This window comes from Ranitomeya imitator, chromosome 8, assembly GCF_032444005.1.
Source record: "Ranitomeya imitator isolate aRanImi1 chromosome 8, aRanImi1.pri, whole genome shotgun sequence".
NCBI classification, from domain to species: Eukaryota; Metazoa; Chordata; class Amphibia; order Anura; family Dendrobatidae; genus Ranitomeya; species Ranitomeya imitator.
The window spans coordinates 45,897,318-46,041,496 of NC_091289.1; positions in this window are offsets into that span (position 1 = coordinate 45,897,318).

Here is a 144,179-nt window from a genome sequence, read left to right on the forward strand (position 1 = left end):
CAAAAGAAGGAGATGCACCACCTGCCAAACGGAAAGCGGAACCAGAAGGCTTTCAAATTATGAATGTCTCAAATGTCATAAAGCAATTTGCCTGACACATGCAAAAATGATTTGTAATTCTTGCTATTTGCTCTGCAAGTGTGACTTTTCTGGGGAAACCTCAGCATCTACTTCTGATTGAATATGTTTTAATAGTACTTAAGGTACCTTAAAATTAAGTTTGTGTTCAAAAATTTTCTTTGTACATTTTTTTGAGAGAGTCGAACTGGGGACTATTTGGCGGGAGTTTTGAAAAGTTTGTATTTCATAGTTATTAGTTTTATGTTAAGTAAATGTTTTTTTTTGCAACTGATTATGTGTAGTCTCTTTTATTACATCCCTATGAAGGTCACTGATCACTTTTAGAGCACTGAAATTGCAAACATTAGATATTATAGGTATTTTTCCAGCAGGCGCCTGACAGGCACATTGTATGTGAACTCGTTAGTCCGAATATTGTATGTGACGGAGGGGTAATAGAGGAAGAAGATAATGAGGCACTTCTATACTGTCAAGACCTATTGAATACCTAAAGGGAAAAGATTAAGTTAAAAAGGATAACCCCTTTCAGAATGTGGTCAAAGCTGGCATGAAATAATCAGGTCCTGTTCCTGGCACCCCCATCAAACTGTTAACTTTTTCATTGGAAACCACAACAGGTCAGAAATTTACCCAGTGGTATTACACGATGGTGGGTATTCAGCTAAATGGCCATCAATGTAATATAGGGACAGGACTAGTCCCCTAGAATGGAAGAAGCTCTCATAAAACAGCTGTAATAGAAGGAGGTCCCAGCAGCCTTCTAAAATGTTCATATACCTTAGCACATCAAATATGCTGTCTTCTCTTTAACTTATAAAAAGTTAAGGATTTTATGGGTAGAGTGTTCTGTAGACCCTAGATACCATATGGGGACCTTTATTAGCCGAGATGGAAGTCAAGAGATTTTTTTAATTTATTATCACGGGTGTTCCAGACTGTTAAGTTTACACTGCCTAATGTGTGGTTCCCCTTGCAGTATCAACCCATTACTAAGAGAGTTCCCAATCCTCCGATCATATGTAAACAGGTGCTTGGGATGCAACAGTGCAGAAGATGAGGATACAGCGGGGATATTTTAAAATAGTTTAATCATAAATATTGTTCACAAAGTTATATCTCATGCTTACTCGCAGCTATTTTTAGGGGGAGGAGATGTGCTACTTACCAAAAAAAAGGTACTGCGATGGGGATGAAATGCACCCTCGGCAATGCAAATATATTCATGGTGATGTGAGAAGATGCTTTTTGTCTATGTGATGCTTTTGCAAGAACTCAATTTGGTGGCACTACAGAGAAGATTGTCTCCTCATTTAGAATAGTGAACAGGAACGCTTAGAAAAAGTCTTGTTGGGGTGCATGATTATGGTTGGAACATTCTTCTAATGTGTGACATTAGAAAGACGAAAAGTCAACTTTCTTGACCTAACACTTTTCCTTCAAGGAACCATCTTAAAAAGTAACAGCCTATATTAGTTTTATTGAACATGAAAAGAAGTGAGGGTAAGAAAGAATTATTCAAGGGAACAATATTACTTAGAACAAAGTTAAATGTGAAAATGCAAGTTTGAATAAAAAAAACTATGACAGTATGGAATTAAACTTATCCTAGAATAAATCCAGAAAATAGATAGGGAGACATTAACAAATGATGAAAAGCAATATTGAAAAAGAACACTAGAAAGGTTAGCTCTTTAAAGGGGTTAACTGGTCAAATAATATTGATGACCTATCTTTGGGATCAGTCATCTATACAAGATCTTTGTGGGTCTAATACCCGACACCCCCACAAATCAGCTGTTAGTATCTTGAGGAATGACCAAATGTAAAGATTGGGAGTAAAGAAGAGGGATGGGGACGCACCAATATCATATATGGATAGTCATGAAGGGGTGCAATACCAAGTCTATACGTAGCAACATAACAAAACAAGATAGACTCATAAGGTATGCACAACCGCAAGAAAAGTCGAAAGCATATATATATACTAGATGGCAGCCCGATTCTAAAGAATCGGGAGTCTAGAATCCATATATACTTTATTTATTCAAATGTAAGAATAATACAATTAATAAATAATAGTAAGAAAGAACAAAAAATGGCTGCACTCCCAGGTCTTGACAAAAGTTCAAAATTGTTGTGAAAATGTCACTGAACTACTTCACAACTAAATATATATAGTTTTGGTAAATGGTATTATCATTTTTTTGACGAAATTCAGCAGGAGCTTGAAGAGCAACGTCACTGGGCCCGCCTCCACGCAGTAGAAACTTGCTGTGAGGTAAAAATTCAAAAATCACACCAAAATGGCGGGCGGAGTGTGTCACAGTACGGCACGTTTCTGATTGGTCGCTCGCAGCAGGCGGCAACCAATCAGACACTGGACACTGTTGACGTCACTTATCTCCGGACATTAGCTCCGGACATTAGCTCCGGACATTAGCTCCGGACATTAGCTCCGGACATTAGCTCCGCACATTAGCTCCGGACATTAGCTCCGGACATTAGCTCCGGACAAAGCCACGGAAGTTGGCACAAATTGCAGGAAGTAGTATTCTAGGCAATTAATCTCCGGACATTAGCTCCGGACATTAGCTCCGGACATTAGCTCCGGACAAAGCCACGGAAGTTGGCACAAATTGCAGGAAGTAGTATTCTAGGCAATTATATATTAGATTATTATTTTCTTTTTATTATTCTCCTTTTTATTATTTTCATTTTTCATTTTATTTTTTATTATTTTTGTCAACATATATGTGATGTATGTTTTGTATATGGGTATTTGTTCGATCCACCCACATATATATGTTTTGCACTGATGTCCTGTATTGTTTGTATTTGTATTATTATTTTCTATCTGTTATCATCGGTCTATATGCGGCGCTCTGGTCTGGCCAGTTGTCCTTTGATGTGCAGTCATTACATATCCTGTGGGGAATTGCTGATCGCAGCGTTATATATTTACTAGCTATTGAACCCGTTCTACGCCCGGGTGGCGAGCATTTATATTGGTATATGGTCTCCATCCTGGTATGTGCTGCTCCATCCTGCGCCCCCATCCTGTCATGTGCTGCTCCCATCCTGCGCCCCCGTTCTGTCATGTGCTGCTCCCATCCTGCGCCTCCATTCTGTCATTTGCTGCTCCCATCCTGTCATTTGCTGCTCCCATCCTGCGCCCGTTCTGTCATTTGCTGCTCCCATCCTGCGTCCCCGTTCTGTCATTTGCTGCTGCCATCCTGCGCCCGTTCTGTCATGTGCTGCTGCCATCCTGCGCCCATTCTGTCATGTGCTGCTGCCATCCTGCGCCGGTTCTGTCATGTGCTGCTGCCATCCTGCGCCCGTTCTGTCATGTGCTGCTGCCATCCTGCGCCCGTTCTGTCATGTGCTGCTGCCATCCTGCGCCCGTTCTGTCATGTGCTGCTGCCATCCAGCGCCCGTTCTGTCATGTGCTGCTGCCATCCTGCGCCCGTTCTGTCATGTGCTGCTGCCATCCTGCGCCCGTTCTGTCATGTGCTGCTGCCATCCTGCGCCCGTTCTGTCATGTGCTGCTCCCATCCTGCGCCCGTTCTGTCATGTGCTGCTGCCATCCTGCGCCCATTCTGTCATGTGCTGCTGCCATCCTGCGCCCGTTCTGTCATGTGCTGCTGCCATCCTTCGCCCGTTCTGTCATGTGCTGCTGCCATCCTTCGCCCGTTCTGTCATGTGCTGCTGCCATCCTGCGCCCGTTCTGTCATGTGCTGCGGCCATCCTGCGCCCGTTCTGACATGTGCTGCTGTCATCCTGCGCCCGTTCTGTCATGTGTTGCGGCCATCCTGCGCCCGTTCTGTCATGTGCTGCTGCCATCCTGCGCCCGTTCTGTCATGTGCTGCGGCCATCCTGCGCCCGTTCTGACATGTGCTGCTGCCATCCTGCGCCCGTTCTGTCATGTGCTGCTGCCATCCTGCGCCCGTTCTGTCATGTGCTGCGGCCATCCTGCGCCCGTTCTGACATGTGCTGCTGCCATCCTGCGCCCGTTCTGTCATGTGCTGCGGCCATCCTGCGCCCGTTCTGTCATGTGCTGCTGCCATCCTGCGCCCGTTCTGTCATGTGCTGCTGCCATCCTGCGCCCGTTCTGTCATGTGCTGCGGCCATCCTGCGCCCGTTCTGTCTTGTGCTGCGGCCATCCTGCGCCCGTTCTGTCATGTGCTGCGGCCATCCTGCGCCCGTTCTGTCATGTGCTGCGGCCATCCTGCGGCCGTTCTGTCATGTGCTGCGGCCATCCTGAGCCCGTTCTGTCATGTGCTACTGCCATCCTGCGCCCGTTCTGTCATGTGCTGCTGCCATCCTGCGCCCGTTCTGTCATGTGCTGCGGCTATCCTGCGCCCGTTCTGTCTTGTGCTGTGGCCATCCTGCGCCCGTTCTGTCATGTGCTGCGGCCATCCTGCGCCCGTTCTGTCATGTGCTGCGGCCATCCTGCGGCCGTTCTGTCATGTGCTGCGGCCATCCTGAGCCCGTTCTGTCATGTGCTGCTGCCATCCTGCGCCCGTTCTGTCATGTGCTGCTGCCATCCTGCGCCCGTTCTGTCATGTGCTGCGGCCATCCTGTGCCCGTTCTGTCATGTGCTGCTGCCATCCTGCGCCCGTTCTGTCATTTGCTGCTCCCATCCTGCGTCCCCGTTCTGTCATTTGCTGCTGCCATCCTGCGCCCATTCTGTCATGTGCTGCTGCCATCCTGCGCCCGTTCTGTCATGTGCTGCTGCCATCCTGCGCCCGTTCTGTCATGTGCTGCTGCCATCCTGGGCCCGTTCTGTCATGTGCTGCTGCCATCCTGCGCCCGTTCTGTCATGTGCTGCTGCCATCCTGCACCCGTTCTGTCATGTGCTGCTGCCATCCTGCGCCCGTTCTGTCATGTGCTGCTGCCATCCTGCGCCCGTTCTGTCATGTGCTGCTGCCATCCTGCGCCCGTTCTGTCATGTGCTGCTCCCATCCTGCGCCCGTTCTGTCATGTGCTGCTGCCATCCTGCGCCCGTTCTGTCATGTGCTGCTGCCATCCTGCGCCGTTCTGTCATGTGCTGCTGCCATCCTTCGCCCGTTCTGTCATGTGCTGCTGCCATCCTTCGCCCGTTCTGTCATGTGCTGCTGCCATCCTGCGCCCGTTCTGTCATGTGCTGCGGCCATCCTGCGCCCGTTCTGTCATGTGCTGCTGCCATCCTGCGCCCGTTCTGTCATGTGCTGCAGCCATCCTGCGCCTGTTCTGACATGTGCTGCTGCCATCCTGCGCCCGTTCTGTCATGTGTTGCGGCCATCCTGCGCCCGTTCTGTCATGTGCTGCTGCCATCCTGCGCCCGTTCTGTCATGTGCTGCGGCCATCCTGCACCCGTTCTGACATGTGCTGCTGCCATCCTGCGCCCGTTCTGTCATGTGCTGCTGCCATCCTGCGCCCGTTCTGTCATGTGCTGCGGCCATCCTGCGCCCGTTCTGACATGTGCTGCTGCCATCCTGCGCCCGTTCTGTCATGTGCTGCTGCCATCCTGCGCCCGTTCTGTCATGTGCTGCGGCCATCCTGCGCCCGTTCTGTCATGTGCTGCTGCCATCCTGCGCCCGTTCTGTCATGTGCTGCGGCCATCCTGCGCCCGTTCTGTCATGTGCTGCGGCCATCCTGCGCCCGTTCTGACATGTGCTGCTGCCATCCTGCGCCCGTTCTGTCATGTGCTGCTGCCATCCTGCGCCCGTTCTGTCATGTGCTGCGGCCATCCTGCGCCCGTTCTGTCTTGTGCTGCGGCCATCCTGCGCCCGTTCTGTCATGTGCTGCGGCCATCCTGCGCCCGTTCTGTCATGTGCTGCGGCCATCCTGCGGCCGTTCTGTCATGTGCTGCGGCCATCCTGAGCCCGTTCTGTCATGTGCTACTGCCATCCTGCGCCCGTTCTGTCATGTGCTGCTGCCATCCTGCGCCCGTTCTGTCATGTGCTGCGGCTATCCTGCGCCCGTTCTGTCTTGTGCTGTGGCCATCCTGCGCCCGTTCTGTCATGTGCTGCGGCCATCCTGCGCCCGTTCTGTCATGTGCTGCGGCCATCCTGCGGCCGTTCTGTCATGTGCTGCGGCCATCCTGAGCCCGTTCTGTCATGTGCTGCTGCCATCCTGCGCCCGTTCTGTCATGTGCTGCTGCCATCCTGCGCCCGTTCTGTCATGTGCTGCGGCCATCCTGTGCCCGTTCTGTCATGTGCTGCTGCCATCCTGCGCCCGTTCTGTCATGTGCTGCGGCCATCCTGCGCCCATTCTGTCATGTGCTGTGGCCATCCTGCGCCCGTTCTGTCATGTGCTGCTGCCAACCTGCGCCCGTTCTGTCATGTGCTGCTCCCATCCTGCGCCACCATTGTATTATATGCCCCCCGCTCCAGTGTGTATGCCCCCGAATGCTGCTGCCATATAAAAAAAAAAAAATACCATACTCACCTATCGTCCGGCTCCACTGCAGGTATGTCTTCAAGAAAATGGCGCCGGAAAGCGGGGACTGCGCAGGCGCCGATTCCGGCAGCAGGAATCGGCGCCTGCGCAGTCCACGCTTTCCGGCGCCATTTTCTTGAAGACACACCTGCAGTGGAGCCGGAGTGTGTCTTCAAGAAAATGGCGCCGGAAAGCGCGGACTGCGCAGGCGCCGATTCCGGCAGCAGGAATCGGCGCCTGCGCAGTCCGCGCCCTCCGGAGCCGGGAGCAGAGGAGCCGGGAGACGGAGCCGCAAGCAGCGCTGGAGCCGGGAAAGGTGAGTATACTTACCCTCCCTCCTGGCGGTCCCTGACTCTCCGGTGGAGATCGCGGTATGCGTTCAGTGCTTACGCATACCGCGATCTCCCGGGAGCGTCGCTCTGTGAGGCCCAGACTGCGCTGGCGCTTGCGCTTGCGCAGTCTATAGAGGCTTCGGACAGAGTGACGCTCCCAGCGTTATATTATAGATTTTTGCGTCACTCTTTGGACGCTGGCTGGCCAGGAGCGCTCCATATGTCCGAGGGATGGTATTATGAGTATGTCTTGTTTTATTTTGTTGTGCCCTTATGTTTGCCCTCAGTAATAATGGTGCCTATTTTTTGCTGTATGGGTGTCCGGTACTCGCTGGTGCGCAGGCGCTCATCTGTGGCCTGTCCTTGCCGACGCCCGCTGTCAGGTGGTGCCGGATCACGTGGGGCCCGCGTGTTTCCGGTTCCGGATGGCAGCGGTGCTTCGGCTGGCGGCGCTAACAGGTGATGCGCCATGCGGCTTCAGTGAGTATCGGCGCTACTATATTTAAGCTGCCATGAAACTTGCTGTGAGGTAAAAATTCAAAAATCACACCAAAATGGCGGGCGGAGTGTGTCACAGTACGGCACGTTTCTGATTGGTCGCTCGCAGCAGGCGGCAACCAATCAGACACTGGACACTGTTGACGTCACTTATCTCCGGACATTAGCTCCGGACATTAGCTCCGGACAAAGCCACGGAAGTTGGCACAAATTGCAGGAAGTAGTATTCTAGGCAATTATATATTAGATATATATATATATATATATATATATATATATATATATATATATATATATATATATACTAGCTATTGAACCCGTTCTACGCCCGGGTGGCGAGCATTTATATTGGTATATGGTCTCCATCCTGGTATGTGCTGCTCCATCCTGCGCCCCCATCCTGTCATGTGCTGCTCCCATCCTGCGCCCCCATTCTGTCATGTGCTGCTCCCATCCTGCGCCTCCATTCTGTCATTTGCTGCTCCCATCCTGTCATTTGCTGCTCCCATCCTGCGCCCGTTCTGTCATTTGCTGCTCCCATCCTGCGTCCCCGTTCTGTCATTTGCTGCTGCCATCCTGCGCCCATTCTGTCATGTGCTGCTGCCATCCTGCGCCCGTTCTGTCATGTGCTGCTGCCATCCTGCGCCCGTTCTGTCATGTGCTGCTGCCATCCTGCGCCCGTTCTGTCATGTGCTGCTGCCATCCTGCGCCCGTTCTGTCATGTGCTGCTGCCATCCTGCGCCCGTTCTGTCATGTGCTGCTGCCATCCTGTGCCCGTTCTGTCATGTGCTGCTGCCATCCTGCGCCCGTTCTGTCATGTGCTGCTGCCATCCTGCACCCGTTCTGTCATGTGCTGCTGCCATCCTGCGCCCGTTCTGTCATGTGCTGCTGCCATCCTGCGCCCGTTCTGTCATGTGCTGCTGCCATCCTGCGCCCGTTCTGTCATGTGCTGCTCCCATCCTGCGCCCGTTCTGTCATGTGCTGCTGCCATCCTGCGCCCGTTCTGTCATGTGCTGCTGCCATCCTGCGCCGTTCTGTCATGTGCTGCTGCCATCCTTCGCCCGTTCTGTCATGTGCTGCTGCCATCCTTCGCCCGTTCTGTCATGTGCTGCTGCCATCCTGCGCCCGTTCTGTCATGTGCTGCGGCCATCCTGCGCCCGTTCTGTCATGTGCTGCTGCCATCCTGCGCCCGTTCTGTCATGTGCTGCAGCCATCCTGCGCCTGTTCTGACATGTGCTGCTGCCATCCTGCGCCCGTTCTGTCATGTGTTGCGGCCATCCTGCGCCCGTTCTGTCATGTGCTGCTGCCATCCTGCGCCCGTTCTGTCATGTGCTGCGGCCATCCTGCACCCGTTCTGACATGTGCTGCTGCCATCCTGCGCCCGTTCTGTCATGTGCTGCTGCCATCCTGCGCCCGTTCTGTCATGTGCTGCGGCCATCCTGCGCCCGTTCTGACATGTGCTGCTGCCATCCTGCGCCCGTTCTGTCATGTGCTGCTGCCATCCTGCGCCCGTTCTGTCATGTGCTGCGGCCATCCTGCGCCCGTTCTGTCATGTGCTGCTGCCATCCTGCGCCCGTTCTGTCATGTGCTGCTGCCATCCTGCGCCCGTTCTGTCATGTGCTGCGGCCATCCTGCGCCCGTTCTGTCTTGTGCTGCGGCCATCCTGCGCCCGTTCTGTCATGTGCTGCGGCCATCCTGCGCCCGTTCTGTCATGTGCTGCGGCCATCCTGCGGCCGTTCTGTCATGTGCTGCGGCCATCCTGAGCCCGTTCTGTCATGTGCTGCTGCCATCCTGCGCCCGTTCTGTCATGTGCTGCTGCCATCCTGCGCCCGTTCTGTCATGTGCTGCGGCCATCCTGCGCCCGTTCTGTCTTGTGCTGCGGCCATCCTGCGCCCGTTCTGTCATGTGCTGCGGCCATCCTGCGCCCGTTCTGTCATGTGCTGCGGCCTTCCTGCGGCCGTTCTGTCATGTGCTGCGGCCATCCTGCGCCCGTTCTGTCATGTGCTGCGGCCATCCTGCGCCCGTTCTGTCATGTGCTGCTGCCATCCTGCGCCCGTTCTGTCATGTGCTGCGGCCATCCTGCGCCCGTTCTGTCATGTGCTGCTGCCATCCTGCGCCCGTTCTGTCATGTGCTGCGGCCATCCTGCGCCCGTTCTGTCATGTGCTGCGGCCATCCTGCGCCCGTTCTGTCATGTGCTGCTGCCATCCTGCGCCCGTTCTGTCATGTGCTGCTCCCATCCTGCGCCACCATTGTATTATATGCCCCCCGCTCCAGTGTGTATGCCCCCGAATGCTGCTGCCATATAAAAAAAAAAAAAATACCATACTCGCCTATCGTCCGGCTCCACTGCAGGTATGTCTTCAAGAAAATGGCGCCGGAAAGCGGGGACTGCGCAGGCGCCGATTCCGGCAGCAGGAATCGGCGCCTGCGCAGTCCGCGCTTTCCGGCGCCATTTTCTTGAAGACACACCTGCAGTGGAGCCGGAGTGTGTCTTCAAGAAAATGGTGCCGGAAAGCGCGGACTGCGCAGGCGCCGATTCCGGCAGCAGGAATCGGCGCCTGCGCAGTCCGCGCCCTCCGGAGCCGGGAGCAGAGGAGCCGGGAGACGGAGCCGCAAGCAGCGCTGGAACCGGGAAAGGTGAGTATACTTACCCTCCCTCCTGGCGGTCCCTGACTCTCCGGTGGAGATCGCGGTATGCGTTCAGTGCTTACGCATACCGCGATCTCCCGGGAGCGTCGCTCTGTGAGGCCCAGACTGCGCCGGCGCTTGCGCTTGCGCAGTCTATAGAGGCTTCGGACAGAGTGACGCTCCCAGCGTTATATTATAGATATGTAAAGATTGAACGGGGGATGACTGCATTAGGGAGATGTGCTACAAAGTAGGATTGTAGAGGGCAGAATGTAATAAAAACAAAAATCAAAGCTTGCCCACAGCTGTGACTGCGAGAGACGTTCACCTTCTTCAGGTGCCCACACACTTAGCTCCAGGTCTGATTATTCAATTTGTATTGATTAGACATAATGGAGAAAGGATATTTAAGAAACTAGAGTTTATTCATTGTCTGTTATTTGTCTTGTTAGACTTTTATACAACCTTCCACTGTCTCCAAATGTCTTCAGCAAAACTACCAAGGAAAAAATAAATGCAAATGTAGGGTTTATATCCAATTTGATGAAATGGAACAAGTACTAAGCCGTGCGGAGGAAGAAGTGAAATGGATGACAGCACATAGAGCGAATACAAGTTTAGAATGCATAAAACTTGGTATACATGTATAGGATACAAATCCGGTTGTCCTCAGATTACATCTACGGCACTTTTCTGGCAAAAATTAAGAGACCACCACATAAAAATACTGTCATGGGCAGCCCAATCTCCAGACCTGAACCCCATTGAAAACCTCTGGAATATAATCAAGAGGATGATGGATAGTCACAAGACTTCAAACAATAAATAACTGCTTACGTTTTGGCACCAGAAGCTGTGTGAAAGACTGGTAGAAAGCATGCCAAGACGCATGAAAGCTGTGATTAACAATCATGGTTATCCCAGAAAATATTGATTTCTGAACTCTTCTTGAGTTAAAACATTAGTATTGTTGTTTTTGAGGCTATGTGCACACGTTCAGGATTTCTCGCAGAAAATTCCTGAGAAAAACCGGACATTTTCTGCAAGAAATCCGCAAGAAATCTGCATGCGGTTTTGCCATGGTTTTGCCGCGTTTTTTGCCGCGGTTTTGCCGCGTTTTTGCCGTGTTTTTTTTCCGGACACTTCCCAATGCATTTTGTAGTGGGAAATCCGCAAAAAAAAATGCAAAATTAATGAACATGCTGCGGTTTTTAGTGGAAAAAAACGCATCATGTGCACAAAACATGCGGAATTCATTCTAAATGATGGGATGCTTATTGTATGCGTGTTTTTTTTGCAGTTTTATAGCGTTTTTATCGGGAAAAACCACGAAAAAACCGCAATGTGTGCACACAGCCTAAATGATTATAAACTTGTCTTCTTTGCATTATTTGAGGTCTGAAAGCACTGTTTTTTTTTTATTTTGACCATTTTTCTTTGTCAGAGAAAAAATACAAAATGTATTGCTTGAAAATTCAGAGACATGTTGTGAGAAGTTTATAGACTAAAAGAAAATTTACATTTTACTCAAAAATATACTGTACCTATAAAGAGAAAAATCAGACAAACTGAACACTTTGCAGTGGTCCCTTAATTTTTGCCAGAGCTGTATAGTAGATGTATATAATGTGTAGATCTGAAGGGTCTTCACTGGAGGGACAGCCGCTGGAGCTGAGCCCATGAATCGTTGCTTTATGACAAGTGACAATTCCAATATTAACTGATAGGATACAATGGAGAGTTAGTATTTTCTCACTTGACTGTCATATGGTACATTAATCATTTATGGCTACAAGGTTTCCTTATCCTCTTCTCTCCATAACCACATTCTTCCCATAATACATAGATGACGTATGTCCATGCAAGAATTGTCAGGGATAGCTAAAAACTTGGCATCTTCCACTAAATTCTTTGCCCTTTTCCCCTCAGTTTTTCCATGTCGCAAAAACTCCACGCTCCTTCTGTTTCCAGATGGATGTCCTTCTCACAAGTTATGGAGGGGCTGAGGGTGCACTGACTGCAAGCTATCGATCTAGTATCTATCTATCTATTTTCGTTGCACATCTTTAACACTTAATAATCAATAATTTGTTGAATGAATTATATTCCAGTATGTGGCACACAGATGGCACACAGATGACGCACACATACACATGGATGTTGAAAAAAAGCTCACAGATGGCTAAAACGGGACGTCCCACACAGACGTGCTTTTCTGCGCACATGTGAAGGGGGCCTTAGACTGTGTTGGTACAGCTTCTATTTTTACATATCTATCTATCTTTTTATCTATCTGTCTATCTATCATCTATCTATAATATACAGTATCTATCATCTATCTACTATCTATCTATTATCTATCTATCTATCTATCTATCTATCAGCTATCTATTATACAGTATATCTATCATCTATCTACTATCTATCTGTTATCTATATATCATCTATCTACTATCTATCTATGTATCTATCTATCTATCTATCTATCTATCTATCTATCTATCTATCTATCTATCTATTATTATTATCTATCTGTCTATTACATATCTATCTATTATCTAATATATAAAGCTGAATGTGTGTGTGTGTGTGTGTGTGTGTGTGTGTGTCCGGGATTGGCATCTGTACCGTCGCAGCTACAGCCACAAAATTTTGCACAGTCACACGTCTGGACCCCGAGAGCGTCATAGGCTATGTTGTGAGGTGAAATTTTAACCCTGCGCTTTCCAATTCACCAAACAATTTTGCCCCTATCTACATAATGGGGAAAAAGTGAAAGGAAAAGTGTTGGAGGCAAATTGACAGCTGCCAGATGTGAACAAGCGGGACTTAAAGAGTGAGAGCGATGGCGCCAAAGAGAATATACCGTACAGTTGCTAAGGTGGGGCCCTGACATGGGATACCACACACGGGGATATAAACACACACACAAAAGGCGCCACACACTACCACGTGCTTGAACACATATACCACCCTCAGCACACATTTCACCACACATACACCAACCTCGCCACATAAAAGTCGAAACACAAAAGTCGCCGCTCAAAACTCGCCACGCGCAAAACTCACCACATGCATAAACTAGGCTCACGCAAAACTCGCCACAAGTGCAAAACTCACCTCATGGAAAACTCGCCACACGCAAAACTTGCACACGCGGAAAAATTGCCACATGCACAAAAGTTGCAACACATGCAAAAGTTGCCTCACACAAAACTTGCACATACTCAAAAGGCACCACACATAAAACTCGCCACGCGCAAAACTCGCCATGCGCAAAACTTGCTGCACACAACTTGCTACACTAACCTGTCACATGCAACTCGACACACAAAAAGTTGCTACACGCATGTTGCCACACAAAACTCATCTCACAAAAGTCGCTACATGCATGTCGCCACACGCAACTCAACACACACAACTTGACAAACGAAACTCGCCCTAAAACACACACAAGTCTGGTATTATCCTTCAAAAATAAAAATCTGATTAATAAGCAGACAAACTACAAGAGCAACAAATGTACCATATAGGAAATACGGCAGCTGTCAGTCACATGACCTGTCTATTATGTGTATGTGTGAGCTAATATATACTGCCAGGGGGGAGGGCTTCCTGTTGGCTGGGGATTTATCAGGCTGCCAATTTAGCTTACAAATACTGAGGTAAAAATACTGAGCAAATAACGTGTGAATGAGGTCTAATACAGGAGGAGATGACATACAGATATATACTATATACAGTGGAGATGACACAGGTATATACTATATACAGGGGACATGACACACATATATACTATACACAGGGGAGATGACACACAGGTATATACTATATACAGGGGAGATGACACACAGATATATACTATATACAGGAGAGATGACACACAGGTATATACTATATAGAGGAGGAGATGACATACAGGTACATACTATATACAGGAGGAGATGACATACAGGTATATACTATATACAGGAGGAGATGACAAACAGGTATATACTATATACAGGAGCAGATGACCTACAGGTATATACTATATACAGGAGGAGATGACATACAGGTATATGCTATATATAGAAGATGACATACAGGTATATACTATATACAGGAGGAGATGACACACAGATATATACTATATACAGGGGAGATGACCTACAGGTATATACTATATACAGGAGGAGATGACATACAGGTATATGCTATATATAGAAGATGACATACAGGTATATACTATATACAGGAGGAGATGACACGCAGATATATACTATATACAGGGGAGATGACACACAGGTATATACTATATACAGGAGGAGATGACATACAGATATATACTATATATAGGAGGAGATGACATACAGGTATATACTATATACAGGGGAAATGACACACAGCAGGTATATACTATATACAGGGGAGATGACATACAGGTATATACTATATACAGGAGATGACATACAGATGTATACTATATATAAGGGAGATGACAAACATGTATATATTGAGGTGAAAATGAGAGGTGTGAGGTGAAAATGAAAAGGTGTGAGTGCAAAATGAGAGGAGTGAGGGAAAATAGTGGAGTGATCGGAAAATGACAGATGTGAGGTCGAAATGACAAGTGTTAGGGGGGAATGAGAGGAGGGAGAAAATGAGAGGTGTGAGAGAGAAAATGAGAGATGTGAGGGGGAAAATAAAAGATGTGATTGGGAAAATGAGAGGCGTGATGGGAAAATAAGAGAAGTGAGGTGCTATAACTAACCACAGATATTTACTATGCCCAGGCAACGCCGGGCTCTTCAGCTAGTATACTATATATGTGCTTTGCCTATCTGCCTAGTCCTGGAAACAAGGTGTTCCCTTCTGTATAAAGGTACCTTCACACTCAGCGACGCTGCAGCGATACCGACAACGATGTCGATCGCTGCAGCGTCGCTGTTTGGTCGCTGGAGAGCTGTCACACAGACAGCTCTCCAGCGACCAACGATCCCGAGGTCCCCGGGTAACCAGGGTAAACATCGGGTTACTAAGCGCAGGGCCGCGCTTAGTAACCTGATGTTTACCCTGGTTACCAGCGTAAAAGTAAAAAAAACAAACACTACATACTTACCTACCGCTGTCTGTCCTCCGGGCTGTGCTTCTCTGCACTCCTCTGCACTGGCTGTGAGCACAGCGGCCGGAAAGCAGAGCGGTGACGTCACCGCTCTGCTTTCCGGCTGACCGACGCTCACAGCCAGTGCAGGAGGAGTGCAGAGAAGCACAGCGCCGGGGACAGACAGCGGTAGGTAAGTATGTAGTGTTTATTTTTTTTACTTTTACGCTGGTAACCAGGGTAAACATCAGGTTACTAAGCGCGGCCCTGCGCTTAGTAACCCGATGTTTACCCTGGTTACCAGTGAAGACATCGCTGGATCGGTGTCACACACGCCGATCCAGCGATGTCTGCAGGGAGTCCAGCTACGAAATAAAGTTCTGGACTTTCCTCAGCGACCAACGATCTCCCAGCAGGGGCCTGATCGTTGGTCGCTCTCACACAGAACGATTTCCTTAACGATATCGTTGCTACGTCACAAAAAGCACCGATATCGTTAACGATATCGTTATGTGTGAAGGTACCTTAACTCCTGTAACAAATAACAGATAAGTAGGCTTTTAGCTTTGAAAATCCATGTAACAATTGCAGGCACATTGCATTCTGGGAAGTGAGGGAAAGGAAGTTACAGTACCTATGGTGCTGACAGAATGCTCATGGCCTGTAACTGCCTACTCAAAACAGTGGATGGCAAGTTACAGAGGAATAGGGACAGTTCCTGGACATATTAAACTGTTATGTGCATCAGAAGCAGATATATCTTATTGTGGGGGATGAAGGCAGAAAGGTCATCCTTCAATATACACAATATGTACAATATGTACACTTCAATATGATAATAAATCCCACCAAAGCAGACAGCATTTAATTTGCTTTAGACAATGAAGAACTTCTGGCTTCCTGGATGCTTTGCCAGTGAAGTGGTAGAGGTAATTAAGAGTCGTTTTCATCAAAGAGCTTTGATCATTGTCAACAAGTGCCAGGTCAAGAGAAAACGCTAATTTTTATGTAGCTGTATTCATATTTTAATTGGCTCAAATAGAAATGGAATCAATTAATAAAATAACTTTCTAAAGAAAATTATTACTGGATCGTTTATATATGAACACACAACACAACTTTAGAGTTGTGGAGACTGGCAATGATACTTACCTCGCCCCCAGAGAAGAAAGAAGGAAGCAGTGTGTCTCCTCTGTACTCAATGCCTTATCACTATCCTTGGGCCGGTGTTACACACCTGTCCCAAGTCTGGGCTCAGCTCCCTTCACCCCAGTCCTCTAAACTTTCTTGTGCTCCATGTCGGGTTTTGCAACTAGCCCAGGGTGCTCCCATGTGATCATTTACCTAGTGTAGAGATACAGAGTTAGTGGTTGCTCTCGTCCACTTGCCCAGCTGTCTTTAGAAAGACTGCATGGACCAGGGCTCATACCACTGACCGCCCTGTGAGGGAGGGCCAGGGCCGTAGCCATGGCTGAAACTAATGGCTCTTGCGCACCCTGGTCTCCTGTCACATACAAGCAATGTCCTTTTGTCAAGGTACTTGCCTCTCTGCTTTCTGAACCTTCAGGGTCTCCTATGAGTTGCTGAAGACCTGTTCCATGCGAATGTGCACAAACAGAGACATAGTCCAATTTCAACTGTAAATGAATAACTTTACTTTTTTCCTTTCGCAGAACATCCATATCAGATACAGCATCAGTGTAGGGTTCCGTACAATTCACAACCTTCTCTTTCCTTGTACTCTTCCCTATGCTTTTCACTGGGTGCCTGGGTCGTATACTTCCATCCGATACCGCAGCGTCCTCCCTGTTCAGCTTTACAACATTCAGGAATTCCCGCGTCCGCTTAACACCAGACAAGAGGGCATCTGTCCATGAAGTAAGCTGCCACATATTGAGCAACCTGCATCCCTGTACTGCTGTGGCTTTGGCTACAGCTTCTGTTTCCACTGCTGCTGTCACTGCTGCCCTTCTGGCCCACTGGCCCTGGACAGCTGGGCTTCTTGCTTCGAGCATTGCAGAGGCAACTGCCTTGTATGGGCCATAAGGCCTTTCTGCTATAAACTGGAAAAACCCTCTCCATAGTTGGCTCCTCCTAAATAACTGTATTCACTAATGTACCCCATCTAGTGTAATAACTAAGGTACTGCACTTTCCCTATTACTAATGTACAAATATCTTGATACAGCAATAAATATACAATAATATATACAAGGTAATGTTTGAAGAAAGGGAGTGGATCATCACACAGTCCCAGTACACCCTTTATAGCCCGCTCTCTCCCCGTGATCAGAACACTATTCAGACAACACAGGGTGAGGGTAAAACATTGTGGCAATAATTTATTGAACCACAAACACACAATAGCAAACAGAACAGTGCCAGCAAATATTCAAGATACACCTTGACTAGCCGGGATTAGAGCTGTTTTCAGGGCTTTTTGTGCCAAAGTGAGGAGGTAACGACAAGCTTAGGCCGGTTTCACACTTGCGTTCCCCTGATGTGCAGCGGGCTGTGGACTTCCTCTGTGAAGCCCCGCCTTCGGCCGCACCTCCGCTGTTATCTCCGCCTACATCTGTATGCGGCCCGCATGCGACCTGTGTACCTGTATTTAACATTAGGTACGCAGGTGGTACGGCTGTATGCGGATGGTGCCGCATGCATCGTTTTGACGATGCGGAAAAAAAAAAAAGCTACATGGCTGCGTCTCCGCTGGTTGCCGCATCGTCAAAACGATGCATGCGGCACCATCCGCATACAGCCGCACCACCTGCGTACCTAATGTTAAATATAGGTACGCAGGTCGCATGCGGGCCGCATACAGATTTCGGCGGAGATAACAGCGGAGGTGCGGCCAAGGGCGGGGTTTCATGGAGGAAGTCCGCAACCCGCCGCACATCAGGGGAACGCAAGTGTGACACCGGCCTTAGGAAGCTGACAGTCCATTTATGTATGAAGTCAAGTAACTTGATTGTCCCAACCTGGATTCTCTAAATGTCTTTGAGGGTTCAGTGATGGTGAATAAGGCAGTTCCATATTTCTGCAGTTGGAGCCAGGATGACATAGCTATTGTAATGTAGACACTCTCTAAACACAAAGGAATCCTCATTTTTACAGGTCACAACTTCTCATTCAGTCATTCCTCCACAAGCTTGGGGGAAGGTGGAAGTAGGCCATCCCTCACATGCATAGATTGTCCTTCATATTTGCAGATCACCAATGTGTCATCAACATATCAACAAACATTCAAACTTTGTGCTTAGAACAATACTAGGACAATAGCTAATCAGCAGCCAGTCAAGAAATTCAATGACAATGAGGGTCAACAGTAAAGGTACCGTCACATTAAGCGACGCTGCAGCGATATAGACAACGAGCCGATCGCTGCAGCGTCGCTGTTTATGTCGCTAGGAGATGTCAAACACACAACACAGCAGAGCGATGCAGGAGCGATCCAGTGACGTACTTATCGTTCTCGCTGGTTGTTGCTCCATGAAAAAACATTGCAGGCATCGTTGCTTTTGCTGTCAAACATGACGAATCACGCCGACCTGACGACCAAATAAAGTTCCGGACTTTCAGCGACGACCAGCGATGGCACAGCAGGATCCTGATCGCTGCTGCGTGTCAAACACAACGAGATCGCTATCCAGGACGCTGCAACATCACGGATCGTTGTCGTTCTCGTTGGTAAGTTCTTCAGTGTGAAGGTACCTTAAATTCTCACATGAACTCTAGCTCATGTCCCTGGGCCAACTGAAACAATATGCCTGGATAATTCACATTAACCCCTTTACCCCCAAGGGTGGTTTGCACATTAATGACGGGGACAATTTTTACAATTCTGACCACTGTCCCTTTATGAGGTTATTACTCTGGAACGCTTCAACGGATCCTGATGATTCTGACATTGTTTTCTTGTGACATATTGTACTTCATGATAGTGGTAAAATTTATTTGATATTACCTGCATTTATTTGTGAAAAAAACAAATTTGGCAAAAATTTTGAAAATGTAGCAATTTTCCAACTTTGAATTTTTATGCCCTTAAATCACAGAGATATGTCACACAAAATACTTAACAAGTAACATTTTCCACATGTCTACTTTACATCAGCACAATTTTGGAACCAAAATTTTTTGTTAATAGGGAGTTATAAGGGTTAAAAGTTGACCAGCAATTTCTCATTTTTACAACACCATTTTATTTTAGGGACCACATCACATTTGAAGTCATTTTCAGGGGTCTATATGATAGAAAATAACCAAGTGTGACACCATTCTAAAAATTACACCCCTCAAGGTGCTCAAAACCACATTCAAGAGGTTTATTAACCCTTCATGTGTTTCACAGGAATTATTGAATGTTTAAAAAAAATAAATTAACATTTATCTTTTTTTCACAAAAAATTTACTTCAGCTCCAATTTGTTTTATTCTACCAAGAGTAACAGGAGAAAATGGACCCCAAACCAGTGTTTGGGCGAATGGCAGAGCTCGGAAGGGAAGGAGCGCCGTTTGACTTTTCAATGCAAAATTGACTGGAATTGAGATGGGACGCCATGTTACGCTTGGAAAGCCCCTGATGTGTCTAAACATTGAAACCCCCACAAGTGACACCATTTTGGAAAGTAAACCCCCTAAAGAACTTATCTAGAGGTGTGGTGAGCACTTTGACCCACCAAGTGCTTCACAGAAGTTTATAATGCAGAGCCGTAAAAATAAAAAATCATATTTTTTCACAAAAATGATTTTTTCGCCCCCAATTTTTTATTTTCCCAAGGGTAAGAGAAGAAATTGGACCTCAAAAGTTGTTGTGCAATTTATCCTGAGTATGCCAATACTCCATAAGTGGGGATAAACCACTGTTTGGGCGCATGGCAGAGCTCGGAAGGGAAGGAGCGCCATTTGACTTTTCAATGCAAAATTGACTGGAATTGAGAAGGGACACCATAGTTATTAAGGTTGAAGGAAGACTATAAGTCCATCTAGTTCAACCCATAGCCTAACCTAACATGCCCTAACATGTTGATCCAGAGGAAGGCAAAAAAACCCATGTGGCAAGAGTAAGCTCCACATTGGGGAAAAAAATTCCTTCCCGACTCCAGATGTCGCGTTTGGAGAGCCCCTGAGGTGCCTAAACATTGAAACCCCCCACAAGTGACACCATTTTGGAAAGTAGACCCCCTATGGAACTTATCTAGATGTGTGGTGAGCACTTTGACCCACCAAGTGGTTCACAGAAGTTTATAATGCAGAGCCGTAAAAATAAAAAAATGATCTTTTCGCCCCCAATTTTTTATTTTCCCAAGGGTGAGAGAAGAAATTGGACCCCAAAAGTTGTTGTGCAATTTGTCCTGAGTACGCTGATACCCCATACATGGGGGGAACCACCGTTTGGACGCATGGCAGAGCTCGAAAGGGAAGGAGCGCCATTTGGAATGCAGACTTAGATGGATTGGTCTGCAGGCGTCACGTTGCATTTGCAGAGCCCCTGATGTAGCTAAACAGTGGAAACGCCCCACAACTGACCCCATACTGGAAACTAGACCCCCCAAGGAACTTATCTAGATGTATTGTGAGAGCTTTGAAGCCCCAAGTGTTTCACTACAGTTTATAAATCAGAGCCGTGAAAATAATTTTTTTTTTTCACAAAAATTATTTTTAGCCCCCAGTTTTGAATTTTCCCGAGGGTAACAGAAGAAATTGGACACCAAAAGTTGTTGCCCAATTTGTCCTGAGTACGCTGATACCCCATATGTGGGGGGGAACCACTGAGCGCATGGCAGAGCTCGGAAGGGAAGGAGCGCCGTTTGGAATGCAGGGCTTAGATGGATTGGTCTGCAGGCGTCACATTCCATTTGCAGAGCCCCTGATATACCTAAACAGTAGAAACCCCCCACAAGTGATCCCATATTGGAAACTAGACCCCCCCAAGGAACTTACTAGATGTGTTGTGAGAACTTTGAACCCCCAAGTGTTTCACTACAGCCGTGAAAATAAAAAATCATTTTTTTCCCACAAAAAGGGGTTATTAGCCCCCAAATTTTTATTTTGGCAAAAGTAAGAGAAATTGTACCACAAAAGTTGTTGTCCAATTTGTCCTGAGTATGCTGATACCCCATATGTTGGGGTAAACCCCTGTTTGGTTGCACGGGAGAGGTCGGAAGGGAAGGAGCAATCCCGAATCCCAACCGTAAATGTAATCCAAACACGAACACTAACTTTAGCCCCAACCCTAACCCTAAATTTAGCCCCAATCCTAACCCTAACTTTAGCCCCAACCCTTCCTGTAGCCCTAACCCTAGCCCCAACCCTAACCCTAAATTTAGCCCCAATCCTAACCCTAACTTTAGCCCCAACCCTTCCTGTAGCCCTAACCCTAGCCCCAACCCTAACCCGAACCCTAACCGTAGCCCTAACCCTAGCCCCAACCCTAGCCCCAACCCTAACCCTAACCCCAGTCATAACCCTAGCCCCAACCCTAACCCTAGCCCTAACCCTAGCTCCAACCCTAACCCTAGCCCCAATCCTAACCCTAGCTCCAACCCTAACCCTAGCCCCAGCCCTAGCTCCAACCCTAACCATTACCCCAACCCTAGCCCTAACCCTAGCCCTAACCCTAACCCTAGCCCTAACCCTAATGGGAAAATGGAAATATATACATTTTTTAAATTTTATTATTTTTTCCTCACTAAGGGGGTGATGAAGGGGGGTTTGATTTACTTTTATAGCGGGTTTTTTTAGCAGATTTTTATGATTGGCAGCCGTCACACACTAAAAGACGCTTTTTATTGTAAAAAATAGTTTTTGCGTCTCCACATTTTGAGAGATATAATTCTGCCATACTTTGGTCCACAGAGTCATGTGAGGTCTTCTTTTTTGCGGGACGAGTTGACGTTTTTATTGGTACCATTTTTGGGCATGTGACATTCTTTGATCGCTTTTTATTTTGATTTTTGTGAGGCAGAATGACCAAAAACCAGGTATTCAAGAATTTCTTTTTTTGGGGGGGGGGCGTTTATAACGTTCCACGTTTTGTAAAATTGATAAAGCAGTTTTATTCTTCAGGTCACTATGATTACAGAGATACCTCATTTATATAATTTTTGTTTTGGCGCTTTTATACGATAAAAACTATTTTATATAAAAAATAATTATTCTTGCATCGCTTTATTCTGAGGACTATAACTTTTATTATTTTTTTGCTCATGATGCTGTATGGCAGCTCGTTTCTTGCGGGACAAGATGACATTTTCAGCGGTACCATGGTTATTTATATCTCTTTTTAATCGCGTGCTATTCCACTTTTTGTTTGGCGGTATGATAATAGAGCGTTTTTTTTGCCTCGTTTTTTTTTACGGTGTTCACTGAAGGGGTTAACTAGTGGGACAGTTTTATAGGTCGGGTCATTACAGACGCGGCGATACTAAATATGTGTACTTTTATTGTTTTTTTATTATTTAGATAAAGAAATGTATTTATGGGAACAATATATATATTTTTTCTTTATTTAGGAATTTTTTTTTTTTACACATCTGAATATTTTTTTTTTTACACTATAAAATTGCCCCAGGAGGGTATCATGTTAAAGGGTCAATTCGCTGATCTGACACTTTGCAGAGCACTGTGTCAGATCAGCGATCTGACAGGCAGGACTGCAGACGCCGGTAAGCCACCTCTCTGCAGGACCCGGAAGCAGCACTGCGGCCATTTTGGATCCGGGACCTGCAGGGAGAAGGAGGTAGGAGACCCTCGGAGCAACGTGAGCACATCGCGTTGCTCCGAGGGTCTCAGGGAAGCACACAGGGAGCCCCCTCCCTGCGCGATGCCTCCCTATACTGCCGGAACACTGCGATCATGTTTGATCACGGTGTTCCGGGGGCTAATGTGCCAGGAGCGGTCCGTGACCGCTCCTAGCACATAGTGCCAGATGTCAACTGCGAATGTCAACTGCGATAGTCAGCTGACATCCGGCCGCGATTGGCCGCGCTCCCACCGTGAGCGCGGCCAATCACATATGACGTACTGTCCTGCCGGTGGTCATACGGGCCCACCCCACATCGACGGGATAGTACATCATATGTCAGAAAGGGGTTAAATGCAGTGTGGCCACACCTAGGTATATAAAAGGCATACCAAGACACACCTGGATCTTGGTATTTAAAGGGACACTGTCATCTGAATTTGGAGGGAACAATCTTCAGCCATAGGGGCGGGGTTTTGGGGTTTTTGATTCACCCTTTCTTTACCCGCTGGCTGCATGCTGGCTGCAATATTGGATTGAAGTTCATTCTCTGTCCTCCGTAGTACATGCCTGCACAAGGCAATCTTGCCTTGCGCAGGCGTGTACTATGGAGGACAGAGAATGAACTTCAATCCAATATTGCAGCCAGCATGCAGTCAGCGGGTAAGGAAAGGGTGAATCAAAAACCCCAAAACCCCGCCTCCATGGCTGAAGATTGTTCCCTCCAAATTCAGGTGACAGTGTCCCTTTAAGGTACCGTCACATTAAGCAACTTACCAACGAGAACGACAACGATCCGTGATGTTGCAGCGTCCTGGATAGCGATCTCGTTGTGTTTGACACGCAGCAGCGATCAGGATCCAGCTGTGACATCGCTGGTCGTCGCTGAAAGTCCGGAACTTTATTTGGTCATCAGGTCGGCGTGATTCGTCCTGTTTGACAGCAAAAGCAACGATGCCTGCAATGTTTTTCCATGGAGCAAACAACCAGCGAGAACGATAAGTACGTCACTGGATCGCTCCTTCATCGTTCTGCTGTTACAGTGTTTGACGTCTCCTAGTGACCTAAACAGCGACGCTGCAGCGATCGGCATCGTTGTCTATATCGCTGCAGCGTCGCTTAATGTGACGGTACCTTAAGACTCTTAATTTGGTATTGTATCATGACCTGTCCTTGGTCTTCCATGAACTCTGCTACCTGCCTGAGGTCTCCCAGGTGTCTCTGGTCTATCTGCGGTTTCCAGTTAATGTCTGCTATCTCTTTGACATCTCTGGTCCGCCTGCGGCTTCCAGTACTTATGCTATCAGTCTATGGTCTGCCATACATCTCCTGTCTGCCTGCGGATTCCAGTGCCTCTGCTACCTGTTTCCTGTGTTCTTCATGTGCCTTCTGCACTGACTTATATGGTCAAAGCGCCTGGACATTGAGTTTCCAAAATCTACCTCACCTCTTGAGCCTGACTGTAGGCAGGCGTCATATGCTTCCCCTATGGGCTTACCCTTATGCACTTCCAAAATTTATACCATGCTGTAGATCTTTCATTATTTTAAATACTTTTCTAAAACAAGAAGAAAAGCTGGAAAGTAGAGAAGGTACAAATAGGATTTTATCTGGGTAACAGTGTTATAGGATATCCATCATTGTGTTCACCTGCTTGGGTTGCGTTCACACAGCCACTGATAGGGCTCAAGTCTGACGCACATGAGGATAAGTGGAAAAATGGAAAAACAAATGGGTTATTCTGTGCTGCCTTGGAAGGAAAGATGAGAGATGCTACATCAATTTAAGGTGGCAGGGCTGCCACTAGAAATTTCGGGGCCCCATACTGGCAAAATTTTCAGGGCCCCCTTGAGACTCCGCCCAGGCTCCACCCCAGCCCCACCTCCATGCTCCACCCCTCAAACTGTCCACAGTCCCACCGCTCTCTCTTGGAAAAACTCCACTTCTCACCTATCACACATTAACAGTTCCCATCACCAGATCACACATATTGCCGACAGCTTTTGTTTTGGCCAAAAGATTTTTTAAGCCGCCACCATAACACGGTAGACACTTTTGGCTGGGCCCTACTCTACTGTAACCTATTAAATATTTGTTAAAATATGCAATACAATTTAGGTATATTTTTTATTTATGATGATGTGTGCAAAACTGTAAAGCGCTGCAGAATATGTTAGCGCTATATAAAAATAAAGATTTATTTATTTTTCAATTTTTAAAATGACCAATAATACCACATACAAGGAACAAATACCACCGCACCATGACCAGACCACATATTACCACCACATAGTGACTGAATACTACAATTCTGATCAGTAATAAAAAAAAAAAAAAAAGCACCATACTATCACCATAAGTGCCGGTATTCACAGGAGATCTGTACTTAGTATGCAGTGTCTGTGTACAGATAATACAGTGATCACTGGTGACATTATATACAGGAGCTCTGTATATAGTATACAGTGTATAGTGTCAGTGTATAGGTAACACTGACTCACCAGTGACATCTCTAGGTGAAGTCCTTCATCTTTCATCCAGCACAGACCGCCATCACTTCATCCAGCCAGGACTCGTCTCTGCAGGAAATAACACAGTTATCTCAAGCTCCGCTTGTAGAACATATTACTTAATTTTTCCCAACTTTACACCACATGAAGAAAAAGAGGCGACATAGTATCACTCTACACAGTAACAGGACCGCCCCCTCATTTAAAACAGTATCCTCAAAAAATAAAATAAATACATCACTGCAGTAATAATATCCCTAAATTAGTCCCTATGGTAATAATATTCCCCATCCTGGCCAACGTGAGTCTCATTCCTGGCGTCAGCCATATGTTCTCCCATCCTGCCCTCATGAGTATCCATTCTGCCCCATATGATCTCCCCATCCTGACCCATTTGTCTCCATCATATCCATCCTGCCCCATGATCCTGCATGATTTGTCTCCAATTCTGCCCCCAGTGTCTCCAATCATGCCCCCATGTCTGCAATCCTGCCACTTGTCTCCAATCATGCCTCCTATGTCTCCATTCTGCCCCATCTGTCTCCAATCCTTCCCCCATGTCTTTCATCATACCCCGTATCTCCATTCTGCCCGTGTCCAGCATTCTGCCCCTTTGTCCAGCATTCTGCCCGTGTCCAGCATCTCTGCCCGTGTCCAGCATCTCTGCCCCTGTGTCCAGCATTCTGCCTGTGTCCAGCATCTCTGCCCCTGTGTCCAGCATTCTGCCTGTGTCCAGCATTCTGCCCCTGTGTCCAGCATTCTGCCCGTGTCCAGCATTCTGCCTGTGTCCAGCATACTGCCCCTGTGTCCAGCATTCTGCCCCTGTGTTTAGCATTCTGCCCCTGTGTCCAGCATACTGCCCCTGTGTCCAGCATTCTGCCCCTGTGTCCAGCATTCTGCCCCTGTGTCCAGCATTCTGCCCGTGTCCAGCATTCTGTCCATGTCCAGCATACTGCCCCTGTGTCCAGCATTCTTCCCCTGTGTCCAGCATTCTGCCCCTGTGTCCAGCATTCTGCCCCTGTGTAGAATTCTGCCCCTGTGTCCAGCATACTGCCCCTTTGTCCAGCATACTGCCCCTTTGTCCAGCATTCTGCCCCTGTGTACAGCATTCTACCCCAGTGTCCAGCATACTGCCCCTTTGTTCAGCATAATGCCCCTGTGTCCAGCATAATGCCCCTGTGTCCAGCATCTCTGCCCCAGCGTGTCCAGCATTCTGCCTGTGTAGCATTCTGCCCCTGTGTCCAGCATACTGCCCCTTTGTCAAGCATAATGCCCGTATCCAGCATAATGCGCCTGTGTCCAGCTTTCTGCCCTTGTGTCCAGCTTCTCTGCCCCAGCGTGTCCAGCATTCTGCCCGTGTAGCATTCTGCCCCTGTGTCCAGCATACTGCCCCTTTGTCCAGCATAATGCCCCTGTGTCCAGCATAATGCCCCTGTGTCCAGCTTTCTGCCCCTTTGTCCAGCATCTCTGCCCCAGCGTGTCCAGCATTCTGCCCCTGTGTATCATTCTGCCCCTTTGTCCAGCATACTGCCCCTTTGTCCAGCATAATGCCCGTGTCCAGCATAATGCGCCTGTGTCCAGCTTTCTGCCCCTGTGTCCAGCATCTCTGCCCCAGTGTGTCCAGCATTCTGCCTGTGTAGCATACTGCCCCTTTGTCCAGCATACTGCCCCTTTGTCCAGCATAATGCCCCTGTGCCCAGCATAATGCCCCTGTGTCCAGCATAATGCCCCTGTGTCCAGCTTTCTGCCCCTTTGTCCAGCATATCTGCCCCAGCGTGTCCAGCATTCTGCCCGTGTAGCATTCTGCCCCTTTGTCCAGCATAATGCCCCTGTGTCCAGCATTCTGCTCCTTTGTCCAGCATCTCTGCCCCAGCGTGTCCAGCATTCTACCCCTGTGTCCAGCATACTGCCCCTTTGTCCAGCATAATGCCCCTGTGCCCAGCATAATGCCCCAGTGTCCAGCATAATGCCCCTGTGTCCAGCTTTCTGCCCCTTTGTCCAGCATCTCTGCCCCAGCGTGTCCAGCATTCTGACCCGGGCCCCCCCGATCGCTGCTCTCAAAAAAAAAAAAGAGTCCTTACCTTGCCATGCTCCCGCGGCGGGCGAAGCTCACTTCCTCCATGCAGTGACGCAGATGAAGGACGCACTCGCCGGCGGCTGACAATGACGGCACAGAGTAACCCATTTGTTTTTCTAGTTTTATTTATTTTTTCTAATTCTATTTTTCCTCTTTTCTAAAAAATAGTTCTATAGTATATTTTCTGTAGGATTAAATTAAAAAGTAAACACTTTTCCTGTAGACACTAGCATATTAATTTCCTTATTTTCAGGGTGAGTGGGCGTGAATTAATAACATTCTTTAATTTTAAGTGAAAATTGTAAATTTCGTTTTTATTGTTTGGTCAAAGAATGAGTCACTATGACCAGCATGCAAGAAAACCAGAAGCCTCTGGTTAATTATAGAATTCTTTTATATTTCATTGTTCACTTTCTCTTTGATGAAAAACTAATTAACTTTATAAATTATATTTCAGGAGCAGTACTTCATTTATGGTTCACATGAAGTACCGTAGGAGGAACTGACTGTAAAGGGGTCAAGTTGCAAAATAATATGTGTGCTAGTTACAATGTTAGGTACATTGGGGCACCTATTTACAAGACCTGCTCTGAAAGATGCCCGCTACATTACTAATGACTACATTACGAATATAACTACAGACAAGCCATAATTTTTTTTTTTGCAATTTTACTATAGTACTTTTTCACAAACCTTTATTGTGTATCATACAAGGTCAATAATAAGTATGAACCCTACACAAAATCGTTAGGGTGTTTTGTATATTCCACACAGTAATGACAGTGAATCATAAAGAATTTAAAGTGGATCCGTTAGCAGGTTTTTGCTATTTAAGCTGAGAGCAGCATAATGTAGGGTCAGAGACCCTGATTCTAGGGATACATAACTTGCTCAGCAGCTTGCTCTAGTTTCAATGGAATCAGTGTTTTATCAGCAGCAGATTATCACTGCAGGACTAGGTATCACATGACAGACAGTCCAGATAATCTGGGTAGCCCCGCCCCCACCACTGATTGGCAATGTACACAGGAAGCTGCCAATCAGGAGTGTAGGCGGGGTCAAACACAGTTCAACATTCAAAGCACTGCTACTGCAGAGAAAACAGGGATTTTATCAAAACAGCACCAAGCAGTCAAGTAAGTGATACATCACTGGAATCAGGTTCTCTGTTCCTACATCCTGCTACTCTCAGATTACATAGAAATAAACTGCTGACAGATTCCCTTCAACTAATAAAAAGACTTTAATAATATTATCATATCTTATTTTTATTATTTGAGTTGTCTGCAGTTTCTTTTTTATGTCTTTTAGGCTGTGTGTAAGGATATGCTCAACATACGTATGTGCAATTGGATTGCACTAATCAATTGGCGTCCGAGTACAAGTGTATTGAGCGAGGCGGCACACGTCTAGTCGGAATGTGGCCGGGAGAGCATAAATCACATACTTCTGGACTGGACACATGAGAGCACCGGAGAATCCTTACAGTTCGCACTCTGCACGATGTGAGGATTCACAAGTCTACAGTCACATAGAGTGACTACAGACTTTCGGGATAAAACTCGACAACCACTTTAAGATGAAAGTTTACGTATGTCTGCAGACAAGGGGTAAGAAATCTCAAAATAGGCAGGTTAGGCTCAACATTGGGTGGGAATAAATCTTTAAAAATACTAAAATTATTTTTCCAGTTGTTTACTTATCGTGGACCACACATAAATGTTTTTTTTTAATATTTTTTTTTTTACAAAATACAATTGAAAGAATACACAACCAACACAATTTCTCTTTAAATACATTTGATTTAATAAAAGTTAAAAGTCATAAAATATTGTGCACATATTAGGGATCCCCATAATTGGATTAGCCTGTTTCAATAGAGTAAATGAGTTATTGCTGAAACAACAAGTTATCTCTAATCCACAGAATAGGGGATAACTTGCCAGGGGTAAGACCACTGGGACCACCAGCATTCCTGAAAACGGGGCTCGGCAGTACGCCATCTTGTATTAAGCGGAGATGCGCTCGCTTGGCCTCTGCTCCATTTACAGGAGGGAAGTGAGAGCAGTTCTGGCTTCCTCCGAAGGAAGTGAGAGTGAAGCGGTCCACTAACAACCAGTGATTGGCTGCAGGGCTCATGTGACATATTATGGCCGGCCCAGTTTGGAGGCGGAACTTAGTGTTAGCGGCAAGTGCAGGAAGTGACAAGGGAGTCAGTCTGTGTACGGCAATGAGTGAACTAGCAGGTCTGGCCTGCTAGGGACAGCATGAGCTTAATGAGACTGGGTCTCTGAGTACTGGGCAACCCCTTTAAATGCATATATTTGGGACTTTTTTGGTTACATTTTTTGGTTATATTTTTGCTATTTGGTTACATTAAAAGAGTGTTCATTGTTTTGCTCCTATTAGCTCTTTGTTTCATTGGAAGATTCAACTTTTATGTGGTCTGTGGTCCTAAATCAACTGAGCGGAGGTCAGAAAAGGGCTAAAAGTGTTCCAAAGTCTCTTGTCCTCTATTCTGAATGAGCTCACTGATGGATGTTCAGTATACTCATTCTTCAGCCAGTAGTAGAGTGCAACGCAGAGGCTGTAGAAGTCAAACAATGCAAAAAATTTGGAATGAAAATTATTTTTAGATGCACGCATTTAGGTGAAAAAAAAATGTTTTGAAATGTGGAAAAGGTGTTTAATATTTACCATATTTGCATTCCGAAATAGCAACTAAAAACTTGAATATCAAATCTGGGTCGCAGTGTGAGGGGAGCGCGGTAATTGGTACCGGGTCCTTCGGTTCACAGGGGGATGTCACAGTGGCTGACCCAGTCCGTGGCCCTGGGATGTCAGTGTAAAAGGGAAAGGTCTTTAAAGGGATAAAGTTTGTGTTCGTGACGCCACCTGTGGTATTCGGTCAGGGTGACCGACGCTGCTGTGGGGTCCGCTGGGGTGATGTTATGGCAGCTAGATGGTATACCTTCCCACAGGTGAAGTATGTCCCCAGGGCTTCCCGGTGTGTAGATGGTGGATGGTGAGAGGCGCAGAGAAGAACGAGGACACAAGGTTGCAGTCTCTTTACCTTTACTGAAGACTTCATTATCCACAGTCCAGGGCACCAGATCACAGGGCAGGCAGAGTCCGGCCGGTTTGGAGGCAAGTCCAGAGTCCCCTTGTCCAGGTGGAAATCAGTAGCCTTCCTTTGGGCTACAGTGTTGTAGTCCTTTACTGCTAAGCTTCTCATAAGGTCCTCACAACTGTTGTAGATGTTATCGATGTTATGTCTCTCTCTGTCCCCCAGATAGGATAGGACAAACCCATATGACTGGTGGCTTGAGGCGGTTTGTAGGGACTCTATCATGCCCCAGCCTCTTAGAGGTGCCACCGTGCCTCCTGGGTGTAGGGCGGACAGGTAACGTGAAATTAGCTGTCCTGCCGGTCTCTGGAGCAACGCATAAAGGTTGTTACTCCCTCGGTGTTCCGGCTACTGGGCTTCTGCGCCTCAGAAGGAGGCAGCCTGTGTAGGACTGGTTCCCTTCTGATATCCACTCTTTTGCTATGACTTCCTTGCAGGCTCGCTGCAATACAGTTCTGCCTTCGATGTCTCTTTCTAGGAGCTGCAGCTCTGAGGGCATGCACAGCTCCATGTCCTTCTCCTTTGCTCTCTGACAGGATCCCACCCCTGCCAGGGACCAACCAACTGAGCGGAGCTCAGCCAGCAACTGACTAACTTTTCCTACAGGCGACCAGTTTTACCAATGTGGGGAGTGACCTACTAAGTAGGAGCAAGAGCTCCCCCTGGTGGCCTGGAGTGTGAAATGTGTTGCATGTTTGTGATACCTGGATACAGTTGTCCTTCTTTGCCTCCAAACGTAACACCACTCTCCCCTAGAGGAGAATGACATTACTGGAACGACCAGGACCATGGGGCGCTGTAAATGAAGCCATAAAAAAACACTCAGACACTTCTGTGAATTCCTTCTGTACCTCTATTTTTCCTGTTGACGCCTATAGAGGTTTTTCTCATCAGACTCCAAATGAAATAAACAGAACAAAATTGTGCCGCTATCAGATGTCATCATAAATGGGCGCTGTCCTTGGATGAGCTTCTTACTAGAAAGAAACTTGTTGACAATGATGGTGGTTTCTGATGATTATTAGTTACTAGTGACCAGGCATTATATTCTGTACATTAATGTATGAGATGTTCAATGACTCCATACCCAGTGTGACGGCCTTAGGTGCAAAAGTGATTTCTCCCTGTTTGGGCTCAAATCTGGGCTCCCAGGACTGTAATCTTAAATAAATACACAAATCTTGATCCTCTCCTGCTGTGTTGAGGAATGCTGGATATCATGGAAGGAGAAGTTGAGTCAACTATAGAATTAATTATCTACGATGCAGAAATATGTAGACGAGGCCTGTGTATTTCAGTGGAAATCCAACTGGAAGCACATTCCTTATCCCATAGCATGCTCGTTTCCCAGCGCTCATGAACGATTCTTGTAGCTAAATACAAATATGTTCACATCTGCCTCCAGGCTTCTATTTCTGACTGATTTATGATGGACCTTTTGTTAATGATTGATATAGAAGCATAACTGATACCATTGACTTGTATGTAGAGATGAGCAGATCGATTTGTGTAACCCTGGTCCATGAGCCAGGTCGGGGCTGCGTGAATTTCCTTAAGGTTATTCCATATTGCGTTCTAAGCCCCATCGGGACATATGTCCGAAATCTCCCCCAAAATGGGGTCCAGACGCATGCGCCGAAGGAGCCAAAAGACTGTAATGGTGACGGCAGAGCAAACGTGTGCTCTGACGTGCATCATCTGGAGTGTACGCAGGCTTGGACTGAACCACAGGAAAACAGGAGAATCCTCCGGTGGGCCCCTGTGCTGGAGTGGGCCACCATCCTCTTATAGGAGCAGTACATCTAATATATGAAGCTGAATGTGTGTATGTATGTATGTGTGTGTATGTCCGAGATTGGCATCTGCACTGTCGCAGCTACAGCCACAAAATTTTGTACAGTCACACGTCTGGACCCCGAGAGCGTCATAGTCTATGTTGTGAGGTGAATTTTTAACCCCGCGCTTTCCAATTCACCAAACAATTTTGCCCCTATCTATATAATGGGAAAGGGTGAAAGGAAAAGTGTTGGAGGCAAATTGACAGCAGCCAGATGTGAACAAGGGGGACTTAAAGAATCAGAGCGATGGAGCCAAAAAGCATATACCATACAGTTGCTAAAGTGGGGCCCCGACATGGGATGCTCACCACACATGGGGATATGAACACACACACAAAATGTGCCACACACTACCACGTGCTTGAACACATATACCACCTTCATACACACTTCATCACACATACACCAACCTCGCCACATAAAAGTCGAAACACAAAAGTCACCGCTCAAAACTCGCTACGCGCAAAATTCGCCACATGCAAAACTCGCCACATGCAAAACTAGGCTCACGCAAAACTAGTCACACGTGTAAAACTCACTTCCTCGAAAACTCGCCACACACAAAACTTGCATATGCGGAAAAATTGCCACATGAACAAAAGTTGCAACACATGCAAAAGTTGCCTCACACAAAACTTGCACATACTCAAAACGCACCACACATAAAACTCGCCACATGCAAAACTCGCCACGCGCAAAACTTGCTGCACACAACTTGCTACACTAACCTGTCACATGCAATTCGACACACAAAATGTTTCTACACGCATGTCGCCACGCAAAACTCATCTCACAAAAGTCGCTACATTCATATCGCCACATGCAACTCAACACACACAACTTGACACAAGAAGGGGGGCTGTAATGGGCGTAGCTTGATGGAAGCCCCCACATGACTGAGTGGCCGAGAAGGGGGTGTGGAGTAATTTCGAATAAAAACAAGGATGGCAAGGGGATTGGTGGGAATTTTGAGTAGGGGGGTGTTTTCAGTGGAAGAAGGAGGCGGGGGCCGGAAAAGTGCGGGAAGGATCACTTGTGAGGTGAATCAAGAGTAGAGAAGACGTGTGCAGCTACTCACCATGGCCTCCATAGACAGCCTCGTGGAGCAGCTGCGCAGGGAATCCAGGTCCAGGAGCGACGGATGGCTGGAGGAGCAGCTCACCAGGCTGCTGGGCGACTGCGGGAGCCGGGGCAGCAGGACCAGGAGGACCCGGCCCCCAGAAAGATTGTCCCCCGACATGTCACCGCGCGGCAGGCGCAGGCCGCGGAGCCCCTCCGGGGACCCTGCGGGGGCTGCGGGACGTGGTGCGACCATCCAGCCCGCTCCCCCCTCCGGCAGGAATCCACCCGGCGGCTCTGCCGGCGCGAGTCGGCGGCGTGGAGCGGGGAACAGCCAGGCGCGGCCCGATGCCAGGGCCGCAGCGGAAGTCAGGGCCGCACCGGAAGTGCGGCCTAGTCCGGGAGAGAGCGGCAGTGCGGCGCCATCTAGCGGTGCCAGAAGCAGCAGGACCACGGCGAGGACAGCGGCGGCAGCAGCAGGAGGAGACGGGAGTACAGCGGCACCAGCGGTGAGGGCCGCACAGGAAGTGCGGCCTAGTCCGGGATCGAGGGGGAGTGCGGCGCCCCCCAGCGGCGCCAGGAACAGCCGAGTTACAGCGTGGCCAGTGGCGGCAACAGCAGGAAGAGCCAGGAGTCCAGCGACGCCAGCAGTGAGGGGGAGTTATGGAGCAGCGGTGGCAGCGGCGGGCTCACCTTCCCCAGGTGGGCCTGGCAGAGGCACCGGACGTCAGAGCAGGGCGACGGGCAGGCTGTCATTGGTGGTTCAGCTGGGCCCGGAACGTGGTGGTCGTGGAGCAGGTGCCGGTCGGGCAAGTAGGCCAGGAGGCCGAGGTGGATTACAAACAGCCGTCAGGTCAAGATCCGCCAGGAAGTCCAGCGACAGGAGTGTATCGCCAGTCTCGGTCCCCCCTGGTGACATGGAGGCCAGGGGCGCGGGCCTGGGGCACCTCAGTGGCAGCGACGACCCTGGATCTGGGAGTGAGCATCCAGACGATGGCGAGCAGCGGGATTCCGGAGACACGGCTGGTGGGGACACAGCACCTGCGCAGCCTCGTGAGTATATGTCTAGTCCTTTTTCAGTGCCGGGTTCGGAGGGGGTAGGGGAGGCCAGTTCAGGTTTTCCTGGAGTTAGAGAACTTTTGGCGGGCATGTCGCACATTTTGAGGAGATTGGATGCGGGGGCAGCAAGCAGTGTGGGAGGGTCACCCGCTGGGGCTTGGTTGGTGGATTCTGGTAACGTAGCCGGGGGAGGGGTCCCTGGTGTTTTAGTGGGGTCTGGGGCCGCTGCGTCGGATCAGGCAGCTGGGGTGTCAGTCTCGGTTCAAACAGAGATGGGTAAGAAGGATGAGGTGAAGCTGGACGATCGGGCAAAAGGGGAAGTTTATGTGTGCTTTGAGGGTCCCCTCGGTGCCCATTTAAAAAAGGAGGTGAAGGAGAAGATTTGGAAGGACGAATTTGTGGAGATTTTCTCCCTCCTCCCTTTGGAGAAATTTAATTTGGACAAAGGGAAGAAGGATGATAGCAAAAAGGAGGAAGAGGAGGAAAAAAGGCGTTGGCGCTTGATCCCGCAGACGTTTGTAAATTGGCAGCAGGCTTTTGCTATCTTGGCCAGTGTGATAGGAGAAAAATTCCCGGAGAATTGCTCGGGTCTTTTCTGCTACTTTGATTCTATTGGTGAGGCACATCGTACGTATGGAGGCCAGGCTTGGCTGCGGTACGATGAACAATTTAGGCAGCGGAAGGCGGTGAGGCCTGAAATAAAATGGGATCAAAAAGATATTGGATTGTGGCTGAAGGTGATGGCCCCTGTGAGGTACGGGCAGTCCTTTCAGGGGGGCGGGGGGGTAATAGTCAGCAGTCCGGACAAGGGGGAGGAGGACAGGGGTCACAGGGGGCTAAGGAAAAAACGGGCACGTGCTGGCAGTTCAATGACGGCCAGTGCAAGTATGGCAATACCTGTAGGTTTAAGCACATATGCTTCCATTGTAGCGGAGCCTCACACGGGGCTTCAAAATGTTTCAGAAAAGCAAGGGGCAAGCCAGGGGTGGGTAGCGGTCATGGGGTTGACGCCGGTGAGGCTTCAAAAGATGGCCCTTTATCTAAGTAGATACCCGGACCGGTTGAAGGCGGCGATTATTAGGGATGGTTTTGCTGAAGGTTTTAGGATTCCTCGCCCGAATCATGCGGTCCCTTTTTCTACAAAGAACCTGAGGTCTGCAAGTTTGCATGCAGATGTTGTTTCATGTAAGTTAGCAAAGGAGGTGGAGTTAGGGCGAATGGCGGGCCCATTTGGTTCGTTGCCTATGGAAGGGGTGATTGTTTCTCCGTTGGGAGTGGTGCCCAAGAAGGAGCCGAATAAGTTTCGTTTAATTCAGCATTTGTCGTACCCAAAAGGTTGTTCTGTTAACGATGGCATTGCAGAAGAATTATGTTCGGTTGTGTACACGTCGTTCGATGCGGCGGTGGAGTGGGTTCGTATGTACGGAGCGGGGGCTTTGATGGCAAAGACAGACATCGAGTCTGCCTTTCGGCTTCTGCCGGTGCATCCGGAGAGCATTCCGTTGCTAGGTTGCTTTTGGAATGGAGGTTTTTATTTAGATAGGTGTTTGCCGATGGGCTGTTCAATTTCCTGCTCGTTGTTTGAAACTTTCAGTACATTTTTGGAATGGGTAGTTAGAGACGTTTCTGATGTTCCTTCGGTCATTCATTACTTGGATGATTTTTTGTTTGTGGGTCCTCCAGACTCAGCGGTGTGCGGCAATTTATTGGCCACCATGGAATGGGTCGCCGGGCATTTCGGGGTCCCTTTGGCGCAGGAGAAAACAGAGGGCCCATGTACGGTTTTAAGTTTTCTCGGGATTCTTATTGATTCTGGTAAGATGGAGTGCAGGTTGCCCGATGACAAATTGTTGTTGCTGAAGCAGGAGGTATATAGAATAGGAAAGTTGAGGAAAGTGACGTTGAAGGAGTTGCAGTCGTTGCTAGGTCGCCTGAATTTTGCGTGCCGCATCATGCCCATGGGCCGCATTTTCTGCAGAAGGTTGTCCAGGGCTACAGCGGGTGTCCGTGCAGCTCATCATTTCATACGCCTGAGCAGGGAGCACAGGGAGGATCTGTTGGTTTGGCAGCGTTTTTTGGAGAATTATAATGGCAAGGCGTTGATTCAGCAGGAGGATTTGAATGCCTTCGATTGTGAAATTTATAAGGACGCAGCAGGGGGTGTCGGGTATGGGGCCTACTGTGGAGGCAAATGGAGTGTCGGAGTGTGGCCAGAAGAGTGGCAAAAAAATGGGCTTACAAAAAATTTGGCATTGTTGGAGTTGTTCCCAATTGTGGTGGCGGCGTTTATTTGGGGCGACATGTTTAAGGATCGCCGGGTACGCTTTCATTGCGATAACTTGAGTGTCGTGTCAGTTATCAACAGTTTATCTTCTTCTTCTCCCCCCGTCATCAGGTTGGTTAGGGAATTGGTGTTAAGGTGTTTGGAATTAAACTCGTGGATTTCGGCAGTGCACGTTCCAGGTGTACAAAACACTATAGCCGATGCTTTATCTCGTTTGCAGTGGGATCGATTCCGGGAACTGGCGCCAGATTCGGAACCTACAGGAGCGGGATGTCCTTCGCATCTGTGGCAGGTTGTTGCGGACGGGGAGGTCGTTTAATACAGGCTTCATTATCGAGACGAACGTGGTCGGATTACGAAGCGGCATGGGAGATGTGGGAAGGTTGGTTGGTCCAATGCGGGCCGGTTGAGTCGGACGGCGATAGGACTATGGCCTTGCTGGCATTGATGGGTAAGGCGGCTGAATGGGGATGGTCTGTGTCTAAGTTGAATAAAGTTATTGCGGGTCTGGCTTTTGGTTTTCGTTTGCAAGGTTCTGCGGACGTGACAAAAGATTTTTTGATAAGACAGGCGTTGAAGGGTTTCAGGAAAGGCAATGTGTCTTTTGATAAACGCAGGCCGATTTCTTTTGGGATGCTGGAACGGCTTGGGGAGACTTTGGGCGGTATTTGTAGTTCTCAGTTCGAAGTTTTATTGTTTCGGTTAGCATTTTCTCTAGCGTTCTTTGGGGCCTTGCGCCTGGGGGAGTTGGTTTCCCCGAATAAAGATAAGGCGGGTGGTCTGTTAGCAGAAGATGTTGACTTGTGGGCGGGGGGCATTGTTTTTTGGATTAGGCGTTCTAAGACTGATCAGCTCGGTAAGGGTAAGCGAGTGATGCTGGGAAGAGTTGGAGGTAGCGTTATGTGCCCGCAGCACTGTTTGGAGTCTTATTGGCGTCTGTGGCCGCTGAGGGCAGGCCCTTTGTTACGACACCAGAATGGGGAATTCTTGTCACGCTTTCAATTCACGGCTCTATTGAAGAGGGGTTTGGGATTGCTGGGTGTCGACCCGAGGAATTTCGGGTCGCACTCGTTTCGAATTGGTGCTGCGTCCGAAGCTGATGATCTGGGTTTGGGATCGGAAGTGATTAAGAGAATAGGCAGATGGAGCTCGAATCGTTATCTGTCTTATGTTAGGCATTGAGTCTGGGGGTGATGGTGGCAAGATATGTATGGCGCTAATCATTGTTATATTTTTCAGGTCGATCCTCCCTCCTGGCCTGGATTATCGGACACTCATTTGTTCACTGGGGTGCGCTTCGCGCGGATGCCAGGCCAAATGGTAGGCAACTAGGCTTCGCACGGGATTCGGTGGTTATTAGATGGTTGGGCTTTCGGGGTATGTTATGGCGGAGGTTGTTGGTGGAAGTTTCTAATGCCAGACTTGATCGCCCCCCGGACATTTTGGTGGTTCACCTTGGAGGAAATGACTTGGGTAGTAGGCCAGTGAGGGAATTGATTAGAGACATACGTTTCGATTTTCTAAGGTTGGGGGTAGCTTTTCCTGGTGTTCTGACTGTTTGGTCGGACATTGTGCCACGGCGTAAGTGGCGGGATGCACGTTCCCATAATGGGATTAATAGAGCCCGGGTAAAACTGAATAGGGCGGTGGCGGGTTTTGTGTCTCGGAACGGGGGTATCGCCGTGAGACATTTGGAACTGGAGGATGGGGTTGGAAATTTTTGGAGGGATGATGGAGTGCACCTTAATGAGGTTGGTATGGATTTATGGGCGCTCGGGCTACAGGAAGAAGTTGAAAGAGCTCTGGTGATGGTGGGGCACTCACGAGCCTGAGGTGGTCAGGGCTGTTCGTGTGTGGCGGGGGGTGGGGTTCTTGGAGGTGGTGATGACGTTTTACGGGGTGTGATCTGGCTTTTGTTTACGGGCTCTGGACGGGGAGTTTACCTCGGGAGCTTTGGGGTTTTGGTTTGCCCGAAATGGGTTACATGGTGCCCTTGAGCTGGTGGTTACGGCTGAGGGTAAAGAAGTGTGTGGTTTTCCAAGTTTTGGTGGTGGCTTTATGCCTATTTTTTGAGCCAGATTTATTACCCCAAGAACCCTCCCCTCAAGGTTTTTTACATATGGTTTATATGTTGTTATTCACGTTATTGTTTGTTTAATAAAATGGCCGCTGTGGCCAAATTATCCAAAGAAAATTACGTGTGGTGTGTTAATTTAAGGTTTAACAGAAGGAGGGGAGGATGGTATAATGGGTACGTGGGGATTTAGGAAGATGGGGCACGGAGAAGACCCAGTTTGGCCATACGCAGTCAAGAAGGGGGGCTGTAATGGGCGTAGCTTGATGGAAGCCCCCACATGACTGCGTGGCCGAGAAGGGGGTGTGGAGTAATTTCGAATAAAAACAAGGATGGCAAGGGGATTGGTGGGAATTTTGAGTAGGGGGGTGTTTTCAGTGGAAGAAGGAGGCGGGGGCCGGAAAAGTGCGGGAAGGATCACTTGTGAGGTGAATCAAGAGTAGAGAAGCCCACCCTCCCTCCCTTTTTTCGTATCAGTTCGAGGGCACACTTGAGGAGGGGGATAGACAGGGAGTTGGGAGTCTGTCGTTTTAGTCAGTAACAGCTAGAGGGGAGTTTTTCGTTAGCATTGTCACAGTGGCGGGTTGGTGGGGGGTGGGGTTCTTGGAGGTGGTGATGACGTTTTACGGGGTTTGATCTGGCTTTTGTTTACGGGCTCTGGACGGGGAGTTTACCTCGGGAGCTTTGGGGTTTTGGTTTGCCCGAAATGGGTTACATGGTGCCCTTGAGCTGGTGGTTATGGCTGAGGGTAAAGAAGTGTGTGGTTTTCCAAGTTTTGGTGGTGGCTTTATGCCTATTTTTTGAGCCAGATTTATTACCCCAAGAACCCTCCCCTCAAGGTTTTTTACATATGGTTTATATGTTGTTATTCATGTTATTGTTTGTTTAATAAAATGGCCGCTGTGGCCAAATTATCCAAAGAAAATTATGTGTGGTGTGTTAATTTAAGGTTTAACAGAAGGAGGGGAGGATGGTATAATGGGTACGTGGGGATTTAGGAAGATGGGGCACGGAGAAGACCCAGTTTGGCCATACGCGGTCATGAAACTCGCCCTAAAACACACACAAGTCTGGTATTATCCTTCAAAAATAAAAATCTGATTAATAAGCAGACAAACTACAGGAGCAACAAATGTACCATATAGGAAATACGGCAGCTGTCAGTCACATGACCTGTCTATTATGTGTATGTGTGAGCTAATATATACTGCCAGGGGGAGGGCTTCCTGTTGGCTGGGGATGCTACCAAGCTGCCAATTTAGCTTACAAATACTGAGGTAAAAATACTGACCAAATAATGTATGAATGCGGTCTAATACAGGAGGAGATGACATACAGGTACATACTTTATACAGGGGAGATGACACACAGGTATATACTATATACAGGAGCAAATGACACACAGGTATATACTATATACAGGAGGAGATGACTTACAGGTATATACTATATACAGGAGGAGATGACATACAGGTATGTACTATACATAGGAGGAGATGACATACAGGTATATACTATGTACAGGAGGAGATGACACATTATACTATATACAGGAGATGACATACAGGTATATACTATATAAAAGAGGAGATGACACATAGGTATATAGAGGAGGAGATGACATACAGCAGGTATACACTATATACAGGGGAGATGACATACAGGTATATACTATATACAGGAGATGACATACATGTATATACTATATATAGGAGGAGATGACATACAGATATATACTATATACAGAAGAGATGACATAGAGGTATATACTATATACAGGAGGAGATGACACATAGGTATATACAGTATACAGGAGGAGATGACATACAGCAGGTATATACTATTTACAGGGGAGATGACATACAGGTATATACTATATACAGGGAAGATGACATACAGGTATATATTATATACAGGAGATGACATACAGGTGTATACTATATATAAGGGAGATGACAAACATGTATATACTGAGGTGAAAATGAGAGGTGTGATGTGAAAATGAAAAGGTGTGAGTGCAAACTGAGAGGAGTGGGGTAAAATAGTGGAGTGATCGGAAAATGACAGATGTGAGGTCGAAATGACAAGTGTTAGGAGAGAATGAGAGGAGTGAGAGGGGAATGAGAGTAGTGAGTGGGAAAATAAGAGGAGTGAGGGGGAAAATGAGAGGTGTGAGGGAGAAAATGAGAGATGTGAGTGGAAAATGAAAGATGTGAGGGGGAAAATGAGAGGCGTGATGGGAAAGTAAGAGAAGTGAGGTGCTATAACTAACCACAGATATTTACGATGCCCAGGCAACACCGGGCTCTTCAGCTAGTGGCACTATATAATAGAATCACTATGTACAGACAAAGGCGGCATCTTATTCATTTCACAATCTACCCAGTTCTTTCTTATATAAATTTGTGATAGAGGATAATGTCACATTTGTAGCTGAAAAGTGTGGCCTTGGAGTTATTACTGGTGCGCCCTTGGCACCCTAGTCCGACACTGAGTGTATGACTATAGGAGTTGGACACTCAGATGTAGTAGGCTGCGTCTGGGTGTCCACCCCCTGTAGGCGTACAATCCCGAAAATGATGCACATCAGAGCACATGTTTGCTCCGCCGTCACCATTACAGTCTACTTGCCCCATTGGCACTTACATCCGCATCCCATTTTGCAGAGAATTTTGGACGTATGCCCAAACAGGTACACCGAATGCAATGTGAAAGCACCCTTACTCTGCAGGATCTCAGGCTTGACTTCTGATAAGCCTGACTGCCAATACAGATGATATCACGGCAGGTCGGTTTTGCCTATATGAAGCATGGCCACCACCATTAGGACCTTTTTTACAGCATACTGGGCAGGAAGAAGTGTTCCTCTGCAGTAGCGTGATGGAGAGCACTGTGTGGCTGACGTTGTACACATCATCTACTTGAAGCAGGGAAGGATGACGGCGATCACAAGAGAAGGTGCTAGATCAAGAGCAGAGACGCCCATTGCATTGGACTGGACCACTCCATCTGTGAGTAGAGTCAAAGGTTTTTTTTTAAGATCGGCAGACTGGATTGGGGACTTCTTACATTGCTTCAGTATGCTTTAAAAAGGACCCTAATGGTAGTGGCCATATTTTATGTGGGGAAACCCAGTGACAGGTTCCCTTTAACACTTATATAAGTATTTTTTACTGTAAAGAAGATAAATCAGAATAACCTACAGAAAATTACTAGGGTGAATGAGCACAACTGTAAATATCTCAATTCATTCCCTAATTTTCTTTTTTTTTTTAACCTTATCACTTAATCGATTTATCTTATATATTTAATACTGAAAATGTATGTACCCCCCTCTTCCCTTTCTGGACACAAAAAGATTGCCGAACTCAATCTCCATCTCCTTGACTGTTTCTAAGCACACAAAGGAAGAGTTTACTTGGAGATTAACCCTTGTAGGACTCCAAATTAATTTACGATATATAAATAACTGTAAAAGACACGTAGACAAAATATTCAGTAATGGGGGTCACAGTATTATAGGATTATTCTACAAAATAAACAAGTTAACTGCTACACATAAGAAAGAGAATAAAGTGCTGATCGCTGAGGGTCCAGAAGCTGGGACCCCCATACCTTGTATTTCAAGAACGGATTTCTGCAGCCCCAGCCTTATTGATATTCAGGTACGATTGTTTGGCCTCTGCTCCATTGATTGTCAATGGACCAAGCCGAGGACAATGCTAAACTTTCTCCAGCAGCCCCATCAGCTGTGACAATTAACCTTAAGGACGTGTTCACTCTTAGTGTACGGTGCTTTTTCCACTGAAGTTTTTAGCAAAAAATCTGCTGCATTTAACTGTCCAAGCAAAGTGGATGTGATTTCATGAAAACTTCTGCCCGCCGTGCGTCTAAACACACTGCTGATCTGTGGTGGATTTTTGGTGCAGTTTATCTCTATAAGCTTCTATGTGAAGCCTGAAAAAAACACACACAATTGCGTTTTTAAGCTCAGAAAGCTTTTCTTTTTTTTTTGAAATTCTTTATTTAAGTTTTCAATTAACAGTAATAAAACAGTTAACATTTGCTCTCATGTCAAGAAATACGGGTATTTGTCATATTATAATATGTCTAAGGATATTCATGGCAGATGGATTAAACGTATACATTCCCTAGAAAGTGAAGACAGTTGAGCTTACAGAACTTAGAACAAAATTTCAGGACTGCAAAGAACTAGCCCTAGAAACAGTACGAGTTATGATAAAAAATTTGTAAGGCTAGAGGGTGAGACGGAAGGACTAATTTACCGTGGATATAATTGAATTCAGATGAGGTGAAGGAGGAGTGGACGGCAAAGAAAATGGCTGGAACATGCAAAAAATAGAGTCAGGACGGTCATCGCGTCTTGCTAAAGAAAAGATAAGTAGGAAGGGCCAAACAGAACTCTTGGTAGGGGACTAGTAGATGAATTCCTCAAGGGGGATCCTCCGCCCCAAGTCCAAGAGTAGGGGACAAAAACACCTCCCACGGAAGCCAAGAATCCTTGAATTTCTCGTGAGAGCGTGCCTCCCAGCTAGATAATTCCTCCAAACGATATAAGTCTTGGACTTTGAGGATCCATTCTTCCAGCGTTGGGGGAGATGTTTTTCTCCAGTGTATTGAGATTAAGTGTTTTGCGGCCGCTAATAAAATGGGTAGTAAGTCGTGTTTCTTTGGGTTAAAAGAGGAAGAAGGAAGAGAGAGCAACACCTCCTGGGGAGTTAGATCCCGATCCATCAGGCCCATATCTTGTAAAGATATATTTACATCTGCCCAAAATTGAGAAAGCTTTTCTGTACTAAAAAAAAAAAAAAAAAAAATCTTATAAATAAATCTGCACCAAAACCATACGAAATACACATTACAAAATGGAAAAAAATCATAGAAAATTGTAATTGCAGAAAAACACAGATAAAAAGCAGCAAAAACAGGAGCATTTACACTACGTATGAACACAGCCTAACCTTGAAAGACAAAGAAAAGCAAGGAATGAAGGGATCAAAACTAGAATGCCAGAACACCATGGTGTTATAAGAAATTGACAAAAAAAATTATTTTTAGGCTCCATTTTCCAGGATGAGCTTTTGGTGTTTTTTTGATGATTTTCTGCACCATTTCTGCTCCCATTAAGTAAAATGGGTTACATGCATTTTTTTCAAAAATACACTACATAAAAAAACTCATGGTGGGAGCATAGCCTTGAACTATATCACCCTACTTTGCACAGGATATGTGCCAAATTGTGCCTCAGAGCATACAATTATGAGAAATCTCTCGTAAAGTTCACTAAGACTATTTCCATTCAAGAAGACCAGATATCTTAATATGGACAAAACAGAATTCATCATCTTTCCCCCATCTCACGCAACTCCCCCAACGAACCTATCCATTACAGTAAACGGCTCCCCACTCTCCCCAGTCCCACAAGCTTGCTGCCTCGGAGTAATCCTTGACACTGATCTCTCTTTCAAACCACATATCCAAGCACTTTCCACTTCCTGCCGACTTCAACTCAAAAATATTTCACGGATCCGTACATTCCTCAACCAAGAATCTGCAAAAACCCTAGTCCATGCCCTCATCATCTCCCGCCTACTGCAATCTCCCGCTCTGTAGTTTCCCCTCTAACACTCTTGCGCTCCTCCAATCTATTCTAAACTCTCATGCCCGACTAATCCACCTGTCCCCCCGCTATTCCCCGGCCTCTCCCCTCTGTCAATCCCTTCACTGGCTCCCCATTCCCCAGAGACTCCAGTACAAAACCCTAACCATGACATACAAAGCCATCCACAACCTGTCTCCTCCATACATCTGTGGCCTCGTCTCCTGGTACTTTCTTGCACGCAACTTCCGATCCTCAGACGATCTCCTTCTCTACTCCCCTCTTATCTCTTCTTCCCACAATCGCATACAAGATTTCTCCCGAGCATCACCCCTTCTCTGGAACTCTCTACCACAACATATCAGACTCTCACCTACCATCGAAACCTTCAAAAAGAACCTGAAGACCCACCTCTCCGACAAGCCTACAACCTGCAGTAACCAACGATCGACCAAACCGCTGCACGACTAGCTCTACCTTCACCTATTGTATCCTCACCCATCCTTTGTAGATTGTGAGCCCTCACGGGCAGGATCCTCTCTCCGCCTGTACCAGCCGTAACTTGTATTGTTTAAGATTATTGTTCTTGTTTTTATTATGTATACCCCTCCTCACATGTTAAGCGCCATGGAATAAATGGCGCTATAGTAATAAATAATAATAAAATCTCTCATGGCTTGAGGATTGTGAATGTGAAAGTCTCACAATGGGTTCATATAAAGCCTATAAGAACATAACTGATTTTTTTTCTATCATTTTTTGTATTCGGAATATAACACCTATTTTTATCTCCGTTTCATCTCCATATTAAGGAAGAAAATGCGTCAGTGTGATCAGTGTTCTCCCAGACCATCAACTGCAGTATCCTCATAGTAGTTAAGGGGTTATTGAAGCTGAACCACTGAATAAGTCTGTTCTTCTAGACAGAAGGAGGTTGATGGGGTCACACAATTCCCTCGGCTGAAATTCCAGGCCCTTTTACAAAAGTGATAAGTCTGATTTCACAGAAGGGGAGAGTAAGACAGGGGTGAAAGGTGAATATTATGAAGACAGATTCCACCTCGGTGTCTAAAAAAATTGGAAAGCTGCAGAAAAAAATGAGTCTGGGACCTCAGAGGAAATCACATAGTTGTGGGATAAAGTATGTAGGAAAACATAGCTATCACAAAGTGGTTTCTTGACAAATATAACTAATTGGAATATACATGGGAAAAATGCAGACGTCAAAGGGAACCTGACAGCTGATACATGCTGCCCGATTCACGAGCGGCATGGATCAGGCACCGGCTGTATGATCCCAGCCAGGTATGGTTGACTCTGAAGCACTGGCTTTTCACAGAAAAAAACTGCCAGGACCGGAAGGGACAGTAGTCGTCGGATAAGCGAGTCCCTTGCGGCTTCTCGCCACTCGCTGCCCTAGGGTGACAGGTTTTTCCTCTGTGTGCATGTGCAGGGAGAGACCTGTCAATCTAAGGCAGTGGGTGGGGAGATACAACCGGTGATCCCACCTATCTGACATGTCTCCCGTGCGGCTCGGTCCACAGCAACTTTTAAAGTAGGCCTTTTTTATGAAACACCACAAATTTTCAGAATCAAACATACCTGGCTGAAATCTTACAGTCAGTGCCTGATTCATACTGACCATGGACTGGGCAACACGTATCAGCTGGCAGGGTCACTTGAAATCACTGTCATCTTTACTAATCCAATGGACTTTCCTGGAATGGACAAGATTTTCCTGGAAAAGGGGGATTTTCCAGAGGTAAATGTCCCAAGCAGTGGCATGGAGTGTATCTGTATTGGGTGGGGGTGGGGGGGTGGGGGTGACAGATGGCAATTTGTCAAATTCTATGAGGGTGTACAGTTTTACCCTTTGCTCCACTGCTGCTTCTTAGAGTGGCACAGGGGTGTAATAAATGCAGCGCAATGATTTAAGACTGCTTTTACATCTAGGTAGGCACCAGAAGTTCCTATGCAGAGCGCAGGAGTCCAGATGAGGTTGCCATCGGTTGCTGCACTCTACACAGACAGCGACCAAGATATCAAAGCTCTCAGTATGATGTAGTAAACTTTGTCATCTCAGTCGCTGCCAATGCAGAGCGCCATCACCGATGATATACTCATCCCGACTACTGCTCTCTGCATAGGTGGCAAATTAAATGACAAAGGCTGCACCGAGCTTTCCCAAGGTTCTCCACCTCTCTTCTCATTTGTAATTTTGTGAGAAGAAAGACAAAGTCCTGCTGGAGTTTTTGTCGCATGTAAGAGAAAAAAAAAAAAACTCTAACGCTATAATAAACTTTAAGGCCCCCATTCATCAAGTGCATTTTTTTAATTCACTTTCCTTTTTCGTCTTCTCGTATTAGTGGCCGTTTTTTTTTGCACCAAATTCTTCAAAATGGCGCACGAGGTTCATGAATTTTGGGCAGCTTATATAAAAATGGTCTTTTTTTATGCCTTGAAATGTTTTGCACATATTTTGCTCACAAAGTCACGTTTTGCAAAATGTCACAAACAATGCGCCAAAAAATTGTAAAATTACACCAGGTTAAAGGGAACCTGTCACCTGAATTTGGCGGGACCGCTTTTTGGTCATATGGGCGGAGTTTTCAGGTGTTTGATTCACCCTTTCCTTACCCGCTTGCTGCATGCTGGCCACAATATTGGATTGAAGTTCATTTTCTGTCCTCCGTAGTACACACCTGCGCAAGCCTAAATTCTTCATTTGCTCTCACCCACCTCAATCCATCATCATTCATTATCCTCTACCCTCAATCCATCATCATTTGCTGTCCCCATCACTAATCCATCATTATTTGCTGTCCCCGGTCCCAAACCCTAAGTCCATCATTATTTGCTGTCCCTGTCCCCACCCTTAATCCATCATTATTGTCCCTTCCCCATCCCCTGGATCCACCATTATTTGCTGCCCCATCCCCCACCTTCAATCTATCGTTATTTGCTCTCCCCACCCTAATCCATCATTATTTGCTGTCCCACAGCCCCCACCCTAATCAATAATTATTTGCTGTCCCCTGTCCCCCACCGTAATCCATCATTATTTGCTGTCACCCAGCTCAATCGATCATTATTTGTTGTCTTTGTCCCCCACCCCAGTGCATCATTATTTGCTGTCCCTCATCCCCCACCGTTATCCATCATTATTTGCTGTCCTGTCCTCTACTTTAATCCATCATTATCTATTGCCCCCACCCTCAATCCATAATTATTTGTTCCCCCACACCCATTTAGTTCATTTTATAAAAAAAAAAAGAAAAGTTTTTCATACGTCACTTTCATATGATCCCCTGCAGGTGCAGCTCCGCTTTTGGTGTCCTGGCAACAGTCAGTTGTGCGCATACATGCTGGAGCATACACAATGACATAATAGCTATCAACAGTGCATCACATCAGAGGAGGGAGGATTCCGTGGAAGGTGCACGGCTGTTCCGGGGAGCTCAGGGAAGCTTCCCTGCGCCGGCGCAAACTGCATTATTATACCATTGGGTACAGTGGGCAAAAGCACAAGCGCTGTGGCCAGACTGAGTCTGGGCTCCTCTCTGTACTTCTGCTCACTGGGCCCCATACTACAGGGCAGTAATGCCTCGATGGCAGCTCTGCTTGCCTTGCTCAAGGCACTAGCAACCCAGGCTATGTCACTAGTCCCAGGAAGCCTCCTGAAACACCCTATACAACAGCTCATTCAGAAGATGTCTTGTGGATTTTGTGAACCAAGCCCTATCATACATTTGCATATTCAAGGGGGCTGGAAACAGGGAGTGGAGGGGGCATGTAAGGGGTAAAAAGAGGCATGTCCTGTAAAAAGTAGGTATGGGTATTAGAAAAACACTTTTGGCTGTGCTCGTTGCCCCTGTTAGTTGAGCCCTTCATGACTACATGAGGTCTTCAGTTGGAAAACAGTAATGGTTTAAAAAAGTGGGTATATTTTGGTGACCTTCTTTGTATGTGACCATAAAGTAGTGGTACTAAAAAAAATGTAAGAGGTAAAAGGGGTGGTCTGATTTAGGCTCAACTCCTAATGGCATATGAATCTCATGGTATTCTGCTGCTAAATATATCTCCCAATGATCAACTGTAGCCTGTAGGGGAACTTGGGAGCAAGCGTTTAATTATCCTGCAGTACCAATATAAGGGACATGAAGCATTATGATGTCCGCTAAAAATCAGCTATTCATGTTTAAGTCTTCCAGAAAGATAGAGCCACTTTTTGCAGCTCCTCTCCGCTTTGGCTGATAAATGACCTTCTTGAATGGGAGAGGCCAATCTTAAGAAGTATAGTTAGTTATATGTAAACTTACAATGTTCACTCTCTTCTATACACTATACACTATCGTTCAAAAGTTTAGGGTTAATTAGAAACTTCCTTATTTTTGAAAGAAAAGCACATTTTTTTTCCAATGAAGCTAACATTAAATGATTCAGAAATACACTTTATACATTGTTAATCTGGTAAATGACTATTCTAGCTGCAAATGTCTGGTTTGTAATGCAATATCTTCATAGGTGTATGGAGGCCCATTTCCAACAACCATCACTCCAGTGTTCTTATGGTACTTTGTGTTTGCTAACTCTGTAAGAAGGCTAATGGATGGTTAGAATACCCTTGAAAACCCATGTGCAAATATGTTAGCACAGCTGAAAACAGTTTGGCTGATTAGAGAACCCATAAACCTGACCTTCCGTTGAGCTAGTTGAGAATCTGGAGCATTACATTTGTTGGTTCCATTAAACTCTCAAAATGGCCCCACTGCACAACTGAGCAACAAGATAAGTACATTAGAGTCTGTAGTTTGAGAAATCGACGCCTCACAGAACCTCAACTGGCAGCTTCATTAAATAGTACATGCAAAAAGCTAGTGTCAACGTCTACAGTGAAGAGGCGACTCTGGGATGCTGGCCTTTAGGGCAGAGTGGCAAAGAAAAAGCCATATCTGAGACTGGCTAATAAAAGGAAAAGATTAAAATGGGCAAAAGAACACAGACATTGGACAGAGGAATATTGGAAAAAAGTGTTATGGACAGACGAATCCAAGTTTGAGGTGTTTGGATCACACAGAAGAACATTTGTGAGACGCAGAACAACTGAAAAGATGCTAGATGAGTGCCTGACGCCATCTGTCAAGCATGGTGGCGGTAATGTGATGGTTTGGGTTTGCTTTAGTGCTAGTAAAGTGGGAGATTTGTTCAAGGTAAAAGGGATTTTGAATAAGGAAGGCTATCACTCCACTTTGCAACGCCATGCCATACCCTGTGGACAGCACTTGATTGGAGCCAATTTCATCCTACAACAGGACAATGACCCAAAGCACAGCTCCAAATTATGCAATTTAGGGAAGAAGCAGGCAGCTGGTATTCTATATGTAATGCAGTGGCCAGCGCAGTAACAGATCTCAACCCCATTGAGCTGTTGTGGGAGCAGCTTGACCGTATGGTACACAAAAAGTGCCCATCAAGCCAAACCAACGTGTGGGAGGGGCTTCTGGAAGCATGGGATGAAATTTCTCCAGATTACCTCAGCAAATTAACTGCTAGAATGCCAAAGCTCTGCAATGCTGTAATTGCTGCAAAGGGAGCATCCTTTGACAAAAGCAAAGTTTGAAGGAGAAAATTACTATTTCAAATAATATGCAAATTGCCTCTTCTGGGAAAAAAAAGAGGACTTAAACTCTATAGCGCCACCTGTTGGAAGTAGCGATCCTACAAGTCACAATCAACCCTTTAACGAGTCGTGCAATATGACTTAGGATAAAAGCCAAATCAGTATCTCAATTCGCAGACACGGTGTTTCGGGCTGTTGGCCCTCGTCAGTGCGAAGCATGAGAACTAAATTGGCTAGGTGAGAGGCTCTGGACTGGGGTCTAAGGGGTATCGTTTCTCCTTATGGAGAGTGACATACCATCTGACAAGCCAGAGATGGTATGTCACTCTCCATAAGGAGAAACGATACCCCTTGGACCCCTATTTCAAATAAAAATCTTTTTGTCGAACCTTGTCAATGTCTGCACTAGATTTTCAATTCATTTTGCAACTTATTTGATTAATAAAAATATGAGTCTTCATGCAAAACACAAAATTGTCTGGGTGACCCTAAACTTTTGAAGGGTAGTGTATAGAATAAGGTATTGGGACCCACCTCTTTTTCAATTTATTTATATTTCTCATTCATTGCCTTTGGGTCCAGTGAATAAAATCCCCTTGCCATTACATCTGCCTTTACTAATAGTTGTCAAAGAATGGCTGGCTCTAAAGAGATCACTGATATCAGTGCAGTGCTGTAATAGGAGTCACCAGCTTAAGAAGTCAGTCCAAAAATGTTCTTCTTTCCACCATCACCTGTGAGTGGCATTTTTGACAAGTGGAAGGAAACACAGCAACTCTGCCTAGTAGCAGATACAAGTAGAAAAGGGCCCAGTGCAACAACAGTATATGGGTACTTAACAGTCCAATAGTTCTATCTATGACAGAATCTGCTTTCTATCTTTGGCCCCCTTTACCTCTTGAATCTCTGTGTGGATTGCAACAATGATATGTCAGCCCGTCACTCAGCCATCAATAGGCAGGCCATGTAAAATTACACATTGTGGTCACCAATTGCTGAGGAGCAGAGGATAGAAAAGTCACCAACGCTCTGCTGACTTCATAACTATAGAGTTCAAACCTCCTCTGGCATTAACATCAACACAAAATTGTGTGGTGGGAACTTCATGGCTGAGTAGCTGTATGAAAGTCTTACATAGCCAAGCACAATGCCAAGCATTGGACGGAAAAGTATGCAGCTGTCACCACTGAACTTGGGGCAGTGGAAACTTGTTCTGTAGAATGATAGATCACACTTCTTGGGAACAGTTTGAGGAAGGCCCATTTTCTGTTCCCCATGACTGTGCCCAATGCGCAAAACAAAGTCCATGCAGGCATGGTTGTGGAGTTTTGTGTGGAAGAACATGACTGGCCGCACAGAGCCCTAACCTCAACCCCATTCAACACCTTTGAGATGAGTCACGATGGAGATTAGGATCTGGCCCTCTCCTCCAACATCAGTCTGACCTCACATATGCTCTTCTGGATGAGTTGGCAAAAAATACACCTCAAATATCTTGCCGAAAACCTTCCCAGAAGAGTGAAGGTTGTTATAGCTGCGAAGTGAGGACTAACTCCATATTAAAGTGTATGGATTTTGAATTGGAGGTCACAAAGGCTTCTGTAGGTGTTCCAATACTTTTCTCCTTAAGGTGTATATTATATTAGTAATTACTAATTACTAATTACATGAAAGCCACAAAATTCTGAAAATGTTGAAAATGCCAAAATACACAATTCCTCTATTTATTAGTTGCTCATGGTTTCAAGCTCCAACCATATTTTGAGTCATATCAAAAACTTAGGAGAATGATAAAGATTTGTACCTCCATTAATAAAAGTGATTTTGCCAAAATGCACAGACACGGGCGATATCTTATAATTCATTAACAAACTAGCTAGATTATTATGTAGGTACATTTTTGAATGCGGATAATGCAATATTTCTATGTAGTTGAACAGTAGAATATAGTCAATGTTACTGATGGGCCCTTGGCACCCCAGCCTGACACTGTCTTTGTCCCCTACAATTCACAAGGGCCCTGGTTACACAACATTACCAGTTCAGTTTTTCTGAGGTTTACAACATTTCTCACCTCCTTTCTCTTTCTATCATTTTTGCTTTTACAGCTATTATATCTGTCAATCTTTCAAGGCTGATTGTCCAAAACTTCCTATAATTACAGCTATGTGTCAAGGGGTTACCGCAACAATGTGAAGCCAGAAAACAGCAGCGTCTGATTGCTCCTACTTCGGTGCTGAGAAGAAGCACTTCTCCTTAATTTTAAATGTGTTTACCAGTATTTCTTTTGGCAGAACAGGGGTTAACCAGCCATGTTGGAAGTCCCTGTGTTCACAGCTGGGCTCGGTTAGCCACTCCCTTCCCCTTTATAATCTGTGCTCTGTTACGAATCCTTGTCAGAGCTAGCATTTGCTGCATGGCTAACAGAGGGAGAGGCGTTCATATGAGGAGAGTTGAAGGCATTATATGTGACTGTTACTTGGTTTGTATATGTGGTAATTCCTTATCCTTCTCTATTTCTCTATTTTTGTTTATTCCCCTACCTTCACACCCTGTTGCATTTCTCTGTTATATGTGAGTGAATATTTTGTATGCCTGAAGTTTAATGTTAACCCTTGTCCGTGTTGCCTTGTTGGTGTACTACAGTGCACAGTAGCGCCCCCCCCCTCTTCCCTGGGTGAGGGAAGAGAGCAGATGGAGGGGTAACTCAGGAGATAAGGCAAGGGCAAAGGCCCCGGCATCTTCACCATCTGAAGTATCCTGAGGAGCAGGGTGATCTAAGGCTCCCCCTAGTTTTAGGGGCAGGGAAAGAGCTCCTGGTCCTGGGTCACCCGACAGCTATGCTGTGACACTATGGTTGGTTCTCAAGCATAACAGTCTCATGGCGTGGCATTGACAAAAATTGAAGTATAGTATTGCATAGAGTAAAGCCTTTTCTTCCAATGCATATTCCTTGTAGCCAAGTATCTCAGTGATATCTGCAAGGGAAATTAGCTGCAACAATTTACTTAACTGCTTTGTAGTACCATCTTGTCTGACCTTGATCTACTAACCAGCATATGCAGGCTGAAGTTCAATGTAGGTATCAAATATTTGTATAAATGTAACTACGATAAAGATGTTTTATAGCTGTAGACATATTGTACGTTAAACTGAATACTAAAACCAAAATAGCTTTTTAACAAGTTGATTTGATGCAAATCAAATTTTTAAAGGTTAGCTGAACCCAGCAAATTCAAACACTCAGTGATTCGATTTGTGTCAACATTTTTCTCATTGGATAAGGTTGCATCAGCCAGTGAAGGCTCGGGAGTCGTCAGAGTGGTCTGCCATAATGCCTTGCAGTTATCACATCACATGGTATAGCATAGTTAATATGCATGGACTAGTATAAAACCAGAGGTAGGGAATGCAGCTGCGGTTTTGGGTTAAATCTGAATAGTGAGAGGATGTGACAGATTGATTAGTTTTTTATTGTCAACGCGTTTCAACACAAGATCAGTGCCTTTCTCAGGAACAAAACTTTTGTTCTTGAGAAAGGCACCGGTCCGGCATTGAAATAAAAACTTTACTACTGGCAAAGAGTCATATTATTGAATGGCAGTGAAGCCATTTCATTGTGGTATTTCCACTCCTACCAAGCAGCTTCTTGATGATTTCCTTCCACAACCACAAGGCAGCAGCTGATAACCATGCTTTTATAGCAGTTGTGCCTCTCACAATACCCTCAGGTAAGCACCACCATAGATAACACACAAACTCTCCACCTTAGGGTATCACCCTATGCATTATGTGCTTCGTTGCCCTTCCAGTATAACTACAGCTCACTGAGGGGCATAGAGATAGAGAAAGAAAGGATTAAAACACTAAATAAACATAACATATAGTGTATGGCAACACAGCAGTGAAAAACAGACAACATCCATTTACCCATATATGCTGAGGTCACTTTGAGATTACTAAAGCTGTGCTTGTGGTAAAAAGCTTGAAATTAGTTGGATATAATCCTAGGAGACTTCAGAGCATTATATACATATTTTCACGGCTATTGAAATACTTGTGAGTTGCCAAAAATCTATTAAAAAAATACAGAAAAGCTGGCAAATCTGAATTTCAAAAGATGTTTGTAAATGAGATCTTGGGATCACCACTGTAAAGCCAGAACCTGTTTGTTAACACATAATGGCATAATGGTCTCCATAAGTGTAGACCATGGATGAGTTACAGTGCCTTGCAAAAGTATTTGGCTCCCTGGAACTTTTCAACCTTTTCCCACATATCATGCTTCAAACATAAAGATACCAAATGTAAATTTTTGGTGAAGAATCAACAACAAGTGGAACACAATTGTGAAGTTGACCGGAATTTATTGGTTATTTTAATTTTTTGTGGAAAATCAAAAACTGAAAAGTGGGGCGTGCAATATTATTCGGCCCCTTTACTTTCAGTGCAGCAAACTCACTCCAGAAGTTCATTGTGGATCTCTGAATGATCCAATGTTGTCCTAAATGCCTAATGATGATAAATATAATCCACCTGCGTGTAATCAAGTGTCCGTATAAATGCACCTGCTCTGTGATAGTCTCAGGGTTCTGTTTGAAGAAAGCCATTTCTCAAAGATATCCATAAAAAGTGTCATTTAAAGTTTGCAACAAGCCACCTGGGAGACACACCAAACATGTGGAAGAAGGTGCTCTGGTCAGATGAAACCAAAATTGAACTTTTTGGCAACAATGCCAAACAATATGTTTGGCGTAAAGGCAACACAGCTCATAACCCTGAACACACCATCCCCACTGTCAAACATGGTGGTGGCAGCATCATTGTTTGAGCCTGCTTTTCTTCAGCAGGGACAGGGAAGATGGTTGAAATTGATGGGAAGATGGATGGAGCCAAATACAGGACCATTCTTGAAGAAAACCTGTTGGAGTCTGCAAAAGACCTGAGAGTGTGATGATGATTTGTCTTCTAACAAGACCATGATCCAAAACATAAAGCAAAATCTACAATGGAATGGTTCACAAATAAACGTATCCGGATGTTAGAATGGCCAAGTCACAGTCCAGAAATCAATCCAATCGAGAATCTGTGGAAAGAGCTGAAAACTGCTGCTCACAAACGATCTCCATCAAACTTCACTGAGCTCGAGCTGTTTGCTAAGGAAGAATGGGCAAGAATTTCAGTCTCTTGATGAACAAAACTGATAGAGACATACCCCAAGCGGCTTGCAGCTGTAATCGCAGCAAAAGGTGGCGCAACAAAGTATTAAGTTAAAGAGACCGAATAATATTGCACGCCCCACTTTTCAGTTTTTGCTTTTCCACAAAAATTTAAAATAACCAATAAATTTCGTTCAACTTCACAATTGTATTCCACTTGTTGTTGATTCTTCACCAAAAATTTACATTTGGAATCTTTATGTTTCAAGCATGATATGTGGGAAAAGGTTGAAAAATTCCAGGGAGCCGAATACTTTAGCAAGGCACTGTACATGTGTCAGTTGTATGGCTAAATGTGAGCAAGCTAACTCTGTTAAAACGGTGTCCCATTGTTTAATCACTTCACCCTTCCAAGGCAGTTTTCACTTCCATGACAAGGCCATATTTCACAATTCTGACCAGTGTCAATTTATGTGGTAATAACTCTGGAAAGCTTCAACGGATCTTAGTGATTATGCGATTGTTTATAGTGACAAATTGTACTTCATGATAGTGGAAAAATTTGTTCAATATGACTTTCGTTTATTTGTGAAATTGGAAATTTGGTGAAAATCTTGAAAATTTCGCAATTTTTTAGACTTTTAATTCTTATGCCCGTAAATCAGAGAGATATGCCACACAAAATGGTTAATAAATAACATTTCCCACATGTCTACATCAACATCATTTTTTAAACACCTTTTTGTTAGGAAGTTAAAAGTTGATCAGCAATTTCTCATTTTTCCAACAAAATTTACAAAATCAGTTTTTTAGGGACCACATCACATTTGGAGTGACTCTGGGGGGCTTATATGACAGAAAATACCCCAAAGTGACACTATTCTAAAAACTGCACCCTTCAAAGTCCTCAAAACCACATTCAAGAAGAGTATTAACCATTCAGGTGCTTCATAGGAATTAAAACAATGTGAAAGGAAAAAAATGAACATTTTACTTTTTTCACAAATGTTTTAATTTAGCCCCAAATGTTTTATTTTCACAAGGGTGACAGGAGAAAATGATCTGCAAAATTAGTTGTGCAATTTCTCCTGCATGCCCCAATATGTCATATGTGGGGGAAACTACTGTTTGGACTCATGGCAGGGCTTGGCAGGAAAGGAGCACCATTTGACTTTTTAAACGCAAAAATGTCTGTAATCAAGAGCAGCCAACATGTCGCATTTGGAGAGTCCTTGATGTGCCTAAACAATGGAAACCCCCCACAAGCTACCCCATTTTGGAAACTAGACCCCTTGAGGAATTTATCTAGATGTGTGGTGAGCACTTTGAATTCCCAGATGCTTCACAGAAGTTTATAACGAAGAGCCTTGAAAAAAATCAAATTTTTCCAATCAAAAATGTTCTTTTTGACCCAATTTTTTTATTTTCTCAAGGGTAAGAGGAGAAAATGGAACCAAAAATTTGCTGTGAAATTTCTCTTTAGTACACCTATACCCCATATGTGGGGGAAACTACTGTTTGGGCTCATGGGAGGACATGGCAGGACAAGAGCACGTTTGACTTTTTAAATGCAAAAATGTCTGGAATCGAGAGTGAACACCATGCTGCGCTTGGAGAGCCCTTGAAGTGCATAAACCCCCCGCAAGTAACCCTATTTTGGAAACTAGACCCCTCAAGGAATTTATCTAGATGTGTGATGAAGACCTTGAAACACCAAATGCTTCACAGAGCTTTATAACATAGAGCCTTGAAAATCCAACAAAAAATATTTGTTTTGCCCCCAATTTTTTATTTTCACAAAGGTAACAGGGGAAAATGGACCCCAAAATTTGTTGACGTTCCTTTTGAGTAAGTCGAATTCCCCCCCCCCCTTCCCCGCAGTAGAAACCCCTCACAGGTGACCCCATTTTGGAAACTGGACCACTCAAGGAATTTATCTAAACATCTGGTGAGCACCTTGAACCCACATGTGCTTCACAGTATTTTACAACATTGAACTGTGAACAAAATAAATATTTTTTTATGGCAAAATTGTTGATTTTGTCCCACATTTTTAATTTTTACAAGGATAACAGGAGAAAATATGCCATACAGTTTGTTGTGCAATTTCTCCTGAGTACACTGATACCCCACATGTAGTCAAAAACTACTTTTGAGGCTCAGTGCAAAGCTCAGAAAGGTAGATGAGCCAATGTTTCTGGAATGGTGCCATGTCACATTGGCAGAGCCCCTGAGGTGCCAGAACAGCAGAAACCCCCGATAAGTGCCTTCATTTTACAAACTACATCTCTCAATGAATTAATCTAGCAGAGCAGTGAGAATGTTGACATATGAAGTTTGCAGACAAGTTATCCCATTTTGGAAATTATACCCCTTTGGGAATTTAACCTCAGGCACAGTGATTATTTGACACCATAGGTGTTTTCCAGAAGCAAACAGCAGTGGATATTCCTGAGTGAAAATTGCAAATCTGCTATTGTAGTGCCCAGTACATTATAGTGCCCATACATTGTAGTGCCCATTACATTGCATTGCCTCGTACAATGCAGTGAGCCATACATTGAGCCCAGCTCGTGCTTCTGGAGACATGCACCAGTCAATTAGGCATACTCTCATCTCTACAGAAATGCCAAACATGTGGACGCTAAATGTGGTTTACATACAGAGTGGGCTAGGAAAGGAGAGGGTTTTTTGGATTTAGGTGTATAGAATTTGTTGGATTTCTTTTGGGGAGCGAGCAGTGATAGTGCTTTTGCAGAGCCTTTGTACTACCAGTAATGTGGAAGCTCCATATATTTCCATTGACAGATGACGGACCTGAGTGGCGACTTGCTTTTTTTGTGGATTGAGTTGAAGCTTTCATTGCGTACATTTTACATAACATTTTGGATCACATTTATCCTGTGCTCTATAGAAATGCCAAACATGTGGACGCTAAATGTGGTTTACATACAGAGTGGGCTAGGAAAGGAGAGGTTTTTTTGGATTTAGGTGTATAGAATTTGTTGGATTTATTTTGGGGAGCGAGCAGTGATAGTGCTTTTGCAGAGCCTTTGTACTACCAGTAATGTGGAAGCTCCATATATTTCCATTGACAGATGACGGACCTGAGTGGTGACTTGCTTTTTTTGTGGATTGAGTTGAAGCTTTCATTGCGTACATTTTACATAACATTTTGGATCACATTTATCCTGTGCTCTATAGAAATGCCAAACATGTGGACGCTAAATGTGGTTTACATACAGAGTGGGCTAGGAAAGGAGAGGGTTTTTTGGATTTAGGTGTATAGAATTTGTTGGATTTATTTTGGGGAGCGAGCAGTGATAGTGCTTTTGCAGAGCCTTTGTACTATCAGTAATGTGGAAGCTCCATATATTTCCATTGACAGATGACGGACCTGAGTGGTGACTTCCTTTTTTCGTGGATTGAGTTGAAACTTTCATTGCGTACATTTTACATAACATTTTGGATCACATTTATCCTGTGCTCTATGCTGAGCTCTTACATCAGGGTTTCCTTCTAAATTTCCAAATGACGTTGTTCAGATGACACGCTCGACGGGTCTATTCACTATAATGAAGCAGCAGAGTTACTCTGGACTCCAGCTGGCCTCTGCTCCGGTGTACTTCTTATTAGAAGTGTGCAAAACTATGGCAGACAGCGCTTTTATGCAAACCTGAAAAGAAAGAAACCGCCGGATCATATGCCAGACAGTGTCCACCCTGTCTCCATCTTACTCACTATAGGAAATCTTCCGCAGTGGGTTACATCTGAATCATGTATTTCAGAGATTTACATGGAAAACTTGTTGTAAGCGCTCACCGTAGAGCTCAGTATAAACGTGTGCCAAACTCTTTGGGAGGCAGAATGAACAAATCAAAAATAGGTCAAGAATTGGTTTTACTATGCCGTGCCTCATGCTGTGTAAGTGGTTAAATGACTTTATTCTTCAGGTCGGTGCTATTACAGTGATACCAGATTTATAGCTTATTTTATGTTTGGCTGCTGTCACATTGTAAGGAGAAGACCCGGACCAGGCCTACCTACTCTGTGACGGATCCGGAACTGTCGGGGCTGTCACCCAGGTTTCACAGGGGAAAGCTTAAAGCCCCGGACCGACCTCTGCATCTAGGAGTAGGGGGCGTGGCTAAGATAAAAGGGCTACAGCGCGCGGCAAATCAGTTAGTTGCCGTGAGAACGTGCATCGCGCAGGAGGGCAGTGTCAGGGCTTCTGCGGGGGGGCCAACTGCCAAAAACCAGCAGAGGCAAAAAGCTGTTAACAGAGACTGCCGACAATGATGTACCTGGTCCCCGCTGACATCGCTGACCGTGAGTGACAGGACATCCAGTCAGGACATAAGCCTGCGCACCCACTGACTGGAGAATTAGGACACCCGCTGTGAGGAGTTTTCCTTTGTACCTGAATCGAGTTGCTCATTGTCCCTGTATGCTGACAGGGAGAAAGACTGTGCTCTGTCCGGCTCATCGTTTCCTGACACACCGATCACCGACCGGACCACAAGGAATCACCGTCGCCACCAGGAGCCAAGATGTCATCTTTTCCAGGACTACACTGCACCATGAGGTATCACCGTCGTCACCAGGATCCAGGACGCCATCTTTTCCAGGACCATACTGGACCCCTTATGCGCCACTGCTTTAGCACCAACGTCCATATCCTGAAGTAACTGCATTCTGAAGTCATCAAACTGATAAGTTTGCTATCCTTGAACTTCCTACCCTATGCTTCACACCCGCTTCCCCTGAGTTAGGGTACCGTCACACTATACGATTTACCTACGATCACGACCAGCGATATGACCTGGCCGTGATCGTAGGTAAATCGTATTGTGGTCGCTGGGGAGCTGTCACACAGACAGCTCTCCAGCGACCAACGATGCCGAGGTCCCTGGGTAACCAGGGTAAACATCGGGTAACTAAGTGCAGGACCGCGCTTAGTTACCCGATGTTTACCCTGGTTACAAGCGTTAAACTAAAAAAAAACAAACAGCACATACTTACATTCTGGTGTCCGTCAGGTCCCTTGCAGTCTGCTTCCCGCACTCAGTGACTGCCGGCCGTAAAGTGAAAGTGAAAGCACAGCCGCTGTGCTCTGCTTTCACTTTACGGCCGGCAGTCACAGTGCTGGAAGCAGAGACGGCAAGGGACCTGACGGACACCAGAATGTAAGTATGTGCTGTTTGTTTTTTTTTAGTTTAACGCTTGTAACCAGGGTAAACATCGGGTAACTAAGCGCGGTCCTGCACTTAGTTACCCGATGTTTACCCTGGTTACAAGCGAACGCATCGCTGGATCGCATCGCTAGATCGGTGTCACACACACCGATCTAGCGATGACAGCGGGAGATCCAGCGATGAAAGAAAGTTCCATACGATCTGCTACGACGTACGATTCTCAGCAGGATCCCTGATCGCTGCTGCGTGTCAGACACAGCGATATCGTAACGATATCGCTGGAACGTCACGAATCGTACCGTCGTAGCGATCGAAATGGTATAGTGTGACGGTACCCTTACTTCCCCTGTGTAGCTTTATAATGTTTTATCTGTTTTCTCCCTGCTATCAGTATACCTGTTAAAGTAAACCCCATGTTAACACTTGCTCTGCCTCCGATCAGTTACTGCATCTTCCTACCTGCTCACACTGGCGTAGTCGGCAGGATGCAGTCTACTGGCACGGAGGGGGCAGACCAAGCATCTGGGGAGAGCCCTAGGTCCAGCATTTCCCTGGGGGCAATGTTAAACAACCTACCTAAATTTAATGGGAGTAACACCATGTTGCGGACCTGGACTGAACGTATTTAAGGGATGATGAGAATGCACGCTATGATACTCACCCTACAGACGGAGGTCGCCATGGTGGCCCTGGAAGGGGAGGCGAGGGATTCAATGATGCTATGGCCCCCCAAACAGCGGGATACGCTTGACAAAGTGTTACGTATACTGGAGGAAACACATGGGGACCCCACAGATGTAGGAGAGCTGTGCATGCGACTGTTTAGCCGGATTCAAAAAGAAGAGGAGACAGTGACAAAGTTCATGAACGTATTGCAGGAAATACACAGTGCCATATCCCGGAAACACAGTGTGGGGGTAGGGTCGATTGACGTGGTACTGCGTGATCAGTTAGTGACTGGGTAGAGAGATGCGCTGCTGAAAAAGGCCCTGCGGGAGCGCTTGCATATGATCCCACACATGACTTTTGCAGAAGTTGAAAGTGATGCACGCGCGCGAGCAAGAACAGAGGGTGACAGTTCCGGTGGTGAAGGTCCGGAGCAGAGATGTGGCTGTGAATGCAGTAGCTGCGCCTGGATGGGTGGAAGATTTGTGGAGAGATGAGGGAAGACTTGACAGAAACTAAAAAGCAGATGACCACGCTGAGCTCATCTGGGAGCAGAGCTTTCTCAGAACCGCGACGGGGTGGAAGAGTGTCTTGACGGGAGGAACTTCCTACCTGCATCCTCTGTGGAGAGCTGGGGCACATGGCCAGGATGTTCCTACAACGTGGGCAGCCTCTCCAGCATCGTCCATTAAACTAGGAGGCTCCGAGGCTGGGGGACGCCGCCCAGAGCCAGAACAGTCAGTAAGAAGAACCAGAAGTCCCACCAATTTAGTTTCAAGGTGTCCATTAGACTGGGCCAAAATAGATGGACGGGCCATATGCTGTCTGGTAGATACCGGCTCCCAAGTAACCACGATGCCAGAGAAGTATTTCATAAACCATTTCCCTGAAGCGATGAGGTCTGAGTGGGGACAGGTGATAAAGTTGACGGCAGCCAATCAGCTCCCCATCCCGGTCGCGGGGGTGGCATGGATGCAAATTAAAGTCTGCGGCAAAGACTTGGGCCGCCGAGGTGTGGTACTGACTTCGGGTGACACTTAGCTGGATATACTGTTACCCTGGGGATGAATGTGCTTAAGGAGTTCAGAAGTTTGCTTATCCCCAGACCTGTATCTGAGACAATGGAGCCCCTGAACACCTCAAAGGAAAATATTTCAACAGTTGATTCGGATGGCTCAGGCGCAAGAAATCTCCTGCAATGGAAAAGTGCTGGGCAGAGTGGTCATTCTGGCTGCAAACAGTCTTGAAGTACCTCCGGGGCAAACCGTGTTCTCTGTCCCTGTCTGGGCCTGCATCACTCTGGAATGAGTGGAAGTACAACTAGAACCAGCTGCTATAGAGAATCTACCACCGGGACTCCTAATTGCCCGAATATTGGCTACCATATGAGATGGGAACATGCCTGTGAGATGTGTAAATTTGAAAGAGGACACACTGACCTCTGAGGCGTGAAATAGCACAAATAGTCGGCATGCCGGAGGTGCTGATACCATCACTGGAACCCCATCGGCAAAGAAAAGGGCAAAGAATTTTAGAACAAATGTGGGCTGAACTAAAGAGCTCACACTGAAGCAGATACAGCAGGTGGAAGATGTACTCGGATGCTATCAAGATGTATTTGCTCGTCATGAGGACGATTTTGGCTGTACCACTGCAATCGCTCACGAGATCCCAACGGGTAATGCTGCACCCATAAGAGAACGCTACCGTCAAATTCCTCCACAACTATACCTGGGGGTGAAAGGAATGCTCTCACAAATGTTACAGAACGGTGTCATCTGGGAAAGTCAAAGCCCATGGGCTGCTCTTATAGTCCTAGTACGAAAAAAAAGACGGCACTCTGAGATTTTGTGTAGACTATTGCAAGTTTAATGCCTACACTGTGCAGGATTCATACCCGCTACCCCAGATTGAAGAATCCTTGTCCGCCCTTGGACAAGCGAGATACTTCTTTACCCTAGATCTCGCCAGTGGCTATTGGCAAGTGCCGATGTCCAAACACGACCGAGCGAAGACGGCCTTCGTACTACCTATGGGCCTGTTTGAGTTTAAGAGAATGCCGTTTGTGTTGGCCAATGCTCAAGGAACTATTCAGCGACTGATGGAGAGGTGCTTGGGTGACTTGAATTTCGAAGCCACTTTGATCTATCTAGATGATATAATTGTCTATGCCGCTACGTTCGAAGAACACCTGCAGCGTTTGGAGCAAGTACTGAGCCGGCTCCAGAGACATGGACTGAAGGTAAAACCGTCCAAGTGCCATTTGTTCCTCACCCAAATCGAATACCTAGGACATGTGGTCTCTGCGGAAAGAGTACGTCCATCCCGTGAAAAGATTGCAGCAGTGCAAGATTGGCCCACCCCGAAGACTGTCAAGGATGTCCTGGTTTTTCTGGGAATAAGCGGGTACTATCGACAGTTCGTGAAAGACTTCACTCGCATCGTGAATCCATTACTGGAGCTGCTGTGAGGAGTTCCATCTGCAGCCAAGAAACAGGAAATCTAGTGGGGAGAATGGCAGGAGAAAGCATTTCAAGCCTTGAAAGTGGCTTTAACAGAAGCACCTGTCCTGGCCTACACTGACTTCTCTCGGCCCTTCACTCTAAATACTGATGCAAGCTTGCCTGGTCTGAAGTTCTAGTGCGCACCTACAACAACCCACTGGCCCACATGGAAAATGCCCAGTTAGGGGCCCTGGAACAATGGTGGGTGGCAAGAATGGCTAAATACCGGTATAAGATCGACTACAGAAGGGGAGCTGAAAACACTCACGAGGAAGCGTTGTCCAGAGTGATATGTGAGAAGCCTGGTCCTAGCCAAGACGAAGAACTTGAGGCTGAAGAGGTCCCTGGGTTCCGGAGTCCTGCGAGGATGTTGGCAGTCATGCAGGAACTGGTACAAGCGGAGCCCCAGGAAAATTTATTGGGACAGCCTTGCGATGAGTGGGTGTGGATTAAACAGGAAAATGGAGAGCTTGCACAAATTCGACAGTGGGTGACCCGCAAACACCTGCCTAGCAAGAATGCGAGGGAGGCCATGTCTCCTGGGGCCCTACAAATTCTTTGACAATGGGAAAGATTACACCTAAAGAATGGACTGTTGTACAGGAAAATTCAACCACAGCGAGCCCTATCCATCACTTGGTAGGTGGTGGTTTCCGAGGTACTGTTGTACAAAGTAGCTGTGGAGGCACACGAAAAACGAGCACATTTCGGCCAAGATAAGACTTTTTAATGGCTTCAGAAATGAGTTTATCATCCCTTACTGAGGGCGAAGGTAGAATAAGTGTGTCAACATTGTAGAAGCTGTGAATTGTCCAAACCCCCGGAACAGAGGGCCCCACGCAAACTATTGTGACCTCAGCTCCACTGGAGGTCTTGATGATTGACGATGTGACAATTGAGATGGCCCATCAAGGGTATGAACACTGCTTGGTAATGGTGGATCATTTAGCTAAATTTGCCGTTGTGACTCCTACCTGAGACCAAACTGTGGAGTCCATGGCCTATGCCATCTGTAAAAATTTTATCCAGGTATACGGCTGTCCGAAGAGGATACACTTGGACCAGGGGGCCTGTTTTCTAGGACGATTGATGGAGGAACCACATCGCATATACCAAATATGATAGTCTCAAAAGACACCCTATCATCCAGAGTGTAATGGAGCATGTGAACGATTCAACTGGACTCTCATTCAGATGTTGAGAATGCTGGAGGAAGATCGTAAGATGCGCTGGCCTGAATTTGTAGCAGAACTGGTGTGGGTATACAACAACCTCGTACATCGCACCACAGTGTACACCCCTTACACCCTGCTTTTTGGCAGAACAGGCAAAGAGATCACAGAGCTGGAGCTGGACCTAGAGGAGGACTACCCATGGACAGGGGTGTCCACCTGGGTACGAGAACATCGCCATTTGCTGCAAACACTACATCGCCTGGTACAGATCCGGTTTCAGGAGTTGGAGCATTCTGAGAAAACTCCTCTACGAGGGACAGCTCTACAGTCCGGAGACAGGGTTTTGGTACGAGAGAAGCGCCCTCCAGATAAACTTGACTATCGATGGGAGAAAACACCATACCGGGTAAAGCGGCGAGTCAGTTCTGAAGGACCCTTCTACGAAGTCCAGCCTGAGGGGGAAGAAGATGCCCCCACTCGCACAGTACAGCGAAACATGCTCTGCCCCTGCGTGTCCAGGGATCCTGTTTTAGAAGAAGAAAAACTCAGTGTTGCTGAGAGCCCTCCCTTAGTTCATAGTGATTGTGAAGAAGAATATCCGAGGCTACCGATAGGTAGGCCGAAAGGAGAGCTAATATCTGAGAATGCTGGAACGTCTGAAATTCCTGAAATGGCTGCTTCACCAGAACTGGACACGTCCCCGCCCCCATCAGTTCAACCAGATTTAACTACTCAAATGGATTCGAAGGAAACTCCTAGTTTACAACGTTCTGAATGTCCGACAGCAGGAAAACCCCCTAACCACTTTAATCAGGATCATTGTTTGGGGACAAATCGTTCAAGGAATGGGAGAATGTCAGCGCTTACTGCAGGAACTCTCACCCGTGGAATGGCAAAGAGTGGCACAAAGAGTGGGGGAACGTAAGGAGAAGACCCGGACCAAGCCTAGCTACTCTGTGACGGATCCGGAACTGTCGGGGCTCTCACCCAGGTTTCGCGAGGGAAAGCTTAATGCCCCGGACCGACTTCTGCACCTAGGAGTAGGGGGCATGGCTAAGATAAAAGGGCTACAGCGCGCGGCAAATCAGTTATTTGCTGTGGGAACGTGCATCGCGCAGGAGGGCAGTCTCAAGGCTTCTGCAGGGGGGCCAACTGCCAGAGCGGGCAAAAACCAGCACAGGCAAAAAGCTGTTAACAGAGACTGCAAAAAACAACGTACCTGGTCCCTGCTGACATCGCTGACCGTGAATGACGAGACGCCCTGTCAGTACATAAGCCTGCGCACGCACCGACGGGAGAATTGTTGACACCCGCTTTGAGGGGTTTCCCTTTGTACCTGAATTGAATTGCTCGTTGTCCCTGTATGCTGACATGGGGAAAGACTGTGCTCGGTCCGGCTCATCGTTTCCTGACACACTGATCACCAACCGATCCATAAGGAATCACCGTCGCCGCCAGGAGCCAAAACGTCATCTTTTCCAGGACTACACTGGACCACAAGGAATCACAGTCGCCACCAGGATCCAGGACACCATCTTTTCCAGGACCATAAAAGACCCCTTATGCGCCACTGCTTTGGTGCCAACGTCCACATCCTGAACCAGCCGCATTATGAAGTTGTCAGACTGATAAGTTTGCTATTCTTGAACTTCCTACCCTATGCTTCACACCCGCTTCCCCTGAGTTATGTCCCCTGTGTTCATTTATACTGTTTTATCTGTTTTCTCCCTGCGAGGAGAATACCTGTTAAATTAAACCCCACGTTAACACTTGCTCTGCCTTCGACGCGTTACTGCATCTTCCTACCTGCTCGCACTATAGTAAAAGACACTTTTTTTGCAAAAATTATGTGAAGAAACCATATTATATCTTAATTACCCAGACGACTATTTTTAGCAAACCAAGAACAATATGCTGTTATCTATACTTTTGCTTGTGTAAGCCTGTAATAATGACTTGTAAGCTGATATTTCATATAACATAGTGGACGCTTATCTTTGATAACTAGTGATATTTGCTGATTTGCTATTTGTGCATTGTATTATGGAGCCAGTTTGTTGACATCGAAAGCAGAGAGGGAAAAACTATTCAAATAGTTTAAAGAATCAAGTAATGCTACTTAATCGTATCACCATTGTTCCCTTTATTTTGATGCTGGACTGAAGGACACTGGGTAAATCTAAAAATAGGTTACATGCCTCTGTATAAGGACACTCAGAGACAGAGGGACGGAGAGAGACAGACAGCCAGAGATACAGCCAAGATATATACATTTAAAGGACCAGAGACAGGACAGCAGCCAATATCGTGGCACCATCACGAGTGACACGTATCTATCATTCAACAGGAAACAACCTAGGGGTTTTCAGCTCTGGTTGGAAGAATATATATCTGCTCCATTGACCATCGCCGAACCATGGATACGTTTGGAGAAAGCCAGGATTGGGACCCGCTGGATGCCTGGCTCCATGGAGATGGGAGGATAAGCCAGGTTGTGAATATCGTGTCAACTGGCCTTGTACCTTGTATGGATTCAATGGACTATCATTTTCCTACGCTTGACTTACCTCCTCTCTGTATGTGTACCACAGGTGGGGTAGCCGACCCTTGGAGCTCTGACGTAACAGCTGCCATTATTCTGGTGGGTCAGCAGAAGAGTGAGACTCTGTAACGTGCACCAACACCAACGAATTTGCTGTAGTTTGGTGATCTGGATGTCATCATGACGACCTCCGGTCACCATGGCAACTATCGGGTCCTTGCGATGACCTCCCGGGGGCGCCGATCGGAGTGAACAAGCTCCCTCTCCCTGCCTTCTAAATGTTGTGATCGATATCTCAATCTCAGCACTTAGGGTGCTAAACAGTGAGAGCCAGCTGTCTTGTTCACTGAACACCAGGCGGCAATCACGCACGCGCACAGCTATTGTGGTGCAAAATCGCCATAATGTATCCATACATCAAAGGTCAGGAAGTACTTCCCTTCCATGATGTATGGATACATCTAAGGTTGTGAAGGGGTTAATAGGCTTAAATAAGTGCCCCTTAACTAATTTGATAGCAGATCCAGCAGTGACAACTATGCTACCCCTTTTTGTCACCGCCCGACGAACATTTGTTAACATTTGGCACTTCTGCCCCTTGTAGTTTTCAGTTCATCTGTAAGACAATCTGAATTATACATAGCACAGGTTTCTTAGACAGCTCCAAGCTTCCTTATAGCTTGCTTACTCCTCTTTTGTGCTTCACTGTGCATGCGCCAAGGAAACCGCAAAGCGCAATGAGAATGGTGTAGAAGTGAAGGCGGAGAAGAAGCTAAAAGATATCACAAAAAGGAGAAAATCATGGAAATGGGGCATCAGATGACTGGCATGGAGATCAGAGAAATGTTGGCACTTTGGGACACTAAGGCCCCGAGTCCACAAAACGAACGATTTTCTAGCCAGTCTTGATGAAAGGGCATGGTGGAGTCAGATGCACCTTGTTCGTTAATATGAGCATTAATTAATTAATTAATCATGAGCGGCTGATGAGTGGCAAGGAGCTCTGTGCACCACATCTTACTCCAGTCTCTGACTGGATTAAAATTTCTGGTGCAGTTAACCCCACAGCTCATCATGAATTAGACAAGCTGTGGCATCATGCGCCACTGTGCCCCATTCTGCCTCCACTCTGCCCGTTTTTGCAACTCTGAGTTGCGCAAAAAGTTTGTGACTTTTTGAAACATTTACTACAGAATTCTGGCAAAATTGCTTTGATGAATTGGGGCCTAAATATATACATTTCTTTTGTGATGAAGAAAGGCAAAACTTGTGTCAGGGTGGTCCACCACTATAAGATCTGTATGGGTATCCTACTACTATGATGGATTACTGATTGTTTTGCTATCAGTAATCTGACTATCTTATGTGCTGGGTTGATTTTGTATACTGTTTGGCATCTGATATGAGGGTGTTTACTACTTATATTATAGAGTATTAGCCCATTTATTTGTAAGCTATACTCTCTAGTAGAACTGGCTCTCGGTTTTTGTGGGTCCTGGGCGAAAAAGTCTCAGTGAGAACTTTTAACACATACCACAATTCACGATGCACAGATACGGCAGAGAAATATAGGTATAGTACAATGCCAAAGATTTCACTCACTTCTTACATTGCATGAGCGATATCTATTGCAAATTCTACACTAACCCAGTACTGTGGCGCCCCTGAGGTTCGGTGGCCACAGAGGTACTGCACCTCATCCAGAGGTGTGGTATCCCACTCTCAGGTAAGGTGGGGGCACTATCCAGGACTGTAACACCAGCATCCAACACCTCACCACTCCAGTCAGGGCACCTAGGCGTACCTTATGGGAGGATGGCCTCATCCTAGTCTGGAGAGGGTTACTAGGTAGAGGGTGTGGGTGGAGTGAGTTAGAGGGGTTGTTATGGAAACAGTAGGAGGAGTGAGGAAAGGTCTAGAAAGTTAGTCATTGTTATACATCTGCCTCTGCTAGGTCGGCGGCCTTGGTAACTCTTGCGACCGGGTAATACATTTCAACTGAATGTGCGCCATTGGATGCACATTCAGTTGAAACCAGCAGGCCCTCTCTACGTCCTGCTGAGGTGCATGCCAAGGCCCCGGGGCCCTCCAGAAAATTCTCCAGTGTCCCGGTGGGCCAGCCCGATCCTTTCTCCAGTGGTCCGATGACCGTTTGCATTACCTCTCCCACGTACTCATACTCCTACAGAACAAGTGGTTGGGCATCAGTACACTGAATTTCTTACAATTGTTGGCAAAGTCCAGGTGGATGGCCCATGAAACCACAGCCAGCAGAGTCAACAAAAAGCAGAAGTGACTGCTGCATGACTTTGGGCTAAGACTGCTTGCCTGATTTGCAAGAGGGTGAATTGGAAGACAGATGCCTATGGTCCGTAGGCACAAAATCTGCACTTTCAGCAGGGGACCGAGTGGAAGACAAAGCAAAGGAACAGAAGGCATTGTCAGCCAACCAATCTGAAACCACCTATACTTGTTCTGGCCTCTCCATTCGTACAGCGGTACTCATGCCTATGAAATTACGAAATTACAGAGAATGTCTTGTCATCTGTGTGCACCAAGGAAGGTGTTTCAATTGGGTGCGTAGCAGGCAGGGCTGTGGAGTCGGTAAGCCAAACCTCCGATTCCTCAATTTCACGATTCCCTACTCCAACTCTTTAACTTTGACTCTCCAGCACTGCCTCACTACTGAACATGTACATAAAGTGCAGCACAGATTCATCTCAACTAAAAGCCTACATTCTTAGATCAGGAATAGAACAAATATTTATAGTACATTTTATAACTTTCACAAATTCTTATGAAAAAAATTACAGCACATACATCATTGAACTTCTGTACCTAATTTATTATATATTTTAGGAGTCGGTCCATTTCATACGGACTCGGACTCCGCCAAAATGGATACCGACTCCACGATAGCACGACTCCTACTTTGCAGCCATGGTAGCAAGCACAGATGGACCACATCCTCTCTCTCCCTGCAGCAGCTACACACCTCCGGCAGCAACGCGACCATGCCCTTTATATAATGCTCTCCCCATTGTTTTCAGCCTAAAAAAGTGCAGAGCATTATGAAGCCTGTGTACAGAGAGACAGTGACAAGCAGATTATTACACTGCCTGTTTTTAGAGTAAACCCCCCCCCAAAAAAAAAAAAAAAAAAAAAAATCACAAAATCATTGTTGGCTACCTCTTCCTCCTACCCCTCCACCTCAACCTCCTTCTCCACTTGGACTTCCGCCTCCTGGTTCTAGATTGTTTTTTTATTCTTTTAATTTTAGTTTCTTTTCCCTCATTTTCTTAACTAAAAAATCAGTGTTGGATACCTCCTCCCCCGCCTCTTCCACCTACATCGGCATGTCCACTTCCTCCACTTGTTCCTCCACCTCGTGGTTCAAGATTATTATTTCTTTTTTTATTGTGTATTATTTTAAGTAATTTCCCTATCCACATTTGTTTGCAGGGCAATTGTCATGCTCTTATCCCCATTTAGCTTTCTTTGTAGCTCTCTATAATATTAATAATAATAATCTTTATTTATACAGCGCCAACATATTCCGTAGCGCTTTATGGTTTAACAGTTTCAAACACAACAGTCATAAGTAACAGCGCTAACAATACAATAATTAAAGCAAAATAAGACGACCCTGCTCGTGAGAACTTACAATCTACAATGAGGTGGGGGAGATACAAAGTACAGGTGTGTATTTACATTGATGGTCCAGCCATCTTCAGGGGGTGGGGAATAGATGGAAGTAGTGAATGAGCCACACACACACATAAAATTACTTTGATTAGGGAACGTGCTCTATCCCTGAATATAACCAATTTTTACCCATTTTAAAGCACAAAGTTCAGCTCCCCATTGACTTATATTGGGTTCGTGTACAGGGTCAAGTTCGAGGTCAAATTCAGACCCGAACCAAACTTTTTACAGTATGTTCGTCGAACCCAGAGAACCTGAACATCCACGGGTTCTCACATCTCTACATATATGTAAGCCTTGGTTCCAGGATTTTGGTTTCTTAGCAAAATTAGCACTGAGGGGTTTATTCCAGCCCTCCTTGTTTGCAGTATGTGAAGAATTAAAAAGGCTGTTATTAAGGTGCTGCCATATATGAGATTAATCAATTCATAGTCACTCTGAGTGACTATACAGCTTAATCACTTCCCTATATCATTAAATCTTTTTATTATTATTCACAGACTGAGGCATACGTTCCCATATTCAATGTGTTTCAACACTGGAGCAATACACCATGATCAGATAAGGCATTTTTCTGCTCTTATGTAAAATGAGCTTTGCACTTTGACTTTCTATTCCTATGCTGAAAAAGCCTAAAATTATGCTACTTGACTGGCCCCCGTCACTTATACTGGCTGTAAAAGTCCACCCTGATTGACTGGACTAGCCCAAATGATGTGATAGTTGAAGGACATTATAGGGAATACCATGTGGCTGCACCTGATGCCATTAACTGCTCTCTGAGTCTTTAGCAATGTGTGAAATGGCGGCTGGCATTTTTTCCCGTCCAATCCTCGATAATTGAATCACAGAGTGTTCAAATTTCAGTAAATTTGACTTGAAGCCCATCCTTCATGGATTGATCTGCTCATCTCTACTGGCTACCCACTGAAATTCACTGCTGAGTCCATAAGTTTTGTTGGTTATACAACTTGTAACTTGGGGTTACTAACTGCACAGAACAGGTATCATGACTACCGGGTATTACCGCTGTTGGGAGAGCTGCACACAGCAGCAAGGGAGCTGAGCAAAGCGCCGGATTGCTAACCATGTAACAAACAGGACCTGAACCATGTGACAGAGTGGGAGGTGGTTGGGGCGGAGCCAGATGCCGGGGTGCAGAGGAGGCGATTCACACAGGACAGTAGTCAAACAAGCTAAGATCAGAACCAGCAGATCAGGAGGTACCAAAGGCATGAGACAGGGGATTGCCAGAAGGGAAGCCAGAGGTCAGAAATCTAAAAGAACAACCAAGCAGAGTAAAGCACGGAGAGCAAGGAAAACAATTTCAAACTGGGCACACACTCCAGGGATTAGGCACACAGACTAGCACGAAAGTATATCTAACTGGGAATCCTAGTCTGGAGTGAGTATAAATACCCCTCCCAGATCCAAAGGGAGGCCAGCAAAATTAACCCTGAGAGAACAAGACATTAACCATGTCCTAACCATGACAACAGGGATCCATTAACCACCATGAAATGAAGGCACCACTGACCACCAGTTGCCAACAGTGACCCTCAATAATCCTATGTTTTAGAATTTATTAAAACTATGTGGCATAATCATAATATGGCATAGATATCACAATGTGATTATAGGAAAATTCTTACTTGTCAGAAAGGCCCTTGACATTAAGCTGATCACCATTCTTGTGTGAACCTACAGCTATCAGCTGTAATTTTGTAGACCTGGAGACATGCATTCAGTTTCTCTGCAGCAACACCACCATAAGCACTACACAGTGCTGATTTGCCTGTATGATGCAAAACAGGACAAGTCTTCCTAGGCAAGCAACACTTATGTAACCACCCTGTGCTCTGGCCAAGAGTTGAAGGGCCACTTCACTAATAGGATGTCTAAAAATGGGGTTTGAAAACCTGAAATTCCCATTATTCTTGTGGTGCAATATTGGTGTCATTTAAGAACAAGCACAAATACTATCCATTCATTGCTTTAACCCCTTCCCGACCCATGACGCCACGTAGGCGTCATGAAAGTCGGTGCCAATCCGACCCATGACGCCTATGTGGCGTCATGGAAAGATCGCGTCCCATGCTGCAATATCATCGGCCATGGCTGGAAATACTAATGTGCCCCCACCCCACCCCACCGATTGCCCCCCCAGCCCCCCGATCTGCCCGGTACACTGCCCCGCTCCCCTCCGTCCTGTGCTCCGCTCCCCCCCGTGCTCTTGTCCGCTCACCCCCGTGCTCCAATCACCCCCCCGTGCTCCAATCACCCCCCCTGCACTCCGATCCACCCCCCTGTGCTCCGTTCCACCCCCCGTGCTCCGTTCCACCCCCCCCCCGTGCTCCGTTCCACCCCCCCGGTGCTCCGTTCCACCCCTCCCGCGTTCCGATCCACCCCCCCATGCTCCGATCCCCCCCCCCTTCCCCCCCGCACCCCATCATACTTACCGATGCTGCCAGGGTCCGTCCGTCTTCTCCCTGGGTGCCGCCATCTTCCAAAATGGCGGGCGCATGCGCAGTGCGCCCGCCGAATCTGCCGGCCGGCAGATTCGTTCAAAGTGCATTTTGATCACTGAGATATAATCTATCTCAGTGATCAAAATAAAAAAAATAATAAATGACCCTCCCCCCTTTGTCACCCCCATAGGTAGGGACAATAAAAAAATAAAGAATTTTTTTTTCCCACTAATGTTAGAATAGGGTTAGGGGTAGGGTTAGGGTTAGGGGTAGGGGTAGGGTTAGGGGTAGGGGTAGGGTTAGGGGTAGGGGTAGGGTTAGGGGTAGGGTTAGGGTTAGAGCTAGGGTTAGGGCTAGGGTTTCGGTATGTGCACACGTATTCTGGTCCTCTGCGGATTTTTCCGCTGCGGATTTCATAAATCCGCAGTGCTAAACCGCTGCGGATTTATGGCGGATTTACCGGGTTTTTTCTGCGCATTTCACTGCGGTTTTACAACTGCGATTTTCTACTGGAGCAGTTGTAAAACCGCTGCGGAATCCGCACAAAGAAGTGACATGCTGCGGAATGTAAACCGCTGCGTTTCCGTGCAGTTTTTCCGCAGCATGTGTACAGCGATTTTTGTTTCCCATAGGTTTACATTGAACGGTAAACTCATGGGAAACTGCTGCGGATCCGCAGCGTTTTCCGCAGCGTGTGCACATACCTTTAGAATTAGGCTATGTGCACACGGTGCGGATTGGCCGCTGCGGATTCGTAGCAGTTTTCCATCAGGTTTACAGTACCAAGTAAACCTATGGAAAACCAAATCCGCTGTGCCCATGGTGCGGAAAATACCGCGCGGAAACGCTGCGTTGTATTTTCCGCAGCATGTCAATTCTTTGTGCGGATTCCGCAGCGTTTTACACCTGTTCCTCAATAGGAATCCGCAGGTGAAATCCGCACAAAAAACACTGGACATCCATGGTAAATCCGCAGGTAAAACGTAGTGCCTTTTACCCGCGTATTTTTCAAAAATGATGCTGAAAAATCTCACACGAATCCGCAACGTGGGCACATAGCCTTAGGGTTAGGGTTGGAATTAGGGTTGTGGTTAGGGTTAGGGGTGTGTTGGGGTTAGGGTTGTGGTTAGGGGTGTGTTGGGGTTAGGATTGTGATTAGGGTTATGGCTACAGTTGGGATTAGGGTTAGGGGTCTGTTGGGGTTAGTGTTGGAAGTAGAGGGGTTTCCACTGTTTAGGCACATCAGGGGTCTCCAAACGCAACATGGCGCCACCATTGATTCCAGCCAATCTTGTATTCAAAAAGTCAAATGGTGCTCCCTCACTTCCGAGCCCCGACGTGTGCCCAAACAGTGGTTTACCCCCACATATGGGGTACCAGCATACTCAGGACAAACTGCGCAACAATTACTGGGGTCCAATTTCTCCTGTTACCCTTGTGAAAATAAAAAAATGCTTGCTAAAACATCATTTTTGAGGAAAGAAAAATGATTTTTTTATTTTCACGGCTCTGCGTTGTAAACGTCTGTGAAGCACTTGGGGGTTCAAAGTGCTCACCACATACCTAGATAAGTTCCTTGGGGAGTCTAGTTTCTAAAATGGGGTTACTTGTGGGGGGTTTCTACTGTTTAGGCACACCAGGGGCTCTGCAAACGCAATGTGACGCCCGCAGACCATTCCATCAAAGTCTGCATTTCAAAAGTCACTACTTCCCTTCTGAGCCCCGACGTGTGCCCAAACAGTGGTTTACCCCCACACATGGGGTATCAGCGTACTCAGGAGAAACTGGACAACAACTTTTGGGGTCCAATTTCTCCTGTAACCCTTGGGAAAATAAAAAATTCTGGGCTAAATAATTATTTTTGAGGAAAGAAAACGTATTTATTATTTTCACGGCTCTGTATTATAAACTTCTGTGAAGCACTTGGGGGTTCAAAGTGCTCACCACACATCTAGATAAGTTCCTTGGGGGGTCTAGTTTCTAAAATGGGGTCACTTGTGGGGGGTTTCTACTGTTTAGGCACACCAGGGGCTCTGCAAACGCAATGTGACGCCCGCAGACCATTCCATCAAAGTCTGCATTTCAAAAGTCAATACTTCCCTTCTGAGCCCCGACGTGTGCCCAAACAGTGGTTTACCCCCACATATGGGGTATCAGCGTACTCAGGAGAAACTGGACAACAACTTTTGGGGTGAAATTTCTCCTTTTACCCTTGGGAAAATAAAAAATTGCAGGCTAAAAGATCATTTTTGAGAAAATATTTTTTTTTTTTTTCATGGCTCTGCGTTATAAACTTCTGTGAAACACTTGGGGGTTCAAAGTCCTCACCACACATCTAGATAAGTTCCTTTCGGGGTCTAGTTTCCAAAATGGGGTCACTTGTGGGGGGTTTCTACTGTTTAGCCACATCAGGGGCTCTGCAAACGCAACGTGACGCCCACAGAGCATTCCATCAAAGTCTGCATTTCAAAACGTCACTACTTCACTTCCGAGCCCCGGCATGTGCCCAAACAGTGGTTTACCCCCACATATGGGGTATCAGCGTACTCAGGAGAAACTGGACAACAACTTTTGGGGTCAAATTTCTCCTGTTACCCTTGGGAAAATAAAAAATTGCAGGCTAAAAGATCATTTTTGAGAAAATAATTTTTATTTTTTATTTTCATGGCTCTGCGTTATAAACTTCTGTGAAGCACTTGGGGGATTAAAGTGCTCAATATGCATCTAGATAAGTTCCTTGGGGGGTCTAGTTTCCAAAATGGGGTCACTTGTGGGGGATCTCCAATGTTTAGGCATACAGGGGCTCTCCAAACGTGACATGGTGTCCGCTAATGATTGGAGCTAATTTTCCATTTAAAAGGCCAAATGGCGTGCCTTCCCTTCCGAGCCCTGCCGTGCGCCCAAACAGTGGTTTACCCCCACATATGGGGTATCAGTGTACTCAGGACAAACTGGACAAGAACATTTGGGGTCCAATTTCTCCTATTACCCTTGGCAAAATAGGAAATTCCAGGCTAAAAAATCATTTTTGAGGAAAGAAAAATTATTTTGTATTTTCATGGCTCTGCGTTATAAACTTCTGTGAAGCACCTGGGGGTTTAAAGTGCTCAATATGCATCTAGATAAGTTCCTTGGGGGGTCTAGTTTCCAAAATGGGGTCACTTGTGGAGGAGCTCCAATGTTTAGGCACACAGGGGCTCTCCAAACGCGACATGGTGTCCGCTAACAATTGGAGCTAATTTTCCATTCAAAAAGTCAAATGGCGCGCCTTCCCTTCCAAGCCCTGCCGTGCGCCCAAACAGTGGTTTACCCCCACATATGAGGTATCGGCGTACTCGGGAGAAATTGCCCAACAAATTTTATGATCCATTTTATCCTATTGCCCATGTGAAAATGAAAAAATTGAGGCAAAAAATTTTTTTGGGTGAAAAAAAAGTACTTTTTCATTTTTACAGATCAATTTGTGAAGCACCTGGGGGTTTAAAGTGCTCACTAGGCATCTAGATAAGTTCCTTGGGGGGTCTAGTTTCCAAAATGGGGTCACTTGTGGGGGAGCTCCAATGTTTAGGCACACAGGGGCTCTCCAAACGCGACATGGTGTCCGCTAACGATGGAGATAATTTTTCATTCAAAAAGTCAAATGGCGCTCCTTCCCTTCCAAGCCCTGCCGTGCGCCCAAACAGTGGTTTACCCCAACATATGAGGTATCAGTGTACTCAGGACAAATTGGACAACAACTTTCGTGGTTCAGTTTCTCCTTTTACCATTGGGAAAATAAAAAATTGTTGCTAAAAGATAATTTTTGTGACTAAAAAGTTAAATGTTAATTTTTTCCTTCCATGTTACTTCTGCTGCTGTGAAGTACCTGAAGGGTTAATAAACTTCTTGAATGTGGTTTTGAGTACCTTGAGGGGTGCATTTTTTAGAATGGTGTCACTTTTGGGTATTTTCAGCCATATAGACCCCTCAAACTGACTTCAAATGTGAGGTGGTCCTTAAAAAAAATGGTTTTGTAAATTTCGTTGTAAAAATGAGAAATCGCTGGTCAAATTTTAACCCTTATAACTTCCTAGCAAAAAAAAATTTTGTTTCCAAAATTGTGCTGATGTAAAGTATACATGTGGGAAATGTTATTTATTAACTATTTTGTGTCACATAACTCTCTGGTTTAACAGAATAAAAATTCAAAATGTGAAAATTGCGAAATTTTCAAAATTTTCGCCAAATTTCCGTTTTTATCACAAATAAACGCAGAATTTATTGACCTAAATTTACCACTAACATGAAGCCCAATATGTCACGAAAAAACAATTTCAGAACCGCTAGGATCCGTTGAAGCATTCCTGAGTTATTACCTCATAAAGGGACACTGGTCAGAATTGCAAAAAACAGCAAGGTCTTTAAGGTCAAAATAGGCTGGGTCATGAAGGGGTTAAATATTAGAAGATGTAGCCAAGGTTCCTTTATTTGTAAGACATGCAGGCTATGCACTTTGATACCAAATAGCTATTTTCAACAGTATTTTGCATGATGAAGACACCAATTCGGTAGCGAAACGTGTATCCTGAATGTCTCACCAATAAAGGAAATTTGACTACATTCTCTATTCTTTGGACGGACATCATCAGCAGTGCCCATATCCTGGATTTTCTTCTGTATTGCTGTGTATTCCTGTGGTGTCGCTTGTCAATCAACGCTTAGGAAAGGAACACAACTCTACAAGCCTCCACCAGGGAATAGCACAACTAAAGGAGGTGAGTGCATACTCAATTATCTTCCTAATTCTCCAACTTATATTGGGTAAATTGCTTTAAAGGGAACCTGTCACCCCCAAAATCGAAGATGAGCTAAGCCCACCAGCATCAGGGGCTTATCTACAGCATTCTGGAATGCTGTAGATAAGCCCCCAATGTATCCTGAAAGATGAGAAAAAGACGTTAGATTATACTCACCGAGGGGTGGTCCCGGTCCAGTTATGGTCCAATGGGCGTTGCGGTCCGGTCCAGGGCCTCCCATCTTCTTACGATGATGTCCTCTTCTTGTATTCACGCTGCGGCTCCGGCGCAGCCGTACTTTGTCTGCCCTGTTAAGGGCAGAGCAAAGTACTGCAGTGCGCAGGCGCTGGGCCTCTCTGACCTTTCCCGGCACCTGCGCACTGCAGTACTTTGCTCTGCCCTCAACAGGGCAGACAAAGTACGCCGGAGCCAGAGCCGCAGCGTGAATACAAGTTCAGGACATCATCGTAAGAAGCTGGGAGGCCCCGGACTGGACTGCGATGCCCATCAGACCATAACAGGACCAAGGCCACCACTGGGTGAGTATAATATAACCTGTTTTTCTCATCTTTCAGGATACATCGGGGGCTTATCTACAGCATTACAGAATGCTGTAGATAAGTGCTGATGCTGGTGGGCTTAGTTCACCTTCGATTTTGGGGGTGACAGGTTCCCTTTAAGAGGCGCCTGGTCTCATTTGTATCATTTGCAGCAACTATTGCTTTACATTTTAGATATGCGTCAGCCATTATTGCCCTTATTCGAGTGTGAACAGTTCACTGTAGATGTCCAATTACAAACTTTGCTTTATAGGGGTTGTGCCACAAACAAAAGTATATTTTATTCAACAGACCTTGAAATAAAAATAAACTCCACAATTTGATGTGTTTAAATAAAATATTCCTGTGCTGAGATAATCTTATAAATGTGCCCCTGCTGTGTACTGTGTAATGGCCGTGTCTGACCGTACAGGGACATGGTCTGATCATACCACAGCTCCTGGGCAGGGAGAAGCAAAAGAGTATACAGACAGGACAGCATGGAATCACAGCAGATTCTTTTTGAAAGTAAAACATTTTACTGCCTGTTTGTCCCCAAAATTTTAACTCAAAGAATAAATAGGCTGTGAACCCATACTGTCCTGTCTCTGCACTCTTTTGCTTCCTCCCTTGGCCAATAGCTGTGGTATATTCAGCCATGTTTCTGCATGGTCGGATGCAGCCATTACACAGTACACTGCAGGGACACATTTCTAAGAATATCTCAGCACAGGAACATTGTTTTTTAAACGCATCCAATTGTGGAGTTAATTTTTAGCCCAAGGTCTGTTGATTAAAATATACTTTTTCTTTTGGCACAACCCCTTTAAGTCCCTACTGTAATGGGGCTTGGGCTCAAATTAATACAAGCCATTGAAAATCCAACATTTTATTTGCAATTTACTGTTTTTTGCAAATAAGAAAGAAAAACTACCTCGAGTGATGTAGAAATGTTGTGCTAAGTAACAGTTAATGATTTTCTGTACTTTTTACATTCCTTTGTAAATTGCTTTCCAGCGGTGTTTTGTACAGTTTTTAAAGATTTACACAAAGGAAATTCTTCTTTTCTTGTTCAATGATTTTCTTTTTTTTTTCTTTTTGCTATTTTAACATAATGAAGTTTTGCTGACTTTTAAGAGATTCCTGCTACTGTGCATTGTTGCATGCTTTATTGCCTACTCTACAATTATATAGTATCAAATCATTTCCATCAAAGGACTGAACTACAATGTGATCTGGCTGCTAATGAGATCAAGTCTTGATAATATGTGCTGGGGAAAAAAATGTGAGTGATGCAAAATAATCACTGTTATTATACAGGCGCTGTATATTCCACATACATATCAATAATACATCAGTTAGGGGTTTATAAAAATATCAAGTATCAATTCTAAACACTCTATACTATATTGTTATGTACTGGGCTGACCCTACTGGAAGCATCATCTGTTTTCTATACAAGTGCCATGTTTGTACCATTCAACGTTATTCCTTAGGGAGTCATATGCTCCCTGCCCCAATACTCTCCATCCTCTAAGTTGCAGTTTGCTGTAGGCATGTGGCTCACAAGTCATTGGCGTACAAGGTAGCACAATGTGGTCACTGCATTGTACCCACTGAGCCACTCTGCTCTATGTCCAGGAGAGAAGAAAACTTGATCGCTTGGATTAGTTGAACATATACTTTTTTTTTTTTTGGGGGGGGGGGGGAGGGGGGTGGTACAAGTTGGCATTCTTACTTTGGGTTGGGCATTGAACAGGCCTCAACATTTTTAAATGGGGCACTAAGGGAAGATTAATCCTTTTTTTGTAAGGGGACACTTTGTATTAAGGGGCATTTTTACAAAGTTCAGGTGCACAATACCTGTCCCAAACATTAGCAACCCATGCTACCCCAATGCCACTAGTCAAGCACTATTACTATTTAGCATTGTGTCTGTATAGCTAGGTATAAACTGCACTGTGCCTTCGCACATAGTGATTTTTATTACTGATGTGTGAGCTCTGGTTGCTGTGTTGCTGAATTGCAAAAATTGTGCCACATAAAGTTTAACAAATTCAGGAACACTGCATGTGTATTAAACATAAATTACTTTTCGAGTGGGGGAAATGCTCCAGGTTAAATTTGCCCTAACAGGATACCACTGGTAATGCTTAAGAGTAGGGATGAGCGGACCCGTGAATGTTCAGATTTGTCGGGTTCGGTTGAACTGTAGTCCAAGTTCGGTTCGAGCATCAGAACTTGACCCCAAACCAAATAGAACTCAATGAGGACCCAAAGTTTGGTGCTGTAAAATGGTCATAGTAAGGGCTAGAGGGCTGTAAAATGAAGGGAAACGGGGGTAAGAGCAGTCTGTCTGTGATCATACCCCCTGCCATGCTAAACACACATTCTGACAGCACGTTTGTCACAGGGTAGGCCAGCACCTCCAAGGCTTAAAAGGCAAGCTCAGGCCATGTGTCCAATTTGGAGATAAAACACTTAAGTTAAATGGGGCAGACCCATGACGTTTGGACACGTTCTCATCCACCATGTTGTTGAAATATGAAATCTGACCGAATCAGATGATGGTGCCTGATATTGTGGCGTGCTGAGGAAAGTTTTCCACATTTCGGCCAGGCTAACCTTTCTCCAATGCCCCAGCTGCATTGACAACTTCTCCTCCTCTGCCTTGTTCTTCCACTGAGCCCCCCATCATGAGGGAACGCTGTCAGCAATGTGTCCACCAGTGTGCGCTTCTATTCCTGCATTTTCTGATCCCACTCCAGTGGTATAAGTAAAGATGTTACGTTGTCCTTATATCTGGGATCCAGCTGGGTTGCCACCCAGTAATCTGAACTGGTAACAATTTGGACAACTCGGCAGTTGTTGCGCAGGCACAGCTGCATTTATTGGCTCATGTGTCCCAGGCTGCCCAGAGACAATGACAAGCTGTCCTTGGTGGGAGGTGTATTGTCTGGGTCCTCTGTGTCACCCGAGCCAGGCTCCAATGATGCCCGTGAGCTGCTTTGAGTGCTGTGAACACTGTTGTTCCTTATCCTCCAAAACGGTCCCCTGGCTGGGCAGTTGTGTACCTGGCCTCTGCTAGTAGAGTAAACCACCTCCCAATCCATGTTTGGATGACTGGATCAATAATGATGTGAATGGTCCTTGTTCATCCTCTTCTTCCTACAGTGCCACCACCTCATCGATCATTGCCTAAAGCATTCTTTTCAAGTAGCCATAGAAGTGGGATAGTAATGCTGAGTATGGCACCATCAGTGCTAGCCATGTTGGTGGAGTACACGTAGCAGGGCAACATGGCACACATGACCCACATGGAGGTCCACTCGTTGCTTGTGAAGTGGTGTTCCACAGAGCGACTCACCTGTTGAATTCTGCTTTTGGGCTCCCTCCGGTGGTTGTAGGTGGTAATGCAGTTGTCTCTGGGCTGCAGTCCTGGACAGGTGTATCTGCTGATTGCAGTTCTGACTGGGGTATTTAGGTTTGCAGGACTCATTAGTCCTTGCCAGTTGTCAATGTTTCTTGGGAAGTGTTGGATCTCTGTCTGGCTTCTCCTGCTTAGCTGCCAATTCAGCAAAGATAAGTGTCTGTTTCTTTTTCTATGGCACACAAGCTGTGTGCTTGTTTTTTGATTGTATTCCTGCTCTGAGTTTAGTAGTCTCTGGAGTTGCAGATATTCATTCCACGTCTTTAGTTAGATTGTGGAATTTTGCTGTGGATATTTTTGGAAGGGTTTTAATACTGACCGCACAGAACTCTGTCCTATCCTTTCCTATTTTTTTTTTTTAATTTTTAATTTTCAACTTTTCAAAGCACAAACAAATAAACAATCATACAGGTTACATGAATCAGATGAAGATGGGTACATATTTAAAATGAAATATGTTGTAGCATTTCGGATGTACCCAGTTACGGATTATTAGCCGGAAGTGTCCACAGTTCTGGTTATGGTAGTACAAATTTGCGATCAAAGTAGTTAGGTTACACAATCCGAAACATGAACCTCAAGAACATATCGTTCAGAAATTAAAACCGAAGACAATAAAAGAAAATAAGAAATATCCTTTCCTATTTTAGCTAGAGTGGCCTCTGTTTTCTGACTGTGTGTGTCTTTCCTCTCCTACTCACAGCCAATATTTGTGGGGGGCTGCCTATCCTTTGGGGTTCTGCTCTGAGGCAAGATAGTATTCCTATTTCCATCTTTAGGGGTATTTAGTCCTCCGGCTGTGACGAGGTGTCTAGGGCTTGTTAGGTACACCCCACAGCTACTTCTAGTTGCGGTGTTAAGATCAGGATTTGCGGTCAGTATAGTTACCACCTACTCCAGTGAAAGTTTTCATGCTGCTCCAAGGTCACCGGATCATAACACTCACCGTGCATGCTGCAGCTGAAACTACACTATCACCTGTTGCAGTTCACATAGTCTCTCCAGCATATGCAAGGTGGGTACATCACACATGAGGCCATGAGCGAGAAGGTAAAAGTGACATTGCAGCGCAGACAGGCAAGGAGCAGCAGGGTGAGATCGCTGAAAACTTAACCTCAATATTTTAGTTAGTGCTGATGAAAGTGCGGTCATCTGTGTAGATGACCGCACTTTCATCAGCACTAACTAAAATATTGAGGTTAATTTTTAAGGATGTTCTGCACCACCAAATTCAGCACATGCACCAGACTAGGGTTGCGCATCATACTAGCTAGACACAAAGCTACTACAAGATTTCGCCCACCACCAGGCTGGGTTTGGGGTTCTGAAGCACCAACCACTCATCGGTGTGTTGTTTTATCCCAGTCTACAGCTTGAGCACAGTGCAGTATTGTCCCCCCCAAACAGATGAGTTTCAGAACAGTCTGCGGTTGTGTCTCACTGGCTATGCTGAAGTTGATGGTGCAGGTGTTACACTGACCGGATGAGGAGGTGGTGAAGAAAGAGGAATAGGAGGCATTGGCAAAATGGACAGAGATGCAACCAACAATCAATGGTGGTGGTAGAACATGTGCCAGAACATTTTCCTCTCAAGCTGCCACTAAATTTACCCAGTGGGCAGTTAAGGACATATAAATTCCATGCCCGTGCTTACTGGTCCACATGTTGATGGTTATGTGAACCTTACCACTGATGGAGTTGCGCAGTGCACACCTGATCTTGTCCGCAACATGTGTGTGCAGGGCAGGGATGGCCCACCCTGAAAAGTAGTGGCAGCTGGAAACCACGTATTGCAGGATAGCCTCCGGCATCAGATTTTCAAAATGATCCGTCTCTGTCAGCCGGAATGGCAACATTTCAAAAGACAGAAACTTTAAAATGATGCCATTCAGAATCAGGGCAACTGGGTGGGTAGAGGGGTACTTTCTCTTTCTCGCAATTATTTGGGGATGGACAGCTGAACGCTTTCATGGGACAGAGTGGAGAATGTCGGTGACACTGCGGTGATGGTGGTGCTGTCACATCCTCTTTTTTCAGTGAACCAAGTGGCCATGTTGTTGGGAGTAGGAGAAAGTGGCCTAGACCACAGCAGAAGAGGGAGCAGGAGAAGTCTCAAATCTTTCCTGTTTTTTCAGGTGTGTACCCCACTGCAGCTCATGCCTTGAAAACCACCCATCTCTTGTTGTCAACACATTGCTTGAAGACATGCAACGTCAGGGAGCTCCTTTGAGCAACTTTGGTGTGCTCAGTTCATTGGCGTGGTAGGCAGTAGTAGCGGACATACTGGTGAGGGCCAGCAGCTGTGCTTTTTCACCCAGCTCCCTCTTTTGCTGTGCATCTGGGGCAGTGTAACCACCTTCTTTTCCTCCAAATTGTGCATGTTGTTATGATCCGGTGGTTTGGACAAATAATGGACCTGATTGTTACTAATATTAAGGACGAGCTCTGGGACGTGGGAACTCTGCTGACCGCAATCCCTAAACCTATCAAAACACACTAGAAATAGCCGTGGTTTGCGCCTAACGCTCCCTATGCAACTCGGCACAGCCTAAGAAACTAGCTAGCCCTGAAGATAGAAAAATAAAGCCTACCTTGCCTCAGAGAAATTCCCCAAAGGAAAAGGCAGCCCCCCACATATAATGACTGTGAGTAAAGATGAAAATACAAACACAGAGATGAAATAGATTTAGCAAAGTGAGGCCCGACTTACTGAACAGACCGAGGATAGAAAAGGTTACTTTGCGGTCAGCACAAAAACCTACAAAAGACCACGCAGAGAGTGCAGGGAAAAATACCTTCCGCACCGACTCACGGTGCGGGAGGCGCCCCTCTGCGTCCCAGAGCTTCCAGCAAGCAAGGCAATATTGACAAAAGCAAGCTGGACAGAAAAAATAGCAAACAAGCAAAATAGCACAGAGGAACTTAGCTTCTGCTGGAGCAACAGGAACTCAGAATGATCCAGGAGCAAACTAGAGCCATAGTACAACATTGACAGCTGGCATGGGGCAAAGATCTAAGTGGAGTTAAATAGAGCAGCCCACTAACGAATTAGCCTCGTCACCTGTGGAAGGAAACTCAGAAACACCCACAGGCACCAGAGAAAGTCCATGGACAGAACCAGCCGAAGTACCATTCATGACCACAGGAGGGAGCCTGACAACAGAATTCACAACAGTACCCCCCCCTTGAGGAGGGGTCACCGAACCCTCACGAGAGCCCCCAGGCCGACCAGGATGAGCCAAATGAAAGGCACGAACCAGATCGGCCGCATGAACATCAGAGGCAAAAACCCAGGAATTATCCTCCTGACCATAACCATTCCACTTGACCAAGTACTGGAGTTTCCGTCTCGAAATATGAGAATCCAAAATCTTCTCCACCACATACTCCCCCTCAACCAACAACGGAGCAGGAGGGTCAACGGATGGAACCACAGGCGCCACGTATCTCCGCAATAACGACCTATGGAACACATTATGGATGGCAAAAGAATCTGGAAGGGCCAAACGAAATGACACAGGATTGATAACCTCGGAAATTTTATACGGACCAATGAAACGAGGCTTAAACTTAGGAGAGGAAACCTTCATAGGAACATAACGAGACGACAACCAAACTAAATCCCCAACACGAAGTCGGTGACCCACACAGCGCCGGCGGTTAGCGAAACGTTGAGCCTTCTCCTGGGACAATGTCAAATTGTCCACCACATGAGTCCAAATCTGCTGCAACCTATCCACCACAGTATCTACACCAGGACAGTCCGAAGACTCAACCTGCCCTGAAGAGAAACGAGGATGGAAACCAGAATTGCAGAAAAACGGCGAAACCAAAGTAGCCGAGCTGGCCCGATTATTAAGGGCGAACTCAGCCAACGGCAAAAAGGACACCCAATCATCCTGATCAGCAGAAACAAAGCATCTCAGATATGTTTCCAACGTCTGATTAGTTCGTTCGGTTTGGCCATTTGTCTGAGGATGGAAAGCCGAGGAAAAAGACAAATCAATGCCCATCCTAGCACAAAAGGATCGCCAAAACCTCGAAACAAACTGGGAACCTCTGTCCGAAACGATGTTCTCCGGGATGCCATGTAAACGAACCACATGCTGGAAAAACAATGGCACCAAATCAGAGGAGGAAGGCAATTTAGACAAGGGTACCAAATGGACCATCTTGGAAAAGCGATCACAAACCACCCAAATGACTGACATCTTTTGAGAGATGGGGAGATCCTAAATAAAATCCATAGAAATATGCGTCCAGGGCCTCTTTGGGACCGGCAAGGGCAAAAGCAACCCACTAGCACGAGAACAGCAGGGCTTAGCCCGAGCACAAGTCCCACAGGACTGCACAAAAGAACGCACATCCCGTGACAAAGACGGCCACCAAAAGGATCTAGCCACCAAATCTCTGGTACCAAAGATTCCAGGATGCCCAGCCAACACCAAACAATGAAGCTCAGAGATAACTCAACTAGTTCATTTATCAGGGACAAACAGTTTCTCTGCTGGGCAACGGTCAGGTCTATCAGCCTGAAATTTTTGCAGCACCCGCCGCAAATCAGGGGAGATGGCAGACAAAATTATCCCCTTTTTGAGAATACCTGCCGGCTCAGAAACACCCGGAGAGTCAGGCACAAAACTCCTTGACAGGGCATCAGCCTTCACATTCTTAGAGCTCGGAAGGTACGAAACCACAAAATCAAAACGGGAGAAAAACAACGCCCATCGAGCCTGTCTCGGATTCAACCGTTTGGCAGACTCAAGATAAGTCAAATTTTTGTGATCTGTCAAGACCACCACGCGATGCTTGGCTCCTTCAAGCCAATGACGCCACTCCTCGAATGCCCACTTCATGGCCAACAATTCTCGATTACCAACATCATAATTGCGCTCAGCAGGCGAAAACTTTCTAGAAAAGAAAGCACATGGCTTCATTCCCGAGCCATCAGAACTTTTTTGCGACAAAACAGCCCCTGCCCCAATCTCAGAGGCATCAACCTCAACCTGAAACGGGAGCGAAACATCTGGCTGGCACAACAAAGGGGCAGAAGAAAAACGACGCTTCAATTCCTGAAAAGCATCCACGGCCGCAGAAGACCAATTGACCACATCAGCACCCTTCTTGGTCAAATCAGTCAACGGTTTAGCAACACTAGAAAAATTAGCGATGAAGCGACGATAAAAATTAGCAAAGCCCAGGAACTTTTGTAGGCTCTTCACAGATGTCGGCTGAGTCCAATCATGAATGGCCTGGACTTTAACAGGGTCCATCTCGACAGTAGAAGGGGAAAAAATGAACCCCAAAAATGAAACCTTCTGAACTCCAAAGAGACACTTTGACCCCTTCACAAACAAGGAATTAGCACGAAGGACCTGGAACACCATTCTGACCTGCTTCACATGAGACTCCCAATCATCCGAAAAGACCAAAATATCATCCAAATACACAATCAGGAATTTATCCAGGTACTCTCGGAAGATGTCATGCATAAAAGACTGAAATACTGATGGAGCATTGGAAAGCCCGAATGGCATCACCAGGTACTCAAAATGGCCCTCGGGCGTATTAAATGCTGTTTTCCATTCATCGCCCCGTTTAATACGCACAAGATTATACGCCCCTCGAAGGTCTATCTTGGTAAACCAACTAGCCCCTTTAATACGAGCAAACAAGTCGGACAGCAACGGCAAAGGATACTGAAATTTGACTGTAATTTTATTAAGAAGGCGGTAATCAATACAAGGTCTCAAAGAACCATCCTTCTTGGCCACAAAAAAGAACCCTGCTCCCAACGGTGATGACGATGGGCGAATATGGCCTTTCTCCAAGGATTCCTTTATATAACTCCGCATAGCGGCGTGTTCTGGCACAGATAAATTGAACAATCGGCCCTTAGGAAACTTACTACCAGGAATCAAATTAATTGCACAATCGCAATCCCTATGAGGAGGTAGGGCACTGGCTTTGGGCTCATCAAATACATCCTGATAATCCGACAAAAACTCCGGAACTTCAGAAGGAGTAGAAGACGAAATTGACAAATATGGAACATCACCATGTACCCCCTGGTAACCCCAGCTGGACACAGACATAGATTTCCAGTCCAATACTGGATTATGGACCTGTAGCCATGGTAACCCTAAAACGTCCACATCATGCAGATTATGTAACACCAAAAAACGGATATCCTCCTGATGTGCAGGAGCCATGCACGTGGTCAATTGGGTCCAGTACTGAGGCTTATTCTTGGCCAAAGGCGTAGCATCAATTCCTCTCAATGGAATAGGATGCTGCAAGGGCTCCAAGAAAAAACCACAGCGCCTAGCATACTCCAAGTCCATCAAATTCAGGGCAGCGCCTGAATCCACAAATGCCATAACAGAATAGGACGACAAAGAGCAAATTAGAGTAACGGACAAAAGAAATTTAGACTGTACCGTACCAATGGTGGCAGACTTAGCGAACCGCTTAGTGCGCTTAGGACAATCGGAGATAGCATGAGTGGAGTCACCACAGTAAAAACACAGCCCATTCTGACGTCTGTGTTCCTGCCGTTCAGCTGTGGTCAAAGTCCTATCACACTGCATAGGCTCAGGCCCATGCTCAGATAGTACCGCCAAATGGTGCACAGTTTTACACTCACACAAGCGCCGATCGATCTGAATAGCCAAAGACATAGATTCATTCAGACCAGCAGGCATGGGAAATCCCACCATGACATCTTTAAGGGCTTCAGAGAGACCCTTTCTGAAGATTGCTGCCAGGGCACATTCATTCCACTGAGTGAGCACAGACCACTTTCTAAACTTCTGACAATATATCTCTGCTTCATCCTGACCCTGACATAGAGCCAGCAAGATTTTCTCTGCCTGATCCACTGAATTAGGTTCGTCATAAAGCAATCCGAGCGCCAGGAAAAACGCATCTACATCACGCAATGCCGGGTCTCCTGGCGCAAGGGAAAATGCCCAGTCTTGAGGGTCGCCACGTAATAAGGAAATAATGATCCTCACCTGTTGAACAGGATCACCTGAGGAGCGAGGTTTCAAAGCTAGAAACAATTTACAATTATTTTTGAAATTCAAGAACTTAGATCTATCACCAAAAAATAAATCAGGAATTGGAATCCTAGGCTCTGACATCGGATTCTGAACCACAAAATCTTGAATGTTTTGTACCCTTGCAGTGAGATTATCCATCCAAGAGGACAGACCTTGAATGTCCATGTCTACACCTGTGTTCTGAACCACCCAGAGGTAAAGGGGAAAAGTGAGACAGAACACGCTGCAAAGAAAAAAAAATGGTCTCAGAGCTTCACTTATCCCTCTATTGAGATGCATCAATACTTTTGGCCAGCTGTACTGTTATGATCCGGTGGTTTGGACAAATAATGGACCTGATTGTTACTAATAATAAGGACAAGCTCTGGGACGTGGGAACTCTGCTGACCGCAATCCCTAAACCTATCAAAACACACTAGAAATAGCCGTGGATTGCACCTAACGCTCCCTATGCAACTCGGCACAGCCTAAGAAACTAGCTAGCCCTGAAGATAGAAAAATAAAGCCTACCTTGCCTCAGAGAAATTCCCCAAAGGACAAGGCAGCCCCCCACATATAATGACTGTGAGTAAAGATGAAAATACAAACACAGAGATGAAATAGATTTAGCAAAGTGAGGCCCGACTTACTGAACAGACCGAGGATAGAAAAGGTTACTTTGCGGTCAGCACAAAAACCTACAAAAGACCACGCAGAGAGTGCAGGGAAAAATACCTTCCGCACCGACTCACGGTGCGGGAGGCGCCCCTCTGCGTCCCAGAGCTTCCAGCAAGCAAGGCAATATTGACAAAAGCAAGCTGGACAGAAAAAATAGCAAACAAGCAAAATAGCACAGAGGAACTTAGCTTCTGCTGGAGCAACAGGAACTCAGAACGATTCAGGAGCGAACTAGAGCCATAGTACAACATTGACAGCTGGCATGGGGCAAAGATCTAAGTGGAGTTAAATAGAGCAGCCCACTAATGAATTAGCCTCGTCACCTGTGGAAGGAAACTCAGAAACACCCACAGGCACCAGAGAAAGTCCATGGACAGAACCAGCCGAAGTACCATTCATGACCACAGGAGGGAGCCTGACAACAGAATTCACAACAGCATGTCACACGTATGGCCCTCACTCCATGTGGGTTCTATGACCTCATCATCCCCCATGTCATCCTCCACCCACTCCTTACCCCTGCCCTCCTTGCCGGTCTGCACACTGCAGAAAGACGCATCAATTGGCACCTGTGTTTCATAGCAGTGTCCAGCTCATCTGCATTGTTGGATTTGATGTCCCTCATCTTCCTCGTGACAATAACCCATAGATTCTCTATAGGGTTAAGGTCAGGCAAGTTTGCTGGCTAATCAAGCATAGTGATACTGTTGTTTTTTAAACGAGGTATTGGTACTAATGGCAGTGAGGACAGGTGCCAAGTCCTGCTGGAGAATGACATTTCCATCTCCAAAAAGCTTGTCGGCAGAGAAAAGCTTAAAGTGCTTTAAAATTTCCTGGTAGACAGCTGTGCTGACTTTGGTCTTGATAAAACACAGTGGACCTACACCAGCAGATGACATGGCTCCCCAAACCATCACTGATTGTGGAAACTTCACACTATACCTCAACCAGCTTGGATTGTGGCCTCTCCACTCTTCCTCCAGACTCCGGGACCTTGATTTCCAAATGAAATGCAAAAAATTTGCTTTCATCTAAAAACAACACCTTGGACCACTGAACAACAGTCCAATTCTTTTTCTCCTTGGCCCAGGTAAAATGCTTCTGGCGTTGTTTATTGATCATGAGTGGCTTGACACAAGGAATGTGACACTTGTAGCCCATGTCCTGGATACGTCTATGTGTGGTGGCTCTTGAAGCAATGACTCCAGCAGCAGTCCACTCCTTGTGAATCTCGCCCAAATTTTTGAATGGCCTTTTCTGAACAATCCTTTCAAGGCTGCGGTTATCCCGATTGCTTGTGAACCTTTTTTTTACCATACTTTTTCCTTCCACTCAACTTTCCATTAATATGTTTGGATACAGCACTCTGTGAACAGCCAGCTTCTTTAACAATGACCTTTTGTGGCTTACCCTCCTTGTGGAGTGTGTCAATGACTGCCTTCTGAACATCTGTCAACTCAGGAGTCTTCCCCATGATTGGTATGGCTTCCCACAGGTGAAGCTGGGTCTCCAGGGCTCCCAGTGTGGTAGGGACAGATGGTAGCTGGTGTAGAAAGAAATAGAGGACACAGGTTTGCAGTCTTTTCACCTCTTTACTGTAGAATTCAGGCAGCTACCGTCCAGGGTACCGGATCACATGTTCTGGTATGGTCCAGCTGGCTTGGAAGCGATTCTGGAATCCCCCCAGCAGGTGGGGTTAGAAGCCTTCCTTCTAGCCCTGTGTTGTAGTCCCTTGCTGCCTTAGGCCTCACAGAATGTCCCCATGTTTCTCTCTGTCCCCTTTAGGTAGGACACTAACCCGCATGACAGGTAACCCGAACCTGTTTACAGGATCTCTATCACGACCCGGGTTTTATGTGCTACTGTGTCTTCAGATGGGTATGGTGGACAGGTAACTTGCAATCTGCTGTCCGCCAGTTTCTGCCGTGGGGTTTAAAGTTACCCCCATAACCTCAGTCTTCCGGCTACAGGTTTCATGCGCTTCAGAGAGGAGGAAGCTCAGTCGCAGCTTCACTCCAACTCTTCACTTCGCCTGTGCTTCTTTTCTCCTTCACGCTCTACAATCTGTTCTGCTTTCCTTTCTTTCTTTCCAGGAGCTGCAGCATCTCACGTGGCTGCACGGCCCCTCACTTTCCTCACAGGAGCTGTAGATCTTCTCGTCTGCACGGCCCCTTTCCTCTGTCTCTCTCACAGACTGACTGACTGACTCTACTTTCCCTCCAGCCAGAATATATATAGAGGAGCCACAAACTGGATCAGAGCTCCCCCTTCTGGCTTGGAGTAAGAACATGTTGCATGTTTATGAATACCTGATAAAAGGATCCTTTGTCGCTTCCAAGCATGGCATCACTCTCCCCGTAAGGAAAGCAATGCCACTGTAACAACCAGGAACCTGGGATGTTATACTGCATGTGAACACAATCTAAATTTCTAAGCAAAGTGGATGTGATTTCATGAAATCTCTGCCCCTAGAGCGTCTAAAGAGGTTGCTGAACTGTGCGGTTTTGGTGCTTTTTCTCTATAAGTTTCTATGTGGAGCTTGAAAAAAACAAAGTTGCATTTTTTAAGTGCAGAATCAAAGCTTTTCTGTACTATTAAAAAAGCATTTAAAATGCGAATTCACATCTGCACCAAAAACGCATCAAATATGGGGGAACACGCACGAAAGAAGCGCAGTAAACATGCAATGAATCAGAGAGGATTGTTATTGTGTTGTGTGTACACCTACGGAAAACGTGCAGGAATAAACTACATGTGAACATGGCTTCAGCGTTACATTTTTAGTACATTTTTTATGGGTTTAATAAAGAAAAAAATCTCAACCATACAATTTTTTTATGCTATTTACCAATTCCCGTAAATAATCTGATCCTTGTGTTGTGTGGGTCATTACAATTACAGGGACACCAAATATGTCCATGTTATTTTCTGATTTGTGATGTTTATTATTTAAAAAAAAGCAAATTATGACTGACTATTTTTTAGTAATTTTATTGGGAGAAAAATATATATATTTTTCTACCTCAAGAATACAGGGACATAGAAATACACTGCTATATACAGGTATATCTCTATGTAATCTGCCTGTGTGGAGTTAAAACCTGCAATACAGAACAAGATACAACATTCTCCTAGAAACATCAGCAGAGCCTGTGGATCAGTAGCTTTAGCTCCTGTCTCTAATGTTGAAGGTTGGGGGAGACTAGAAAAAGAGAAAATTACATTTTTGTAATTGCTTTTCATTATTTTTAGTAGTTTGATAGGAACAAAAAAAAATCTGACTTTTTCTTCAACTCAGTATACAAGCACAAATAAATATACTGCTGTATACAATGCACATGTATGATCTACTTCTGGGTTAATTGCCTGCAGTACATCTCAAGATTACCAAATTCTGCTATGGTTATCGTTATTAGCAGATTTCCCCATTACTCAGATAGGAGATGACAGTTGGTGCTTTTAAAACTCTATGCAAGAGGGAGGAGCTAGAACCGGACACAGACAGCCAACTGCAAGATCAGAAACATCATTTATAGTTCTCCATAGAACGTTATAAGCACCAATGGTCTACAATCTCAGTAATGGGAAAATCTATATTCACCGAACACAGATTATACCTGTGACGTGAGCATTTTGAAAATGAATGATCAGTTCAGGACGAGAAGGAAGCAAATTTTTCTAATAAAATGCGTTACTAAGTTTCTTATTTTCACATATACTATTGATTTATGAGGAAAAAACAGTGTTTCTTCTTTAATGCTGCTTCTCTATTTATACATTTTATTATGTAGCAGAATATTGTGTAATATGGCCAATCATTATGACATGATCTCTGACATATTTTTTGCATTTTTCCTTATATGACTTGCATTCCGAAGATTAAACTAAATTATTTCTGCTGCATGGCAATGGTGTCACACACAGTGACATGATCATCAAAACAGACACTCGGGATGATGATAGAGTGGGGCATGCTCGGAGGGGTTCTCACAGTGCAGAGCTGATTCTGCTCATAACATGGAACAGCTGCTTTGCCCTGGCATTCCTGAGGCTTCCTTGCCAATTCAGTTTATACACTGGATTCCCACCATCAGCCTCGGGATCCGATTAACCCTTTGCCTAGGAGAAGGAAGAAGCAGTTCAGTGTAATGTGTCTATTATATATACATTGATGACATGAAGGACAGAAATGTAACATTGACCAATTCTGCATAATTTAACATTGGCCGAAAATCATAAAAAGAGATCAGTGCTCTATTCCTTAAATATGATGGCTTCTAAAGGGGTAAAGTTTCTCCTTATGGAGAGTGACATGCCTGACATGCCAGGGTAAGAAGACTTATAGGGCATGCAATGGTCCTCTGGGAAATAAAATATGCAAGATGTCTTTTCTGGGAAAACGTGGACTTGAACATTAGCATCACCCATTGGAAGCAGTCATCCTAAAAGTCATGACTTTTGGATATGGGATGGACCCCACTCCTTCTTAAAACCACCATAACTACTGTAAACCTGGGTACTAAAATAATTACACAAAACACATTATTTTGGTTGTCAAAATGGCCACATCTTTTATTCAAATCACAGGATTAAGTAATCACAGTAGGAGTCAGGTGGAGTGCTAGTACATTGGGATTCACAAGTACTGCGATATCCCCAGCGGTCTGACATACAGCACCAGGACAGACAGCCATGAAGGGGCAGCACGCACTGGCTTGCCATTCAAGCAGAGCCAGTAAACTTTCAGGGCACCAATAACCCTATTATCCTCACTCCTGTGCTTAACCCCTGTGCCCACCCCTGATTGATGTTACCATTACAACGTCCTTGAGGCTGGCCACCAAAGCTGAGCCTGCTCACCACCATGAGGTTTTACATCCTCTATTAGTTAAAATGAGTCCACCTTAACTTGTCTGCAACTTCCATCTGACTCCTAAACCGCAAAGCTGTGACAGGTTATAAATTCCAAGTCTCATTTCACACTTTTTTTTTCTTTTTTTTTTAATAATTAAATCATTTTTTTAAACTTAAAAACTAGAAGTCCCTGCAAAAGCATTAATGGGACTAAACTTGGCAAACCCCCGACTCACAAAGAGTCATCCTACAGCGTTCAGGAGAGGAAAAACCCCCTGTGGAGGAAACCTCCAGGGAACCATGGCTGAAGGATTGCCCTTCCCTTGGGCTTAGAAGGTTACCGCAAATAATAACTCTTTATAGCCAATATACAATTGAACCTGGTACAAGATATACAATGACAAATTCCAAAATACAATAAAGCATTTATCATTATACAAGCAATAATTAAAAAGTTTAAGAACAGGGATTATAAACAGGGCGGGAGGGCGGGTAATGTTTCCTCCTGTCCATCCTGTGAGAGAAAGAGGGAGAGCCAGAGTTGCCTCCCCTATATAAGCCCCAACCTCCTCACAGTAATACACCAGGCAAACATCTAAACTTCCTCTTAAAGCAACAACTCTCTTGTTTAAAATCTACACCGCAATACAAACAAAAGCTGCAGGAGTTCTCGATCCACCCATCCCCAAGTCATGTCCATCTCCGTCTAGTCTAAAGTGGTTTCTATATCAACCCTTTAACTAGACTTGCCACATGGCTTAGGATATAAGCCAAATCAGTATCTCAATTTACAAACATTTGTTTTGGGGTGTTGCCCTTCCTCAGTGCAAAGCAGGAGATCTGATTTGGCTCTATGAGAGTCCTCTGACTGGGGTCTAAGGGGTAATATTTTTCCTTATTGAGAGTGACATGCCAGATATGCTAGGGTATGGAGGCTTATAAGTCTCTGAAGAGACAATCTGATTATTTAATTTCCCAGAGGAGCATTGCATGGCTTATAAGCCTCCTCACACTGACACATCAGACATCTCACTCTCTACAATGAGGAATGTTACCCCTAAGACACGAGTCAAAGCTCTCTTTTACTGACAAATCATTTTACACTTTGTACTGAGCAGGGGCAACACCCCGAAACACGTGTCTACTAATTGAGATTCAGGTTCGGCTTTAATTCTAAATCATGCGGCAAGGCTCATTAAAGGGGTTGACTAGTACTGGAAAAACCCCATCTCAATCTGAGTATTTGCCCCCATTAAAATAAAAAAACACATACTCACCTCCGGTGTCGGCGCTTTTTCATCGGTTTCAGCATTTGCGTTCCCGTAGCTCAGATGCGGTTGTTACATCACGTGAGTCCTGCTGCACCCAATCAGTGCTGCTGACATCTCTGTCCTCGTCTTCAGAAGAATCAAACATCAACAGGAAGTCAGGGCTTCGGTTACTCTAAGACTCCTCTTGATGTTTGATTTGTCTGGAAGGGCGAGTTCTGACATGGACACTGGAATGGCGTCGACATGGGAGGTTTTTATATTAACTGGGGCAAACACTCAGATTGAGAAAAGGTTGATTGAGTAGTGGATAACTCCTTCAAAGGGTCGGTATTGACATTTCAGATTTCTACTTCCAATAGATGAGATTAGAGCTCCAACCTCACTGAAGAGACAATTTACATATTAAATATAAAGTTCTCCTCTGTAGGAATCTACAATGGTACTAAATATATATATTATTCTTTCTGATCATAAAATTGGGTTTTCTACGATCAGTTCTCCCTGATCTTTGCATTTCATATGACCCTGGAGTAACTCTCGTCTCCCGATTTTCTGTGTTAGGACATTTTCCGTCTTGTTTACGTGTTTTAGTCCAGACAGGAAATGGACAAACTTTGGAACAATGGTTCATTTCAGACGCTATACACCGGCTGCAAAAATGTGGAGCAGAGAAGGAGAGGGAATTACTGTTTCCTGAATGGGGTGTGGAGGGTTGGGGGCTGCCAGCAATGAAGGTCCCAAAGGGATATGTTTGTCATCAGCTATTCTCGGTGTCTTGTGATGACTTGTTAATTGCACTTTGGGACCATTGCACATGGGTCGGTTGTGTGTAAGGCTCTCCTGTAATGTCTGTTCTCCACCTTCCACCGTCTGTCTCTGCTTCTAATTATATCTCTTCCTTCTATTGTTGATTCATGTATCGGGACTCGGGAGCACTTTCTATAGACGCTGGCTATTACAAAGGTTTTCATTTCACTCTCATATCAGGATACCTGTTATTTCCATCCATCTTAGTTAACAATAGTCCAAAATGTTATGTTACTAAATCGCAAAAGCTTGTATAGTTCAGTATGTACCATAGTCCTAGTGCTGCATGGTGACTTAAGGCATGCAACAAAAGGTCCCTATGTCCCAATGCAAAAATCACAAGCAACAATAGGAAATTGGCTACCACAAAAATTCAACAAGGTTGGGTCATGGGTCATGTGGACCATAATGCCATCCTATCTCCAATCAATAATTGGGTTGTGGCTGTGCCATATTGCTAAAGATATCATAAGAGAAATCAAGGGTAGACACGGACACTAGAAGGCCCCTGTGCAAGGACAGTATATGGGCCCTTTGCAGTCTAATAGCTCATCATAATGTACCAATACACAAGCTTTGGAGGTGGTAGTGACCCTCCTGTCTCTTGCGGCTGATCAGGTTGAAACTAAGGTATGTCCACCCATGGGATAAATAGTGATCAAATTAAAAAAATGATATGGATAGAAACTGTAATATCACTGTTAAAGGGGTTATCTGTCACTGCTCACTTCTACATTGGAAGTGAGCCATGCTAATGGTGTTACGACCCGACAAACTTACCAATATTCATCTGCTGGAATAGAGCTCATGTCCTATCCTAATGAACAGGACACATGCACAATTGGCTGGTAGTGTGCACTTCTGCTGTTCAATAGAAAAGGATGTGTGCACGATACCTGACGATCATGCACCAGTCTCGGTAGGTGTGTAGGGGGGTATCCAAAGTTTAGGATTTCTTGCGTTAACCCCTTCAACTGACATCCCGGCTTGAAGTAATATTAATGATGTATACTACTGTGTATTTATGTAAAATTATTTGTTGCTACTATTGAACTATATAGTAACATAGTAACATAGTTAGTAAGGCCGAAAAAAGACATTTGTCCATCCAGTTCAGCCTATATTCCATCATAATAAATCCCCAGATCTACGTCCTTCTACAGAACCTAATTGTATGATACAATATTGTTCTGCTCCAGGAAGACATCCAGGCCTCTCTTGAACCCCCCGACTGAGTTCGCCATCACCACCTCCTCAGGCAAGCAATTCCAGATTCTCACCGCCCTAACAGTAAAGAATCCTCTTCTATGTTGGTGGAAAAACCTTCTCTCCTCCAGACGCAAAGAATGCCCCCTTGTGCCCGTCACCTTCCTTGGTATAAACAGATCCTCAGCGAGATATTTGTATTGTCCCCTTATATACTTATACATGGTTATTAGATCGCCCCTCAGTCGTCTTTTTTCTAGACTAAATAATCCTAATTTCGCTAATCTATCTGGGTATTGTAGTTCTCCCATCCCCTTTATTAATTTTGTTGCCCTCCTTTGTACTCTCTCTAGTTCCATTATATCCTTCCTGAGCACCGGTGCCCAAAACTGGACACAGTACTCCATGTGCGGTCTAACTAGGGATTTGTACAGAGGCAGTATAATGCTCTCATCATGTGTATCCAGACCTCTTTTAATGCACCCCATGATCCTGTTTGCCTTGGCAGCTGCTGCCTGGCACTGGCTGCTCCAGGTAAGTTTATCATTAACTAGGATCCCCAAGTCCTTCTCCCTGTCAGATTTACCCAGTGGTTTCCCATTCAGTGTGTAATGGTGATATTGATTCCTTCTTCCCATGTGTATAACCTTACATTTATCATTGTTAAACCTCATCTGCCACCTTTCAGCCCAAGTTTCCAACTTATCCAGATCCATCTGTAGCAGAATACTATCTTCTCTTGTATTAACTGCTTTACATAGTTTTGTATCATCTGCAAATATCGATATTTTACTGTGTAAACCTTCTACCAGATCATTAATGAATATGTTGAAGAGAAGAGGTCCCAATACTGACCCCTGCGGTACCCCACTGGTCACAGCGACCCAGTTAGAGACTATACCATTTATAACCACCCTCTGCTTTCTATCACTAAGCCAGTTACTAACCCATTTACACACATTTTCCCCCAGACCAAGCATTCTCATTTTGTGTACCAACCTCTTGTGCGGCACGGTATCAAACGCTTTGGAAAAATCGAGATATACCACGTCCAATGACTCACCGTGGTCCAGCCTATAGCTTACCTCTTCATAAAAACTGATTAGATTGGTTTGACAGGAGCGATTTCTCATAAACCCATGCTGATATGGAGTTAAACAGTTATTCTCATTGAGATAATCCAGAATAACATCCCTCAGAAACCCTTCAAATATTTTACCAACAATAGAGGTTAGACTTACTGGCCTATAATTTCCAGGTTCACTTTTAGAGCCCTTTTTGAATATTGGCACCACATTTGCTATGCGCCAGTCCTGCGGAACAGACCCTGTCGCTATAGAGTCCCTAAAAATAAGAAATAATGGTTTATCTATTACATTACTTAGTTCTCTTAGTACTCGTGGGTGTATGCCATCCGGACCCGGAGATTTATCTATTTTAATCTTATTTAGCCGGTTTCGCACCTCTTCTTGGGTTAGATTGGTGACCCTTAATATAGGGTTTTCATTGTTTCTTGGGATTTCACCTAGCATTTCATTTTCCACCGTGAATACCGTGGAGAAGAAGGTGTTTAATATGTTAGCTTTTTCCTCGTCATCTACAACCATTCTTTCCTCACTATTTTTTAAGGGGCCTACATTTTCAGTTTTTATTTATATTATATATATATATATATATATATATATATATACTGTATAGATGTTTAGATAGAGAAAGTGCGGTGCAACTGGTCACTAGATGGGGGCATTATAGTACCTAGTTGTAAAAGTTAAACATAGGAGGAGCACGGTGCATAAGGCAGGAAAGATTTCCCGATAGAGTCAGTGAGGGCCAGGGCACCCATTGAGCGCAGAAGGGCGCCATACCCCCTGGGCAACACATGTCACTTAACGGTTGCCACAAGGAAAGGGCCAAGCCATTCATTTTCAGGGTGGAACATCAGCAGTGGAAACAGTGCAGCAGTGCTAGCGGTGCAGTATAAGTGGGACTGCAGTTGCTACAGGAAGTCTAAACAGTACGGGCAGGTCACTCATCATGTGGTGGCTTATGGCGTGGGCTGATGCCCTCAGAACCTGTGCGAAACAGCTGAGGGATCACTCAAACAACGTGAGCCTGGCCAGGAAAGACACTGAGGAACCGAATGGTACGGTTCATCCCGGAAGCGAGCTTAGTGACAGGAACAGGAACGCAGGGAAAGAGACAGAATTATGTACTGTGAAACCTGATGTTCACGCTGTAAAGAATATGGATGTGCTGCGTAAAGAACCAAGTAAAGCTGTTGATGTTAAAGTTAAGCTGGACTGTGTCTCCCTTTGTGCGGTACCGTCTATCAGTAGCCTTCAGCAGTCCAGGGTTGACCCTAGTGGCGCAGAGACCCAGGACACAGGTACGCAGAAGGATAGACATTATTGTTTTGTGAGGGGAGGCCAGGGTGTGATACAGGGATTGCTCTCAGCCATGACTATCACTCTGGCTCACCCCCACACTTGGCGTAGTCGGCAGGATGCCGAAACCGTGCAGCATGGGAATGGTGAGAGAGAGTTGACATTGATGTGACAAGAGAAGATGAGACAGAAAATTTGAGACAAGTGACAAGTATCTCTGCTGTGTCTGTTGACATCTTGCAACGTGAAGAAATTGCAAGTAGAGGAGAGACTGGCACTTTAAATGTGACTGGAATAGCAAATTTGCCTGACACCTTGATTGTGACCAAAATGGCGGTCTTGAAGGTGGAGGAGAATGGAGCCAAAAGAAAAGACAATCACTGTGACCACACCCTTCATGGGCGGGACGGCACGAAGATGGCGCAAAATCCTGCCAGGCGGTGCCACCGGTCACGCCCCTGGTTGGTACGCCAGAGACAACTAGCACCGCGCTTCCTGAAACAGCTTCAAAGAAAATGGGCAGAGCAGCTTGAAGCGACCCCACCCTGGAACAGGTGGGGCCCAGAAGAAAACTCTGGGTGCAGCTGCGCGGCATCATTATGGACCACGGCAGTGGCACCGATGCATCATTCTTGCACCTTCCATTGCAGGGGAGTAGGCCGCATTGAAAGGAAGTAGCGGCAGAAGGAGGAGCGGCTCTGTCCCGGGTGACAGAGAGATGAAGCAACCACACACAATATCTGGGGAAGAAGGTCCCCAGCAGCTGCCGGGGCCGGAACACCTTTTTGAAAAAACTGGAGCTGCGATGTCCAGCAGAGCAGGAACTCCTTCGATGGGAACTACGGTGTCATGATCCATTTTTGGATTTGTGGCAGATCTGGTTTCCCTCAGCTTAAGACCTTTTTTCCTTTCTGGTCATCGGGGGATAATGCACTTTTCTCCCCCGGTGGCCGCTGGTGTTATTGCATTGCATTGCATTGCTACTGGGTCAGCTGATGTTGGTGGTGACCACTCCCTCCATCCTTTAAGAGGTCACCTGGTGCATCAGCTGACTGTCGGTGTAAGTTCATTCTGCAGCGACCAAGCTGGGAGTAGGAGCTTGCTGGGAACAGTTTTTCTACTGCTGAGTGCGGTGTATCTGGTATCTCTTCCCGCTGTGCTGTGCCTTGCAGCATTAAGCTAAGTGTTGTTTTCCTTTACCTTGTCTTTTTTTTCCTTACCCCGTGTTTTATTAGTGCAGCGGTGGGACCAGTGCTCTCACCTGCCAGTTCCCTACTTAGGGATAGGTTTAGGGCAAGTGAGGGACTAGGTATCCTGGTCAGCGACGGGTTGAAAGAACCTGTATAGGGACGGTAGCAAGATCAGGGCACATCTGCAGGCCAGTGCAGGATGTGCCCATTCCCCCAGTCCCTACCGACAGGGCCCACCATTGTAATTGTTTCCCCGGTGTTCCCTTGTTTGTTGTGTTGTTTGTGACAGACCTTCGGTTGGGTCGTTTTATACCGGGTCAGTCACATCATGACATACAGCACGCGGAGCTGAGACGTTCATGATGACGGAACAGCTTTGGGACCCAGAAACTCTTTGTCCGGAGCTACTGTTGCAGCATCCGCGGGGACCAAAGTCAGCGACAGCCCCAGAGGAGCTTGAACTGGAAGAGGTGATTCAGCCGGAACTGCGTCACCGGGAGCCGGAGAGTCTAACAGCGTCCGCGGAAGGATCCGTTATACATGGGACGGGCGCAGCAGGCCCATCGGGATCCACCGCGGTGAGTCAATTACGGCCTTTGACCCCGAAAGTTTGTTCTCTGCCACGGTCTTCTACCCCATCCTCTGATCTCCTGCCTCAGCAACCGAGCCTCTCGATCTCTCCGGTGATCATCATCAACGGGAGGCTAGGCCTATGTCTAGTGCGGAACCAGCGCTGGGTACCTCACACTTCTATCAGGGAGAGGAGGGCCCTTTTCCTACATCAGAGCAGTCTGCCTGGATTGCGGGGGTAATCGCAGAAAAGAAGTAGCGGGAAAAGGAGATCTGGGCGCAGCTGCTTCAGCAAGGAGAGTGCGACATGGTCGGGCGTCGTACCCACGGTCAAGTTGTGTTCACCAATATTGATCGGGGTATTGGATTTATATGGGAGATAGGCACACACGACAAAGTGTATGTTCATGACACCTCTGTTAAGTTCGGGATACACCTGCGAGAAGGGGATTAGGTCTCTTTATATAAGGAGAACTGCCCCCGAGGCTACTTTGCGGTGGCAGTGGCCCTGCGTACTGAGGAAGGTGGCTTGGAACAACATGTGGGCCCGAGACAGGAATCAATGGTACCCCAAGCTTCTCCTACCACCACAGGAAATGCTGCCCCTTTTGCACACTGGCAGTCCACATACTCTGTGGCTGCAGAGTCCCCCTCAATCCGTCCGTGGGAACGTGACCAATTTGATAGAGCAGCACATGACATGTGCCGGTAAAGAAGGAAGGAACTTTTAGTTGTACAAGAGTTGTGCTCCTTGCATGGTGTTATTTTCTTGGAGGGCTGTTCTGCATTTTCAAGGGCAGTGGGAAGCCCTTATCACTCCCTAAGGGAAGAGGAAGATTGCTTGGCCAAAATGGTCATCAAAATGTATATATATACATGCAAATAACAGTATGCCTTGGACATTTGACCTTATTGACCTGGAGGACTGTGAGCCAGGCAAGCCTGTTTAGAGTATGACTTTTTTGTTTTGCCCTTTTTGTTGCGCTTGTTGCGCCCCTTCTGCTGGAAAGCAGGACTGGGTATTGTAGTCCCAAATTCAACAGAAGGGGGATGACTTCCTTTAGAGACTTATGGACTTGGCTCATATTGAGTCAAGCGCTTCTACCTCTGTTTTATCGTATTCCTCCCTGCGTGGAGTATTGCTTGTATATATTAAAGATTTCATGGTTGGGGACAGCCATGTTAAAAGGAAGGGGGAATGTAGGGGGGTAGCCAAAGTTTAGCATTTCTTGCGTTAACCCTTTCAAGTGATGTCCCGGTTTGAAGTAATAGTAATGATTAGGGTTGAGTGAAACGGATCAGACAAATTGAAAAATCGCCTACTTTCGGCAAAGTCGGGTTTCGTGAAACCCGATCCGATCCTAGTGTGGGATCGGCCATGAGGTTGGCGATCAGCGCGCCAAAGTCGCGTTTCGTATGATGTTTTCAGCCCCATTTTTCATCCATTGAAGGAGGACGCAGAGTGTGCGCAGCGTTATGACATAGGTCTCGGTCCCCACCATCTTAGAGAAGGGCATTACAGTGATTGGCTTGCTTTCTGCGGCATCACAGGGGCTATAAAGGGGCGTTCACGCCGACCGCCATCTTACTTCTGCCGATCTTAGCATAGGGAGAGGTTGCTGCAGCTGCATCAGAAGGAGGGATATAGTTAGGGAGGGAAGATTAACCCCGAAACTGCTTGTGCTGTAGCGATTTCCACTGTCCAACACGACCTTTTCTTTGCAGGGACAGTGGAGTTTATATTTTTGTGCATCAGCTCTGTAGCTTATTAGGCTGCCCTATAAGGCTCCCTGATAGCTGCATTGCTGTGTGTACGCCGCTGTGCAAACCAACTGCTTTTTTAAAAGCAAAAATCCTGTTGCTCCTATCTGCATAGCTATCTTGTTTATTTGTCCACACTTTTGTGTGCAGCAGTATTTTTTATTGCTGCCATACTTGTCCTGAGATCATTGTAGGGAGATTGAAATTGTACTACAGTCCTTGTATTTTTTCATATATCTTCCAGCCACGTTCTGCCACTTAGATTGTGTAGTGTAATACACTGGGCCTGAGTTTTGTTGCAGTCTCCCCAACCAAAAAGGGAGATTTAAATTGTCACTAAGTGGATCTACGTCAGATCTGTTTGTCGTATATCTTCCAGCCACGGTCTGCCACTTACATTGTGTAGTGTAATACACTGGGCCTGAGGTTTGTTGCAGTCTCCCCTCCAAATAAGGGAGATTTAAATTGGCACTAAGTGGATCTACGTCACAGTTCTGTCAGTTTCTGTTTAGGTCATTCATCCTTATGTTTATAGTCCTTTTACTAGGCACTGCTCCTAATAGCCAGTTTCCTACTCCACACTGATGAGGGACAAATACCCCGAAACAGCTGCCTGTGGATGGATACCATGTTTTGGCATAGGTGGTTTTCCTTTTTCGATGCTGCCCTTCCCGTGGTTGTTCCTTCCCGGTGAAAGACCTGGCTATTGATTGCTTGCATTGAGAAACACGTGATGGTGTCTCAGCGGCTTTTCTACATGCATTTGCATATTTCCCATAAGGGATGGGGGCAGTGTTCTTGATCACTGCGTTGAGAAACACGTGATGGTGTCTCCGTGGTGTTGGATGTTTTGATCTCCCTGAGGTCATTCATCCTTATGTTTATAGTTCTGTTAGTTTGTCCTACATCTTCCAGCCACGTTCTGCCACTTACATTGTGTAGTGTAAAACACTGGGCCTGTGTTTTGTTGCAGTCTCCCCCCAAAAAAAGTGAGATTTAAATTGTCACTAAGTGGATCTACGTCAGTTCTGTTACTTTGTCATATATCTTCCAGCCACGTTCTGCCACTTACATTGTGTAGTGTAAAACACTGGGCCTGTGTTTTGTTGCAGTCTCCCCCCAAAAAAAAGTGAGATTTAAATTGTCACTAAGTGGATCTACATCAGTTCTGTTAGTTTGTCTTATATCTTCCAGCCATGTTCTGCCACTTACATTGTGTAGTGTAATACTCTGGGCCTGAGTTTTGGTGCAGTCTCCCCCCCAAAAAAGGGAGATTTAAATTCTCAACAAGTTTATGTACACCTTCTACCTTGTTTCACAGTACCATATAACGGTTGTTATTTTGGTTGGATTTTTCCAAAAATGAGGAAGTCTGGTGGAAGAGGCCGTGGGCGGTCTTTGCCAGCTGGTACTGATGGTGGTGGAGGTGGTGGAGCATCTGGTGGTAGTGGGAAAAGCAAAATAGCACCAAAGGCTTGAGGTGTTGAGCCAGCGTCATCGTCTGGCTACACAAGGCCTTGAAGGCTCCCTTATCTGAGAGTAGGAAAACAGCTTTTAAAGCCGGAGCACCAAGAAAAAGTTTTGGCTTTCCTTGCTGACTCAGCCTCTAGCTCTTTCGCCTCCTCTTCAGAAGGTTCGAAATCTAAAAGCAGCGAGTCGTCAGTGGATGCTCCCGGTCAGGAACAAGTCACTTCCTTGTGTCCTTCCTTTGTGTCACCCAAACAAAAGTGAAGGATGCGGCAGGCGACACTACAGTTTACTCCATGGAGCTCTTTACACATACCATGCCTGTGTTAGAGAGGGAAATTGTTAAAAGCCCATTACAAGATGAATCGCACATGGAGTGCACAGATGCACAGCCACAGCTAGATTATTATGCTGTTCCATTGACTCAGATCACTACATTGCCCTCGTAGTGTACTGAGCCAGAATCTGACCCTGATGAGACTATGCTGCCCCGTTACGAACGCTATAGCACCTTACACGGTGACACAGAGGAAGGCGCACATGACATTGAAGAGGAGGTGATAGATGACCCAGTTGTTGACCCAGATTGGCAGCCATTGGGGGAAGAGGGTGCCGCTGCCAGGAGCTCGGAAGCGGAGGAGGATGATCCGCAGCAGCCATCTACATCGCAACAGCTTTCATCTGGCAGGCCCGTATCTGGCCAAAAATGTTTGTCAAAACCAAAAACAGTTTTAGGACAGTGTGGCCATCTGGTGAAAGTAGCACAGCGTGCAATGCCTGAAAAGGTAATCCATAGTAGGAAGAGTGCAGTGTGGGAATTTTTTAACCAAGATCCGAATGATCAGTGCAAAGTTATCTGTCAGAAGGGCTCAAAGACCTTTAGCAGAGGGAAGAATCTCCTAAATTTAAATACAACGTGCATGCGTAGACATTTAACCAGCATGCACTTGCAAGCTTTGACTAACTCCCAAACGTCCAGTACCGTTGGTGCACCTGCTCAGAATGAAGGTAGTCAGCAACGCTACATTGCTTCCCTCACTGTAAGCCCACCGGTTAGGACACCACCAGCAGCAAATGTGGAGGTATCGTCGCAAGGCCAAAGCAGTCAGGGAATCACAAGGTTCTTGGTAGGAAACACTGTAGGTAGGCCAACATCAAGAATACCATCACCAACCCTCTCTCAATCAGCCATGTCCACCACCACCCCCGCTAGTTCCACCATATCCAGCTCACCCTACAAGAGACTCTCGTTAGGAAAAGAAAGTACTCATCCTGTCATCCGCGTACACAGGGTTTGAACGCCCACATTGCTAGACTAATCTCGTTAGAGATGATGACCTACCGGTTGGTTGAAAGCAAAGCTTTCAAAGCCCTGATGGCCTACGCAGTAGCACGCTATGACCTACCCAGTCGACACTTCTTTGCGAGAAAAGCCATCCCAGCCCTCCACCAGCATGTCAAAGACCACATTGTCCATGCACTCAGGCAATCAGTCAGTAGAAAGGTGCGCCTCACAACAGATGCATGGACCAGTGCATGGCCAGGGACGTTACGTGTTCATCACGGTGCACTGGGTTAATGTGGTGGATGCAAGGTCCACAGGGGACAGCCATAGTGGGACAGTTCTGCCTAGCCCACGGTCTAGGAAACAGTTGGCAGTAGGCGTTCGCCCCCCCTCCTCCTCCTCCAGAAGCGAAAGCTCGTCCACAGAGCGCAGCCGACCAACCACTCCATCCGCAGCTGCCAGTGTTGCACACGAGGTGTCACATTATGGAACAACTAGTGGTAAGCATCAGCAGGCTGTGTTGGAAATGAAGTGTTTGGGCGACAACAGACACACCGCGGAAGTACTGGCCGAGTACTTGCAACAAGAAACTCAGTCATGGCTGGGCAGTGTACATCTTGAGGCAGGCAAGGTAGTCAGTGATAACGGAAGGAATTTTATGGCTGCCATAGCCCTTTCAGAACTGAAACACATACCTTGCCTGGCTCACACCTTAAACCTGGTGGTGCAGTGCTTCCTGAAAAATTATCCAGGGTTACCAGCCCTGCTCCTGAAGGTGCGAAGACTTTGCTCGCACATATGCCGGTCGCCCGTACACTCCAGCCGTATGCTGAACCATCAGCGATCGCTGAAGCTTCCCCAGCATGACGTTGCAACAAGGTGGAACTCCACATTGCACATGGTTCAGAGGCTGTGTGAACAGAGGCGTGCTGTCATTTATTTGTGGGAGGATACACATACACGGGCAGGCAGTTGGATGGCAGACATGGAGTTGTCTGGTGTGCAGTAGTCGAAGCTGCAAGACCTCTGTCAAGTACTTCGGTGTTTTAAGGAATGCACATGGCTGGTAAGTGCAGACGACGCCATCATAAGCATGAGCATCCCACTAATGCGTCTGCTGATGCAAAGTATGACGCACATTAAGGAGCAGGCGTCTGCAGCCGAGGAGGAGGGAAGCCTTGATGACAGTCAGCCATTGTCTGCTCAGGGAACTCTCCTGGACGAGGAGGTCGCGGACGAAGAGGAGGAGGAGGAGGATGATGGGGATGAATATTTATGGGAGGAGGATGCTTCTCAGGGAGCAATAGAAACTGGTGGCATTGCAAGGTCAGGTACAGGGTTTTTGTGGGAGACAAGTGATGTTGATTTGCAAGAAAGTGCTCCTCAACCCAGCACAAGCAGTGAATTGACACCTGGAACATTGGCCCACATGGCTGATTATGCCTTGCGTATCCTAAAAAGGGACCCCCGCATTATAAAAATGATGACCGATGACGATTACTGGTTGGCCTGCCTCCTGGATCCACGATATAAAGGGAAATTACAAAATATCATGCCACATGAGAACCTTGAGCAAATCTTGGCTACCAAACAAGCAACTCTTGTAGACCGTTTGGTTCAGGCATTCCCAGCACACAGCAGCGGTGATGGTTCTCACACGAGCTGTAGGGGGCAACATGGCAGAGGTGTTAGAGGTGCACAAATCCGAAGTGGCGTTGGACAGAGGGGTTTTATGACCAGGTTGTGGAGTAATTTCGCAATGACCGCAGACACAACAGGTACTGCTGCATCGATTCAAAGTGACAGGAGACAGCATTTGTCCAGTATGGTTACAAACTATTTTACCTCCCTTATCGATGTTCTCCCTCACAGGTCATTCCCCTTTGATTACTGGGCATCAAAAATAGACACCTGGCCTGAATTGGCAGAATATGCATTACAGGAGCTCGCTTGCCCAGCTGCTAGTGTGCTATCAGAAAGAGTCTTCAGTGCTGCTGGTTCAATACTGACCGAAAAAAGGACTCGTCTGGCTACCCGAAATGTTGATGATCTAACCTTCACTAAAATGAACCAGTCATGGATTTCAAATTATTTTGCCCCACCTTCCCCTGCTGACACGTAGCTTGCCTGAAAAATGTCTTGCTTTTGGCCTCCTCTTACTGACTGCTTCAATTCCTCCATTTGCAGCTGCTGAATGTTTATCATAGGCCATTTTTAAACCTCCCTAAATGGTCTGACTCCTCCCACAGGGCCGTGGTCACCACTTGGCGCAAGCACCAGTGCGAGTGCCATTTGCCTGGACAGGTGGGTTTGCCCACTTTTGAGTGATGGCACTGGCACAGGGTCCCTCATAGTACAATGAAGTGTCTCTGACGGTGGTGGTGCACACCCGTCAGACACACCGTCGTAATATGAGGGGCCCTGTGCCAGTACCGCCGTCCATGAGAGAGTGTTCCCCCCAGCTCGAACAGTGCTCTACCACTTGCAATACTTACCTCTCCCTGCTCCACCACTGTGTAGTCTGTGCTGTTAAATGCTTCAATGGCACTGCCAATACAAATTTGTTGAAATAATAGATGATAGTTAAAATATACAGGGGCCCTGGCCTCCATTTTGACCAGTTAATACTTTGCGCCTACTACCACTGTCTGCTACTCAAGCAGAGGAGCCCACCCCAGTACCTGGCTATGCCGCCTGTTTAGTTCTGTAACCAATTTTGAACACCTTTGAGCCTACTTTTGAATTTGAGCCTACTAACCGTATCTGCGCCATTCATTACAATTGTCCTCCACTGAACAAAGCTAAGCCACCTGTTTACTCCTGTTACCAATTTTGAACTGCTTTTAGCCTACTTTTTTATTGTGGGCCTACAAACTGTGTCTGCACCACTCACTACAGTTGTCCTCCACTGAACAAAGCTAAGCCGCCTGTTTACTCCCGTTACCAATTTTGAACTGATTTGAGTCTACTTTTTCATTGTGGGCCTACAAACTGTGTCTGCACCACTCATTACAGTTGTCCTCCACTGAACAAAGCCAAGCCGCCTGTTTACTTCTGTTACCAATTTTGAACTGCTTTGAGCCTACTTTTTTTTTGTGGGCCTACAAACTGTGTCTGCGCCACTCATTACAGTTGTCCTCCACTGAACAAAGCTAAGCCGCCTGTTTACTCCTGTTACCAATTTTGAACTGCTTTTAGCCTACTTTTTTATTGTGGGCCTACAAACTGTATCTGGGCCACTCATTACAGTTGCCCTCCACTGAACAAAGCCAAGCCGCCTCTTTACTCCTGTTACCAATTTTCAACTGCTTTTAGCCTACTTTTTTATTTTAGGCCTACTAAGTCTGTCTGCGCCACTCATTACAGTTGTCCTCTATTGAACAAAGCCCAGCCACCTGTTTACTCCTGTTACCAATTTTGAACTGCTTTTAGCCTACTTTTTTATTTTAGGTCTACTAAGTCTGTCTGCGCCACTCCTTACAGCTGTCCTCCATTGAACAAAGCTATGCCACCTGTGTACTCCAAATTACCAATTTTGAACTGTATTTAGCCTACTTACTTATTATTTAGGCCTACTAACTGTGTCTGCCTCCCATTACAGTTGCCCTCCACTGAACAAAGCTGAGCCGCCAGTTTACTCCTGTTTCAAATATTAAACTGCATTTGGCCTACTTGTTTGGTTGGGCCTACTAACGGTGTCTGCCGCTGCTTGTTGTTCTCCTCCACTGAACAAAGCTGAGCCTCAATTTTCATCCTGTTTCGGATATTAAACTGCATTTGGCCTATTTGTTTGGTTGGGCCTACTAACGGTGTCTGCCGCTCCTTGCATTTCTCCTCCATTGAACAAAGCTGAGCCTCAATTTTCATCCTGTTTCGGATATTAAACTGCATCTGGCCTACTTGTTTGGTTGGGCCTACTAACGGTGTCTGCCGATCCTTGCTTTTCTCCTCCACTGAACAAAGCAGTGCCGCCTGTTTACTCCTGTTACCAATTTTGAACTGCATTTGGCCCACTTTATTACTTGGGCCTGCTAACTGTGTCTGCCACTCATTAAAGTTGTCCTCCACTGTACAAAGCAATGCCACCTGTTTAGTCCTGTTACCACTTTTGAACTGCATTTAGCCTACTTTATTATTTGGGCCTGTATCTGTGTTTCCTCCTCATCCTGCCCATTGGCCAGCCACTGCTAGATGAGTCTGCTGGTACATTGACCCAGACCACTACATTCCCCTTGCACTCTACACAGCCAGAATCTGACCCTGCTAAAAGTCAGGTTCCCCTTCCCGCATACTATACTACCTTACACGGGGACAAAGAGGAAGGTGCAGATGAAAGTGCAGGTTCCTTCATCAGGTAAGGGGGGGCATACTCGTTGGCACTGGCACAGGGCCCCCCATAGTATGCAAAAGTGTCTCTGGCAGTGGGAGGCACCACCCGCCATCAAACACACCGCCGTGATATGCGGGGCCCTGTGCCAGTGCCAACTAGTGGGCCCCCTACTTGCTCAGGATCGCAGCACTTGCAAAGTTGAAATACTTACCTCTCCCTGCTCCACAGCCGTGAGGTATTTCACGTTTCCCGGACACACGAAAATCTTGAGCCAGCCCTACCCCCCCACAACTTTAGCTAAATGAGCCCCTGTTTTCAATGCCTAAATATTATTATAAAGTAAATTAAGATTGACAAGCTTCAGTAATACGAATTGATGTTTTTGGCATTAAAATGGGCACTGTAGGTTTTTCCTGTCCTCCACTCACTGCCGACTTTGATTCCCCATTGACTTGCATTGAGTTTCGTGTTTCGGCCGACCCCCGACTTTTCGCAATAATCGTCCCATTTCACCGGACCCGACTTTTGAGAAAGTCGGGTTTCGCGAAACCCGAAACGATCCTAAAAAAGTAAAAGTTGCTCAACTCCAGATGTGGTGGTCCTTCATCCACACCTTGATTGACCTAGCTGTGTGGCATGGCGTATTGTCCTGCTGGAAAAAACAGTCCTCAGAACTGGGGAGCATTGCCTGAGCAGAAAGAATCAACTGTTTTTCCAGGATATGTGGCTTGATTCATAAGTCCTTCACAAAGATTAACCGCCCCAATTCCAGCCTTGCTGAAGCATCCCCACATCAACACCTGGTCATCTAATGGTTAGATGGAGACCTGGAGAGGCGTACTAGCCACAGAGTCTTGCACCCACTTTGATATTTGGCGGAGGATCAGTGATGATCTGGGGATGCTTCATCAAGGCTGGAATTGGGCAAAGTGGTTCTTTGCGAAGGAAGTAGGAATCAAGCCACATAGAAGGTTATCCTGGAAAAACAGTTGATACCTTCTGCACTCCTCCCATTGACCTGCAGGTGGCTGTAATCAGTTCTACCTGCCCATAAACTGTAGGCTAAACCCGGGAGAGACATGAGTGTTCATTTATCTATCGGTTGATAGCCTGAGAGTGGCATATATACAGTAGAACGGGGACCCATCAGAGGGAGGTCACCTTGCCATGGTTCATGGGCATACATGAATTGGCTAATTTATGCACTAAGAACCTTCTTTTTTATTCATTTTTGTAAGTACATTTTATTGAGTAGTAAAATCTGGATTCAAAGTTTTTAATGTTTTTCATTTCATTGAATTGGTTGAGAACACTTGCAGGCCAATTGGACCTTTTTTTGTAAATACATCTTGCTGAGGGTCAATGCGGTTGGAAGTTGTTTTTTCCATTGACACTAAATGTCTTGGCAGTCACAGAGTGCTGCTGTGCTTTTTTTTTAGACCCATTTTGCAGTAACTACAGCTTGCACCTATTCACACTTGGGAAGTGCTGGTCAGGTGATAGATAGATAGATAGATAGATAGATAGATAGATAGATAGATAGATAGATAGATAGATAGATAGATAGATAGATAGATAGATAGATAGACAGTACTTTTACAATATATGATATAGCAATACCTTTCCAGCGTTCTGTTTATATTTCACCTTTTTTCTGCAGTGGGGTTTGTTAGTATGAGCTTGTATTTCCTTTCTGTTCTGTTTCCTTTATACTATAGAACGCTGGCAGGATCACAGAGAGAAAATCAGCTGTTTTGACAGAAAGCCAGATGGAAATTGGCAGACTGGCAACATAAAAGGGTTGCATCCAAGTTCCGTAAAACCTCAAAGAGATGACCAATGGGGTTTCTTTGTTATCTGCTTCAGAACAATAATTGAGTAATGGTTGAGCGCATGCATGCATAGAAAGTTGTCTTGGTTAGAGCAAGTGTATTGAGTGAATAAACCTGCTACGTAGCCTAAAGAGCTCTTCTGGTTTAGAAAACCCATTCTAAGTATCCGGAGATAAGAGTAGTGATGGGCATGCCCCAATTTAAGATTTAGCTCTATAAATCAAAGTACAAATCTATTGAGCATTTCTCTATCTCACTTGGCACATGTACAGTGCACTGATTTCTACAGTACATGAACTATGTAATACTTTACATCAGAGGAAGTGAAAACTTCACAGTTCACAGCTAATCACTGTGCACCCAGTATGATCAACTTAAAGGGAGTCTGTCAGTAGGATCAACCCTCATAAGCTGTCTTATTTTTTTATGTTAAGAAGTTCGAAAGATTAAAATTGTACCAGCGATTTCTTATTTTTCCAACAAAATGTACAAAACCATTTTTTTAGTGACCACGTTTGGCGCATGGCTGGGCTTGGAAGGAGCATCGTTTGACTTTTTGAACACAAAATTGTCTGGAATCGAGAGCGGACATCATGTCTCCTTTGGAGAGCCCCATGTGCCTAGACAGTGGAAACCCATCTCAAGTGACCCTATTTTGGAAACTAGACCCCACAAGTAATTTATCTAGACATGTGGCGAGCACCTTGAACCCCCAGGTGCTTCACAGAAATTTATAACCTTAAGCCGGGAAAATAAAAAATCTAATTTTTTCAACAAAAATGTTGTTTTAACACCAATTTTTTTATTTTCACAAAAGTAACAGGAGAAAATGGACCCCAAAAGTGTTGTGGAATTTCTCATGAGAATGCCAACACCCCATATGTGGGGAAAAATTACTGTTTGGGTGCACTGCAGGGCTTGGATGGGATGGAGCACTGTGACTTTTTGAACGCAAAATTGGCTGGAATCATTAGAGGATGCCATGTCACGTTTGGAGATCTCCTGATTTGCCTAAAGAGTGGAAATCCCCACAAGTTATCTCATTTTGGAAATTTAACCACTTAAGGAATGTATCTAGATGTGTGGTGAGCACCTTGAACCCTCAGGTTCTTCAGAGAATTTTATAACGTTGAGATGTGAAAATAAAAAATCAAATTTTTCCCACAAAAATGTTATTTTAGCCCTATTTCTTTTTATTTTCACAAGGGTAACAGGAGAAAATGGAACCCACAATCTGTTGTGCAATTTATCCTGAGTATGTGATACCCTATATGTCGGGGAAAACTACCATTTGGGGGAACAGCAAAGCTCAGAAAGGAAGGAGTGACGAACTGGATTGCAAATTTAGATGAATGATCTATGGGTGTCATGTTGTGTTTGGAGAGCCCCTTATGTGCTTAAACAGTGGAAACCCCCCACAAGTTACCCTATTTTGGAAACTAGACCCCTCAAGAAATTTATCTAGACGTGTGGAGAGCATCTTGATGCTTCACAGAATTTTACAATGTCGGTCTGTCAAAATGAAAAAAATATATATATTTTCCCACAAAAATGTTATTTCAGCCCTAAATTCATTCATTTTTACAATTACAGCAGGAGAAAATAGACCCAAAAAATTGTTGTGCAATTTCTCTTGAGTACAATGATACCCCATATGTGGTTGAAAAGTACTTTTGAGGAACAGTGCAAAGCTCAGAAGGATAGAAGCACCATATTGGAATTTAGATTTTGCTGGAATGGCTTAAGGTGCGGGTACCACTCCTAATATTGAGTGCCAGGTGTCAGCTGTACGATCGCAGGCACTAATTCAAAAGCTTTTGATGCGGTGCCACACAAAAGGTTGATACATAAATTGAGAATAATGGGGATAGGGGAAAATATGTGTAAGTGGGTTAAGAGCTGGCTCAGGGATAGGAAACTAAGGGTGGTTAGGTTATTATTGGAGCACACTCGGACTGGGTCACGGTTAGCAGTGGGGTACCACATGGGTCAATATTGGGCCCTCTTCTTTTTAACATATTTATTAATGACCTTGTAGGGGGCTGGCAGAGCAGAATTTCAATATTTGCAGGTGCCACTAAACTCTGCAGGGTAATCAATACAGAGGAGGACAATTTTATATTACAGGATGATTTATGTAAACTAGAAGCTTGGGCTGACAAATGGCAAATGAGCTTTTAACTCACATTTAGTGGCCAGTGTCAGGCAGCTGTTACAAAGGCAAATAAAATAATGGGATGCATTAAATTGCATTAAAAGAGGCATTGATGCTCATGAAGAGAGCATAATTTTACCTCTATACAAGTCACTAGTTCGACCACACTTAGAATACTGTGCACAGTTCTGGTCTCCGGTGTATAAGAAAGACATAGCTGAACTGGAGCGGGTGCAGAGAAGAGCGACCAAGTTTATTAGAGGACTGGGGGGTCTGCAATACCAAGATAGGTTATTACACTTTGGGCTATTAAGTTGGGAAAAACGAACGCTAAGGGGTGATCTTATTTTAATGTATAAGTATATGATGGGACAGTACAAAGACCTTTCTGATGATCTTTTTTTTTTTTTTAACCATAAAATTTTTATTTTATTAAACATTTTAGAACAAAACAGGGTCTTACAAGCATTTAGTTTCTGTATAGAATGCATGAACAGTAAACGATATAAACAATATAGACGATATAAGGCCATCAATGACCTTAATTCTACAAAGACGTAAATGACAAGGACAAGACAATAAGGGGTAGAGGGAAGGGAGGAAAGAGAGAGGGGAAAAAAAAAAAAAAGGGAAAAACCTCAGTTAAATCGATTAATCAAATCCGAACTCAGTCGCACTACAGGTCGGATCCCGCTGCATAATAATCCCACGGGGACCATATAGCCTGGAAGCGCACCACCGAGTCATTTAGTAAGGCTGTAAGGTGTTCCATCCTTCTGACATCCATGATCCGTCCAAGGAGGATCTGAAGCGAAGGGGGACTCGGCTGTCTCCAAAGACGCGCAATCAGGCATCTGGCCGCCGTAAGGATATGTTGCAATAATCTATTGGAAAGTTTGCCCATACCCGGCGCCCCGTGACCCAGGAGAAGCACTAGCGGGTTTAGTTCTATGTCTGCATGCAATACCTTATCTATGAGGGACTTAACCTGACCCCAAAAGGGCACAATTTTTGGGCATGACCAAAATATGTGGACAAGAGACCCAGTGCTTCCCCCACATCTCCAACAGGAGGGAGGGATAGAGGGATTCAGTCCATGCAGAAACTCTGGAGTGTGATACCAGTGCATTAGTATCTTATAGATATTTTCTCTGTAGAGAGTACATACTGATGATTTTGCGGCATTCCTCCAAATGACAGACCACTCTCGGGGAGAAATACGCCGCTCCAAGGCGGCCTCCCACTTGCGCATATATAGAAAAGATTCACCAGACCCATCCTGTGGATCCGATAAAATGTTGTAAATTTCTGAAATCAGACCCCTGGTGTTCACACCTCTCCTGCAAATTTTCTCGAAATCCGTGGGGATAGAAGCTCCCGCTTTACCATATAGGGAGTTAGCAAAATCTCTAATTTGTAGGTATTGAAAGAATTCCCTGTTGGAAATCGAGAAATGTTGCTTAAGATAATCAAAGGAGTGAATCTCCATGGTCTCCCCGTCTATAATGTCCGCAAATCTAAATAGGCCTGCTTTAAGCCAAGGGTGAACCATAGGAGATTCTAAACTGCCTGGGAGCTGTGGATGATAGATGAAGGACACCAGGGGGGAGCAAGGTGACATGAGGGCGAATCTCCGTGTGCAGGTGTTCCAAATGTCACGAGTGGACTGCATGGGGCCTAGAAGGGGTGGAAAGGACTTACATTGTGCTGGCGACCATAAAAGAGAGTTAGGGTGTATTGGGGCAAGCCATAATTTCTCTATTTCATTCCACCTGCTGTAGGCCCATAGGGACGTCCAGCAGGGGATTCTCCTCAGGTGTGTAGCCCAGTAGTATTTAAGAATATTTGGCACAGAAAGCCCTCCCCTGGTCTTATGAGCTGTGAGAACCTCCTTAGCCACTCTATGGCGCTTTTGTTGCCATATGAACCTAATAATAGCCGCCTGAAGGGACTTCAGTTCCGAGACCGGAACTCCAACTGTGAGGGTCTCAAAGGCGTAGATCAATCTGGGTAAAAGACTCATTTTTACCGCCGCTATCCGACCCATCCATGAGAGAGGAAGTGATTGCCATTTAGTTAGGCGGGCTTTTGATTCTTTAAAGAGGGAGGGGAAATTTAGTTTGTAGAGGGTCTCATATGAGGACGTAATATTCACCCCCAAATATTTCACAGCATCCTGTTTCCACCTGAATTTAAAATTCAGGCGTAGATGGTCCCATACCTCAGGGGGGATGTTCAGCGGCATAGCCTCCGTTTTGCTGGAATTGATCTTATATCCAGATAGGTCCCTGTATCTCCTCAAAGCCCTCATGAGGTTCGGAAGGGACACGTGGAGATTAGTAAGCGTCAATAGAACATCATCCGCAAATAGTGCGATCTTAAAAGATTTACTCCCAACCATCACCCCAGAGATATTGGGGTCCCGTCGTATGGACGCTGCCAGGCGCTCTATGCAAAGGGCAAACAGAAGAGGCGACAAAGGGCACCCCTGCCTGGTGCCATTCGATATAGTGAATGGTTTAGATGTACAGAGAGGAAGTTTTATGGCCGCTGTAGGGTGGTTATATAGGGATCTCAGCGCGGACAAAAATCCCCCAGAAATGCCAAAGACCCGCATCGTACTAAAAAGGAATGGCCAGGAGAGGCGATCGAAAGCCTTCTCGGCGTCGAGGCTCAGTACTAATGTTTGCAATTTCTTTCGGTTCGAGATGTCCACCAGGTCGACAACCCTCTTAGTGTTATCACCCCCCTGACGGCATGGAATAAAGCCCACTTGGTCTTTATGAATAATCGAGGGTAGCCATTTATTAAGTCTGGAGGCCAGCAGCTTGGTGAACACCTTCAAATCCGAATTCAAAAGGGCTATTGGCCTATAGTTTGCACAGTCCAAGGGGTCCCTAGGCGGCTTTGGAAGGAGGATGAGGTGGGAATGTAGCATTGTGGACGGGATTGGGTCGCCTTGCAAGAAGGAGTTAAATACCGAGGTCATGTGAGGAAGAAGTGTTTTGGCGAATGTCTTATAGTAAAAATACGTCAGACCATCAGGGCCAGGTGATTTTCCCATGGGTAGGGACTCCAAAACCTCCTCTACCTCTTCGGGGGATACTGCGCTATTTAAAGATTCAATCGCCTCACTAGGTAGTGATGGGAGATCTAAGGTAGCAAGATAGTCTCCAATAGCCCCTGAACCCTGGGAACCATCAGCCGATGGGGGACCGAGATTGTACAGTTTTTTGTAGAAATTATAAAAAATGTCAGCTATGGCATCAGGGTGATAGTGCATCACCCCTGCAGCGTCCCGTAAGGCCTGAGGACATGAAGCCACGCAGCGTTCCTTCAGCTGGCGTGCCAGGAGGGTATGTGCCTTATTGCCCCTTTCATAGAATTTCTGTCTAGAGAAAGTTAGCAGCTTCTCCGCCCCCGCCACCGCCAGATCTTTTAATTTTTCCCTTAGTCTGACCACCTCTTTCAAAGCGGCCAGAGAGGGAGATTCAGCGAGTTTCCTCTCATGAAGCTTTAATTGAGAAGTCAAATGTGCCCTCTGGACCCCTGCGGATCTCTTGGCCCTGGCACCCTCCCTAATACAATGGCCCCTCATCACCGCCTTATGTGCTTCCCACAGAACTCCCAGGGAGGAGACCGAGCCCGTATTGAGCTGGAAGAATTCCTCCAGTTGCTTATGCAGTGAGGCCCTAACTTCCGGGTCCTTGAGTAGAGATTCATTTAAGCGCCAGTGGCCAAATCTAGGTCGTGAGTGGGTTCCCTCAAGTTCCATGATCACAGGAGCATGATCTGACCAAGTAATGGAGCCCAGTTCCACCCACCCCAGCCTCTTAAGAATAGCAGAGTTTACAAAGAAGTAATCGATCCTGGTATGGGTCCGGTGTGGGTGCGAAAAGAAGGTGAAGGCCCTCTCTCCAGGGTGTGCCACCCTCCATGCGTCAAAGAGAGCCTCAGATCTTATAATCCTCCGGAAGCCCAAAGACAGCTTCTTTACAGAGTCAGAGGGCGGCAACCCCCCGAGAGAAAGCCTGTCAAATGTTTCAGAGAATGGAAGATTGAAATCCCCACCCACTATCGTTGCCACGCGGGGAAGCCCCCCCACTAGTGAGAATACCCCCCTCAAAAAGCGAATCTGTCCCTCATTCGGGGCATAAATGTTAGCGAGAATATGAGGAGAGCCCCCCACCTTTGCCTCTAGGATCACGTAATGTCCCTTAGGGTCAGAGTGATTTCCAGTGACTTGTATGGGGCAGTTTTTTGCAATCAGGATTGCAACCCCCCCTTTTTTAGAATTCGTGCTTGCTAGGTATTGTTGGGGAAATAAGTGGGCGGCAAACTTAAATGAGCCTGTAGAGTCAAAGTGGGTCTCATGGATAAAGGCCACATCTGCCCTAGTGGAGCGCAGCTCCTGTAACAGCAATTTCCTCTTGCGGGCAGAATTAAGACCCCGCACGTTAATAGATACAATACGTGTCATCTTAGTTGTATTGAGTGGAATGTAGTGCAGGTGTCAGGACCGTTACCTTTGAAGGTGTAGGTTAACATAGAGGTTATCTCAGCGCGGCTGGTCCACCAGATGAAGGCTGTCAAGGATCGAACCGAGGGTGAAAACGAAATTTGGATGGTTGGGTAGGATAAAAACAGCAGGGAAAAGGGAAGACATAGACACTCAGTTAGTAAATTACATATCCAAAAAGTGAAAAAACATAGAAGAACAATTGAGAACAATACCCGGGGTTTAATCCGGAGAAGGATCCCCTGAGGAAACCCACTCTTGGCTCGGAGGGCCAGAGTGGTAGAAATAGTAGGTCTCAATATCAATCCCAGGGAAGCCCTAGGATAGGTGGAAGTCTCTGAATCCGAGAGAGCCAGTCCATCACCAGCCAGCCGCCCCTCCAACGTGAAGAAAGGGGCAACTGAGAAGCAACCGAAGTGGCCCTGGTGGAGCCCCCGCCACCCGCCTTCCCGGGTGACCTGCTTCAATTGTTTCAGTAAATGATGCGGCTCCAGACACACAGGGGCAGCACTGTATCCATCCCTCGGCGGGGTTTGGATGTCCCATTTCCAGCGTCGCAGGCCAAAAAGCAGAGTGGCCAATCAGAAAGGGGGACTTAGGGAAAAAGAGAGTACGCGGCCCGTTCTAAACAAGCCTAAACTAAGAGTCAAGTCAACGGGCACAGGGGGAAGACGGGGCGCAGCCACCCCTCCCCCCACCTCCACCACGCGCCCCGCGCCTTCCTCTCCCCATCTTGGTCCACACCGGCGGAGGGGGAGCCCCAGGGACATGCAGGACCCATGGCGGAATGTCAACCGCTGGGATCTCTAGGGTTGTACAGAAGGATGTCACATCAGCAGGGGTGCGCAGAGATGCAGACTTTCCATCCTTCCTGGCTGTCAGGGCAAATGGGAACCCCCATCTATATTTAATTTGGTGTTCCTGGAGTATTAACAACAGGGGCCTGAGGTGTCTCCGCTTCTGCAGGGTAATACGGGAGATATCTGGAAAGAGCTGAACCTCTGTTCCCCGAAATGAGGTGATCTGGTTCCGGGTCCTGGCTTTGGACATGATCAATTCTTTAGTAGTAAAGTCGTGAACACAGCATATAATATCTCGGGGTTGAGTAGACATGTTCTTAGGCTGTAGCGCCCTATGTGCTCTGTCCAACTTAGTTATATTGGTTGAAGGTGCACCCAGAATGTTATTAAAGATGTCCTGCAGGATCAGATCAGGAGATTCAGAGTCCTCTACCTCAGGCACTCATCTCACACGAATGTTGAATCTGCGTCCTCTATTGTCCAAATCCTCTAAGTGGGACTGCATTTCCTCCATCACTTTTTGTTGTGAGGACACTAGCTGGTGAATTTCTGTCATGTGTTTTCTTGTGGAGTCATGTTCCTCTTCCAGGGCTTCTATCCTCCCATTTAAGTGTTGTAAATCTTGTCTTACATTGGCTATTTCTGCCCTGCATATGTCTTTGACCTCACTGATAAGGATCTTAAAGTCCTCTTTAGATGGTAGGGATGCCAGAATAGACTGCCAGTCTTGGGAGGGAGGGGGAGGCCCCCTGAAGCTGCCAACAGGCTGTGAGTTAGGAGGATAGTTAACTGAAGAATGTGGATGATGAGAGGAGTATTGTCCCTGATGGGGTTGGATATAGGCAGTGTCCTGTGTAATATTCCGTCCATGGGCCTCCTGATGTGAAGAGGAGCTGTTTGTTTGTGTGAGCTGATAAGACGGGTGTAGGAAGGGGGGCCCCACATCCCCCCTCCCCCTCACCTCGTGGCTGCTGTCAGCAGCGGTGCTGGTCTGGTCTCCATGAAGTTCAGCTCCTTCTGTGCACGGCTCTTCCCCTGAGTATCTCCCTGGACCTGTTCAAGGCCCAGGAAGGTGTCCAGAGCTGTCCGCTGCGCTGGCTGGTCCACCGCTGGTTGCTGTGTGTTTCTAGGTTTCCTAGGCCCCATGCTGACTGTGGAACCCGGTGATGCAGGGTGATATTATGCTATTTATAGCTGGAAGATGGCAGGAGCTCCCTCACCACACGTCTGCTCAGCTCGGCATCCGGACACGCCCCTCTGATGATCTTTTTAATAATAGACCTGAGACAGGGACAAGGGGGCATCCTCTACGTCTGGAGGAAAGAAGGTTTAAGCATAATAACAGATGCGGATTCTTTACTGTAAGAGCAGTAAGACTATGGAACTCTCTGCCGTATGATGTTGTAATGAGTGATTAATTGCTTAAATTTAAGAGGGGACTGGATACCTTTCTTGAAAAGTATAATGTTACAGGTTATATATATTAGATTCCTTGATAGGGCGTTGATCCAGGGAACTAGTCTGATTGCCGTATGTGGAGTCGGGAAGGAATTTTTTTACCCAATGTGGAGCTTACTTTTTGCCACATGGGTATTTTTGCCTTCCTCCGGATCAACATGTTAGGGCAAGTTAGGTTAGGTTATGGGTTGAACTAGATGGACTTAACGTCTTCCTTCAACCTTAATAACTATGTTACTATGTTACTATGTTAATTCTCCTGGACATATACAATCCTCCTGGATGTATCCATACATCCAAGGTCAGTAAGTATTTATGGATATGTCAAAGGTCTTGAAAATGTTAAGGGCTTATTCAGACATCCCTTTTTGTGTACAAGTTCTATCCATGTTTTTCACAGATAGAACTTGTATCTAGTATAGTCGATGAGGTTGTTCACATGTCTAATATGCTTGGTGAGCCAAGTGGTCCAGGCAAAATCGCTGAGACATGTCCAATGTTGATCTGACTGTCTGATCTAAATTGCAAATGCAAGTCATTTGGTCCGTAAAAAAATTAGACAGCACTCAGATGCCAACATACCGCTGTTCAATTTTCATGGACTGTTAGATAGGAGAAGGTAGAGACATTTTTTTTCCACAATCAAGAAAAATTGAAGAAACTTTGATGAATGATGAAAATCTGGTAAAACTCTGAAAACCATTGATGAACTAGGACTATTTTCTTCATATCTGCCTACAGCAGGGGCCCCCAACCTGTAGCTCGGGAGCCACATGTGGCTCGCGGTCCCATGAATTGTGGCTCGCGGCTGTCTGTCAGCTTGGTGCATTAGCTCCAGTTCTAGCAAACAGATATGAAGAGCACATCTGAAAATGGGGAAATTTGAGAGTAGCCCTGAACAGAAGGGCAGATCTGGATGCACATATACTGGTCTTAGGGGTTTTGAGATGATTTAAGTATGGTACGCTGGAGAAAAGATGACACCACCTGTCAGAGGAGGTGTTTGAAGCTGGATGTGATAGTGTGTTGGGAGTGCTTTATAGGATAATATTGAATGGGGGGTATTGTAGGAACCCCTGGATCTTTGTATACTGCTTTGGGGTGATTGATTTTTGTGGAAAAGCTTTGGGTACCATTATGCCTGTAATGAGGGCTTTGGTTGCCACTATTGTGAGAGGGGCGGGAGCTGAATGTGGCTCGCGACCCTCACTTAAGCCTGGATGTGGCTCTCAAGGTCAGAAACGTTGGGGACGTCTGGCCTACAGAATGGATTGTGATAGGGCAAAGAGATTATGGTTTCTTGTTCTACCACAGGGTTGAACAGTATCGGCATGTCACGAAGGCCAATACAGATAAGAGTGACAGTTACTGTGAGATGGTCCCTCTAACCCTCCCCCACCCACATTAGTGACACTACTACTTATTGATGTGTAATTTAGAAGTATTACCCATGTCTAATCCTATGGCTAACCAGGAGATAAGAAGTCACAACTGCATTTCCTCTTATCGCCCGGCAATACATTGTTATGCTTGACCACCAGATTTCTATTACCAGTGCACTGAGTTTGGGCACCATAATGCCATGAAAACTAAAGCTGGACAATTGCTTTATTTAATAAATCTAAGTGTTAGAGATGAACTTTATAATTTTTTTCAAATTTCAATGTTTTGCAACGAGAAGTATTTGAGAGGAACTTGAGGGAAAAGGATTGTGGAGGCTCCTATATGCCAATTTTCCTTTTGCTTTCCCTGCCTGAGGGTGCGATATAATATATTAGTCACGGAACACAAAGCACCATGTATGCACTTGTATATACATCATAGAGTAGGAATGGGTTAAGGATAAGCTGCACACATGGATCTTTATGTACCCAGCTCCATCTTACAGCTGTTAGTGTCTGCAGGTTGTCATTACAACCAAGAACAAGCATAGGCTTCATAAACAAGCCTTACATCCTCCACCGTGGTCCCTGAGATCAGCTACAACATAAATATTACATAGCAGTTACAATGTAAGACCACTCAAGGTGCCCAATCTAGCCGCCGAACCTCCGAAAAGTGGATTTGCTCTTCAAAGAACATTTCTGCCTAAAACAAGAATAAAAATGTACGCTCCTGAGTTGTCCTCTTGTGTCAAGTTTCCTTCATATTCTATTCCGCTTCTGAGTTATCTTAGTTTAATAGATGCCGGATTCCCAAAGATGAGAACAATCGCTGCTAATTGGAACCATTGCAACACTCCTAGGGGTTGTACTCACAGAGCTTTCCAGAGGCCCTTAATGCCAGATACGGCTGAATTGTTATGCTAAGTTACATTCAACTAACAATATAATGTGATTTCATGTTCATAAAATATATTCTTCTGTCTCTGTTAATCCAAGTAAACCAGCAGTGTACATAATAAAAGCCGCCTATTTAACGAATAACATGCGCCGCCATCTAGTGTCACTTTACTTCTATTGGATCCTAATACACTGTGAGCACAATTATTAGGCAAATGAGTGTATTAACCATGTCATCATTTTTATGCAGATTTTCTAACTCCAAGCTGTATAACCTTGAATGCCTAATGAATGAAGAGAGTCGCCCGCCAGGGTAGTGGGGTACTCGGTATCGGGTCCGGTCGCAATTAAAGGGGTAGTCACAGTGGCAGCGACCCGGTCCATGGCCCTGGTCGCCCAAGAATAAGGGATGGTCTTTAAAGGGGTTGTGGAAATAATGAAAGTTCGTGACGCCACCTGTGGTTTTCGGTCAGAGGTGACCGATGCTGCTTAAAGGGTTCCTCTGGAAGCGATGGTGCTGCAGCAAAGATGGTGTCGCTTACCACAGGTGAAGCAGGGTCCCCAAGGCTCCCGGTGTGTTTGGCAGGGATGGTGAATGCCGGCAAATAAATAGAGGACACAGGGATGCAGTCTTTACCTGGTTTACTGGTATTAAGTAGCCTCAGTCCAGGGTACTGGCAACAGGTGTAGGTGGGAGTCCAGGCAGCCTGAAGACAAGTGGAAATCCCTTTGACAGGTCAGTTTGGGAGCCTTCCACTATGCGCTGGTCTGTAGTCCCTTGCTACCTGTAGTTGTCTTACAAGGTCCTCTTTCTCCCCTGTCCAGGGACAGTACCTGCAAGGTAGGCAACTTGAGCCATCTCTTTGGGGTCTCTGTCCACGGTGACTCCGGGCTCTAATTGTTGCTGTACCTCTGGTATTATGTGGGCAAGTCCCTTTTAGTTTCCTGCCCTCCGGTTCTGCCTTGGGACCTGTAGTTCCTCACGACCTCGGGCTCCTGGTGCCCGGTTTCTGCGCTCAGCTTAGAGAGGCCCAGTCACAGGCCTCCTCTAGCTCCTAAGTCTTTCTGTACTCCTTCACGGTCTACTACCAACTGTCAACTCTCCGCTTGTCTGCACCAGACTAACTGACTCCTCCTCCAGACCAGGATGTATCTAGGGAAGTTCCCTTTAAACCGGTTTTAGAGCTCCCCCTTCTGGCCTGGACTCAGAAAGTGTTGTATGTAAGATTACCTGCCAAAGGGATCCCTCCTGTCTCCAGGCATGGCACTACCATCCCTGACAGGAAGGCAGCACCACTGTGGTACCCGAACTCCTGGGGTGCCACATTCCCCCGTTAAATCCAGTACTCCAGGACTGGGAAAAGAAAACATAAACAAACAGGTTAAGAAAGATGCAAACATTTTGAAAAACATTTCAACAGGTTAAACAGATACAAACTTTTTTTTCCCTTACAGGAGGCACTTTTGGCTTAAAGGTTGCAAAAACAGAATTTATATAGGTACAGTTGGTCTTATACCAGGGTGTCCTTGTTTATAAATAACAGTACTGACGCGGGGGATCTGTCATAAACCCCCAATGTAGGTCTTGGGAGGGGTACAAGACGTACATGACGACCCGATGTTCAGCCACGCCAGACGGTTTTTGGCTTCAGGTTTGTGAACAAGCAAGGCCCTACCCACGCTGGCAATGTGGGTAGAACCAAAGGTGCACCTTGAAGTTGCCAACTATTTACAGTGAAGTTTTGGGGCAATTCACAGTCCATTACCATATTGTCCATTTAAAGTTTTTTTCATAAGCAAACATTTTAAAACAGATAACAACAATTATTGACAGTTTACAAGTCCCTGTAACAGGCTGAGATCTGACCTCTGGTACTACGGTTAGTTCTATGCAGCACAGGCACTGAGGGTTATCTGACCAGATTTGCTAGGCTTGCAATCACTGGTGTTATGCGCTCTCTTATGGCTACGCTACTGGGAATTCTGGGTAGCACAGGTGTACCTGATCTTCTAGGAGTATTGCTGTTCACTGTGGGCATGACAGATTCACCGATAGCAGGGGGTGGATTTTCTGGTTCCACTGCTGGTGCGACATCTGCTGCTTGAGCCTGCTGGTGTAAAGTCTTTTCTGTTACAGGACGGTTTGGAGTCAGATCTTGTTCTGGTATTTCCAACTGGGGAAAAGTCAAAACAGGCACCCCTATTGGCTTGATATACTTGAATCCACGACTAGGGGAAGTCTCTAAGAATGGTATGGATTCTCTTTTCCTCTTCTTCTGTGGGTTGAGAAGTACCTGGGTCTTTTTCCTTGTCTCTCAGTTTGTCAGGGCACACTTCAAGATGATCCCTTGATACCACAGTCAAGGTTTCTCCTCCGTCTTTGCTTATTAGACACTTTGGTGTTATCAAAATTTGATGGTAAGATGGTAAATGGTTCTGCTCCCATTGGTCATCAAGTTTGTGCATTCTTCTTTTCCACTTTAGCACTTGTTCACCTGGTGACAAGGGAATTGCGGTGGCACGTTGATTGTAGTTTCTTTCTTGTCTTTGTCTTGCCTGGGACAGACTTCTTTCCACACATTCTTGTCCTTGGCAGTATTTCTGTTGTAGCTCAGTATCTCAACCTGCATCTGGTGAGGTTGTTTCTGGTGTTAGGACTCCCATATCAAGGTCAACAGGTAATTTGCTAGATCTTCCACTCATCAGGTAAGCTGGAGTGCAGTTGGTGGAATTCACCGGGATATGATAGCACAGGTCCATGACAGGGACGACTACCAGGAATCTACCATATAATTGTCTAAGGGTCACTTCCGTCTGTCTGTCTTTCTGTCTGTCTGTCTGTCACGGATATTCATTGGTCGCGGCCTCTGTCTGTCATGGAAATCCAAGTCGCTGATTGGTCGCGGCAAAACAGCCATGCCCATGACCAATCAGCGACGGGCACAGTCCGGAAGAAAATGGCCGCTCCTTACTCCCCGCAGTCAGTGCCCGGCGCCCGCATACTCCCCTCCGGTCACCGCTCACACAAAGTTAATGCCGGCGGTAACGGACCACGTTATGCCGCGGGTAATGCACTCCGTTACCGCTGCTATTAACCCTGTGTGTCCCCAACTTTTTACTATTGATGCTGCCTATGCGACATCAATAGTAAAAAAATGTAATGTTAAAAATAATAATAAAAAAAAACCTGCTATACTCACCCTCTGTTGTCCGACGATCCGCTTGCACCTACCGCCATCTTCCATTCCCGGCGATGCATTGCGAAATTACCCAAAAGACTTAGCGGTCTCGCGAGAACGCTACGTCATCTGGGTAATTTCGCAATGCATCCTGGGAACGGAAGATGTCGGCAGCCGCCCGCATATTGCCGGAGCTTCGGTGGATCCCAGGGGGTGAGTATATAACTATTTTTTATTTTAACAGGGATATGGTGCCCACACTGCTGTATATTACGTGGACTGTGTTAGATACCACGTGGCTGCTATATACTACATAGGCAGTGTTATATACTATGTGGGCTGTGTGATATACTCCGTGGGCTGTGCTATATATTACGTGGCCACTGTTATATACTGCGTGGGCAGTGTTATATACTATGTGACTGGGCAATATACTATGTGGCTGGGCAATATACTACGTGGCTGGGCAATATACTACGCGGCTCTGTGCTGTATACTATGTGGCTCTGTGCTGTATACTACGTTGCTGGGCAATATACTACGTGACTGGGCAATATACTGCGTGGCTGGGCAATATACTACGTGGCTCTGTGCTGTATACTACGTGACTGGGCAATATACTACGTGACTGGGCAATATATTACGTGCTGTATACTACGTGGCTCTGTGCTGTATACTACGTCCAATATACTACGTGGCTGGGCAATATACTACGTGGCTGGGCAATATACTATGTAGCTGGGCAATATACTACATAGCTGGGCAATATACTATGTGACTGGGCAATATACTACGTGGGCTGTGCAATATACTACGTGGACATGCATATTCTAGAATACCCAATGCATTAGAATTAGGACACCATCTAGTCTGGAATAATAGTCCTCTATGGTCAGAGCATAGACATAACCCGATCGGCTTGGGGTTAGCTTCATGTGGTCTAAGGCCACTAGTTAAATTGGCTGCTTGGTGACTATGGGCTGTAGGGGAGCCCTCTAGCTGTCACGGTCCTTTCTGTGCAGATTGCATGGGCCACATCCTCGGCACCACTTTTCAATGGCTTTTCTCCTCCCAATCCAGTAGAATCTTCCACAAAGTAGGATCTCTAACTTCTTCCATACAAAGTGTCCTGCTCCATCGAGGTCCGCTTCCAAGACCATTGGCGCATCTTGTCTCAGGACTACCACCTTCCAGACCAGCTCGTGAGAGCATGGGTTGATATTCCTTCAACACTGCCTCCTTCATCTCTCATAACATATTCTTGGCACATTGGTAGTGAGCTGGAGGTACAGGCCGGTAGCTCTCTTTAATGGGCGGAAGACCTCTAGTGGGTATATGATGTTGAACCCCTTTTACCTGCCCAAAATCTAGTGGGTGCTTGCTGAATACCCGCTCATACTCATGGACCATTCGGTAAGCCCCCTGTTTTTGGTGTGAAGGGTTAGAGTCAGTGCCCACATGTAATTTCTGACACCAATCCTCCATCTGTCCGACAGAGCCATTGTCCTCCGCCTGGTCGGACGGGACCAAGGGTTCTGTTGCTTTTATTGCATTATCATTAACAGTAAACAATTTAGCAAGTGTGGCATATCTGGGTTAGTGGACCTCCTAAAGCAACTTCAGTCGCTCTCCCCATGCACTGACTCATACAGGATTCCCGGCTGCATCCAGGCTACCCCAAAACATCATTTGGAACTGATAAAGACAGGATACATGTTTATCTCAATACCAGTTTATTTGTTCTGATCAAGGTCCGATGTGGACCAAAAACGTTCAACTTGCCTTTGTGGATGCACATCAATAAACATTTTCATTGCACACCAAAATTTCCTTCAGAGTGCCAAGTCTTTTCTGGTTTTGGACTGTTTTGGGTTGGATACCCTACTTGAGCACCTATCTCACACATTACGAGTGCCGTAGTGCTCCATTTCAACATATAAATTGTGCAAAGTCCAGGTCAGGGTTTTGCAAGGCCAGTATGCGCAGCTGTGTCCTGTAGGTGCTGGACAGGAGTCCCTCAATGAACCGCTCATTTAATAGCTTGTATCCATCCAGCACGCTGTTAGGGTCAACCTGTTTAATGGCCCGCAGTGCCTCCTGGAGATTAAGGGCATAGTCCAGTATAGAGTTGAGCAACTTTTACTTTTTTAGGATCGTTTCGGGTTTCGCGAAACCCGACTTTCTCAAAAGTCGGGTCGGGTGAAATCAGCCGATTATTGTGAAAAGTCGGGGGCCAACCGAAACACGAAACCCAATGCAAGTCAATGGGGAATCAAAGTCGGCAGTGAGTGGAGGACAGGAAAACACCTACAGTGTCCATTTTAATGCCAAAACATCAATTCTTATTTCTTAAGCTTGTCAATCTTAATTTATTTTATAATAATAGTTAGGCATTGAAAACAGGGGCTCATTTGGCTAAAGTTGTGGGGGGGTAGGGCTGGCCCAGGAAACGCAGAATACATCACGGCGGTGGAGCAGGGAGAGGTAAGCATTTCAACTTTGCAAGTGCTGTGATCCTGAGCAAGCAGGGGGGGCCCACTAGTTGGCACTGGCACAGGGCCCCTCATAGTACGGCGGTGTTTGACGGCGGGCGGCGCCTCCCACTGCCACTTTTGCGTACTATGAGGGGCCTTGTTGTGAATTATGCTCTTGGGCTCCCTACGGTGGTTATGAGTGGTAGTGCTGCTGTCTTTGGATCGCAGCATTTATCAGGTGTGTCCACTTATTGCAATTTGGACTGGGCTATTTAGTCTTGCTTGATCCTTTAGTCAGTGCCAGTTGTCCATTGTTTTTGGAGGATTCACATCCCTACCTGGTATCTCCTGTTTTGCTGTTCTTTTCAACAAAGATAAGTTCTGGCTTTGTTTTTGCTGTCCACATGCTGTGGGCCTTATAGTTCAGTGCATTTTCATGTTTTGTCTTGTCCAGCTTTGTCTGTGTAAGGATTTTTTGCAGCCAAGCTGTATCTCTGGAGATGCAGATATACCCTCCATGTCTTTAGTCAGATGTGGAGATTTGTATTTTCTGTGGTGGATATTTTCTAGTGTTTTAATACTGACCCTATAGTACTCTGTCCTATTCTTTCTTTTTAGCTAGAAAGGCCTCCTTTGCTAAATTCTGATTTCAGTCTGCGTATGTCATTTCCCTCTCCTCTCACAGTCAATATTTGTGGGGGGCTGTCTATCCTTTGAGGATTTTATCTGAGGCAAGATAGTTTTCCCGTTTCTATCTTTAGGGGAAGTTAGTCCTTAGGCTGTGTCGAGGTGTCTAGGGAATGTTAGGTACATCCCACGGCTGTTGTGAATTCAGCTTTTGGGCTCCCTCCGGTGGTTGTAGAGGGTAATGCAGTTGTGTCTGGATTGCAGGAGTGGACATGTGTATCTACTAATTGCAGGACTGACTGGGGTATATAGCTTTGCAGGATCCTTTAGTCAGTGCCAGTTGTCCATTGTTCTTGAAGGATTCACTTCCCTGCTGGTCTCTCCAGTTTGCTGTGTTTTTCTACAAAGATAAGTCCTGGCTTTGTTTTTGCTGTCCACCTGCAGTGGACCTTATAGTTCTGTGCATTTTCATGTTTTTGTCTTGTCCAGCTTGGTCTGTGAAGGATTTTTTGCAGCCTAGCTATTTCTCTGGAGATGCAGATATACCCCCCATGTCTTTAGTCAGATGTGGTGATCCGTATTTTCTGTGGTGGATATTTTCTAGTGTTTTTATACTGACCGCATAGTACTCTGTTCTATTCTTTCTTTTTAGCTAGTATGGCCTCCTATGCTAAATTCTGATTTCATTTCTACGTATGTTATTTCCCTCTCCTCTCACAGTCAATATTTGTGGGGGGCTATCTATCCTTTGGGGATTTTCTCTGAGGCAAGATAGGTTTCCTGTTTCTGTCTTTAGGGGTAGTTAGATCTTAGGCTGTGCCGAGGGGTCTAGGGAGTGTTAGGTACCCTCCACGGCTGCTCTTAGTTGCGCTGCTAGGTTCAGGGTTTGCGGTCAGTACAGGGACCACCTTCTCCAGAGTACGTCTCATGCTGCTCCAAGGCCACCAAATCATAACACACGGCTACTTCTAGTTGCGGTGCTAGGTTCAGGGTCTGTGGTCAGTACAGGTACCACCTTCTCCAGAGTACGTCTCATGCTGCTCCTAGGCCATCAGATCATAACAGGGCCCTGTGCCAGTGCCAACGAGTATGCCCCCCCCACCTGATGAAGGAACCTGCACTTTCATCTGCACCTTCCTCTTTGTCCCCATGTAAGGTGGTATAGTATGCGGGAAGGGGAACCTGACTTTCAGCAGGGTCAGATGCTGGCTGTGTAGAGTGCAAGGGGAATGTAGTGGTCTGGGTCAATCTACCAGCAGACTCATCTAGCAGTGGCTGGGCAATGGGCAGGATGAGGAGGAAACACAGATAGAGGCCCAAAATAAAAAAGTAGGCTAAAAGCAGTTAAAAATTGGTAACAGGACTAAACAGGCGGCATAGCTTTGTTCAGTGGAGGACAACTGTAATGAGTGGCGCAGACACAGTTAGTATGCCCAAAATAAAAAAGTAGGCTAAATGCAGTTCAAAATTCGTAACAGGAGTACACAGGCGGCATAGCTTTGTTCAGCGGAGGAGGACAACTGTTATGAGAGGCTCACACAGACTTAGTAGGCCTAAAATAAAAAAGTAGGCTAAATGCAGTTCAAAATTGGTAAGAGGAGTACACAGGCGGCATAGCTTTGTTCAGTGGAGGACAACTGTAATAAGTGGCTGACACAGTTAGTAGGCCAAAATAATAAAGTGGGCTAAATGTCAGCCAAAAAAAGTTGATAAATAAACTGGTGGCATAGCTAGGTACAGGGGTGGGCTCCTCTGCTGAGTAGTAGACAGTGGTAGTTGGCGCAAAGTATTAACTGGTCTAAATGGAGGCCAGGGCCCCTGTATATTTTTACTATCATCTATCATTTTTAAAAAAGCAGTTGGTTTGCACAGCGGCGTACAAACAGCAATGCAGCTATCAGGGAGCCTTATAAGGCAGCCTAATAAGCTACAGAGCTGATGCACCAAAAATATAAACTCCACTGTTCCTGCAAAGAAAAGGTGGGGTTGGACAGTGGAAATCGCTACAGCACAAGCAGTTTCGGGGTTAATCTTCCCTCCCTAACTATATCCCTTCTTCTGATGCGGCTGCAGCAACCTCTCCCTATGCTAAGATCGGCAGAAGATGGCGGCCGGCGTGCACGCCCCTTTATAGCCCCTGTGACGCCGCAGAAAGCAAGCCAATCACTGCCATGCCCTTCTCTAAGATGGTGGGGACTGAAACCTATGTCATCACGCTGCCCACACTCTGCGTCCTCCTTCATTGGCTGAGAAATGGCACTGAAAACGTCATACGAAACGCGACTTTGACGTGAAGATCGCCGACCTCATGGATGATCCCACACTAGGGTCGGTTCAGGTTTAACGAAACCTGACTTTGCCGAAAGTCGGCGATTTTTTAATTTGTCCGATCCGTTTCGCTCCACCCTAGTGTGGAGCAGAGCCGTGCAGAACAGAGGTGTGCAGAGTCGTACACACATAGAGCGGAGCCGAACTGGGTGCTGCAGCAGACGTAGAGAGGAGTGCTCTAGTTGGGAGCACCAGCGCCAAAGAGACCAGTGTCTCCTGCCGCCAACAGCGGGGACCAGGGAGAGCGGGACGTGCGGTGTGTGGCTAGTGATAACCAGAGAGTACCAGGTGCTGTGCACGACGTGACCATGAGTACCACACACGCGTTGCCCCCAGGAGAGAACACACAAAGGACTGAGACTTGCACCCTGATGTGGGGAGAGAATAGTTGTCATGACCATCTGTTACCTGACTACCCCCCATTTGAGATCGTTAATGAGCCACGTTGGGCTTGTACCGGACTGTGGCCCATGCCTTTAATAGCCACATTAGTATATGGACTAGGCTCAGTGGAAGGTCCCGGAGACCGACCACTGCTGCCCCGAAGACGGAACCAGAGACTACAGTACCCTCCAGGAGGAGGCGCTGCACCTGCCGTTGCTGGCGCTATTTAGTGCGCAGCAGGAGCTGCAGTGTAAGAGCTTCCATATACTCTTGTTTCCTAATTGTTGTGTTTTAACTGTTGCATTTTACTGTGCCTTTAATCCATTAACTCTTTACCTCCCTGCGTGGAGTATCTCCCCTGTAAATAATCCTGTTGATCCTTGCTCTGCCTCCCGTCCATCACTGCACCCCGCATTCCTGCTTGATATCTTACAAAGTGACGCCTGAAGACCCTCTAAAAATTATGAGTGAGGGCTGCCTGATGACCCTGTAAAAATTTGCAACGAGGAACATGTTGTGACCCTCTAAAAACTAAGAGTGATAGCTGAATGACGGCCCCCAATAAATTATGACTGAGGGTCACCTGATGGCTCTCTAAAAATGGGACTGCCTGATGATTCTCTAAAAATTTTGAGCGAGGGCAGTCTGGTGAACCTTTAAAAATTTTGAGTGAAGGCCACCACTTGATAACTCTCTAAAATTATGAGCAAGGGCATCATGATAACCCTCTAAAAATTTGGAGAAAGGGCCTCATGATGATCCTTTAAAAATTTGGATTGAGAGCAGCATGATGACCCTCTAAACATTATGAGTAAAGGCTGCCTGATGACTCTTTACAAATTATTAGATAGGGCCACTTGTTTACTCTCTAAAAATTTGGAGCTAGTGCTGCATGAAGACCCTCTAAAAGTTATGAGCGAGGACAGCATGATGACCCTCTAAGCATATGGAGCGAGGGCCACATACCTTGCACATTGTAAATTAGGTATATACCGTACTTCGCGGATTATAAAACGCACCGGATTAATAAACGCACCCCAAATTTTGAGGAGAAAAATATTAAAAATTTTTTTTTCATAGAATGGTGGTGCTTCTAATAATCCATGCGTCTTATTGCTTACCGGTGATGGTGGCTGCGGTGAAGCGGGATCCCATGGTCGCTGCTGGAGGAAGCAAGAGTGCAGCATTGCAGCAGGCCGCAGGCTGGGATGACGGGGTGATTGGATGTGCGCCGCTGCAGGCGTTCGGCGGTGCGAGGGCTCCACCGACATTTTGTGAAATTTTAAACCAAAAATCCCCAATATATATTCAGGGAAAAAGAGGCACAAGCTATGAATTCAAGTTCATTAAAAAAAACATATTTTTAATAGATCAATTTAAAATACAACAAGTATATAAAACAGGGAAATGCTCATAGTACATACGGCCGGGAACAATATCCAAAACAAGGTATTGTCACAATAGTAATAGAAATCCTATCTAACAGCAGCAAGCAATCAGCAATATCATGTTCTGTGAAATCTCACTAAGAAAATTAAAGAGTATATTGCACATATTCCATGACCGCATATGCCGAGTACGGTCTTTTCCTACGTATGTAACCTAACCACCAAGACTGCCCACCGACCCAACCTTTTCCTTAAGTAAAAACATAACCAATTATTCTTTTGGATATTTTGGCCACAGCGGCCAACTTTTATTAACAAAATTAACATAAACATAAATACAACAGTATAAATTCGAGGGGAGGGTTCTTGGAGCTAAAAAGATCTGGCAAAACCCCACAAGAGAAGATCGACCACCATATTACCCTCAGCCGTGAAAACCAGCTCGAGGGCACCGTAGATCCCGTTCCGGGAAGAGAAAAAACCACCGACAGCTCCCAGGGTAAAACTCCGTCCAGAGCCCATACCAAAATGCCAGATCCAACCCCACCACATTTTAAATTGCCTGCAATTATGCTCCAATTCCTTCCCCCAACCAATCAGCGTCAACTCCAAGAACCCCCACCCCCCCACTGCCACTGTGACAATAAACGAATAAAATGCAAATAATGACCAAACACCCGCATACAAAGTGTAATCCCAAACCCAAAAATGTCTTCTTTTTTTTTTTTTTTTTTTATAGATATATAACTTCCCTCGCCATATCAATATATAAACTCTGCCCAACAATTACCCCCCCCCCCTTCATTAAAAAACCCCCAAGCACAAGCCAACAAGGGAGGGTGGGTGGGTCTTCCTTCTCCTGAATTAAGGTAGGGAATGGCAATTTTCCCGCACTTTCCCTACTACCTCCCCCTTCTAAACCCCTCCCCCCCTTTCCATTCTCCTATCCCCAGCCGCAGCATTATTTAAAAAGACCGCCCGGCTCAAAGCAGTCATGGGGGGCCTTCACCCAGCTACGCTTTGTTCCAGCCCCCATCTTTACCATGGAACAAAGTTCCTAAGGTGCTAAATATCGTTGAAGCTAAATGGCCCGCTCTACATTATAAAATGCATAGTGCATTTCTGTAAGCTGATATCTAAAGTGCAAATAAAGGTTGTAAACTTACACGACTATCTTTCCTGGTAAGGAGCGTTCCACAGCGACCCCGACAGCGCCGTTTCGCCTGACTGGCTTCCTCAAATAGGGGGCATATGTATGTATTTTGTGAAAGCCTAGAGCCCCGCACTTACATGGCTTACTATACAGTGGACTCCGAGAAAATGGCTGCCGATGGAGATCTCGGCACCGAGTTCTCAGGAGATACTCGACTGAGTAACAAGTGTACTCGAGCACCCCGATGCTCAATTGAGTATTGAGAAGTAGGGGACACGCTCACTCATCACTAATTGTTACCCTTTGCTCTCAGTGTACATTTCGAATACCTGCAATGTCCTCCTGTGAATGCAGTTTGTGGGGAAGAGGTTGATCTTATTGACAGATCTCCTTTAAGTAATTTATAGCGCTGTATGATTCTTTCATGTACAGTACATCAGTATAACCTTCTTACATGTACATTATCTATAATATGGCAAATCAACATTTGAAATGGATTTCCCTTTCAGGTCGGACAAGAATCGGTTGATGAAACACTTATTCAGTTATTGTGTATAGATGACTTTTGTTTAATTTTCTGCTTAATAAATCAATGATTGGGACAAAGAATGAAACGCAAGGTGGCATGATATGAAACACTGCTTGAGGCATATTGTTATAGCTCTTCACCACCTGTGATTAGGATCATTCCAAGAACTGTCGGCTGGAGGCCATTTCTCATGAAAGACTTGACCTCCAATGTATTTGTTACAGTTGATTGGCATTTATAGGGCAGTGAACACATTATAAATACAGTACATGAAGCTCAGGCTAATAACTTACATCCTGCCTGTAGAAATGCTTTTAGATGATAGGAATGAATATAACGCAATATAGCACCATCCACAACAAACTAGTGACTACTATAGTGTCTTATAACCATGCGTGCTTCGTCAGTGGAATTAAAAGTGTTGCCTATGCCAGGAGGAAGACAAGCATTGCACCCCTTGAGGCTGGATTTATGGGCTTACACATCTATGTGTCACTGTCTGAAAATGGACCGCAATGCTCTGACTGACCCTGGGTCTCCCGACCCCAACTTAACAGCTCAAAGACACTTATTAGGAGGTCAAGTTCGGGTTGAGACCGCTGCATTATGGTCCATACTCAGACTGCGACGAGTGCATGCATGACATCAGCTTAACCCAGTAATAATGTCATCTGAGAGCCATCTTTAACAAATACTACCTACTGAGTGCCCCATTTAATAAAGTATTAGAGGGGTTGTCCATGTTTGAAAGCAAAGTCTGCAATTACTCTTTTTGACTTTTATCTCTATTCCTAGGTATTGCCAGTGCGAATATAAGGAGATAGACAATGACAAAACACACACAGTTAATGCCTAACAGAGTGTCTGGAAACAAACACCCCCATCTACTAGTCAAAGATGATAAAGGAAAAGAAGGAAGAATTACATTGGCTGGAACTCAATAGTGAATTGAATGTTGTCTTGTGGAAGAGATTGGAGGAGATGCCAGGTCAGATGATAGCTGTGGTTCAGTTAATAAATATAAAAGGCCTGGGAGGACTGAGCAAAGGAGGAGCCGACATATGGACCTGTATCATGACGGTCATCTGAGCAGCAGAGTTGGCTTGTAGCCAAAATTATGAAAGACCAGACCTGAGCAAAGAACTCAAGAGATCAGACCCCAGTGAAGACCCAGAGAGGGACCAGACCAGAGTGAAGACCCGAGAGAGACTAGACCTGAGTAAAGACCAACAGAGAGACGAGACATGAGTGAAGACCCAGGAGGGACCAGACCCGGCTGAAGACCTGTGAGATACCAGAGCCGGTAGAGATGAGCTGAGTGAGCAGAGTCAGTGCCGAGAGAGAGACAACTAGGCCACAGCTAGTTCGTGTGAACCGTCGTTTCCAGTGTAGACGTACAGTGCAACGTGAGGACTGGGGTCATGCTTCAGGGAACGGAGGCACCCAGCGTGTCCAGTGTGAAAAGTAACCCCTCAATCTGGAGCTTGCAGCTTAGCAGATAGTATCGCCCCTTTTGGCTAGGGTATTAGGACTAAGAATAGATCTCAGTGACGATAACAGTTGTATAATAGTAATAGTAGAACCATCGTGTGTCAATAGCGTTGTGTCAATACCCTGTTCATCTGAATTACTGTATTCTCTTTGTAACTTAACTTGTTTCATTTTCTACTGTTTGTGCCATTTCCTGATATTGTGCTAAAAGCACCCCTTTAATTGTGTTAATGGAATAGTTGTTGGTTTAGGCACCACTGTCTCCTTATTGTCTGAGCTGTTAACAGCACCAGAATACCTGTTAACACTAGCGAGCGGACTGAATGTATGCAATTTGAATACATGCGGTCATGTATTGACTGGTCTCATTTGGCTTCTCTCAACAGTAGTGAATTGAGAGTCAGCAAATCGCAAACATGCAGTCGATTGATCGTCCGCTTGCAGTGGTAATACCAGGAAATCAAGAAAGTGTGAGCACTGCATATTGTCGTAATTCAGCAGTCACAGTGTAGATATTGCTCTCAGACTTGGACAACCCCTTTAAAGCTCACAATATAAGAAATGATGACCCCCAACAAGAGAAAAACTGCTAGCTTAATGACGTAACTTGAATCTTGTGGGCCCCAATTTGAAAGCTCCAACAGGCCCCTAATTGTTGCAAGTTATTAATAATAATGGACTGTTCATATGGGCCGCCCAAAAGGGCTTTTTGGGCTCACTGGACTTCAGGGCCCAGGTAAGATTTTCCACCCCTGCAGAAATTCTAGTTATGCCCTTAAGCTTAGTGCCAATTCCCACAAATAAATCTGGTAGGTTTTATGATCATCTAATTTGAGCAACTGGGTCCTATTCTCCCCTGCACACAGAGCAGGCCGCAGAGGTGGCAACACAGGGACGTGATGTCTCGCCTGCTCCAGGACATTGAGGTTTTGTAGGTCGTAGACGTAGGCCCCTTTCACGCATCAGTTTTTTGCCTTCAGTCGCAATCCATTGAATTTTGAAAAAAACGGATCCGGCGACTGATGCCGCCGGATCCGTTTTTTTCTCATAGACTTCTATTATTGACGGATGGCCTCACATTTCATCCGTCGTTCGCCGGATCTGTTGAAAATTGTTTGTCCGGTGGCCGGAGACAACAGACATAGTAACTTTTTTGTGTCTGTCGAAGTAACGGACAGCGACGGATCAGGCGCCATCCGTCGTTTGCTAGAATGGAAGCCTATGGCGCTGGATCCATCAAATGACAGAATCTGGCGATGGATTCCATTTTTTTTTAACTGAGCATGCTCCGATTTTTTCAGCATCCAGCTAGTGGGATCTGGCAAAAAAAACGGATCTGTCGCATCAGTTTTTCACAATTTGCGATGGATCCATTTTTTGCAAAATTCGACGGATTGTGACTGATGGGAAAAAAACTGATGTGTGAAAAGGGTCTTACAGCAGGATAGCATGGTGGGGCACAGAGTCTATTGCTCCCTCCTCTACCGCAAGAACCAAATGTATCAGCTTCATGTTGACACTAATGCGTTTCACAGTGGCACTGATCCGGGGCACCTGGCTAGCGACACCTGTCCACCGCTTCATTTATTCTCTATGAGGCTGCTGGAAAAAAAAAAAACAAACAAGTGTAACGCTTGGCAGCTCCACAGGGAATAAATAGGCTGCACGTGTGTATTCCCGCTCCATTCTAATGAGGATGGAAGTTCTGCTGATCAGTGCAGGTCTCCACCGATCAATAGATCATCACTTATCCAAAAAGCCATTACGACAACTTGTTTTAACCGAACATCCCATTTAATGACTGTAAACCTACAGATGCGTCTTCCCTTACGTTTTCTCCCAGCTGAACATATTTGAACACGCACAGCTCCTCTCATATGCAGTATAAGCCCATACACTGCCCCATAAATGTAGTATGAGCCCACATACTGCTCCTATATATATATATATATATATATATATATATATATATATATGCAGTATGAGCCACCCCTCCCTCCAGTGTCGGACTGGGGTGCCAGGGGCCCACCAGTAACCTCTTTGGGGAGGCCCACTTTTCACGTCGTTCACAAATTTACCTATATCTCTATATAATAATAAACTGGGTAGCGTCATTAATGAATGATGAGATGCTGCTTTTTTTCTGTACAGAGTGAATCAAGTGAATTATGCCAAGTACTGCCCATACAGTGGGGTTGGGGGCCCACCGGGGGATTGCCCTGTTACCCTATGGGCCAGTCCGAGCCTACCTCCCTCTATATGCAGTATGTGCCCCACACACATCCCTATATGCAGTATGAGGTCAAACAAACTCACACATTATATACCCACCACATACTCGCCTTGCTCCTGCTCTCCCGGTGCTCTGCTCTGGTGTTTGCAGTGTAAATTGACTCTCCGCACAGTAGCTGCAATGTAGGGACGTCATCGTGTCTGCTGTCTCCATTGTACATGCTGAGTGGTGGAAGAAGGAGATATCGACCACTACCTGCATCCTGAGGATGCAAATAACGGTGATATCGGTATGTCGGGCAGGGGAAGGCGGTCACATGCTGCCGCCCGTGGACCACTTTTTTCAGCCCTTTGGCTGCCTCGGGCTGCATTTTCCCAAGTCTGGTCTAGATGCAACGTTTTTCTACAAATATCATTGTTGCCTAATATCACACCAATTTATTTTTCCGTTACCTGATACTTTCATTAATAACGCATATTAGTGAGTACAGTAGCACTGCACACCAGTGGAAATATCGTTCTTCACTGAAGTTATTTGTGCTTTTAGCCACTAGATGGCACTGTAAGAGATTGAGGATTGAGGATTTCTCCAAAAGGTTTCTAGGGATTGCCTGCTACTCAGTTTATGCATTAAGGACAGGACTGATCACCAATAAAATTGACTTTGGGGGGGGCCCACTTTTTACCTGCATACAAATATTATACTACCTTCATTCACAAATTTACCTTTATCTCTGTATAATAATAAACTGGGTAGTGTGGTTAATGAATGATGAGATGCTGCTTTTTTCTGTACAGAGTGAATCAAGTGAATTATGCCAAGTACTGCCCATACAGTGGGGATGGGGGCCCAGATCTACACAGGGGCCCACTGCGTGTGTGCATGTTTTCATACTGCGTGCAGGCTCAGACTGGCTCACAGGGTAACTGCACACAGTATGAAAACATGCACAGCACACTACAAAAACATGCACACACGCATGAGCGCATGAGTATGCATACATGTAGCACCTCTGGTAACCGGTTGTTACTGTGGCATTGCTTTTGAGTCACCCACCAGGGCCGTGGGGTACTGGGTACCGTTCTGGTCGGCTTAAATGGGGATGCCACGGTGGCAGTGACCCGGTCTGTGGCCATGGGCGCCCATCTTAAAGTGAATGTCTTTAAAGGGGTTTGAAATAAAGTTTGTGTTCGTGACGCCACCTTTGGTATTCAGAAGAAGTAAGGAGGCACACACAGCTAATAGAAGATGAGGTGCAAGCTGAACCGGGATATCGTAAAAGGAAAATCAAACAGCTGCACTCTTGACTTATATTGCTAGTTGATCATTTAATGCTCAGAATTTCTTTGACACCGTATAGTTAGATAAGTGCAAACGGTATAGAATCAAGTAGAGTGCATATGTTGTGACGTTTCGACCTTTGGAAAGGTCTTTTTCAAACAACGCTAACTGTAGATTCAGTGGGGCCCATGCAATAGTTATATACAGGCTGGGTATGCAATAGGGTAGGAGCAGGTGTCCTGGAGCACGTATTACAGCGCTATAGTTGTGGTAGTGGTGGTGTGACACCACCAATATAGCACTGTAATACGCGCTCCAGGACACCTGCTCCTACTCTATTGCATACCCAGCCTGTATATAACTATTTCATGGGCCCCACTGAATCTACAGTTAGCGTCGTTTGAAAAAGACCTTTCAAAAGGTCGAAATGTCACAACATATGCACGCTACTTGATTCTATACCCTGTTTGCAGTTATCTAACTATATGGTGTCAAAGAAATTCTGAGCATTAAATGATCCACTAGCAATATAAGTCAAGAGTGCAGCTGTTTGATTTTCCTTTTACCTGTGGTATTCAGTCAGTGGGGACCGACGCTGCTTAAAGGGGCCCTCTGGAGTGATGTTATGGCAGGTAGGTGGTATACCTTCCCACAGGTGAAGTAGGTCCCCAGGGCTCCCGGTGTGTAGATGAGGATGGTGAGTGGTGCAGTAAAGAACGAGGACACAGGTTTTCAGTCTCTTTACCTGGTTTACTGTAGCTTCAGGCAACCGCAATCCAGGGCACCAGATCACAGGTACAGGCAGGGTCCGGCCGGCTTGGAAGCAAGTTCAGAGTCCCCTTTATCAGGTGGAGATGAAAGCCTTCCCTCTAGCGCTGTGGTGTAGTCTCTTGCTGCCTGTGGCTTCTATCAAGATCCTCATGGTTCTCTCGGCCCTCCATAAAGGTGGGACACTAACCTGTATGACAGGTGGCTCGAGCCTTTTTACAGGGTCTCTATCATGACTCATGCTCTATGCGTCACTGTGCCTCCTGGGTGTTAGGGTGGACAAGCTACATGTAGTCCAGCTGTCCTGCCGGTTTCTGCTGTGCCTCTTAGAGTCCGACACATCCTCGGTCTCCCGGATACAGGAATCTGCGCTCGGCAGGGAGGTAGCCCAATCACACCTATCCTCCCCAGTTGTCACTTTCCTGTGCTTCGCTCTCCTGCACGCTCTCTACAATCTGTTCTTTCTTTCTCTTTCTTCAGGAGCTGCAGCAACTCTGACTGCACGTCCCCTTCAGTCCCTCCGACACTCATTGTCAGACTGCCCTCTTCTCTGTCCTCCTGACAGACTGACTGACTTTTCATCCAGACCAGAATGTATATCTAGGGATGTTCCCCCTAAACCAGGTTTAGAGCTCCCCCTTCTGGCCTGGAGTGTGAACATGTTGCATGTTTGTGTTTACCTGATAGAAGAGATCTTCCCTTGCTTCCAAGCGTGACATCACTCTCCCCGTGAGGAAAGCAATGCCACTGTAACAACCAGGACCCTGGGGTGTTACACTTTTCTCACAGGGAGAGTGATGTCATGCTTGGAAATGAGGAAACATCCCTTTAACAGGTATTCAGCACATGCAACACTGTTCTGACTCTAGGCCAGAAGGGGGAGCACTCAACCTGGTTTCAGGGGAACTTTTCTATATATTCTGGCCTGGGCAATTAGTTAGTCAGTCGCAGAGAGAGACAGAGAGAGTTACTCTGTCAGAGGGACAGAGCAGAGTGGAAGCAGACAGAGAGAGTGTGAGAAAGAAAAGCTGTGGCCGTGCAGTCATGTGATGCTGCAGCTCCTCGAAGGAAAGAGCAACAGAGCAGTCTGTAGGAGACTGGCAGGGAGGAGAAGCAAAGGATAGTAAAGAGCTGTAAGGAAGCTGCGACTGGGCTTCCTTCATGCTGAAGCGCAGAATTCCGGTAGCCAGAAGACCAAGGTTGTGGGGGTAACTCTATGCCCCACGGCAGAAACCGGTGGACAGGAGATTGCAAGTCGCCTGTCCACCATTAACACCTGAAGGCACAGTAACAGATAGAGCCCAGAGTCCTCCTGAGAGAAACTGTAAAAAGGTTTGAGTTAGCTGCCATGCGGGTAGTGTCCTACCAGCAAGGGTGACAGAGAGAACGTGAGGACCTTGTGTAAGGCAGCAAGGGACTACAACTCGGTGCAGAATGAAAGGCTTCCAACCCCACCTGGCTAGGGGGATTCCTGAGTCACTTCCAAGCCATCAGTACCCTACCAGTACCTGTGATCCAGTACCCTGTACTGTGGCTGCCTTACACCAGTGAAGAGGTAAAGAGACTGCAACCTTGTGTCCTCTGTTTCTTATTACTTCATCTTTATCTACTACATCATGAGCCCTGGGGGCCCAGCTTCACCTGTGGGAAGCCATACCATCTCAGCTGCCATAACATCACCCCAGTGGACCCCTTTAGGCAGCGTCGGTCATCCCTGACCGAATACCACAGGTGGCGTCACAAACCTTCTTATTTATAGCAACCCCTTTAAAGACCTTCCCTTTAATTTTGACACCCAAGGCCATGGACTGGGTCGCTGCCACCATGACCACCCCTTTAATGACCACAAGACCCGGTACCGAGTACCCCTAGGCCCTGTTGGGCGCTTCAAACTTGGCATCATGAACAGGATGGACCGACCCGATAAATTGGGGCCTGTGCGCCATGAACTGTATTGAATTGTTTAATGGCTGCCATTGTTGCACCACGAGGCGGGTAAGGAGAAGATGTGCTGTCACAGGTGGAGAAGATGGATGGGCATGAAAGCTAGACCCGCCCACTGTAGAGACTTTAATGTAAAGAGGACATGTCCGTCAGGAGGACGGATCCGCCCCCGGAGATGGCCGGTGGGAAAGTGGAGCAACGACCACCCACGAAAGAGAGAGAAGGAAGAAGGAGCGGGAAAGCGAGGCTGGCGTACGGTTGCAAACTACCCGGTTGGTGCAATGGCGAGTGGCG